At 45.0% G+C, this 137214-nt stretch overlaps 1 protein-coding gene across 1 annotated transcript; it reads left to right on the top strand.

The window, feature by feature from the left end:
- Window positions 1-16226: 16226 nt before the first annotated feature.
- On the top strand, window positions 16227-95434 carry wnt6b (wingless-type MMTV integration site family, member 6b). Its single transcript, XM_078552655.1, has 4 exons — window positions 16227-16867; window positions 43054-43274; window positions 80497-80798; window positions 94924-95434. The coding sequence occupies exons 1-4, from the start codon at window positions 16788-16790 to the stop codon at window positions 95383-95385; spliced, it is 1065 nt and encodes a 354-aa protein (XP_078408781.1). The 5' UTR covers window positions 16227-16787; the 3' UTR covers window positions 95386-95434.
- Window positions 95435-137214: the final 41780 nt, after the last annotated feature.

Here is a 137214-nt window from a genome sequence, read left to right as displayed (position 1 = left end):
TGAGGCTCCAGTTACTCTCTTGGGTGGAAAATAAGAACGTAGGAAATAGGAGCAGGAGAAGGCCATTCGGCCCCCTCGAGCCTGCTCCACCATTCAATGAGATCATGGCTGATCTACTTCAATGCCATTTTCCTGCACTATCCCTGAAGCCCTTGTTGTCTTTAACAGCTAAAAATCTATCGATCTCTGTCTTGAACATACTCAGTGACTGAGCTTCCACAGGCCTCTGGGGTAGAGAATTCCAAAGATTCACCACCCTCTGAGTGAAGAAATTCCTTCTCTTCTCAGTCCTAAATGTCCTGCCTCTTATTCTGAGACTGTGTCCCTTGGTTCTAGACTCCCCCACCCCCACCCCAGCCAGGACGTACCTTAACAAGGGTATGTAAAACCTTGCATAGTGCTATTTGAAGAAGCTGTTCTGACCCATACTTATCATTCAACCAACACCACTAAAACAAATGACCTGGTCATTATTTAGCCGCTGTTTGTGGGATCTTGCTGTGTTGAAATTGGCAGCCAGATTTCCTAGATTACAACAGTGGCTGTAAAATGCTTTGGGATGCCCTGAGGTTGTGAATGGTGCTGTCATAGAATCACAGGATTGTTAAAGCACAGAGGGAGGCCATTCGGTCCATCATGTCTACACCGGCTATCTGAATGAGAAATTCACTTCGTGTCATTCTCCTGCCTTCTCCCCGTAACCCTGCACGTTCTTCCTTTTCAGATAATTCTGAAAGCCTTGATTGAACCTGCCTCCACCACACTCTCAGGCAGTGCATTCCAGACCCTATCCGCTCGCTGCGTGAAAAAGTATTTTCTTATAAAAACCGAGGTTTTCCACCCACGGTGGTTGACAGGGCCCCCAACCGTGTCCGGCCCATCTCCCGCGCATCCGCCCTCACGCCTTCTCCTCCCTCCCAGAAACATGATAGGGTCCCCCTTGTCCTCACTTATCACCCCACCAGCCTCCACATTCAAAGGATCATCCTCCGCCATTTCCGCCAACTCCAGCATGATGCCACCACCAAACACATCTTCCCTTCACCCCCCCGGTGGCATTCCGTAGGGATCGTTCCCTCCGTGACACCCTGGTCCACTCCTCCATCACCCCCTACTCCTCAACCCCCACCTATGGCACCTCCCCATGCCCACGCAGAAGATGCAACACCTGCCCCTTCACTTCCTCTCTCCTCACCGTCCAAGGGCCCAAACACTCCTTTCAAGTGAAGCAGCGTTTCACTTGCATTTCCCCTAACTTAGCCTACTGCATTCGTTGCTCCCAATGCGGTCTCCTCTACATTGGAGAGACCAAACGCAGACTGGGCGACCACTTTGCAGAACACCTGCGGTCTGTCCGCAAGAAAGACCCAAACCTCCCTGTCGCTCGCCATTTTAACACTCCACCCTGCTCTCTTGCCCACATGTCTGTCCTTGGCTTGCTGCATTGTTCCAGTGAAGCTCAACGCAAACTGGAGGAACAGCACCTCATCTTCCGACTAGGCACTTTACAGCCTTCCGGACTGAATATTGAGTTCAACAACTTTAGATCTTGAACTCCCTCCTCCATCCCCACCCCGTTTCTTCCCCCTCCCTTTTGTTTTTTCCAATAATTTATATAGGTTTTTCTTTTCCCACCTATTTCCATTATTTTAAAATCTATACCTTTTATGCCCTTTTAGTCTTATTTCACCCCACCCCCACTAGAGCTGTACCTTGAGTGTCCTGCTATCCATTCTTAATTAGCACATTCTCTTAGATAATATCACGACCTTCAACATCTCTTTGTTCCTTTGTCTGTGACATCTTTTGATTATCTCCTCCTATCACTGCTTGCTTGTCCCTACAACCACACCCCCCCTTCCCACCTTAAACCAGCTTACATTTCACCCCTCTCCTATTTTTACTTAGTTCTGTTGAAGGGTCATGAGGACTTGAAACGTCAACTTTGTTCTCCTCCGCCGATGCTGCCCCAGACCTGCTGAGTTTTTCCAGGTAATTCTGTTTCTGTTTTAAGTTTTTTCTTATGTTGCTTTTGATTCTTTTGCCAATGACATTAACCTTGTGCCCTCTCCTTCTCAATCCTTTCACCGGTGGGAACAGTTTCTCCCTAACTACTCTGTTCAGACCCCTCGGGATCTCGAACGCCTCTATCAAATCTCCTCTTAGCCTTCATTTTCTCCAAGGAAAACAGTCCCAGCTTCTCCAATCTATCTTCATAGCTCCATCAATGCAGGTTCTATCACCTGGTAAATCATTCAGGAAAGGTGAGGAATTCTCCCAGCTCTCCCTTTACCGACCCCACCGAGAAAACAGTCACAATCACTCAGAAGCAAAATAGCGCAGGTGTTATAAACCTGAAATAAAATCAGAAAATGCCGTAAACGCTCAGCAGGTCTGGCAGCATCTGTGGAGAGAGAAACAAAGAGTTAACGTTTCTGTTTAGTAACTTTCTAATGAAAGGTCCCGGACCTAAAGCATTAACTTTGTTTCTCTCTTCACGGATGCTGCCTGACCTGTTGCATGTATTTCTACCGTTGTCTGTTTTTTAATTAACGATCATTCACCTCCTTGCCATTTGTGGGATCTTGCTGTGTACAACATGGCTCCCAGACTGGCCTATTAAACAAGAGCGAACGGCAAATTAAGAAAGCATTCCGAAATCTTCCTGAAAGATAGAGGAAAGTGCTACATAAATATAAATCTCTCTTTAACTCCTCAAAAACCACGAATGATGCCTGACTTCACTCCAAATAAGTAAGAAAGCTTAAAAAGGTTTAGGGGGAAGAAGTTGATTAATGATTCAAATAAACTTGGCCAGTAACACAGAAACTCCCCAGGATGAACGGACGTGTTCTGATTGCATACGCCACCAGTTTGGAGAGGGTGTCTTTTTAAATTAATAACTACTTTTTTGGGCGGATAGGAGAAAAGGTCAGAGAGCTCTTGGAGCTGAAGTGTTGAGCCTGTGTGTTGGCCACAATGAGGAGATAGAGACAAGGGTGCAGCACTTTTAATCCAGACAGGGTCAATGTGAGGCTGAGACCATTACCCACTGAGTTACTGGCAGCGTTTGGACAGCCTTTCTCTTTTAACCCTGAAAAGTGTGAGCTGATACACTTTGGAAGGAGTAATTTGACAAGGAAGTATTCAATGAACGGCATGACGCTAGGAAGTTCTGAGGAACAAAGGGACCTTGGCGTGTGCGTCCATAGATCTCTGAAGGCAGAGGGGCATGTTAGTGGGGTGGTGAAAAAGGCATATGGGACACTTGCCTTTATCAATCGAGGCATAGATTACAAAAGTAGGGAGATCATGTTGTAGTTGTATAGAACCTTGGTGAGGCCACAGCTGGAGTACTGTGTGCAGTTCTGGTCGCCACATTATAGGAAGGATGTGATTGCACTGGAGGGGGTGCAGAGGAGATTCACCAGGATGTTGCCTGGGATGAAACACTTAAGTTATGAAGAGAGGTTGGATAGACTTGGATTGTTTTTGTTGGAGCAGAGAAGACTGAGGGGCGACCTGATCGAGGTGTACAAGATAATGAGGGGCATGGACAGGGTGGATAAGGAGCAGCTGTTCCCTTAGTTGAAGGGTCAGTCACGAGGGGACACAAGTTCAAGGTGAGGGGCAGGAGGTTTAGAGGGGATGTGAGGAAAAACTTTTTTACCCAGAGGGTAGTGATGGTCTGGAATGTGCTGCCTGGGCGGGTGGTGGAGGCAGGTTGCCTCACATCCTTTAAAAAGTACCTGGATGAGCACTTGGCACATTATAACATTTAAGGCTATGGGCCAAGTGCTGGTAAATGGGATTAGGTAGTAGGTCAGGTGTTTCTCACGTGTCGGTGCAGACTCGATGGGCCGAAGGGCCTCTTCTGCACTGTGTGATTCTGTAAAATAGCCCTTCCAACTGAGGTGGCTTGACATTACACTCTCCACAGCACTACAGCATGACTGTTAAAGATCACCCCCTCCCAATCCCCAGAAATAAAAACCAGTAAAACTTGGGAAATGACAGGTACTGGTCTGAACTGGTCTAGTATACTTTAAATGGAGCTCTAGTTCAGACCAGTACCAGTCATTTCCCAAGTTTTACTCTTCCTTCCCTATGGACCAGCTCAATCAGGATCATCGAATCTTAGAATGATACAGCACAGAAGGAGGCCATTTAGTCCATACCGCTGGTGCTGGCTCTTTGAAGCAGCTATCCAGTTAGTCCCAACCCCCCCCCATTCCCCATATCCCATCAAACTTTTTAACTCAAGTATTTATCCAATTCCCTTCAGGAAGTTACTGTTGAATCTGCTTCCATCGCTCTTTCAGGCAGCACACTCCAGACCATCACAACTCACGACTTCAACATTTAATTCCTCCTCATCTTGTTCCTGTTTTTTTTGCCAATTATCTTAAATCTTCTTAAATGATCTTAAATTGGGTCCAGAGGAGGTTCACGAGAACGATCCCAGGAACGAAAGGCTTAACATATGAGGAACGTTTGAGGACTCTGGGTCTATACTCGATGGAGTTTAGAAGGATGAGGGGGGATCTGATTGAAACTTACAGAATACTGAAAGGCCTGGATAGAGTGGACGTGGGGAAGATGTTTCCATTAGTAGGAGACACTAGGACCCGAGGGCACAGCCTCAGAGTAAAGGGAAGACCTTTTAGAACAGAGATGAGGAGAAACTTCTTTAGCCAGAGAGTGGTGAATGTATGGAATTCATTGCCACAGAAGGCTGTGGAGGCCGGGACATTGAGTGTATTTAAGACCGAGATAGATAGGTTCTTGATTGGTATGGGGATCAAAGGTTACGGGGAGAAGGCGGGAGAATGGGGTTGAGAAACTTATCAGCCATGATTGAATGGCAGAGCAGACTCGATGGGCCGAATGGCCTAATTTCTGCTCCTATGTCTTATGGTCTTATTATCTGCATCCTCTGGTTAGCAAACCTCCTTATTTAACCCAATTTAAAGCCTTCAATTTGGACACCTCTATCAGCCAGCTGGTTCCATTCTCCTGCTTGAGAAGGTTTCCACAGTCTGTCCTCAATACAATACTTTCATTCAGTAAGAAAATACACTTTAAAATTAGCAAACCATGATCATGTCTGAATTATTTCACTGGTTTTTAACGCCTTGGAGGGGGGCAGCTCCTGTTTAAAAACTTCCATTACGCAAGAAAAGGAACAAAAATATCTCAGCCTGACTCAAGGCATTATTACCTCCCCCCCTAAGCCCGCAACTCCAGCCTAAGTTTATTTCTCTCCAAATATTCAACCTTTATTTACTTTTCTAAAGAGTTCGCCTCTCTGAAGTCACCGACCACGCCGCCGGAGAGTCCGCGGGGCGGCGCTGTCGAGCTAACCTGGACCCCTCTCTCTCTCTAAAGGTTGCTGTTCACACCTGGGGAGAAGGCTTTAGAAATCCGCAGCATCTCACTCACAAGTCCCCAGCGCACTTGCGCTGCAGACTTAGGCCGATCCCGCAATTGCTACTTGCGAATTGCATCGATATCAGTCTCTGAAAACTACTGTGACATCGCCAAAGGTGGTTCCGGGAATGCTAAAAGAGCCAGGGGATTTAAGCAACAATCCAACAAGAAATGAAGGTCCAAGGAGTTAATTTCCAAATTGCTGGTGGATTCAGTGCAATATGTTCTCAGTATCCATCCGGCAGTTCCCCTTGTTCAAGTACATGATGAAAATCATACAAGCCTTTAAGGGGAAGCTGAGCACATGAGGGAGAAAGGAATAGAATAGAATGATCCCAAGAATGAAAGGCTTAAGATATGAGGAACGTTTGAGGACTCTGGGTCTATACTCGATGGAATTTAGAAGGATGAGGGGGGGATCTGATTGAAACTTACAGAATACTGAAAGGCCTGGATAGAGTGGACGTGGGGAAGATGTTTCCATTAGTAGGAGAGACTAGGACCCGAGGGCACAGCCTCAGAGTAAAGGGAAGACCTTCTAGAACAGAGATGAGGAGAAACTTCTTTAGCCAGAGAGTGGTGAATCTATGGAATTCATTGCCACAGAAGGCTGTGAAGGCCAGGTCATTGAGTGTATTTAAGACCGAGATAGATAGGTTCTTGATTGGTAAGGGGATCAAAGGTTATGGGGAGAAGGCGGGAGAATGGGGTTGAGAAACTTATCAGCCATGATTGAATGGTGGAGCAGACTCGATGGGCCGAATGGCCTAATTTCTGCTCCTAGGTCTTATGGTCTTATGGCTCTGCTGATAGGGTGAGATGAAGAGGAGTGGGAGGGGGCTTGTGTGGAGTATAAACACCAGTATGGGCTAGTTGGGCCAAATGGCCTGTTTCTGTGCTGTAAAATTCTGTGCGCTTTGTCTGTAGTTTGTAAATTTTAGGTAATCCTAACGGATAAATATTCCACATTGTGGATTTCCTCCTTCGCTTACTCCTTTAGCCATTTCTGATATCTGCAGCCCAGAGAGATGAATGACTCGTTCTACACGGGGATGAGAAGGCTTTGTCCTCGCAGGGTCTCCACCGTGTCAGCATTTGCTTCTGTCAATGTCTTCGGAATGCGTTTTTGTTAATGAATGAATGAAGCTCCCAAGGCAAAGTCAGCGGCAATGTCTGCACCCACAGAGTGGCGAGAAGGTGCAGCTCACTGCCATAGGGAGTGGGCTGAGGGGAATAGTAAAGGTGCGTTTAAGGGGAAGCTGGATAAACACAGGAGGGAGGAGGGAGCGATAGGCTATGCTGGCAGGGCGAGACAACGTCGACTGGGAGGTGGGTCAGCGGAGCCGAAACACCAGCGGAGACCAATCAAATAAAAGCAAAATACTGCGGATGCTGGAAACCCGAAGTAACAACAGGAAATGCTGGAAAAGCTCAGCAGGTCCGGCAGCGCCTGTGGAGAGAGAAAGAGATTTAATATTCCAAGTCCGTATGACTCTTCTCCAGAGCCCTGAAGAAGCCATGTGGATTTGAAACCTTAACTCTGTTTCTCGCTTCACAGACGCTGCCGGACCTGCTGTGTTTTTCCAGCATTTTCTGCTTTTATCCCAGCCTCAGCCAGTTGGGCTGAATGGCCTGTTTCTGAGCTGTAAATTCAATCGTAGTGTGAGTTGCTGAAGGCATCCTGTAGAACTGGGAGAAGCATTAGATTAACCACTGACTGCACGGTGATGCCATGGCGGGGGGGGCGGGGGGGGGTGGGGTGCAAGGCTCGATGCAGCTGTATTGGGAAAAGAAGAGTCATCACCAGAAATAGAGTTTGCAGGGGGGTCACCGTAATGGATCGGGTTAGCAGAAACAGTCACTAACAGGGTTACCGTTAGCAGATCGGGTCAGTTTTATCGACAGAAATAAATAGGAATAGTCGCTGTGAGGGATAGGATTGGAAGAGTTATCAGTTTTTCTATAAGAATTCTAGTAATTACGGTGTAGGGGAGGCCATTGGGCCCATTGCCCTTCCGCCGATGCAGTGCACGTTAATTCTGTATTGTTACTTTTCTCTCCCTCTATTATTCTTCCTTCTCAAATACTGATCTCAATCCCTGTCACATGACCGAAGTTTATGTTTGATTAATCCTTCGATTAGCTTCTCTGGCCAAAACATCTCTTGAACAGCCGACTCCATACTATACCCGGTAACCCGTCAGTCTGCATCTCCTCATTACCAATCTGCCATCCAATAGGGACAATTTTTCCAGAATTTACCTTCCCGTTGAAGCAATTTTTTTCTAAATCATTTTGAAGGTTTCCAATAGATTTCCCAATTCATTTTCTCAGTTCCAATGGAAAACATTCTAATTTCTCGGCTGTTTTTCTTGCTGGTACAGAACTGGTGCAATAAGAGACGTGCTGTTGAGGCTTTTGGTCTTGGTCTTCATGTGGAACAACAATTTGAGATTTGGTATTTTTGCATTGGGTCTGATGAGTCCAAGATGAAAAGCTTTGACAGTGTGTCTCATTCTTCACCAATAATCTTTTTCCTCAGCTCTAACCACGCAGGTTCTGGTGAATCTTCACTGCACCCTTTTTAATCAATGCTATCTTTCTCTTACATGGAGTGCCCAGGAATGGACATTAAAACAGGAAAATTAGCTTCCAGGACTGGAAATGCTCCTGGAGCAGTTCGCACTCCACCCCTTCCCTGACCCAGACCCAACCAACCAGGGCCTTGTCACCAATTTAGCAACTATCGCTTCCTTTTATATTCAACACTCCTGTCGACAAGATGAGGCTGGGAATCTCCTTCGTGCTGTGTCTGCATCAACAACAGTATCTGTGCCAGAGCTGTGTTGGAAATTCTACACACGGGGTTATCAGGCACGGTTGTGGCGAAGGTACTGCGTAGAAGTGGGAGCCGCTCTGAGGAAATTCCTAAGCCTAGAAACTTGGGAACAGGAGGAGGCCATTCAGTCCATCTACCTGTTTCACCGCCATTCAATTAGATGCTGGCTGATCTGTAATCTAACTCTATTTACCTGCTATTTTTTTTCTATATCACTTGATACTCCTATAAAAATCTATCAATCTCAGTCTTGGAAACTCCAAATAACCCCAAACATCCACAACCTTATGAGGGCATGAATTCCAAATTTCTAATTCCCTTTGTGCTAAAGAATCCAATTTTCCACTTTATACATATTTTTCTACATGATTTCACATGGTTTAAGTATCTACATGTCTGTGCCAATAGATTTTTCTATTCCTCCATTCTGTTAAGGAACTTACTTTTATATTTCTGCTCCGTCTTTACCCCACTACCGCAGACCCCCCCCCCCCACCCTCCCCCAATTATATCTTTTTCTGTGTTGAACTGCATCTGCCATCTACTTGCCCAGTTTACTGGCCATTATCATCTTGACTCTATGACTCCTGGTGGTTTGCATTGCCCCTGAGTTTGGTATGTAAATCTATGGATGTGCCGTCAGATTGAAGGAGTCCGATCTCTGAGATCAGCAGGGAAGCTGGGGCGGAGGGGGTGGGGGGGTGGGGGGGAGCGGGGTAGGGAAAATGTCCCTGCTTGTCCCAACACAAAAAACGGTGTTTTGGTTTTCAACAACAAAGCTCAAAGCAACTGGTTTCAGATTCTAAAAGATGGATAAAGATTTTTTATTTATTGATGGGACGTTGGCTATCACTGGCTAGGGCAGCATTCATTGCCCATCCCTAATTGCCCTTCTTCAGAGGGGCATTTAAGGGCCAAGCTCATTGCTGGAAAGGACATTAGTGAACCGGGTGGGTTTTTTACAACAAGCAACAATGGTTTCATGGTCACCATTAAACTTTGAATGCCAGATTTTTATTGAATTCTAATTCCACCCTCTGCCGTGGCTGGGTTCAAACCCGGGCCCTCAGAGCATTACCCTGGGGATCCCTGGGTCACTAGGCTAGTGACAATACCACTACGCCATTGCCTCCGCCGCAATCCTGGATGCCCCTTTCCACACAGGGTAAGAGTTAAAGCGGCGTTGTAAAATCACCTTGAGTGAGATCAATATGAAGCACAGCCCAGTGTCAGCTGTGGTTTATTGGGCAGCACCCTTGTCTCTGAATTGGAAAACTGTGGGTTCAAGTCCCACCCCCGGAGCTTGAGCACAAAAACTCGGCCGATGCTCCAGTGCGGCACTGAGGGAGTGCGGCACTGCCAGAGATACCGGCTGGAATTTTCCAGCCCCCTCCACCCTGCCTCCCGACATGGCAGGTCCCCCCACAGCAAGGCCGGGAAGCCGTTGAAATCACCGTTCACATCGGTGGGACTAGAAGATCCCTCCAGTGTGAGGGTCTGGAAAATCCTGGCCCCCATCTTTTGAATGAGATGTTGAACCAAAGCCCCATCTACCCTCTCAGGTAGATATAAAAGATCCCATTGCACTACCCTGAAGAAGAGGAGGGGCCAATGTTTATCCTTGCAACAACATAAGTAAAACCAGGTTATCTGGTGATGATAACATTGCTGTCAGCGGGAGCTTGCTGTGTGCAAATTGGCTGTCACATTTCCAACATTACAATGGTGACTGCACCTCATTTGTTGTAAAGTGCTTTGCGATGTCCTGAGATTGTGGAAGGCACTATATAAATGCAGGGCCTCCCTTACTCCCTGTGAATCATTGCATACTTGAGTAAATTTACCACCTGTTTGTCACAGAGGAGGTAGAAATCTGTGCTGGACTCAACGAATGCACCAGGATTGAAAAGAGAGCGAAATGGCTCATAATCAGATCAGGAGCCAGCGTATGTCAGTGAGCACGGGGCTGATAGGGAAATGGGACTGCGTTAAGACACAGGCAGCAAAGTTTTGGGTGACCTCAAGTTTATGGAGGATGGGTTGTGGGACACCAGCCAGGAGTGCGTTGGATTGGTCAAGTCTAAAGGAAGCTAAAGCACGGATGATGATTTCAGCAGCAGATGAGCTGAGGCCCGGGTGAAGTCAAGTGATGTGACAGATGTGGAAATTGGTGATCGTTCGAATTTGAGGTCGGAAGTTCTCCTATCTGAAAAAAATTAAGGGAGGGTTCCCAGTGTCTTGGCCAGCATTCCTTCCTTGCCGAAAACAACTAGTCATCCCTCTCATTTTACTGTATGTGGGATCTTGCTGTGCACCACATTGGCTGCAAAACCATAACTGTAATTCAAAAGTGATTTGCTGGTTGTGCAATGCTGACGGTCCCCAGGGTCAAAAAGACACTGTATACACACACGTTCCATCTTTCTCTGATCTCACATAACCTTGAGCACATATTCCAGGCTGGCGTCCCAATGCAATTGCTCTTGGAGGCGGCGTTAAGCCTGTCAGGTGGACATAAAAGATTCGATTGTTTATTCCCAGGTGTCTTGGCTAGTGTTTGTGCCTCAGTCAGCATAACTGAAAAAGGACTATCTGACCATTATTTCATTGCTGTTTGTGGGAGCTTACTGTGTGCAAATTGTCTGTCACATTTCCTACCTTACAATGGTGATTGCAGATTGGCTATAAAGCACGTTTAGTTGTCCCAAGGTTGAGTAAAATAAATACAAGTCTGTCTGTCTGTCTGTCTTTCTTCCTTTCTTTGCTTCTTTCTCTCACCTTAACCCTCGCATTCTCTGTCCTCTTGTCCCCTGTTCCTTCACTTTCTGACCCTATCTTTTCATTACTTTGCTTATTTTGCCTGTCTCCTCCATCACCTGGTACTTCCATCTTTCAATCTGATCTTTTAATACGCTTCTTCTACAAATCTTTCTCATGTATTTATATTTTTGCTCCAACCTACACCTTTATCTGTCTATCCTCACTCTGTCTGCCTCCATCACTTCATTCTCCTTTTACAGAATTGTTACAGTACAGAAGGAGGCCATTCGGCCCAACGTGTCTACACCAGCTCTCCGAATGAACAATTCACCAAGTGCCATTCTCCCGCCTTCTCCCTGTAACGCTGCACATTCTTCCTTTTCAGATAACAGTCTAATCCCCTTTTGAATGCTTCGATTGAACCTGCCTCCACCACACTCTCAGACAGTGCACTCCAGACCACTCACTGTGTGAAAAAGTTTTTCCTCATATCACTTTTGCTTCTTTTGCCGATTACTTTAAATCTGTGCCCTCTCATTCTCGATCCTTTCACCAGTGGGAACAGTATGACAGTAATTACTATAAATTAACCCCCGAAACTCGTGTAAATTATCCCAGTAAATCCTACAAATTCTCCCCAGTAACTCGCATAAATTATCCCCACTAAACCCCATAAGTTATCACCAGTCACTCTTGTAATTTATCCCCAGTAACCCCTACAAATTACAAACAGGCCCCTCATGATTTTGAACACCTCTATCGAATCTCCTCTCAGCCTTCTTTTCTCCAAGGAAAACAGTCCTAATGAAGTTCCTAACAACTGGAGCAATTCTCGTGAATCTTTACTGCACTCTCTTCAATGCCTTCATATCCTTCAAATTCTGCTGCCCAGAACTGGACTCAATACTCCAGCCTTATACAAGTTCAATGTAACCTGCTTGCTCTTGTTCTCTATGCCCCTATTACTAAAGCTTAGGGTACTGTATGATTTTTTAACCACTTTCTCAACCTGTCCTGCCACCTTCACTGACTAATGCACATATACACCCAGGTCTCCCTGCTCCTGCACCCCCTCTTTAGAGTTGTACCCCCTCTTTTATATTGTCTCTCCATGTTCTTTCTACAAAAACAAATCACTTCACATTTTTCTGCACTGAACTTCATCTGCCACTTGTCCACCCATTCCACCAACTTGTCTATGTCCTTCTGAAGTTCTGCGCTATCCTCCTCACAGTTCACAATGCTTCTGAGTTTCAGGTCATCCGCAATTTTTGAAATTGTCCCCCTGTACACCAGGGTCCAGGTCATTAATATATATCAGGAACAGCAAGAGTCTCAACACTGACCCCTGGGAACTCCACTACAAAACTTCTTCCAGCCCGAACAATACCCATTAACCATTATCTCTGTTTCCTGTCACTCAGCCAATTTCATATCCATGTTGCTACTCTCCCTTTTATTCCATGAGCTATCACTTTGCTCACTGTATCAAGTCCGGGTACACCACATCAAAAGCATTACCCTCATCAACACTCTCTGTTACCTCTTCAAAAAACTCCAGCAAGCTAGTTAATCATGATTTTCCCTGAACAAATCCATGCTTGCTTTCCTTGATTAACTCACATTTGTCCATGTGGCTATTAATTTTGTCCTGAATTATTGTTTCTAGAAGTTTCCCCACCACCGCAGCTTGTAGCCGCTAGATGTAGCTTTACACCCTTTTTTGAACAAGGGTGTAACATTTGCAATTCTCCAATCCTCTGGCACCACCCCTGAGTCTAAGGAAGACTGAAAAGTTATGGCCAGTGCCCCTGCAATTTCCACTCTCACTTCTCACAGTATCTTTGGATGGATCTCATCCAGTCCTGGTGCCTTATCAACTTTAAGCACAGACAATCTATCCAATCCCTCCTTCTTTTCAATTTTAAGCCCTTTTAGTGCCTGAATGACCTCCTCTTTTACCGTGGCCTGAGTAGCATTTTCTTCCTTGCTAAAATCAGATGTAAAGTATTCATTTAATGCCTCAGGTATACCCTCTGCTTCCATGTGTAAATCTCCTTTTTGGGCCCTCATTGTCCCTACTCCTCCTTTAACCACCCTTTTACCTTTTACTATTTAGATGCATATAGAAAACTCTGGGATTCCGTTTTATGTTAGCTGCCAGTCTCTTTTCATACCCCCTCTTTGCTTCTCTTATTTGCTCCTTCCCCTCTCTTCTGAACCTTCTGTATTCAGCCTGGTTCTCCGCTGTATTTTCTACCTGACACCTGTCGTAATCACATTTTCTTTTTTATCTTAATTTCTATCTCCTTTGTCATCCAGGGAGCTCTGGATTTGTTTGCCCTACCTTTCCTCCTCTTTCTCTGTCTCATAGAATCATAGAATGGTTACAGCGCAGGAAGAGGCCATTTGGCACTTTGTGTCCATACCAGCTCTCTGCAACAGCAACTCAGTGAGCATCACTCCCCATAGCCCTGCAAATAGTTTTTCTTCAATTCCCTTTTGAAAGCCACGATTGAATCTGCCTCCACTGCGCTCTCAGGCAGTGCATTCCAGATCCTAACCACTACACTCACTGCAATAAACGGTGTTTCCTCGTGTTGTCTTTGGTTCTTTTGTTAATTATCCTAAATTGTCTTGTCTTCCTTTCATTGCTCCCTCAGTCTCTGTTCCTCCACTTCATATCTCTGCCAACTGTGACTCAGTGGTGTAGTGCTTGTTGCCTTGTTGAGGTAGAAGGTTGTGGGTTCATGTCCCACTCCCAGACCAATCACAAAATCCAGGCTGACACTTCAGTGGAATAGTGAGTGAATGCTGCATTGCTGGAGGTGCCATCTTTCAGAAGAGATGTTAAACTCAAGGGAATGTTAAAGAACCAAAGGCAGTATTTCAAAGAAGAGCAGGGGATGCTCCTCAGTGTAACTTGCTAATCTTTATCCCTCAATCAACATCACAAAAACAGATTAACCTGTCGGTATCACATTGCTGTTTGTGGGATCTTGCTGTTCGAAAAGTGGCCGTGTTTTTTCCTATGTTACAACAGTGACTACACTTCAAAAATTCTTCAGTTTTTCCTCTTGCTTCCCAATCCCTTTGGCTGTTTCTCTCTTTTCATTTTCACACTGTTTTTGCATTCAGGTGAATAACCTGTTTCTCTTAGAGTTTCCTCATTCTTTCTCTCTTTCACGCTATTTCCCTCTCTGACTACCTGCATTCCCAGGTAAATACCTTTTATCACTCTCTTAAAATTTCTTTCTCTCTCTCTAAGTTTCTCTCTCAGCCTTTCACTCTTAATCTCACCGTCTCTCTCTCTCTCTCAGTCTCCCTCACAGTCTCAATTCCTCTTACAGCCTTTCTCTCTCTCAAACACTGTCAGGCACTCACTCTCATTCTGTCTCACAGTATCACTCTCTCGCAGCCTGATCTTTCTGTCAGTCAGTCTCTCTCACACACTCTTATTCAGAGTCTTTCACTCTTGATCTCTCTCACATTCTCTCTCACAGCCTTTCTCTCCCACACACATAGTCAGTCTCTCTCACACACACACTCATCCTCTCTCATAGTCACTTCTCAGTCAGTCTCTCTCACACACTCTTATTCAGAGTCTTTCACTCTTGATCTCTCTCACATTCTCTCTTACAGCCTCTTTCTCTCCCACACACATAGTCAGTCTCTCTCTCTCACACACACACACTCATCCTCTCTCATAGTCACTTCTCAGTCTTTTTCTCTCACACACTCTCTTATAGAATCTTTCAGTCTCTCACTTTATCTGCCACACACACTCCCTCAGTCTCAGTTTCTCCCGACCTTCTTTACTCTGACATTCTCTCTCTCTCTCACTTTCAGTCTCATTCATTCCCTCTCACAGTCTCTCACTCTCACACACTCTCTTGTAGAGTCTCTCAGTCTCTATCTCTCTCTCACACTCTCTCTCTCTTACAGTTTCTACCGCCCCTCTCTACCTGTGTTGCTTCCCAGGTGAATAACCAAGTCCTCTCTGTCTGTGTGTCTCTGTCTCTGTCTCTCTCTCTCTCTGATGCTCGATTCCACCCTCTTCTTCCAATGCTTACAGTAAACAGATCAGACAGCGACCCCGGCTCGCCATCACCTCCTCCCATCTCCTCTCGAGTGATCAACCCTCCTCACTGAGTGACTGACACACAAACATTTTTTTGGCCGGGAGCGACGTCAGCGAGGAGCGTAAGATGAGCGAGTGTGTGGGAGAAGGAGAAGTAATTGTTCCCTCGCTGGCAACATAGCCAATATCTGACAGAGCAGGACAGAGAGCGGAGTTGCCGGAGCTAGGGAGGGCTGACAGTGCAGACTCCGCCCGGGACCCCTCGGAACTTGCCCCAAACTTCAATCAGACCATGGGCTCTCCTTAAGGACCTTTGTGTGTCTGTCTGTGTCTGTCTGTGTGTGTGGGTCTGGGTCTGGGTGTGTGGAGGGGCTTTAACAAGGAACACCCGCCGCCCTAACTCTCCCCTCTCCCTCCCTCCCTCCCTCTCCTCCTCTAACTCAGAGACTGACTCTGATTCCTGTCCCTTACCTTTCCCCTTTCTGGCTGTTGTCAGATTGAGGTTTGGGGGGAGCTTTCCTCCGGTTAGAAGGTTAAAGGGAATCAGGATCCCCGGGGTAGGAGAGAAAGTCCAATCTCCAGGTCCTGACCCGTTGCGGACACTCAAGATTATTGGGAATTTGGGAGTTGTCGGGAGTCCTGGACGAATTCCAGAGAAGACAATTGGGAATTGGGTCAGGATTGACTGAAGGGGGCATCTCATTTTCTTACCCCTTTTTTTTTTGCGTTCTGCAACTCAATATGAGCTGTTTGCTTCCACTCCCCGAGTCTGTCCTGAGTTTCCTGACTCTCTGCGCCTCCTGGTAAGAGTTGCTGGCTCTTCACCCCCTTCCCCCTTCTCCAAATTCTCAACCAGGTGGCACTGCCCGGGTGGGACATTCAGGTCCCAGCTGACAGACTGAGGGATTTGCCCCCCTTCTCCAACCCCCCACCCACCCCCTCCCTCCCTCCTCCCGGGACCCCTTCCCATGTAAAGATCTCCCTTCATCGCTTTCCAACTGGCGGATCCCTGCTTCTCCCCCCGGGGTCTGGACAAGCCCTTCCCAGCGACCGACCCAAAAGTTCCTCCACACACCGCTTTCCATGTGGCCCCCGGCTCCCCACTCCCCTCCCTGCCAATCCTGCCAGGCACCATCGGCCGGACCTCAGCTGCCCTCCTCCTGAAGACCTTGCTTCCTCGGAGCTGAAGATCCAGCCGCTCACTCCTCGCCCAAGCGGAGAGAGAGAGAGAGAGAGAGAGGTCCCTTCCCCTGCAGATCCCCGATTCTCCAGAGGATCAGCAACGATCTCTTGCCCTGGGCAGCGACAAGACATCTGGGCACCAGCTCCCCTTCTGCCCCCACAAGGGAGCTTTCTGACCCCAGGCCGGCCGAGAAGAGTATCCAGTCTCTGCCCCGAGAGAGGAGTGTCCAGTCTCTGCCCCGAGAGAGGAGTGTCCAGTCTCTGCCCTGAGAGAGGAGTGTCCAGTCTCTGCCCCAAGAGGAGTGTCCAGTCTCTGCCCCGAGAGAGGAGTGTCCAGTCTCTGCCCCAAGAGGAGTGTCCAGTCTCTGCCCTGAGAGAGGAGTGTCCAGTCTCTGCCCCAAGAGGAGTGTCCAGTCTCTGCCCCAAGAGAGGAGTGTCCAGTCTCTGCCCTGACAGGAGTGTCCAGTTGGTGTTAGTCTGAATCCCATTGCCTGGATGATGGAGCCTGTGTCCAGGGTACAACTTGCCTTATTCCTGTTTCTCCTGTGTCCTGCTAACATCATCAGCCTTTGGTGGTGAGTAACAATCGAAATTATTCTTTTTCTGTCTTCCTCCCTCTCTCTCTCTCTCTCTCTCTTTTGGTTTTTCTTTCTGTCTCCTTGTAACCTCTTGTTTTTTTCTTTCCCTTTCTCTCCTTTCTTTTTCTCTGTCTCTTTGTCTTCCCCTACCTTTCTCTATCAATCTTTATATAAATATAAACTTTTCTCTTTCTCTTTCCCTTCTCCCTCTCTGTTTCTCTCTCTCTCCCTCTCTGTGTCTCTGTATCTCTCTTTGTCTCTCTCCCTCTATCTCTCTATCTCTCCCATTATCGCTTTATCTCCCCCTCAGTCTATTGCTCCCTCTCTCTCCATCTCACCCTCTATCTATCTCCCCATCTGCCCCCTCTCTCTCTCTCTATCTCTATCTCTCCCTCTATTTGGGTTCTTCCTCCCAGTCCTGTTTTTGTCTAAACGTTCCCCTGACATGTGAATGGACTGGAGACTGAAGCTAGACGCAGTTATTGACATATTAAAGGACACAGTCTTTATAAAAGAATTCATTTTATTTTCTGTAGATGCACCGCAGTGTCAATCCAACAAAAACACAGCTTTGAACTCTTTGCGTGTGTCATGATAGTGACAGGAATGATTGGTGGATTTTTACTGCCCTCCCACAGCAAAACCAGGGGGTAAAACTATTTGGCAGAAAACTTTTCCATGAAGACAAAGTTCTTCAAATCTGTGGGGGTGGTGGGGGGTGGGGGGTGGTGGGGGGGTACAGAAAGTTCTATCTCCAGCTGTGTCCCAATTCCTCCATCCAGCCACTCCTCCCCAACAAGAGAGAGGTGACGGTCTTGAGTCAACCTGTTTTAAAGCAGAGAGAGAGAGAGAGAGAGAGAGACAGTGATTAGTTCGCTCTGTTGAATTTTCAGCCAGTCTTTCCTAAACCTCCCCTCTGCCTCTTAAATGTTAATTGTAACAGTGGGTGTTACAGTCAAACATTTCTCCATTCATTCTCACAGCAATCTGTTCAGCAGAGGGTATGGGACAGGCTCCAAGAGGTGTGTGAGTGTGCAGCCTCCCACGGTGATGCTGCCAACCTAAGCCAAATGTGAATCTGGACTGGGCACAGGGTCGTGGCCCCTGACCCCTGACCCCTGACTCTTTCTTAGCTGCCGAAAGAAATGAATTTAAAAAAAACCCGAATAACTAATATTTCCACATCAAGGGAAGGATGGACTTTTATCGAATAACGATGAGACTTAATGGTGAGCGGGTTGGGTTTCAGGTGAAAAACCAGGCGGCCTGGCCCAGAAAACGGACGGAGGGAGGGGAATTGGGTCATCTCTAGTCCTTAGGTTTTTATCATTAAACAACCTAGGAATGTTAGAACAGAAGGAGGCCATTCAGCCCGAATTAGATCATGGCTAATCTTAACTCCACCTCCCCGACTTTGCTCCATTTCTCCATTGGTACCTTCATCCAACAGAAACCCATCAATCTCTGCCTTGGAAGGTTTCCATTGGCTCCGTGACATTGATGTAGGGGGCTCAAAATTTCCACCAGCCCTTGCAAGATGAAGGTTTCACTTTTAAATCGCCTAATTTTAAGTTCATTCCCCCTTGTCCAGGATTCCACCAACAGATAATCATTGAATCATAGAGTCAGAGAATGGTTACAGCACAGGAGGAGGCCATTTAACCCATTGCCTTCCATGCCAGCTCTCTGCAAGAGCAACTCACTTGGTCCCACTTCACTGCCTTTCCCCTGTTGCCCGCCAAGTCTTCTCTCTTCAGATAATTATACAATTCCCTTTCGAAAGCCATGATTGAATCTGCCTCCATCGCACTCTCTTAGTGCATTCCAGATCCTAACCACTCGCTGTGGAGTAGTTTCTGAATCAGCCCTGTCGAAACCTTTTCACACTTAAAACACCCTGATTAGATCACCCCTGGAAGTTCTGAATTCAAGGCAACACAAGCCAACTGGATGCCCGCACCAGGTCCGATTTTAACTCTGTATCAGTGAACGGACCTTGTGTGAGTTAAAATCTCAACCCTTGTTTTCATAATTTAACACTTTGAGCCCCAGTACGATTCTGCTGGATGGCAAGTTGTTCATAAGTAGACCAGAGTTACATAGACTACAATTCTCTAATCTCAGCGCCATTCTCTTCCCACCAACTGGTTGTCTATTTCTTCACCTTGGTTGCATTTCCAGAGATCAGTGGTATCCTAATACGGACATTGTATAATAAATTATCTTGAGGTGACTCTTTACTCAGTTATTTAATGCTTATTTCCCCCAACCCTGACACATTTTTCCTCTTCCTCTGCTGAAGTCACTGATCCTAGAGAGGTTCGGCTTTATTGTATTTAAGCCACCGCTGGACACTTAAGCACAAAACTCTAGGCTGACAGTCTTGTGCAGTATTGAGGGGGTGCTGCATGGTTGGAGGTGCCATTTTTTGGATGGGATGTTAAACCAGGGCTCTGTCTCCTCTGAGAGATGTCACTATTTTGAAGAACAGAAGAATTATCCCTGGTGTCCTCACCAATATGTATCCCCCCAATCAACATCACGAAAAGCAGATTATCTGATCATTATCACATTGCAGGGGCTGGTTAGCTCAGTTGGCTAAATGCCCAACGTGTGGTTCAGAATAATAGTGCGTTCCAGGGAAGATGGTGGTGTAATGGAAATGTCTCTGGTTTAGTAAACCAGTGATTCAAGCTAATGCTCTGGGGACATAGGGTCAAATTCCACCGTGGTGGGTGGAATTTAAACTTAGCACAGAAACAGGCCCTTTGGCCCATCGTGTCAATGCCAGCCAACAAGCACCTATCTATTCTAATCCCATTTTCAAGCACTCGGCCCATAGCCCTGTATGCTACGGCATTTCAAGTGCTCATCTGAATACTTCTTAAATGTTGTGAGGGTTCCTGTCTCTATCACCCCCCTCAGGCAGAGTGAACCAGATTCCAACCACCCTCTGGGTGAAAGAAATCCCTCCTCAAATCCCCTCTAAACCTCCTGCTCCTTACCTTAAATCTATGCCCCCTGGTTATTGGCACCTCTGCTAAGGGGAAAATTTTCTTCCTATCTATGCCCCTCATAATTTTGTTTACCTTTATCAGGGCGCCCCCCCCCCCCCCCCCCCCCCCCCCCCCCACCCCACCCACCCCGAGTCTTCTCTGCTCTAAGGAAAACAACCCTAGCTAATCCAGTCTCTCTTCATAGTTGAAATGCTCCATCCCAGGCAACATCCTGGTGAATCTCCTCTGCATCCTCTCTAGTGCAATCCCACATCCTTCCTATAGTGTGGTGACCAGAACTGCACACAGTACTCCAGCTGTGGCCTAACTAGCATTTTATACAGCTTCAGCATAACCTCCCTGCTCTTATATTCTATGCCTCGGCTAATAAAGGCAAGTGTCCCATATGCCTTCTTAACCGCCTTATCTACCTGTGCTGCTGCCTTCAGGGATCTATGGACATGTACACCAAGGTCCCTCTGATTCTCTACTCCCTAGGGTCCTACCATTCATTGTGTATTCTCTTGCTGTGTTAGTCCTCCCAAAATGCATCACCCCACACTTTTCTGGATTAAATGCCATTTGCCACTGCTCTGCCTATCTTACCAGCCCATCTATATCATCCTGTAATCGAAGGCTTTCCTCCTCACTATTTATGACACCATCAATTTTTGTGTCATCTGCGAACTTACTGATCATATCTCCTACATTCAAGTCTAAATCATTAATGTACACTACAAACAGCAAGGGTCCCAGCATCAATTCCTGTGATACACCACTGGTCACAGGCTCCCAATCGCAAAAACAACCTTAGACCACACCCTCTGCCTCCTGTCACTAAGCCAATTTTGGATCCAATTTGCCAAAATGCCCGGATCATATGGGCTCTTACCTCTTGACCATTCTCCCATGTGAGACATTGTCAAAAGCCTTACTGAAGTCCCTGTCGACTACATCAACTGCACTACCCTCATCTACGCAGCTAATCACCTCCTCGAAAAATTCAATCAAATTAGTTAGACATGATCTCCCCCTGACAAAGCCATGCTGACTATCCCTGATTAATCCCTGCCTCTCCAAGTAGAGATTAATCCTGTCCCTCAGAATTTTTTCCAATAATTTCCCTACCACTGGTGTTAGACTCACTGGCCTATAATTACCTGGTTTATCCCTACTACTCTTCTTGAATAATGGTACCACATTCGCTGTCCTCCAGTCCTCTGGCACCTCTCCTGTGGCCAGAGATGATTTGAAAATTAGTGTCAGAGCCTCTGCGATCTCCTCCCTTGCCTCACATAGCAGCCTGGGATACATCTCATCTGGGCCTGGGGGTTTATCCACTTATAAACCCACTAAAACTGTTAATACCTCCTCCCTTTCAATGCTAATTTGTTCAAGTATATCACAGTCCCCCTCCCTGATTTCTACACCTGTAATGTCCTTCTCCATAGTGAACACAGATGAAAAGTAATAATTTAAAACCTCACCTACGTCCTCCAGCTCCATGCACAGATTGCGACTTTGGTCCCTAATGGGCCCTACTCTTTACCTGGTTATCCTCTTAATATATTTATAAAATGCCTTGGGATTTTCCTTTATCTTGCCCACCAATGTTTTTTCATGGCCCCTCTTCACTCTCCTAATTACTTTTTAAAGTACCCCCTGCACTTTCTATACTCCACTAGGGCATCCATTGAGTTCAGCCCTCTGTATCTGCCACAAGTCTCCTTTTTTTCCCTTATCCAATCCTCTATATCCCCCGACATCCAGGGTTCCCTGGACTTGTTAGTCCTACCCTTGACCTTTACAGGAACATGTTGGTCCTGAACTCTCACTATTTCCTTTTTGAATGAACTTCACTGGTCTGGTGTAGACTATCCTACAAGTAGCTGCTCCCTGTCCACTTTGGCCAGACCCTGTCATATATTGAAATCGGCCTTCCCCCAATTCAGGACCTTCAGGATCTTTGTGCTTTTCCATAGCTACCTTCAATCTTACAGAGTTATGGTCAATATCTCTGAATTGCTCCCTCACTGACACTTCTACCACTTGCTCAGCTTCATTCCCCAAGATTAGGTCCAGTACCAACCCTTCTCTTGTAGGACTTTCTACATGCTAGCTCAAAAAGCTCTCCTGGATGTACTTTAAGAATTCTACCTCCGCTAAGCCTTTCACACTAAGACTATCCCAGTTAATATTGGTGAAGTTGAAATCCCCTACTCCTATTATTAACCTATTATTTTTACACTTCTCTGAGATTTTCCTACATACCTGCTCCTCTATCTCCCCCTGACTGTTTGGAGGCCTATAGTACACGCCCAGCAAAGTGATGGCCCCTTTTTGTTTTTAAGTTCTACCCATATGGCCTTATTTGAGGAACCTTCTAAGATACCATCCCTCCTTACTGCGGTATAGAATATTGAGCTGCCAGCCCTGCCCTTCCCTCAACCTTGTCTCTGTTATAGCAACAATGTGATATTCCCATGTGTTAATCAACACCCTCAATTCATCTGTCTTACTTGTAAGACTCCATACGTTAAAATAGATGCAATACAGCCTTGCATTATTCCCTTGTGCCTTAACAGGTCTATATTTGCTCTGCCTTCCAATATAAATTTGGTCTCAGTAATGACAGCTATTATTGATTTTTGCAAAAACCCATCTGGTTCACTAATGTCCATTGGGGAAGGAAATCTGCCATCTTTACCTGGTCTGGCCTACATATGATTCAGATCCACAACAATATAATTGACTCTTAACTGCCCTCTGAAATAGCCTAGCAACCTATTCAAGGGTGATTAGTGATGGGCAACAAATGCTGGCCCTGCCACCAACTCCCACATCCTGTAAAAGAATAAAGAAAATAACAGCATGGCTTCAATTCCCATAGACTGGAGCCTGCCTCCTCACTTTGATGTGTCACCTCACCTCCCCATGCTTGATGTGGAGTGATGCCCTTCAAGCTATATAGCCATTTGTGTCTCTTTAATGGAGAGAGATGTCAATGGTCCCTCATGAACTCTGGTTAATTACCTACCCATCATACTGCTTTTTGTGGGGGCTTGCTGTGTGCAAATTGGCTGCTGTGTTTCCTGAATTACAACAATGATGACTCTTCAAAAATACTTCATTGGCTGTAAAGTGCTTTGGGACAGCCTGCAGTTGTAAAAGGCGCTATGTAAATGTATTTCTTCTTCTTGGCACCTCAGACAATTGGTCATTCTTGAGAAATGTAGGTGAACATTGGCAAGTTGAGAGATGGTGGTGGGTACCTATTCCAAGGTTGCTTCACACTTAACATCCACAGTCAGGGGCATAGCAAATAAATTGGAGTACTTTTTAGAATTATAAATATTGGTTTAAAAGCCAACCAGGTGTGTTTCTGAAGCGAGTAGAGGTTGGGGGATATGGTGAGAAAGTGGGTTTGAACATTGAAAAAGGTAAAGTCTTGCTTGTCCAGATCATCTGTTCCTCGAATCCCCTCGAAATTCTCAAGGCATTGTGCAATATTTATTTTCTACAACCATTGCCAAAACATAAATGGCATGTTTAGAGATGGCAAGTGTATTTTTTTAATTCATTCATGGGTTCTGGGCATCACTGGCTAGGCCAGCATTTATTGCCCATCCCTAATTGCCCTTGAGAAGGTGGTGGTGAGCTGCCTTCTTGAATTGCTGCAGTCCATGTGGCATAGGTACACCCACAGTGCTGTTAGGGAGGGAGTTCCAGGATTTTGACCCAGCGACAGTGAAGGAACGGTGATATATTTCCAAGTCAGGATGGTGAGTGACTTGGAGGGGAACTTCCAGGCAGTGGTGTTACCATGTGCCTGCCGCCCTTGTCCTTTTAGATGCAGTGGTCGTGGGTTTGGAAGGTGCTGTTTAAGGAGCCTTGGTGAGTTCCTGCAGTGCATCTTGTAGATGGTACACACTCTTGCCACTGTGTGTCAGTGATGGAGAGAGTGAGTGTTTGTGGATGGGGTGCCAATCAAGTGGGCTGCTTTGACCTGGATGGTGTCAAGCTTCTTGAGTGTTGTTGGAGCTGCACTCATCCAGACAAGTGGATTCCATCACACTCCTGACTTGTGCCTTGTAGATGGTGGACAGGCTTTGGGGAGTCAGGAGGTGAGTTACTCGTCGCAGGATTTCTAGCCTCTGACCTGCTCTTGTAGCCACAGTATTTATATGGTTGGCCCAGTTCAGTTTCTGGTCAATGGTAATCTCCAGGATGTTGATAGTGGGGGATTCAGCAATGGTAATGCCACTGAATGACAAGGGGCGATGGTTAGATTCTCTCTTGTTGAAGATGGTCATTGCCTGGCACTTTTGTGGGGCGAATGTGACTTGCCACTTATCAGCCCAAGCCTGGATATTGTCCAGGTCTTGCTACATTTGGACATGGACTGCTTCAGTATCTGAGGAGTCACAAATGGTGCTGAAAATTGTGCAATCATCAACGAACACCCCCACTTCTGACCTTATGATGGAAGGAAGGTCATTGATGAAGCAGTTGAAGATTGTTGTGCCTAGGACACTACCCTGAGGAACTCCTGCAGTGATGTCCTGGGACTGAGATAATTGACCTCCAACAACCATAACCATCTTCCTTTGCGCTAGGTATGACTCCAACCAGAGGAGAGTTTTCCCCCTGATTTGCACTCACTCCAGTTTTGCTAGGGGTCCTTGATGCCACACTTGGTCAACTGCAGCCTTGATGTCAAGGGCAGTCACACTCACCTCATCTCTAGGGTTCAGCTATTTTGTCCATGTTTGAACCAAGCCTGTGATGAGGTCAGGAGCTGAGTGACCCTGGCAAAACACACACTAAATATCAGTGAGCAGGTTATTGCTAGGCAAGTACTGCTTGATGGCACTGTTGATGACCCCTTCCATCACTTTACTGATGATGGAGAGTAGGCTGATGGGGAGGGTAATTAGCCAGGTTGGATTTGTCCTGCTTTTTCTGTACGGGACACAGTTGGGCAATTTTCCACATTGCCGGGTAGATGCCAGTGTTGTAGCTGGCACAAGCGTATGGCGTCTTTTAATGTTATGCTGATCGGGTTAGCTGAAGTTAGGTGGCGGGGGTGGGGGGGGGCAACATGGACCAGTTGGGCCAAATGGCCTGTTTCTCTGCTGTAAATTCCTTGTAATTCCCTGTCTCTCAGGGTCCTATGTCTGTTGTTTTTAAATATCCTTTCAATTTCATTTGCATCAAACAAGGGTAATGTTCGCACATTTGACTTTATTTTGTATGAAAAAGTAGTTAATAATCCTTGAGGAGCAGTGTAGCACAGTCAGTGAGCAGTAGACTGAGAAACAGCAGCTGCTGGTTTCCTGGCAGGGTTCAAACAGATTTTTATCCTCCTGACATGTGTAGAATGAAGATGTGAGGAGAGAACAGGGCTTTTCAGTGACTGCACGAACTGCTGGACATTCCTGCCTGTCGAATACAGAAACATTTCACGTTGCCTCATATTTCCTCCTGGTGATGACACGATAGATTTCTTTACAAAGTTATGGACAATGTGGTTTATTTAGAAAAGTCACCAGATGTGGCCGTACATTGCAGACGTCACAGTTTGCTTCAAACATCCACAAATTACAGCCGAACCATCTTAAAGAAGTAGATGGGAAGAGCAAGGAAGCCAGATAATTCCCCGCTGTCTCTTTCTGACATTGGGTTTTGATGAGCAAAGCAAGTGTCAATCTAGGGAATCTTCCACAGACACATTAATTAGCCTCAAGATGGGTTCAGGGGATGGCCAAACAACAACTACAACAACTTGCGTTTATATAATGTCTTTGTTGTAATAAAATTCCCCAAGGCCCTTTAAAAGCGTGTTATCAAACGAATTTTGCCACTGAGCCACCTATGATTAAGTGACCAAAAGCTTAGTCAAAGAGCTAAAGGAGGAAGGAGATGTCGAGACGTGACGAGGTTTAGGGAGGGAATTTGAACGCTTAGGGCCCAGGCAGCTGAAGGTATGGCCACCAATGATGATGGAGTGATTAAAATCGGGGATGGCCAAAGAGTTAAGGAGGCATTTTGCAGGCGGAGTGAGACATAGCAGAGTCAACGGACCTAATGAAAAGAATGCTGTAGTGTGAGGCCAAATAGCTGAAGGTGTAAATGTGGGGCAGAATCTGTAGGTTTGAGTCCCATTCCAGGGACTTGAGCACAAATCAATGCTGACATTCCAGTGTAGTTCGAAGGGAGACCTTCACTGTCGGCAGCACAGTCTTTCGAATGAGACATTAAGCCAAGGCCCCCTGCACCCTCCAATCCCAACCTCCGTTCCTTATGGCTGGAAGATAAAGATCCTGTGGCACTTTTCAAAGAAGAGCCGGGAAGTTCTCTCAGGTATCTTGAACATCATTTGCCTCTCAACCAACATCATGGAAACAGGTTTTCTGGTCATTATCTAATTGCTGCCCGTGGGAGCTTGCTGTGCATAAATTGGCTGCCATGTTTCCTGCATTATAACGGCATTACTTCAAAAGGCTGTCTGCCAAGCACTTTGGGATGTCTGAGATCATGAAAGGCCCTGTATGCATGCATACTCTTTCATTGTACGACTGATGGCAAAGTGGGGGCAGGAGAAAATGCACAATGGAAGACATTTGGAAGAGTGCAAGAACACAGAACGGAATTAAATTACTGAGGTCGGGTGAGTGAGGCTATGGATGGATTTATAGATGAGGGAGATGCACTGAGGAACAGAAATGGGTGATACCTGCAATGGGGCTTAGTTCAGGTCAGGATGGGAGTGGCAGCTTTCTGGGCGAGTTGGAGTTTATATGCTCAGAACGAATTGGGAGGTCAAGTCTGGAGGTGATGGGTGAATGGGCAAGGCTCCCAGCGACAGTGAAGCTGGGGTAGTGAGGGAGGTGTGCATTATTTCAGAGGTTGAAGCAGCTGGGCTTAATGATGGTGTAAATGGAGGGTGGGGCTTGAAGCACAGCTTGATGTTGATTGAATATGACACCAAGGTTGCGGGTTAAATCTGATTGAGTGTCGAAGTATGGGATAGTTTCAAGGATATGGTATGAGATTTTTGGCAGGATAAATGCCTGTGGTTTTAAGATTGTAACTCAATTTTAATAGGCTCTACTTGTGTTTGTAAGCTCTTCATGTTATGATCTAGTATGACTTCCTTAGAACTACTCAATTAACTGTGATTACTATCAACCATCTTACATGTAATTTTAATGTCTGTTTTTGTGGAAAGGGAAGGGATGGACAGAGGGAGATAGGAAAGGAAGAAATCACAGGTTTCATAATTGATAATTTACATTTCTTATAGAAGCAGGTGCCCAGCTACTGTCTTGTATCTCAAAGGTTGTAGAACAATGTTAAATAGCTTTCATTCAAAGACCTTAGTGACATATTCTGAGAGGAAAAGCTATTGCATTGTTGTGTGTGTGTGTGGCATGTCAGCATATCTATGTGTGTGAAAATATGAGCCTAAGGCAGTAGGCCTATTGGAGGTTCCTCTGACTTCTCATTTTCTGCTATTAGCTGCCTTTTGTTTACTGATGTCCCTTTTAGATAGAGTGTTGAATGCCACTAATTCTAATCTGTAATTAGATTGCTCTAGCACCACAGTTTTCTGCCCTCCATTCCCAAAGGCATTGACTTTCCCTGAGCCATACTTCCATGGCTAGCCACTGGTTCCTAACCCAGTGTTCACCCTTTGTGTCTAAGCTGAATGTTGGCTCACCACTTAAACAGAGGGGAAGTCACAGCTGGGCCTGGTGTGTCCTCTTCATACTCAGAGCACTGAAATAGTAGTGAGGAGGGAGAACCCTGACTAATTTTGCCTTCTCTAGCTCAAGGAGACCAATTGCAGGGACCTATAATTTTCCTGCTTAAGGCCAACTATCAGCAAAGCTCAGGGATTGGAGTAGCAACCTCCGTATGGCTCAGTACACCACTAGCTAGCATATTCGCCCAATGATTCACAATACATTCTAACCAAGAACATGAAAACATAAGAATTAGAAGCTGAAGTAGGCCATCTGGCCCATTGAACCCGTTTGCCATTCAATAGATCATGGCCAATCATACACCTTAAATCCACTTTCTTGCACTATCCCCATATCCCTTAATTCCCTTAGTATCCCAAAATCTATCAACCTCTCCATTGAATATATTCATTGATGGAGTGCTCCCTGGGGTAGAGAATTCCAAAGATTCACTTCCCTTTGAGTGAAGAAATTTCTCCTCATCTCAGTCCTAAATTGCTGAACCCTTATTCTGAGCTTGTGACTCTGTGTTCTGGATTCTCCAGGCAGGGGAAAAATCTTCCCAGCATCCACCCTGTCAAGTCTCTTAAGAATTTTACATGTTTCAATGAGGACACACCTGTGTCTTCTAAGTTCTAGGAGACATGGGCCTAGTCTACTCAATCTCTCCTCATAGAACAAATCTCTCATCTCAGGAATCAGCCTAGACAAAATGTGTTGCACTGCCTCTAAGGCCTGTATAACCTTCCTTAGGTAAGGAGAGCAACATTTTATAATACTACTACATTTTCTCCTCAGTGTTATTTTAATGCTAATGATAAGCCCAATGTTTGCAACCCATGTACAACAGTGTTAGAATGTCTGGACCACAGATGAACCAGTTCCCCAAATGAACTAAACTTGCCTACTCTTTAGCGTTGCTTCCTGATACACCAGGTGCATTGCTTACAATGCCAGCTAACAGCAGCTAGTAGAGAACAACTTGTTGTCTAATAGATTGATTTTTCCAGGGTTGGGGAGGTGGGTGGGGGTGGGTGGTGGGGGTGGGGGGGGTTACAGGGGGGTTGCAGAATGTGGGTGCATAAGCATGGAGGAGGATGGAAGTTATTACTAATGGAGAAGAATGCACCAACATATTACAGGGGTGGAGGATAAAGGAGCCCATGATTAACTGACTGTTCCACAAAAACTCCAACTTTCCTGCTGGGTTAGAATTGTATTTCGGTGGCCTTTCTGTCTAAAGCTTTGAAAAAAAATTTATTCATGGCATGTGTGCATCTCAGCTAGCATTTATTGCCCATTCCTAAGTGCTGAAAGTCTAATTCATGTAAGTCAGGAACCTGAGGTCAGTCAGAGTGCAATCACTGCATGGCATAGGCAGTTTGCAGATTGGAAATTGCTTTTACAGGCTCAGGGAATTAGGAGAGAAAGAAACAACCTGAATGGTTATTGTTCTTTATCTCATTTTCAACACATTTGACACTTTGAAATGCACTGCTTTAAGTATGATGGAGTTAGTTATATTACACATAAGGATTTGGAGGATGTTATAGATTGTAGTGAGAGTTGTATTGAGGAATAATGAGGTAAGTGATTGGTTCCTGGGAAATTTGAGCCAATCACGATACATGGTCAGTGATAAATTGTTATTTCGAGTGATTTAAATTTCAGCCAGGGAACGTAACAGTTTTTCTGCTTGAGACGCAGTTAAGATATGATGTGTGCTTTTCAAAGGACAGGAATTTATATAGGAGATGATCAGTAGCCAGTTACAAGGTTGCAATCTAAACAGACAGTCCTGACGTAATGCTTGAATGGTTTGCAAATGTTAGCAGGAAGATTGAATTACAGCTTTTTGCTTAGTGTCAGCTGTATGATATTTATGCTTCATATATATATACATTGGGTGGGTTAATTACTAAGGCCAGGATTTTCCGGCCCCATTGGGAGGTTGGGTGGTCCAGCCAAAAGCCCATTGACTTTTGACGGGACCGGACGATCCTGGCGGTGGGTGGGGCTGGAAAATCCCACCCCAAGTGTTTGGCACAGTGATTGAGCAGCGGAGCCAAAGTTGGGATATTGGTGAAAGCATATTAAAGCTGCAAGCAAGGGTTTACACATTACATGACTGGTAATGTAGCACCTACATGGGAGTGAGTTACATGTAGGCTGGAATCTAATGGAGATGTTCAGATGGATTAGATAGAATAGTGGATACGTTGGAATGAGTTCCAGGCTGGAATCTAATGGAATGGCTCAGATGGTTTATATATAGAATAGTGGATACATGTGAATGAGTTCCAGGCTGGAATCTAATGGAGAGGTTCAGATGGTTCATATATAGAATAATGGATACCAGGGAGTGAGTTCCAGGCTGGAATCTAATGGCAAGGTTCAGTTGGTTTATATATGGTTTGTGATGGGCAATTAGTGCTGGTTTTGCCAGCAACACCTGCAATCCCATGAAAGAATAAAACAAAATGTATAAAATAATTGATATCTGGGAGTGAATTAGGGAACAAAAACATACAGATATTTAATCAATGAGAAAGATAAATATTATAAAAAACATAAAGAATGGCCTTGTTAATTCCTGGTCTGTTCTTTTGCTTGTCCGCAGATGTCACTGATGTCAATGCTCACACTGAGGGCTTAGCAACCACAGAGTGACTACTTAAGATTTATTGAGTCACACAATAACACAGGGCCGCATATTATATAAAATATTCTGCGGGTGCAGCAACAGTAGCTGCCCTGACACAAGGACACTGAAATAAGGCATGATCACTTTCTTTGCTATCAGTTTGTGATACAAATCTGACATGAGTGCGTGGGAGTGATAGGACATAAACCATCTCAAGATTTTTCAATGTTGCTAGCAGTTGCTGCTTCTTACTCTTGAATGCCCCTTCATTTACATGAATCCAATAAATTACAGTGACCTGGCCAATATATATTCCTCAAGCAGTGTCACCCTCACAGATTATCTGGTCATTATCACACTGCTGTCTGTGGGTGCTTGTTGTGCACAAATTGGCAACTGGGTTTCCCATAGCAGTGACTACACTTAAAAAAGATGGCCTTTATTGGTTGTAAAATGCTTTGGGAAGGTCTTGAGGTTGTAATAGGCACTATATAAATATCAGTTCTTTTGTTTTGTCTTTAGCTCCTATGATTTTGAGGTGTTCAGCCCTTGGCATAGTAAATATTAAAAATAATTTAATATATAGCTGCGGCTTCTAGTAGCAATATTTTGAACAATATTGTTAATAATCCATTCTATGGGTCAAATCATGGCAGCCCTATTATTGTATGAGAGAAAAAGAGAGAATGAATGTGTGATAAACGCTCACATTCCTGGTACAGTATAACCCAAGCACTATCTAACAGTGGTTCAAATTAATCTTTAAGTTTGCATTATGTTGGGAGAAGTGGGTAGGGAGATGATTAAAACACAAGGCATAAACCTTTTTCTGTTATTTTATTGTAAAAGATACCAAGTTGCACATTACAGCAGTTATTTTTGCTGGTGGCAAACATTGCCAGGGAACATTGCTGTATCCAGAGTTCCAATGCAGCCAAGTCTGACAGGGACCAGAGTCAACCCTTTTCCTAATGGCTGTCAACCCAGGCCACAGAAGTGCTTCTAATTTGACACTAATCAATGATAAAATGGGCTAGTGTGGTGAGGATTGATGTAGGTAGGAGGACCCAGAGAAATCCTAAATGTCTAAGTCACATCGCAGGATTGGAACTCAATGTCACTTTATCTCCATTGAAATGAATATCTCTTACAGAGGAGAGATCAAGAGCTTGAGGATTCAACAACGAAATGTGACCAGTTTGATAAAGAGTAGACAACAACAATTTTCATTTTTACAGCACCTTTAGTGTAGTAAAATGTCTTATGATGTTTCAGAGGAACGTCATCAGATATAATTTGACACCGATTCAAATAAGGAGATATAGGACAGGTGACCAAAAGCTTGGTAACATACATATTACCATTAAGATCATGGTTGATCTGTATGTGTTTCGAGTTCCACATTCCCATCTATCCCTGATAACCTTTGATTCCCTTGCCTAAGAAGAATCTATCTACCTCTGCCTTAAAAATATTCAATGGCCCCGCCCCCACCGCCTTCTGAGGCAGATAGTTCCAAAGTCGCACAACCCTCTGAGAGAAAAAAATTCTCCTCATCTCTGTCCTAAAAGAACAACCCTTAATTTCAAAACAGTTCCCCTGGTTCTGGACTCACCCACAAGAGGAAACATCCTTTCCACATCCACCTTGTCAATACCGTTCAAGATCTTATATACTTCAAATAAGTCACCCCTCACTCTTCTAAACTCCAGTGGAAACAAGCCCAGCCTGTCTAACTGTTGCAGGGTGGCCGAGTTGTACTATTAGTGATAGAATTGATCTGCAGACACTTCTTGGGTGGAAACATTAAGTTTATTTACAATATACTCAGCAGCAACTACATGTGTGCTTTCAACTTCTACTCTATCTCTGCACTGACTGAGGAGGCAGCCCGCGCTACTCTCCTATTGGTTACTATAGATAATGTGATCTTTCCTAACATATATTATTCTTAAAGATACATTACACGCTAAATAAAGCCATAATTACTACACTTACCTATCCTCATAAGACAACCCGCTTATTCCAGGTATCAATCTAGCAAACCTCCCCTGAACTGCCTCAAAAGTATTTACAACCTTCATTAAATAAGGAGATCAAAACTGCATACAATATTCAAGATGTGGTCTCACCAATGCCCTGTATAACTGAAGCATAACATCCTTACTTTTATGTTCAATTCGTCTCTTAATAAAGGATAGCATTTCATTAGCCTTCTTAATTACCTTTTGAGACTCATGCACTAGAACACCTAGATCCCTCTGCACCTTGAATTCTGTGGCCGTTCTCCATTTAAGCAACACTCTGCTTTTTTATTCTTCCTGCCAAAGTGAACAACTTCATATTTTTCCACATTATACTCCATCTGCCATATTTTTTACCACTCAATCTATCTATATCGGTCTACAACCTCCTTATGTCCTTTTCACAACATACTTTCCTACCTATCTTTGTCTCATCTGCAAATTTAGCTACCATGCCTTCACTCCCCTCATCTAAGTCATTGATATAAATTGTAAAAAGTTGAGGCCCCAGCACAGACCCCTATGGGACTCCACTCGTTATGTCCTGCCAATCAGAAAAAGACTCATTTATGCATACTCTCTGTTGCCAGCCAATCTTCCATCCATGCTAATATGTTACCCCCTACACCAGAGCTTTTATTTTCCACAATAACGTTTGATGTGGCACCTTATCAAATGCCTTCTGGAAATCCAAGTATGGCATATCTACAGCCTCCCCTTTATCCACCGCACATGTTACTCCTTCAAAGAACTCCAATAAGTTGGTGAGACATGATTTCCCTTTCACAAAACCATGCTGACTCTTCTCGATTATCTTGAGTTTCTCTAAGTGCCCAGCTATAACCTCTTTAATGATCGATTCTAACACCTTCCCCATGATAGATGTCAAGCTAACTGGTCTGTAGTTTCCTGTTACCTCCTCCCTCCTTTCTTGAATAGAGGGGTTATATTTGCTACTTTACAGTCTGATGGAACCTTTCCAGAATCTAAGGAATGTTGGAAAATTAACACCAACGCATCAGCTACCTCATTAGCCACCTCTTTTAAGACCCTAGGATGAAGTCCATCAGGACCCTGAGACTTGTCAGCCCTCAGCTCCATCGGTTTGCTCAGTACCACTTCCTTAGTGATTGTAATTTCATTAAGCTCCCTTCTCCCTTCCAGCTCCTGATTTACAGCTATACTGGAGTGTTTTTTTGTACCCTCTATAGTGAAGACAGAAGCAAAATATCTGTTAATTTCATCCGCCATTTCCTTATTATCCACTATTAATCCCCCATTGTCACTTTCTAGAGGACCAGCACTCACTTTACTTACGCTCTTCCTTTTTAAATATTTGTAGAAACTCTTGCTATCTGTTTTTACATTTCTAGCTAGCTTCTTCTCATATTGTAATGTCTTACTCCTGATTAACCTTTTAGTCATTCTCTGCTGTTCTTTATATTCTGACCAATCATCTGACTTGCCACTCATCTTTGCGCAGTTATATGCTTTTTCCTTAAGTTTGATGCTTTCCTTAGCTTCTTTAGTTAGCCATGGATGGTGGGTCCTCCTTTTAGACTTTTTATTTGTAGTAGAAATATACTTATTCTGAGTATTCTGAAATATTCCCTTAAATGTCTGCCACTACTTCTCTATTGATCTATCCTCTAGCCTAGTTTCCCAGTTCACTCCAGCTAGCTCAGCTTTCATCCCCACATAGTTGCCCTTATTTAATTTTAAAATACTAGTCTTAGACCCACTCTTCTCCCTTTCAAACTGGATGTGAAATTCAACCATATTGTCATTGCTACTACCTAGGAGTGCATTTACTCGAGGTCATTAATTAATACTGTCACGTTACACAATACCAAGCCTAATATAACCTGCTCTCTGGTTGGTTCCAGAACATGCTGCTCTAAGAAACTACCCCAAAAGCATTCGATGAACTCCTCATCCAGGTTACTACTGCCAATCTGATTTTTCCAGTTTATATGTAGATTAAAGTCACCCATGATTATTGCTGCCCCTTTATCATAAGCACCCAATATTTCTTCTTGTATACATTGTCCTACATTGTGGTTACTGTTCAGGGGCTTGTAGACTCCCACCAGTGACTTCTTTCCCCTGCTATTCCTCATCTCCACCCAAACCGATTCTACATCCTGATCTTCTGAGCCATGGTCATCTCTAACTATTGCACCAGCACCATCCTTGATTAACAGTGTTACCCCTCCACCTTTACGTAGCTTCCTATTCTTCTTGAATGTCATGTACCCCTCAATATTCAGGACCCAATCCTTGTCATCCTGCAGCCATGTCTCTGTAATGGCTATCAGATTATATTTATTCACTTCAATGTGCACTATCAATTCATTTACTTAGTTATGAATGCTATGTGTATTCAGAGACAGAGCCTTTAGCTTGATCTTTTTGTTAGCTTTCTAACATCTAGTCTTGATTATTGGTGTATTCTTAGGTTTTATCTTTCTTCCCCTTCCTGCTATTCTATTACCCTCACTTACTATATTACTATTATGGTCTCCTGCCTTGAATCTAGCCCTTGATTTGCCACACCTACCCAAGCTTGATCCCTAAGCCCCCTTGTTTAGTTAAAAGCTTTCTCTACTTTCCTAGTTATGCAATTTGCAGGAACACACATCCCAGCACAGTTTAGGTGTATACTGGTCCCAACAGTACTGCCCCACTTTCCCCAGTACTAGTGCTAGTGCCCCATAAACTGGAACCCTCTTCTCCCACACCAGTCTTTCAGCCACGCATTCCTCTTATTTTTCCTATGTTAATTTGCACGTGGCTCAGGTAATAATTCAGAGATTATTATCTTTGAGGTACTGCTTTTTAATTAGGTACCTAGCTTCTCATACTGACTATGCAGGACCTCCTTCCTTGTCCTGCCTATGTCATTGGCACCTACATGGACTATGACAACTGGATCCTCTCTCTCCCAGTGCAAGTTCCTTTCAAACCCTGAGCAGACGTCCTGAACCCTGGCACCAGGTGGGCAACATAGCCATCTGGACTCTCACTCTTTGCTGCAGAGAACAGTGTCAATCCTCCCTCACTATACTACCCCCTACTGCGATTACATTCCTGTTTGCTCCCCCCAATTGAATGGCTTCCTATACCATGGTGCCATGGCCAGCCTGCTCATCCACCTTGCAGACCTTGGTTGTGAGCACCTCAAACCAGTTTGACAGTTGCAAAGCCTGAGGCTCCTCCACTACTGTTTGCTCAGTCCCATTACCTGCCTCACTCACGGTCACACCCTCCTGTCCCTCACTGCTGACCTAAACAGATGGCCCTATTCTAAGAGGTGTGACTGTCTTCTGGAACAAGTGTCCAGGTATTTCTCCCCCTCCCTTAGGTTGAGCAATGTCTGCATTTCGACTTCCATATCAATAATCCTGATCTGGAATTCCTCAAGCTGCTTACACTTTCTGCAGATGTGTTTGTCCTGGATTGCCTCAGCATCCAAAAATCCCACATTCCACAGCTGCAACATAACACCAGTCCTGCCATTGTTACTTATGTTATTTAGTTAACTTAATTTAATTACTCAATTAACTAAGAATAATTCCTATGTATACCACACCTCTTTCCCCCGTGCACCGAATTCTCACATGAACCTAATTCACTACTCACTCTGTCCGTGTCCGTGTCCGTGTCCGTGTCCGTGTCCGTGTCCGTGTCCGTGTCCGTGTCCGTGTCCGTGTCCGTGTCCGTGTCCGTGTCCGTGTCCGTGTCCGTGTCCGTGTCCGTGTCTCACTCCAGTGTAGTCCCCTATCTCCTCATGCATCCCTTATTGATTGTGCAGTTTGAAAAACTTGTCTCTTTTATAGACCCTCTGATGAATCACTAACTCGTTTTGCTTCCTGTTACAGTAATTAACATCATTTTAACAACTGCTTTCAGGTGATTGCTGGATAACTGCCACTCCAGGCAGTTCTTTACTTAACAAACTAACCTAACTTACTTGAAGATTAGTACTATGTCAGATCTTCATTCTTAATCTATTACCACATGAACCTAATTCACTACTCTCTCAGTCTCCATCTCATTCCAGTGTCATCTCCTGTCTCCTCACATGCCCCTTACTGGTCAAAGAGATAGATTTTAAGGAGAGACTTAAATAAGAAAAGTAAAAAAACAATTGCATTACTAAAACATCATTCATAATCTCAGGATTTCCAAAGGCACTTTACAGCCATGAAGTGCTTTTTGGAGTGCACTCACTGTTGTAATGTAGGAAAAGTGGCAGCCGTCTGTGCACAGCAAGTTCCCATGAACAGCAGTGCAATAATTGTTGTATGTCGTATGTTCAGTAGGTCTTACAAAGAGGTTCTGAGTCTTGTATGGTTGACTATTAACTGTTTATTGATAACACATAACTATGTACATATATACAGCGCATAGCCCAAACGATGAGCTAACTCCATGCTTGCTTCTACACAGGTCTCTGTCCAGTCCACAATAGACCCTAGGCTCAGGTTATGTGTCTCTTTACATCACGCTGTGGACAGTACTGTTTCCCAGTCCCACATTAATCCTTCCTATGCCAGATACCCTCATACTACACCTCCCCCTAAGCCTTTACTCAACGTATTTACATTATAATCATGCTACCCCTCCTGTCCCATTCAAGTCTCTGACTTTATAAATTCAGGCAGTCTGGAGGCTTGATAATTCTTCCAGATCTTGTTCTGGTCACATTTGGAGGAGTGGTAGGCTCTGTTGATTTGGGCAACCTTTGTTGATTTGGATTTTGAGTTGTAATTTATTTTTCTGGTACTTGGTTGTCTTCTTTTGATACATTTTTTCTGCTCCTTGGAGTTGAGCTTCTCTTTGTCACCTTCCCATCTGCTCTGCTCAGGCCACCAGCTTGTCTTATTCTTTCTGGCGAGAGTGTTCACTCTGTTCATTCGTGGCATGAACCCAGTTTTTCTTTTTCCATATGGTTAACTTTGTGGAAGTTGAAGGTGTCTCTCCCTGTCGTTTGGGTGTTCCTCATATGAGGGCTTACCTTGCAGCTTGGTTTTTATCGTGACACTGTATTCTTCCGTGTGTCTCTGTGCCTCACTGAGGTGTGCTCTGGAGAGTTGATGGCCGCTAGTTCCTTGCTTCAGCATTGTCTTGTAGCTTTGCGTGGAGGTTGCAGACATGGTATTTACAGGTAGTGTGACAGCAACCATTGGATCCTAAGGTTGGGGCTCATTCTTCTGTTGCTGTTCATTTTCCGGTGTCCGAGGTACAGTGGTGATTATCTGAAGGATTGGCTGATCTGACCAAAGAGGAGCTTTTGTCACCTGCAAAGCTCCCACCTGCTTCTGGCCCGCCCAGGTAAAATGGCGGCGTGGACCCGATCGGGGGCGCCGATTGGGTTCGCGCCCGCTCTCGCCCGTTTCCGCACAACCCCCCCTCCAACTGGGGGGTGGGGGCGGGGTGGGGGGGATTTTTCCCTATCTGTAAATACATTTTGAAAGTTAATCTGGCCACCATGATAGATTCTCACTAACCTGAGAAAGAATGCTGTTTTGATACAACCGAATAGAGCATTAGGACGTTTCAGAGGGTAGTGACAAATCAATTACATTGGTGTGGGGCTGGAGTCACACACATAGGCCCAGACTGGAAGATTTCCTTTCCTAAAGGGCACAAAGTGAACCAGGGCTTTCACAATAATTAATGGTGATTGTCATGGACATATTCACTGAGACTGAGCTTTCAATTGCCGATTGTTATGAATTTGAATTTCACCAGCTCCCACAGAGAATTAGCCTAGGCCTCTGTATTACTAGTGCAGTGACATTACCATTACACCACCATCTCCCCATTAGTTAGTGAACTAGGTGGATTTTGTAAACAAGCATCCAATCAACTGGCTTCAACTGAATGGCTAGTATGCAGGTACAGCAAGTAATTAGGAAAGCTAATAGAATGTTATCATTTATTGTGAGGCGAATTGAATACACAAGTAGGGAGGTTATGCTTCAGTTATACAGAGCACTAGTGAGACCACATTTATAGTACTGTGTACAGTATTAGTCACTTTTTTAAGGAAGGATGTAAATGCATTGTAAGCAGTTCAGAGAAGGTTTACCAGACTAATACCTGGAATGGGTGGGTTGTCTTATGAGGAAAGGTTGGACAGGTTAGGCTTGTATCCTCTGGAGTTTAGAAGAGTAAGAGGCGACTTGATTGAAACATATAAGATCCTGAGGGGACTCGACAGTTGTTGTATTCTGATTTATGTTAAGGAGCGGGCGGAAGTGACAGTAACAGAGTTCACTCAGTTTGCTGATGATGTTAATTTGGGAAGGATTGTAAGCTGTGAGGATAAGGTGGCGGAGGGATCTGAACAGGCTCAGGGAATTCTCTAAGAGTTGAGAGATGCCATTCAACATGTAGAAATGCAACCGTGAAGTTAGGAAGGGGAGACAGAAGCGAGAGTCCAAAATAATTGGGAAAAGATGAAGAAAGCACACAGGTGAGGGATTTGGGGTTTCACTGGACACAATGGCTGGAATTTTTCGGCCCTGTTGGGGTGAGCCATTCTGAACTCCATTTACTTTGGCGGGACTGTGAAATCCCGCTGTCATAAAATCCCACCCAATATCTATTAACGATGAAAATAGGATCTTAAAGAGTATTTAGCTCAAAGAATGATATAGTGGCTAAAATCATGAAATGTTTAGCTGAAATGAATAAGGAGAAACTGTTTCAAATGGCTGAAGGATTGATAACCAGAGAGCTCAAATTTAAAGTGATTGTCAAAAGAACCAGAGTTGACATGAGGAAAAACTATTTTTTGCAACAAGTGGTTAGGATTTGGAATGCACTGTCTGATAGAGGACTCGAAGCAGATGCAGAAACATATAGACCTGGGTCTGTTTAGGGGAGGCAGTGGTGGCATAGTGGTATTATCACTGGACTGGTATTCCCAGGGTAATGCACTGGGGACCTGGGTTCAAATCCTAACACAGTGATGAAAATTTGAGTTCATTAAAAGTCTGATGATGACCATGAAACGATTGTTGTAAAATCTCATCTGGTTCACTAATGTCCTTTAGGGAAGGAAATCTGCTGTCCTTACCTGGTCTGGCCTACATGTCACTCCCGACCCACAGCAATGTGGTTGACTCTTAAAAAATTTCCTCTGAATGAGGACAAGGGCAATTAGGGATGGGAAATAAATGCTGGCCTAGCCAGTGATGCCCACATCCCATGAATGAATATTTTTTAAAAAAGTGCATAAACCATTGAAGGTGGCAGGACAGATTGAGAGCGTGGCTAATAATTACGTACGGACATATGAATTAGGGACAGGAGTAGGCCACTTGTCCCCTTAAACCTTTCAGCATCTTGGGATTTAGTAATAGGGTCAAAGACTACAAAAGAAAGGGGGTTAAGTTAAACATGTATAAAACATTGGTTTGCATCCAGTTCGATGACCACATTTTAAGAAGGATGTGAAGGCATTAGGAAGAGAGTGCAGAAAAGATTCATGAGAATGGTTCCAGGGATGACATAACTTGAGTTATGTCGATAGATTGGAGAAGTTGGGACTGTTCTCTTTGGAGAAGAGGTTGAGAGAAAATTTAATAGAGGTGTTCAAAATCATGAGGGGTCTGGACAAAGTAAATAGAGAGAAACTGTTACCACTGGTGGAAGGGTGAGAACCAGAGGTCACAGATTTTAGGTAATTGACAGAAGAAGCAACGGTGACATGAGGAGAAACATTTTTACGTAGTGAGTGGTTAGGATCTAGAATGCACTGGAGTGCAGTGGCAGATTCATTCAAGGCTGTTAAAAGGGAATTGGATCATTATCTGAAAAGGAAAAATTTGCAGGGCTGTGGGGAAAAGGCAGGGGAGTGGGACTAGGTGAATTGCTGCTTCTCAGGGCTAGCATTGACATGACAGGCCAAATGGCCTCCTTCTGTGCGGTAACCATTCTAGGATTCTATAATTAAACCCAAGTAACCCATTAGCGTTTTAATCATCCTTTTGACTTGCTCTGCTACTTTTAAGGATTTGTATATATGGACACCAAGGTTTCTCTGCTTATCTACACTCTTCAAAATCCTGCCATTTCTCGTGTCTTTCCATATTAATCCTTCTAAAGTGGACCACTTCACACTTCTCTGCGTTGAACTCCATCTCCCATGTTTCTGCCCATTTCACCATCGGTATGCCATCTTGTCTTCGTCGTTACTACTATCCTGAGTTTTTCACTATCTGTAAACTTTATAATGCTGCTCCTTGTAACTAAGTCTAGGTCGTTTATAAAAATTGAAAAGAGTTATGGGCCCAAAGCTGACCCTTGGGGAACACCACTGCAAACCAGCTCCCAGACTGAAAAACATCCATCCACCAGCATCTTCTACTGATCCAATTCCATGAGCTTCGAAGAATCCTAAACACTTCCACTCACCTGGAGTAGTATGTCCAATACTGGGCGCCACACTTTAGAGATGATGTGAAAGCTTTGGAGAGGGTGGAGAAAAGATTTCCAAGAATGGGTCTGGCGATGAGAGACTTCAGTTCAGGATAGATTGGTGAATCTGGGCTTTTCCTTAGAGAAGGTTGAGAGAAGACATGTTCAAGTCTGGACAGAAGAGAAAAAATTTGCAGGGGTGCTGTGTAAAGGTGAGGGAGTGGGACTCGTGGAGTTGTTCTTGCAGAGAGCCAGAATAGACACGATGGGCCAAATGGCCTCCTTCTGAGCTGTAGCCATTCTATGATTCTGTGACCCTATGAACTGTAGTCTAACACCTTGCATGAATTTAATATCATTTATTTGCTATTGCAGGCAACATTCCAATCTATGAAATTGAGATTTCCATTTGTCTTTAAAGGCCTACATATCTGCACCTCAATTCGATGTAGAGTTACCAACTCTGGCTGGATGTATTTCTTGGGGGCTTTATTAACACGATCTGCTGCCTACCACTGCCCCACACCATAAAACAGCCTTTCCAAACCCATTTACAGGATTTTTATTTGTAACAAATTGAAGTGTTCAAAGGAATTGAAAAAAAGGTCATAACTTTTTCTCCACCCTGATGATTTTTCTCTTGGATTTTGTTGCCCTGGGGAGTAATCTTCAACTCTTGGACACTCCAGGGCAGTTGTGGAGGGTTAACAACCCTAGGATGAATATCTAACCTCTGAGTGACACCAGTAAAGTCCCCATAGAGCCAGAATACAGGATGATGATAGACTGGGGTGGAGTTGAGTAATGGCCATGGCAGTAGACTCGTGACCCTGACATGAAATCTGTCAGATTGTTGTAAAAAGCCCAACTGAGCCTTTAAAGAAGGGAATCCTACCTCCCTTATCTGGTCTGTAACATCAGTCATACAGTATATAATTGTTTCAACACCCTCTGAAGTGACCTGTTCTGCCAAGTCTCTACCAGTTATTCCCAGAACAACTTCTCCAGGGAGTCAGGGTGCACTAATGATTGAGAAAAGGTGGGACTAGGATGGGATGGGTTTGTCCATCGTTTGCTTGGCCCCTGCTGTCTTTGTGCTTTGGAGTACAACGTATGCCACACGTAATGCATGCATATGTTTCCTAGAAGGATATAATACTATTTGTAGACAGATGTGCATTAGACACACACACACACACAAACATACACAAACACACGCACACACCAACATACGCAAACACACACACACACAAACACACACACCTCCCTTTTGTCTCTTTGCTCTGTAGCTCCCTATGAGGACTTGGGCAAGATAGGGAACTCACACGTGCAAGTGCAGACATATGCTTGAATACTTCCTGGATATTGTGCAAATGCACCAAGGCACCATTGCACCATAGCAACAGGGTGGTCCATTTATCACAAGACGGAATGAACGGTGCCTCTCACATAATTCTCTGATACACCTTCCCCTCCAGTTTACTCCCACATAAAGATATTCCCTGCATGTAGGCACGGGAGCTCAATTATGTGTCAGAGATTCTGGCACAGCTTGCTCTTTTTGCAGAGCAATTAAAGACTCCAGGGTAGCATACAGGGGATTAAACTTTGATTTAAAACAGAGCTGCTGATCAAGTGGCTGCTTGTTTGATATTTTGTGCGTGTGTGTGTGTATGTCTGTGCCTGTGCCTGCATGTGTGTGTTTATGTGCCTGCGTGTGTGCATCTGTGTGCCTGTGTGTGTTTGTTTGTGTGGGTGTGTATAGAGCTGGGTTTGTTTATGTGATCTTCTGTTCATGTTTCTGTGTGTGTGTAAGTGTATGTGTGTGTGTGTCTGTGTCCGCATCTGCGTGTCTGTGTGTGTGTGTCTGCATGTGAGTGTGTGTGTCTGTGCGTCAGTGTGCACATCTGTATGTGCGTGCGTGTGTCTGCTTGTGTGTATGTGTGTATGCGTTGCGTGCACATGAGTGTGTTTGTGTCTGCGTGTGAATGTGTGTGTGTGTGGCTGTGTATGCCTGTGTGTGTGTGTCTTTGTGTGTGCGTATGACTGTTTTGTGTGTATGTGTTTCTGTGTTTTGCGTGTATGACTGTTTTGCATGTGTGTGTTTCTGTGTTTTGTGTGTATGACTGTTTTGCGTGTGTGTGTTTCTCCGTGTGTGGCACATATTAATGCAGCAAGCAGCAGATATATTTCCAAAGGTGGAATTTTTAGCGCTTTCTCCAATGCTGATCAGGGTGACGTCACTAGAAGGGCGAATATTTTAAGTTATAACTATGCCGTGGCAATGGTGGTGCCAGTATTTCAGGTGTTCTTTTATTTGTTTCTCTTTTGGCTGCAGGGCAGTGGGAAGTCCCTTGGTGATGGACTCAAACAGCATCTGTCGCAAAACCAAGCGATTGGCAGGGAAGCAGGCTGAGCTTTGCCAAACCGAGCCAGAGATCGTGAGCGAGGTGGTGAAAGGAGCCAGGCTGGGGGTGCGAGAGTGTCAATTCCAATTCCGAAGCCGCAGATGGAACTGTACCATCCACAATAAATACTTTGGGAAAATCCTGCAGCAAGGTATGAGCTGAATCGGATCATGTATCGGATTCTCGGGCAGGAGGGTAGAGGGTGGTCAAAGGGTATGTTCATCCATCCATTTGCATTAAGCTTTGGTTAGTCATCTAATTCCATTAACTATTCTCCGAAAGGGTTATTGATTTAGTGCTGCCTATCAGAGCAGCACTTTAAACTGCTTAATTCCGCCCTACATCAACTTCAAATCTTATGATGACAGGTGATGACAGATTGAACCCAATCTCCCCTCAGCCCTGCCCACCACCACACCATGAATTAAACCTTCTTAAGTGGAGAACCCTCCTAACCTCCCCACAGGAGTAATTCTCCGGATCTCTACACGGACTGGTGGAGGAGTTCCAGGGCCTGAAATTCCCAAGGGCCTGGAAGATGGTCTCAAGCCTCCACTGGGAATAGTTACAGGCATTGACGATTCTGCTTGGGCACCCATCGGACCATCAGGTGTGATGTTAGAATTAGCTGATGTTTTTTCTGCTCTGGGTCACACCACCAGCTGATGAGGAACTGTGCCAGAGGGCTGTGCAAGACCCAGGTTACATCCCAGGTCAGTGCTGAATGAGATCTCAGCTGATGGGAGTGCTGTCACGGGTCTTTGTAACCTCTTTTCCAAGGGTGGAAAGAAATGAATCAGGGTTCTTCGGACCTGAATGCTATCCAGTGGTATGAACACTTGCCTGCATCACTAGGCCACTTCACTTTGGGGTGCCCTATATTACTTTAACCGAGCAGCCTTTCATCAGACATGCATCGTGACAGTGAATTTCACCAGGCTATTTCACCATGACTCAGCGTAAGAACACAAGAAATAGCAGCAGGAGTAGGGCATTTGGTCCTTTGGGCCTAGTCTTCCGCCATTCAACCAGATCTTGACGGACCTTCTACCTCAACATCACCTTCCCACACGATTCCCAAATCCTTTAATTCCCTAAGTATCGATCTCTAATTCCCTTAATATCGATCTCTGTCTTGAATATACTCAACAATGGAGCACCTGCAGCTCTCTGAGGCAGGGAATTCCAAAGATTAACAACCATTTGAGTGAAGAAATTTTACCTCATCTCAGTCCTAAATGGCTGACAATGTGTTCCAGGGAAACATCCCCCCAGCACCCACCCTGTCCAACCCCTTAAGAACTTTGTAATTTTCAATTAAATCACCTCATTCTTCTAAACCCAGTGAATGTGGGCCTAGGCAATCTTTCCTCATTGGACAATCCCTCATCCCAGGAACCAATCTAGTGAGCCTACATTGCACTCCCCGTAAGACAAGTATGTCTTTCCCTAGGTGAGGAGACACAAACTGCACCCAGTACTCCCGATGTGGCCTCACCAGTGCCCTTAAATGCACCAAGGCAAGTCCAAGGATTTCCAACTCAAACAGCGGATGGCATTTCCTCTAGAGCAGAGGGCACTGGATACCAGAGAGGAGGCGCGGGCTAATTGGGATCAATGCCTTACATTCTAGTAGCCTTCTGTCACTCACTTTAGACTGGGCCACAGAGGAAGAACCATGGAATGATTACAACACAGAAGGGGGCCATACAGCATGTTATATCTGTCGGCTCACTGTGAGTGAAACTTGGCAAGTCCCACTCCCCCGCCTTTTCCCCGTAGCCCTACAAATCTTTCCTCTTCAGGTAATTATCCAATTTCCTTTTGAAAGCCACGATTGAAACTGCCTCCACCACACTCTCAGGCAGCGCAATCGGATCCTAAGCACGTGCCCATTCACTTCCTCAAGTCACCTCTGGCTCTTTTGCCAAACGCTTTAAGTCACTGCCCGCTGATTCTCGACCCTTCCGCCATTGGGAACAGTTTCTCTTCATCTACTCTGTCCATAGCTCTCGTGATTTTGAGCACCTCTATCAAATCTCCTCTCAACCTTCTCTTCTCTAAAAAGAACAGGCCCAGCTTCTCCAATCTATCCTTGCAACTCAAGTGGCTCACATCATTCCTAAAGCCCAGAGCTGAACACAATACTCTAGCTGAGGCTGAACCAGTGTTTCAGAAGGATTCGCCATAACTCTCTTGGTCTTACTCTCTATGGCAGGTATTTTCCGGCCCTTTCATGGGTGGGTCCCATCATGGGCGAGGTGGCCCCTCAGCCAGAAGTCCATTGACTTGCCGCAGGACTGGAAGATTGGGCATGGAAAATCCCGCCCAATGCCTCTATTTATAATCCCCAGGATTCAATAGGCCCCATTTATGATTCCTGAATCTGTTCTGCCACCTTAAACGATTTCTGTACATATACCCCCAGGTCCCTCTGTTCCTGTACCCCCTTTAGAATTGTACCATTTATTTTATATTTCCTCTCCTCATGCTGCCTACCAAAGTGTATCACTTCACAAATAAAAATAGAAAATGCGGGAAAATCTCAGCAGGTCGGGCAGCATCTGTGGGGAGGGAAACAGAGTTAACGTTTTGAGTCTGTATTACTCTTCTTCATCCGGAGAAGAGACATACGGACTCGAAATGTTAACTCTTTGTTTCTCTCTCCACAGATGCTGCCAGAACTGCTGAGTATTTCCAGCATATTCTGTTTTTATTTCAGGTTTCCAGCATCTGCAGTGTTTTGCTTGCACTTTACACTTAGAGGCATTGAATTTAATCTGTCATGTTCTGCCCATTCCACCAGCTTGTCTCTGTCCTCTTGAAGTCTATCACCGTCCTCATAGTTCACGATATTTTCAAGTTTTGTGTCATTTTTGAATCTTGAAATTGTGCCCTGCACATCACCCAGATATAGGTTATTAGTATAGATGAAGAAAAGCAGCGGCCTTCTCTATGGGGCTTTTTGGTTGGAACTGGACTGCAACAGGACTCAAGCTGGAGAAAATGTGAATAAAAGAGGAAATTGACTGACCACTTCCTCACTGAGGTCTCTTCATAAAGACAGCCCAGGGGAGGAGATTATTAATAGTGAGTCAGCCACAGGGAGCATCTGAGGCTGTTTCACTGTTATCTTTCCTTCATGGACACCTCAACATATTCAAAACTGTTTTGCCTTCAACTTTCTGACTTGTTTTTGCTTTATTTGCTTGGCTAAACTTCAAAAACCTGGCACCTGGGCACAATTTCTACAAACAATGATTCATTAAAGGTGCCCAACTGCACGGCCATTTTGGGTTTTGGAAATGCAATGCTGTACTGACTAACTGGCTTGCCGTAGTCATGTGACTCTGCCATGAGGTGGTGGTTTTGTCACTGGGCTAATATTCCAGAGACCCAGGGTGATGCTCTGGGGGCCAGCATTCCAATCCCACCTGGGCAGATGGTGAAATCTGAATTCAATAAAAATCTGGAACGGAGACTTGAATGGTAACCACAAAACCGTTGCCGATTGTCTCTAACAACCCATCTGGTTCACTGATATCCTTTAAGGCAGGAAATCTGCCGTCCTTACCTAGTCTGGCCTCCATGTGACTCCAGACCCACAGCAATGTGGTTGACTCTTAAAATGCCCTCAGAGCAAGGGCAATTAGGGATGGGCAATAAATGCTGGACTAGTTAGCGACTTCAACATCCCATAAATGAAAAAAAAGTGACTCTGCAATGAGGCGCTCTTTCCTCTGGTGGCAGACATCTTAGGTCAGTTCAATAAAGGCTCTCGCTGAGTACATACTGATAAAGTACAGCTATCCTTATACTTGAAACAGGGCCTAAGTTCCAAACTGTCGGGAACCAACGAGGCTGCAAAGAGCAGGAGAGAAAGTGAGGGAATTTCGGGGAGAGGGATTCTCAACATGAGGCAACTGGGGGCAAATAGTTGGAGAGAAGGGGGAGCTGACACCCATCCATGTTTTGGTTGCAGTGTTACTGTGATGTTAAAATTGGTCTTGGGGTGGTCGCGTAACACGCCGATAGTAATTCAGCAGCCTGTGTCTGACCCCCACAACTGAAAAGGAAATGGGACATGGTACAGTTTAAGTTTGTTATGGACAAAGGAATAGACAAGTTGCAAAAAATTGTTTTGGATTGGGGGAGAGTGGATTTTAGTAAAATAAGGCAGGATCTGGCCAAGGTAGACTGGGAACAGCTACTTGTGGGGAAATCTACAGAGGAGCAGTGGGGGGCGTTCAAAAAGGAAATGGGGAGGGTACAGACTCAACATGTTCCCTCTAGGGAGATAGGAAGGAGTAACAAGCCCAGAGAACCATGGATGACCAGAGATATTCAGGATACAATGAGAAGGAAAAGAGAGGCTTTTAGCAGGTATAAGGGGAGCAAATCAGCGGAGGCATTAGTGGAGCACAGAAAGTGCAGGGTGGAGCTTAAGAAAGCAATTAGGAGAGCAAAGAGGGGATACGAGAAAACTCTGGCTGGTAAAAGTAGGGAAAATCCCAAGAAAATCTATAAATAGATCAATGGGAAGAGGATAACCAGGGAAAGAGTAGGGCTCATTAGGGACCAAGGGAGCAATCTATGGGTAGAGCCAGAGGACGTCGGCAGAGTGTTGAACGAATACTTCACATCCGTCTTCACCCAAGAGAATGAGGATGAAGGTATGGAACTCGGGAAGAGAGACTGTGAGGTTCTTGAGCAAATTGATATAGGGAGTGATAAGGTATTGGAGATGTTGGCAGGCTTAAAAGTGGACAAATCTCCAGGTCTGGATGATTTGTGTCCCAGGCTGCTGAGGGAGGCAAGGGAGGAGATCGCAGGGGCTCAAATTTTTAATTCCTCTCCGGCCACGGGGGAGGTGCCAGAGGACTGGAGAACAGCTAATGTGGTTCCGCTATTTAAGAAAGGTTGTAGAGATAAGCCAGGGAACTACAGGCCAGTGAGTCTCGCATCAGTGGTAGGGAAACTATTGGAGAAAATTCTGAAGGAGAGAATCTATCTCCACTTGGAGAGGAAAGGTTTGATCAGGGATAGTCAGCATGGCTTTGTCAGAGGGAGGTCATGCCTAACAAATTTGATTGAATTTTTTGAGGAGGTGACCAGGTGTGTAGATGTGGGTAGTGCAGTTGATGTAGTTTATATGGATTTCAGCAAAGCCTTTGACAAGGTCCCACATGGGAGACTTATAAAGAAGGCAAATGCACATGGGATACAGGGTAATTTGATTGGGTGGATTCAAAATTGGCTCAGTTGTAGGAAACAGAGAAACCTGCTGTCCTTACCTGGTCTGGCCCACATGTGACTCCAGACCCACAGCAATGTGGTTGACTCTTAACTGCCCTCTGAAATGGCCTAGCAAGCCACTCAGGTCAAGGGCAATTAGGGATGGACAACAAATGCTGACCTTGCCAGCAACGCCCACATCCCATGAATGAATAAAGAAATAAAAACTCTAGGACCATTGATTTTCCCACTGCTTGTCCATCACTTTAGGATCCCTGCTCTTCACATTGAGAGGGCATCTTCTAGGATTCTTGGTTTCCTTCATGGCCACTCCACTTGTACTCTTGTTTCCCTTATTCAGTAACCATCCTTTTCATATCCATGGTCTCCTCATACAGTAGGCTGTCCCTCAGAGCCTCATGGATGAACTATCCCTCCAACATCCTTGGTCTCCTCACACCCCAGTGATCCCTCATGGCACCAAAACTAGGCTAGACGTCGTGTGAGCTGCTGTGATGATGAAATTCATGACCTGCCCAAAACCTTACTTAGGACTCCAGTCCTTCTGAGCTTTATGTTTCTTCATGTGTCCCTGAGGCAGCTGTTCCTGTTGAAATAGATATTGGAGATGCCATGACAATATTTGAAGAGGATGGAGCCTGCCCATTGTCCTGCCTGATGTTTCTCTTTTGGCTAATACCCAACAAAAGCTGATGAACTGGCCATCCGTTACTTGGCTGTTTGTGAGATCTTGCTGTGTAAATGTTGACCTATACACTTCACTACAGATCATCAATGACTGGACTTCAAAGGGATTTATAGGCTTTGGAGCACTTTGAGATGCTCCTGACAGACATGCTAGGTTGTTAAATGAATAAAACATCTTTCCTTTACCCTTTTTATGTTGCACCATCCAAAATGATTGCTTCCAAAATTACAGATTCCTGCCACACATGCTCGGGAGAAAGTAATTTTGTGGTTGAATTTGTTTTGACGGATGCAAGTTGGATTTTGATCAACATTATGTAGAATGACAGTCATGAGGTACTAATTAAGTCCTCCATTAGGCTGAAAGGAACATTTCGAATAGAGACATAGTAAACCTCGGATTGGCGTGGAGACAGATGGGGTATGGAGGCAAGCAGTATTCACATCCTGCGTACTCACAGAAAGATCAATGCTATAATTCACCGTCCCTTCAGTACCACCTACCACCCCCAATCCACAACTAAATACCCTTATTTAGAGGCTCCTGTGTTGGGGGAACGCAGCCTTCCTTAAACACAAGGCTCTCCCTCTGTCAGTAGTACTTCAATGGGAAATGTAGGGGACCACCCAGATGTAAACCTACCAACCGATTGTCTGATTAAGACCTCCTGTTGTCACAATGTCAGCACAGAGAGCTGCTCTCCCACGCATATTTCTGTGACATGAAGGAGGCCAAAATGACAAAACAGGGAACCCCACATCGAGGCTACTCTTCCAAGGTGGGACTTATTTTTACGGTAAATACAGAATTATCTTAAATGTTTCTCGGCCTCCTTTTACCTAATTTTGCAAACTAGATTCTTCAACTATCCCTCAGAGCCTTTTTTTGCATCCTTTCACGTAGCCATCATTGGCAAGGTTGCCCACCGCTAATTGCTGTCGAGCTGAGAGGCCATTTCAGGGGGCAGTTAAAAGTCAACCATATTGCTGTGGGCCTGGAGTCACATGTAGGCCAGACCAGTTAAGGACAACATCTTTCCTTCTCTAAAGGGCGTTAGTGAACCAGGCGGGTTTTTACAACAATTGACAATGATTTCATGCTCACTATTAATGAGGCTAGCTTTTAATTCCAGATGTTTTTAATTGAATTCCACCAGCTGATATGGTGGAATTCAAACCTGTTTCCCAAGAACATTAGCCTAGGTTTCTGGATTACCAGTTGAGTGACATTATCATTACGCCACCGCCTCACCCTAACCTAACTCTGCAACTTTATATACCGCTTCGCAGATCCTTTATTTGTGACCTTTTACACATCCCCTCCTATCCTCTTCCCATAATGGTTGTAAAATCTAAGGCTGCTCACCCCTGCTCTCTGCCTCTCACTGTCCAAATCCCCTCTTCCTCTCCATGACCCCTCTGCCTTTAAGAAACATCTCAAACCCGTCCATTCGATTGAGCTTCTGACCAATCCTGCTTCCAGTCAAAGCTGCCTCCTAACTCTTGCCCGCTGCTCTGGCACCTGCCCCTTGAATTCTGACCCACCATTCCCTCTGTCAATTCCCTTGCATAGTGAGGGTGCTATGTAAGTATGAGTCATTAAGGCCATCGCCACGATGCGTGGGTTTGCCTCAGGTTCGACTTCATCGAATACCTTTCCCAGCCTGAAAAACTATAGCTGGGGTCACCTTGGAGTCCCTGCCTTCCCAAAAAGATCAGGCCAGCCTTGAGGTTACTAGACATTTTAATAATGGCAGACCTTTCCAACAGATCAGTCAAGACCTGTACATGATAGAGAGATGTTTTGTCAGCTTCGCACGCGCTCCTTATGCCTTTCAATGTTGGCGATGCTTTTCCCTTTCATGCTGCTCTTTCTGATACTCTGTTTCAAATGGCATCTCTTTTTACAAAGCGGAGGTGTCGATGGGTGCTTTCTAGATCCTGCCTGTGTGGTTTGGAGTTAGACATGTAAACATACAAGAAATGAAAGCCACAAGGAGGGATATTGTTTCTGTAACCGTGTTCTCTTGGGGCATAGCCCAGCATTAAAGTAACAGGATCCACTTTATACAGGATGACCTGTCAAGCTCGCAGTTATTCTGTATATTGCTTTCTGGCTTCTCCACCGGAAAAGACTGAGCAGTTAGAATATCGGTCTTGGAATTGGGATCCAAACACTAAACCTTACTGACACCGGCTTTCCATTTGCCGTTCCTGGCTGTCAGCTGCGGCTCAGTGGGTAGGCCTTTCATCTCTAAGTCATGTGGTTGCTGGTTCAAGTCCGACTCCAAACCTTGAACATGTCATCTGTACTTAACATTTCCAGTGCTACACTGGGTGAGTGCTGCACTGTCAGAGAGGCTGCCTTTCAGGTCAAATGTTAAAAACTATGGCCCTCTGCTCTCTCTGAGGAATGTAAAAGGTCTTAAGGTTGCTATCATGAAGAAGAGCTGGGGAGGTCTCCTGGGTAATATTTATGTCTCAATTCAACATCACTAAGAAGGTTATCCAATCACTATCAGGTTGGTGTTTGTAAGAGTTTGCTGTGTGTGATCTGGCTACTGCATTTCCTGCAATACAGCAATGACTACAAAATGCTCAGTGGCTCTAAGCATGTTGGGACGCTCGAATCTCAGCATTGAGCTACACTTTCGATCGCCTCCCCTAATACTCTTTGCAACTTCTGTTCTGTGTTCATTTTCCTGCTTCCTGAAGCACCACTTTAACAGCGTCATGTATGTCTAAGCTGTTGCTGTAATACTAAAGAGATGAAAACAAGTCAGTTATTGACTAGTTAGGGGGAGAGCATTACAAAGGAAAGAAAGAGCTTGGATTTACACCACTCTTTTCACCAGTGAAATGCTTGTGAAGTTCAGGCACTGTTATAATGTTGTAGGGAAATGCAGCAGCCAATTTGTGCAAAGCCAGCTCCCACAAAACAGCAATGAGATAAGCACCAAATCATCTGCTTCCCAGTGGTTGGTTGAGGGATAAGTATTGGACAGGACTCTGGGGAGAACTGCCCCGTACTTCGAAAAGAGGATCTTTTATTTCAACCTGAGAGAGGTCAGGCCCCTTCCTCTTCCTTACCTGCATGCTGCCCCTTGGCAGCATCATCTGAAGACAGGGAGCCAGCTTCCACATCTACACAGGTGACCCTCAGCTTTACTTCTCCACCGCCTGTCTCCACTAACCCTATTGTCAGATGGTTTGTTTGACATTTTGCCTTGGATGAGTTGCACTTTCTTCTGGTCCAACATTGGGAAGCCCGAGCCATTGTCTTTAACATCTCCGCACTCCCCCACACACCCTGCCACAAACCTTATTCCTTCATCATCAATCCCATCCCACATCATGGCCACTGCCTCAGATTGAACCAGATTGCTCACAACCTCGGTGTCTTATTCAACTCACGCTGAGTTTAGAATCCCATATTCTCTTCATTACAAAGACCATCTACTTCCACTTGAGCTCATCCCTGCCCCAGCCCATCTATTGTCCCATCTGTAACTTTGTTGTCAAATGCTCGCTGTCGTAGTTTGTAGAAGGCTGAGCTGGCGCAGCTGATCCGATGTTGAATCTCCTCGTCGATGGTGGCCTTTTGAGACACATCATATGGGAAATGCTCAGCATTGCAGAAGTCCTAATGTACAGAGCAGTTGTCACCAGAACACTTGAATTGAGGGACAGCCGACGATAACGATGATGACAAACTTTGTTATCTCCAGACTTGACTTTCCCAATGGCCCCCCTCAATGGATCTCCATCATTCTGTCCTCTGTGAAATTCAGTTCGTCCAAAACTCTGCCACCTGTCTTCCATCCGGTACCTAGTCCTGTTCACCCATCACCTTTGTTCTGTCAGTTGACCTAAGCCTCAATTTTAAAATCCTCACCCTCATGTTCAAATCCTTTCTTGGCCTCACCCTTCCCTATTTCTGTTACCTCCTACAGCTCTGAGATCTCTGCATTTCTCCAATTCTGGCCACCTGTGCATCATGAACGGTTATTCCTTCAGCTCCCAAGGCCCTAACCTCGGGAACTCCCTCCTTTAACCTCTCCACTGCTCCATCTCTCTACTAGTTAAGACGCTCTTTAAAACCTACCTCTTTGACATACTTTAGGACATCACTATATATATCAACATCTTTGTCTCAGTGCCAATTTTTGTCTTATTCAACCTTGAGCTGAATTTATAATCCCATGTTCCCTTCATTGCAAAGACTGCCTACTCCCACCTGAGTTCACCCCTGACTCAGCCCATCTACTGTTTCATCTTTAACTGAAGAGAAGTGCCTTAGGATGTTTTCCTACATTAAAGGCATTATATAAATGCAAATTATTATTGTTATGCTTCTAATATCTCCAGAATGCAAATTTACTATCATTCCAACAGAGTTGGAGGCGGTGGGGGTAGTGGTATTGTCGCTAGACCAGAAGCCCAGGGGTAATACTCTGGGGACCTGCATTCGAATCCCACCATAGCAGATGATGGAATTTGGATCCAATTAAAAATCTGGAATTAAAAGCTAATTGTGCCTGTGAAATCACTGCTGATTGTCATAAAAACCCATTTGGTTCATTAATGCCCTTTAGGAAAGGAAATTGTCTGGCCTACATGTGACTCCAGACCCACAGCAATGTGGTTGACTCTTAAATGCTCTCTGAACATGGGCAATACCTACATCCCATGAATGAATGAAGAAAAAGTCTAGAGCCCTCTAGTCAATGTATTGCAGAACAAAGAGACATGCTATCAAAGCTTTTTGTCTTGCACTCACCAGGACAGCTACACAAAATAAAGCAACAATTTATACTGCATGAGAAGAGAGTGCTGATTAGTTGGCAAGTGGACTCTGATTGTTAGAGGCATTGTCATGGAGAAGCAGAGAACAGTTAACTGCCAAACTTGTGTTCAAATTCAAAACAGGCAGGTAGACTCTGGTTGGTCGAAGCATTACTATAGGGAATGAACCAGGGGATTGCAGTCCCCCAAGCTTTTGTTTAGTTGGAAAAGGTGTAATGCGTGGACATGTTCCTTCTGTCTGCAAACATTAGATGTGATTCTGTGATTGGACAACACCTGCTAAACAATCCTGATTGTGCTAAGAATTACTTTGAAAACCAATGTAAGATTATTAGTCTGGCTTGCAGTGTTGCCCACTTACACATGCTAGAAGCCACACATATTTGCACACAGGGCCCTGTCCTTTGCAGACAGAAGGAGCAAGTCCACGCATTGTGCATTTTCCAACTAAACAAAAGCTTGGGGGACAGCCATTCCTTGGTTCATTCCCCATGGCAATGCCTTGACAAATCAGAACTGACCTGCCTGGTTTGAATTTGAACAAAATCTTGGCAGTTAATTGTTCTCTGCTGCATTCTCCGTGGCAACACCTCTACTAATCAGAATCCACTTGCCAATCAATCAGCGCTCTCTTCTCGTGCAGTATATATTGTTGTTCCCTTTACTGTTGGTTTACCTTGTGAGCTGCCCTGATGAGCGCAAGATGGAAAGCTTCAACAGCATGTCTCTTCTTGCAGCAATGCTCAAGCTCTGTATTACCAAAAGGCTATCTAATCAATGTGCTCCATTATCCTCTATGTGCCACCTACCCTGATCGTGAGTTAAACAACCCCAGTTGGTCTGCCCAATTCCAAACATTGGTTCGGTCTCAAGTGGAGGATTGTGTCAAGTTTCGGTCATTGCTCTGCAGGAAGGATGTGAAGGCATTAGAGAGGGTGTAGAAAAGATTCATGAGAATGGTTCCAGGGATAAAGAGCTTCAGTTCCTTGGGTAGATTGGAGAAGCTGGGGCTGTTTCCCTTGGAGAGGAGAAGGCTGAGAGGAGATTCGATAGAAGTATTTAAAATCATGAGGGGTCTGGACAGTGCAGAGAGGGAGAAACTGCTCCCATTGGTGGAAGGATTGAGAACCAGAGGGCACAGATTTAAGGTATTTGAGAAGAAGCGATTTCAACACGAGGAAAAACTTTTTTATGACAGCGTGTGGCTAGGGTTTGGAATACACTGCCCTAGAGCGTGGCGGAGGCAGGTTCAATCATGGTTTTCAAAAGGGAATTGGATCATTTTCCTGAAAAGGCAAAATTTGCAGGGCTATGGGGGTAAAAAAAGCAGGAGGAGTGGCATGAGGCGAATTGCTCTTGCAGAGAGCTGGCACAAACACGAGGGGCCGAATAGCCCCCTGGGCTATAACCATTCCACGATTCTATGATTTCCCAGAAAGGTGGAATTCGGTGTCACGTGTAGAGGGATCGGGGCAGCAGGAGAAGACCTCAGTGCAACAAAGATTTAAAGAAAACAGAAAGAACAAACTGTCCCTGTGGTAAAATTGCTCGAAAACATTTGTATTTTTGGGAATGTATTTTGTATCTTTTTGGGAGACATGTTTTGAACAGTTGATGTAAGGGCTGATGTTACAGTCCTACCATCTGCACTTTATTAGAAAGCATGGGAGTTCAGTAAATTTACACCAGCGTTGAATAATTCAGAGGAAACGGACAATCCAAGGGAAGCAGCTGAAGAAACATTTAAATCAGTCCAGGATGCATCGACATCCAGATTTCTGGGTTGGCAGTATTTGGAAAAATTATACAGTTGGCTGCAGGTATGTATAGATATCTCCCCTGCACGTCATCCCAAAGCAGAATTCTATATCATTGGGTTATGTCCCATGTTGGTAATTGAGGTGTAGTCCTTAAAGGGCCACTCCTGTCTAGGAAATGTGGATGCTTTTTTTCATTTGTTCATGGGATGTGGGCATCACTGACAAGGCCAGCATTTGTTTCCCCTCCCTTGAGAACAGTTCAGAATTAACCCTGTTGCTGTGGATCTGGAGTCGCATGTAGGCCAGACCAGGTAAGGACGGCAGACTTCCTTCCCTAAAGGACATTAGTGAACCAGATGGGTTTTTTTATGACAATTGATGATAGTTTCATGGTCACCATCTTTGAAACTAGTTTTCAATTCCAGTTTTTTTTTTAATTAATTGAATTTAAATTCCTCCGTCTGCCGTGCTGGGATTTGAACCAGTGTCCCCACAGCATCAGCCTGGGCCTCTGTATTACTGGTTCACTGGATTACTGCTTGAGATTTCTGATCAGAGATGTGCACGATCGTTTGGCTGGTGATTTAAACATCCCAAGATTGTTTTTTTATATATTTTTTTTCAAAAAAGGTCATCAGCTTTTTTGAAAAAAAGGTCAATGAAAATTATGGCACGTAGCCCAGGAGGTAGGTAGTGTGATGTTAAACTGAGGCCCCATATGCCCCCTCAGGCGGACAGAAAAGATTCTGTGGCAATATTTCAAAGAACAGCTGGGGGGAGAGTTCTCCAACCAGAGCCCTGACGAATATTTATCCCTCAACCAATATCACTAAGGAAAAAAAAACAGATTACCTGGTCATTTATCTCATTGCTGTTTCTGGGATCTTGGTGTGGATAAATTGGCTATGATGCTTCCTGCATAACAACAGTGATGACACATCAGAAGTACTAAATTGGCAGTGAAGTACTTTGGGATATACTGAGGTCACAAAAGGTACGGTATAAATTCCAGTGCTTTGTTTCTTTGTAATAATGCAGATTTTAACTTTTAGAGACTGACTCCCATTCTGGAAGTTAAGAGGTTGGAGCTATTTTGAGGCCTGGGCCGCCTCTGAATAGAACCAGTTGAGCTCTCTGCACCTTACAGGCATCTCAATGCAGCTCACCAGATGTGAAATAGTATGTTTGTGAGACATAACTCTATTGGGTGGGGGAGCGTAGTAATTATAGTTTTGATACTTGTAAGACTGTAGCTTTAAGAATAGTCCTGTGTTGTGAGATCACATGATCTGTGTAAACCAATGAGATAGCAACACGGGGAACCTCTAGCGGAGATTCCTTCTTTACTGATGGAATTAGATGTGCCCATGTAGTTGCTGCTGCTATCTTGTAAATAAAGTTTAATATTTCCAGCAAGAAAAGTTGCTTGGAAAGTCAACTCTATAACAAACTGGCGGCGAGGATAAGTCAGATCCGGTACTGTCCCTCGGCCAGCGACTGAGAGTATCTAAGACAATTAAAAAGAAAAGAAGATATACTTATCCGAGATGCCACAGTTTGGCAGGATTGATCTCTTTGAACCAGCCACAGATGACTCGTCCCAATATGTAGAACGTCTTGCGTTCTACTTTCAAGCCAACGAAACCACAGGGGAGGAAAAGAGGAGAGCGATTCTCCTGAGTATTTGTGGGAGCAAAATCTACAGTTTAGTTCGAAGATTGAACACCCCCAGTGCCCCAGATTTGAAGACTTTCAGTGAATTAGTAGACATCGTTAAGGGACATTTCCAAACCAAGCCCTCAGTCACAATGTAAAGGTTCAGGTTCAATTCATGGAATAGCGCCCTGGGAAAGACTATTGCTATCTACATGGTGAAATTAAAACAACTAATGGAATATTGTGATCTTGGTGAAACCCTAAATGACATCCTCAGGGATCGTTTGGTATGTGGCGTGCAGGACGATGCTATTCAGCGAAGATTGCTGGCTGAAGTGCATCTTGATTTTAAGAAAGCGTTAGAAATTGCGCGTGCGATGGAAAACACTGTAAGGGATTCAAGGGGCGCAAAATGGCACCGTTCTCCTAGTTGGGCGGGAACGGTCAGCAGAAAGTGGTGCGAAAAGCCGGGACTAGGCTGCGAAGCGGGAAACAGGCCCCGTTAACCGAAAACTTAGAGGAAACAGCTTAGCAGCAAATTCAAAAACGAATTTTTATTGACGTGGAAACCATCACACTCCGATTGGCCATTGAAAAAGGTAGAGTGTTACTTTTGTCATAGAAGTAGACACATATTGAAGCTTTACAAAGTGAGATTAAAACAGCCTAACAGGCCACAAACAAAGTCCAATGAAGTATACAGTGTGGAAGAGCCAGAAACAACCAATTCTGACATTTATTCCTTATTCAACATGAAAGTTGGGGAGACAGAGCCAATTACTGTTACAGGGCAAGTGAATGTAAACCCTTAAAAATGGAAATAGACGTGGGGGCTTCTACCACTGTAATAGGAGAACACACTTTCAGATATTTAAATCAAGGTGCTCAACAATTAAATTTGGAACAAACATCTGCAAGCTGAAGACGTCCACAGTCAAAGGTAAAAGGTATCACCGGAATAACTGTTTATCATAGACACAACTACCAGTGATGGTGGTAGAAGATGAAGGACCAAGCCTTCTAGGTCATGACTGGTTGAAAGAGGTTAAATTAAACTGGTCCAAAATCTTCCTGTTGCGAGCAGAGGGACTGTCAGAGCTGCTAAAAAAAATGATACCATCTTCAAGGATGAACTGGGAAAAATCCAAGGCCTACAGGCCAAGATTTACCTGGACCCAGAAGCAACTCCTCGCTTCTTGAAAGCAAGACCGGTGCCATACGCCCTGAGAGAGAAGGTTGATGTTGAGTTGAACCGGCTAGAGAGGCTGGATGTCATAAAAGCGGTTCATTCTCAGAGTGGGCAGTGCCCATAGTCCCTGCCCTTAAACCAAATCAGACCATCCGGACCTGTGGGAATTATAACTAACGGCCAACAATGCAGCCAAACTGGACAGGTACCCTATTCCCAAGACTGAAGACCTATATGCCAAACTAGCAAGAGGGACAATGTATACAAAGCTTGACATGAATCACGCATATCAGCAACTGGAGCTGGATGATGCCTCCTGAGAATTTCTGACATAAACACCCACAGAGAGTTATGTCAATATACACGCCTGCCCTTCAGCGTTTCCTTGGCCTGTGCCATTTTTCAGAGGACAGTGGAGAGCTTACTATGAGTTGTGGCCTACTGGATGGTGTACTGATAACTGGATTCACAGATAAGGAACATTTGGTTAATCTAGAGGAAGTCCTGAAACGATTTTTAGAAGCAGGAGTGCGCCTAGAGAAGGAAAAATGCACTTTTCAGGCAAATTAAGTCATTTATTTGGGCCACCTGGTAGATGCCCAAGGGTTACACCCTGTTGAAGAGAAGGTTAAAGCAATCAGAGAGGCACCTGCACCTAAGAACATCTCTGAACTTAAATAATTTTTAGGGATGGTAAATTATTATGGCTAATTTCTACCAAATTTATCAATGGCTCTAGCTCCTCTACATTCACTGCTAAAGAAAAACCAGCGTTGGGTTTGGAAATCACCCCAAGAAGAAGCCTTCATGAAAGTCAAACAGCTCTTGCACTCTTCAAATGTGTTAGTGCATTATGACCTGACAAAGGAATTGGTGCTACCCTGCGATGCGTCCCCCTGTGGTGTGGGAGTGGTCACAAGATGGACGACGGTACAGAGAGGACAATAGACTATGTATCGAGGACACTTACCACAGCTGAAAAAGGATACCCTCAGATTGAAAAGGAAGGTCTGTTGGTTCTTTTGGCGTGAAAAAATTCCACCAATCCGTGCATGGGAGACATTTCACGATAGTATCGGACCACAAGCCACTTTTGGGTTTGTTTAGCAAGGAAAAGGCTATCCCTCCCATAGCATGAAAACAAAGGTGGGCCCTACTTTTGGTGGCATATGAATACACCTTTGTGCATAAATCAGGGATTCATCTAGCAAATGCCGATGCCCTAAGTCTCCTTCCTTTGCAAGAGAACAATGTCCATGTCCCAATTCGCCAAGAGCCCGTATTAGTGATGAATTTCCTGGATTCCTCACCTGTCTGTGCCAGGCAGATAAGAAACTGGATGAACAGTGATCCAGTCCTGCCTCGAGTGAGAGGCCAAGTGTTACATGGTTGGTCCCAGGAACCAGTCTCTGATGAATTGATGCCATTTTTCAACTGAAGACACGGGATGAGCAGTCAAGATGGTATCCTCTTATGGGGTGCAAGAGTGGTTGTTCCTTCACAAGGAAGGGAACTACTGTCAGTAGAGCTACATAGTTCCCATCCAGGAATCTCAAGAATGAAGACAATAGCACAAAGTTATCTATGGTGGCCGGTGATGGGCAGCGATATTGAAAAGGTGGTAAAACACTGTGTGCAATGTTAACAGCTACAAGGTTTGTTGATGGCTGCCCTGTTACACCCGTGGGAGTGGCCTGGTAGACCCTGGGTGAGATTGCACACAGATTATGTCGGTCCTTTCCTTGGAACCATGTATCTACTGATTATAGATGCTCGTTCCAAGTGGTTAGACGTTTATGAGGTTAAGTCGCCAACGTCAGGCGCAACTGTAGAGAAACCACGCCAGAGCTTCACCGTCCATGGATTGCCAGAGCCAATCGTCTCAGATAATGGGACTGCGTTCACGGGCGCTGAATTTCAATGGTCTGTCTGCCTAAATGATATCAGCCACATGAAGACTGCACCGTATCATCCATCATCTAACGGACTGGCGGAAAGAGCAGTACAAACTTTTAAGGTGGGAATGAAAAAGTTAGGTGCAACGCCTGAAGAATTACTGATGAGGCACCATCTTCGAACAAGACTAAGTCTGATGCTTCCCAATTTGGAGGGGAGGGTGGAGAAAAGTCAAGGGAACCAAAAAGCAACTGATGATTTGCATAGTCATGAGCAACAGTTTATGGAGCAGTTGGTGAAGCAGTATACGTAAGGAATTTCAGTGAAGGACTGAAGTGATTACCTGGTAAAGTAAACTCTGTGACCGGACCATTGTCATGGAGGTGGAGGGCTGGATCACCTGTTAGCATGTGGGTCATTTAAGAAGAAGGGAGATACCCCAACAGAATGATGTAACCCGTAACCATTACTGAACCTGCGGTTCCTGTTGAAGTTGCTCGGCCAAGGACAGACATGCCCGATGTCTCTGTTGGAGTGGACGACACTGTACTGCCTGTGCCTAATGAGGTACCTGATGTTAATGTGATTCCAGAGAATGTGGTTCCTGCGAAAGAATCGGAAGTTGTGGAGCTACAAAGTTCCGCACGGATCAGAAAACCATCTGAAAGACTGAACTTGTAATTTCCTGGCCTGTGTAAATATTGTAATATCATGAGATAAATATCCTTGTAAATACTAAATGTACAGAGAAGTTAAAGGGGGAGGAATGTAGTAATTATAGTTTTGATAAACACAGGACTATAGGTTTAAGAATAATCCTGTGTTATGAGATCACATGATCTGTGTAAACCAATGAGTTAGCAGCACAGGGAGCCTCTAGGGGAGAGTTCTTCTTTAGTGATGGAGTTAGATGCACGCATGTAGCTGCTGCTCCTGTCTTGTAAATAAAGTTCAATGTTTCCGCCAAGAAAAGTTGCCTGGAAAATCAGCTCTATAACCGGGAGCCTTGGACTAGGGGACATGACCTAAAAATCACAGCTTGGCCTTTCACGAGTGAAGTTGGGAAACATCTCCATGTGCAAAAGGTGGATATTTGGAAGTCTCTTCTGAAAACAGCTGTTGATTTTAGGCCAATTGCTAATTTTAAGTCTGAGAATGATAGATTTTTTGTTATCCAAAGCTATGAAGGGATATGGGGTAAAGGTCACAGATCAGCCATGATCTCATTGAATGGCGGGACAGACTATATTTTTTTAACCTTTTTTTTTCTTTCATGGGATGTGGGCGTCAATGGTAAGGTCAGTATTTGTTGACCATCCTTAACTGCCCTTGAACTGGGTGGCTTGCTAGGCCATTCCAGAGAGAGTCAACCACTTTGCTGTGGGTTTGGAGTCACATGTAGGCCAGATCAGGTAAGGATGGCAGATTTCCTTCCCTAAAGGACATTAGTGAACCAGATGTGTTTTTACAACAATTGGTGATAGCTGTCTGGTCACCATTACTGAGACTAGCTTTCAGTTCCAGATTTATTAGTTGAATTTAAATTCTACCGACTGCCATGGTGGGATTTGAACCTGTGCCCCTGAACATTAACTTGGGCTTCTGAATTACCAGCCCAGTAATATTACCTCTTTGCCATCATTTCCTCAAGGGGGCTAATTGACCTTCTCCTATTCCCACGGTGAAAAGTAGACGCTGTGGAAGGAGGGTTGGGGAGCGAGGCCATGACCCTGGAGGGGGCAAGCGCTAGACTGCTCTAACTCCTGCTGTAACTGGCCCTTCAACAATAATTTAAAACATACCCTTCTTCAGCACGTAGTGCAAACCTGGAACTGCCTCCTGTCCAAAAAACATTTTGGATATTGGGCGTCAATTGAAAACTTCAAGACTGATAAGAATATCAAGGGAAATGGAGCAAAGGTGGATAGATGGAGTTGATGTACAGATAAGCCATGAACTGAATGAATGGTGGGAGAATGGGCTTGAAGGGTTGAATGGCCAAATCCTATTCTTTTATCCCTATGATTCTATTCCTAAATTCCAGCGGTGTGCACAGTCATCAGTATACAGCGAGGGTACCCAGGCCCTGAAGGATGTCAGACTACTCTAGCAACTTGCAAATCCCCCCCTTGTTTGCAGGCCCAGTCCAGTTCCCACCTAAGATAGTAGCAGGGATTTGATTCTTGGTTGACAAGGGAGTCAAAGGCTAAATGGGGGTGTAGGCAGGAAATTAGAATTGAGGCCATAAGCAGACCTTATCAAACAGCAGGAAAAACTCAGCAGGTCTGACAGCATCTGTGGAGAGGAACACAGTTAACGTTTCGAGTCCGCATGACTCTTCAACAGAACTAAGGAAAAATAGAAAAGAGGTGAAATAAAAGCTGGTTTAAGGTGGGGTGGGACAGGTAGAGCTGGATGGAGGGCCAGTGATAGAGTGGAGATTGCCAAAAGATGTCACAGACAAAAGGACAAAGAGGTGTTGACGGTGGTGATATTATCTAAAGGAATGTGTTAATTAAGGGTAGAAAGCAGGACGAGCAAGGTACAGATAGCTCTAGTGGATGTGGAGGGGGTGGGGGGGGTGAAGGAATCAAAAAAGGCTGAAAGGTAGACATAAAACAATGGATGGAAATACATTTAAAAATAATGGAAATAGGTGGGAAAAGAAAAATCTATATAAATTATTGGAAAGAACAAAAAGGAGGGGGAAAATCGGAAAGGTGTGGGGATGGAGGAGAGAGTTCATGATCTAAAATTGTTGAACTCAATATTCAGTCCAGAAGGCTGTAAAGTGCCATTTAATGCCCATCCCTAATTGTCCTTGAGAAGGTGGTGGTGAGCTGCCTTCTTGAACCGCTGCAGTCCATGTGGTGTGGGTACATCCACAGTGCTGTCAGGAAGGGAGTTCCAGGCTTTTGACCCAGCGACAGTGAAGAAACGGTGATATATTTCCAAGTCAGGATGGTGAGTGAATTGGAAGGGAACATCCAGGTGGTGATGTTCCGATGTATCTGCTGCCCTTACCTTTCTAGATGGTAGTGGCTGTGGGTTTAGAAGGTGCTGCTGAAGGAGCCTTGGTGAGTTGCTACAGTGCAACTTGTGGATGGTACACACTGCTGCCACTGTGCGTCGATGGTGGAGGGAATGAATATTTGTGGATGGGGTGCCAATCAAGGGAACTGCTATGTCCTGATGGTGTCAAGCTTCTTGAGTGTTGTTGGAGCTGAACTCGTCCGGGTAAGTGGGGAGTATTCCATCACACTCCTGACTTGTGCCTTGTAGGTGGTGGACAGGCTTTGGGAAGTCAGGAGGTGAGTTACTCACTGCAGGATTCCATAAGACTATAAGACATAGGAGCAGAAATTAGGCCATTCGGCCCATCGAGACTGCTCCGCCATTCAATCATGGCTGATAAGTTTCTCAACCCCATTCTCCTGCCTTCTCCCCGTAACCTTTGATCCCCTTACCAATCAAGAACCTATCTATCTCGGTCTTAAATACACTCAATGACCTGGCCTCCACAGCCTTCTGTGGCAATGAATTCCATAGATTCACCACTCTCTGGCTAAAGAAGTTTCTGCTCATCTCTGTTCTAAAAAGTCTTCCCTTTACTCTGAGGCTGTGCCCTCGGGTCAGAGTCTCTCCTACTAATGGAAACATCTTCCCCACGTCCACTGTATCCAGGCCTTTCAGTATTCTGTAAGTTTCAATCAGATTCCCCCTCATCCTTCTAAACTCCATCGAGTATAGACCCAGAGTCCTCAAACGTTCCTCATATGTTAAGCCTTTCATTCCTGGGATCGTTCTCGTGAACCTCCTCTGGACTCTCTCCAGGGCCAGCACATCCTTCCTGAGATACAGGGCCCAAAATTGCTCACAATATTCTAAATGTGGTCTGATTAGAGCCTTATAAAGTCTCAGCAGCACATCCCTGCTTTTATATTTTAGTCCTCTCGAAACAAATGCCAACATTGCATTTGCCTTCCTAACTACCGACTCAACCTGCAAGTTAACCTTAAGAGAATCCTGGACTAGGACTCCCAAGTCCCTTTGCACTCCAGATTTCTGAATTCTCTCCCCAACCTCTGACCTGCTCTTGTAGCCACAGTGTTTATATGGCTAGTCCAGTTCAGTTTCTGGTCAATGGTAGCCTCCAGGATGTTGATGTTCAGTGATGATAATGCCATTGAACACCAAGGGGCGATGGTTAGATTCTCTCATGTTGGAGATGGTCATTGCCTGACACTTGTGTGGTGCGAACCTTACTTGCCACTTGTCAGCCCAAGCCTGGATATTGTCCAGGTCTTGCTGCATTTGGACACGGACTGCTTCATATCTGAGGAGTCGTGAATGGTGCTGAACATTGTGCAATCGTCAGTGAACATCCCCACTGGATGGATTTGCAGCTTGATACTCAACCTGTTAATGACTGCGTTATGCATGTATCGTCCTTGGCCATCAAGTCCTGGGGTGGGATTTGAAACCAGAGCTTTTGGCTCAGAGGCAGGGACACCACCGACTGGACGACAAGATCTCCATCCCTTCATACATACGTACTGCTAATTCCAAATCCTTGTTAATTGAAGTCAGCAGCAACCCATTATCTGCCTGAGAGATTTTCTTACTGGTTTTGTCAGGGAGAAAGAAATTGTGTTCGAGTGAAACACAGAACAAGGAGATCAATGGGCTGAGGGCAACGAGTTTTGTCATCTCCTCCTCTGCTGGCTAATAAAAAATAAATATAAAAATGTTTTTTTTTTGTTAAAATCCTTTTGCAACTGGAAACCCTAAGACAGACATAACAACCCTAAGGAGAAACCAGTTTGGAATTTGGCAAGATTCAGCTGGAGAATGAATTGTGGGCAAATGCCTTCTCCGTCTATTCAACCTGAAGCTAAATACGACGCTGTCAAGTGTAGATTACCTAACCAGCCACAAGCCAACACTTAACTTCTGTGCTATTCTTTCTTCAAGAGACATGGTCCCATTCAATATGCTCCCAAGTGCCCAATGATCAAGTTACCAGTTATCTTATGGAAGAGAGAGAAAGAACAGGCAAATCTCTCTCTCCCCGTGTTCCTGACCGATTTTGTAACGTGAGGCTCATTTAACAGGGTTTTGTATGTAAATATTCAAAGTAATATAAAAAAAAAATCACTTCAATGTCCTCTCCTGGCACTTGGCTGCAAGCGCCTGGCAGGTTGAGGCAGAGACTTTCAGGTAAAATTTGTTCGGAATTTGTGTCCTGAAGGAGAAGTGAACTCATCAGTGTTTAGTATTAAAACAGCTTCCCGCCCCCTCTCACACAAGCATGCCTTATTGACAGCATCGCTGTACCATTGCACCATGCCATTTTTTTTGTATTTAAAAAAAAGTGCATTCTTACGTGTTTACTTAAGCAGATTAACCCCTTGCGTGCCCTGCTTTTATGATGCGGAGGCTGGGTTATTTTAGCAGCCCTTGCTGCCTTTTACATGTACAGACACAACCCTGTATGCTTAGTGTTTTTTTGGCTTGTCTGCTTTCCCTGCTTTACTTCGAGGGTTCACCTTTTAGGCTGAACATACTTTTTAAATAAAGGAAGGACTGAGGTTAGGTGTCAGCTGGGTATTTCATATCCAATTCTGGGCTCCACACTTTAGGGAGGCCCTGAAGGTCAAGGCCTTGAAGAGGGTGCAGAGGAGATTTACCAGAATGGTACTAGGGATAGACTTCAGTTAATGTGGAGAGACTGGAGAAGCTGGGAGTGTTCCCCTTAGAGCAGAGAAGGTTAAGGGAAGATTTTATCAAGATGTTCAAAATGATAAATGGGTTTTTATTAGTAAATAAGGAGGAAATATTTACACTGTCAGGAGGGATGGTAACCAAAGGACACTAATTTATGATCATTGGAAAAAGAACAAAGGAAAATGAGAAAAAAAATACACAGTGAATTATTGTGAACTGGAATGAGCTATATATATTATAAATTAATGTAGATATGTATATATATTTATTTATATTTACATACACAGACATGAAAAAGGATAAATTTACAGGCGATTGGGAGTAGGATAAATTGGATAGCCCTTTCAAAATTCCAGCACAGGCAGGATGGACTGAATGGCCTCATGTTGTGTTATACAACTCCCTGAGTGTCTTTCATAACCCCAAGGGATCTCACAACAGTTCAGAGCCAATTGAGTCTAGTGACGGACATGATGCTGTCGAGAAATACGGCAGTCAATTTGTGCACAGGAAACTCCTACAAGTGACCACATAATCTGATTTTTTTTTAGTGATGTTAGTTAAGGGATAAATATTGACCAAAGCTCTGCTGCTTTTCTTCAAACTTTACCATGGGATATTTTACATGCACTTGATAGAGTAGACCACAACTCATCTGGAAGAATTTACCCACTACTCCATTGAATGAAGTGCCAGCTGAGACTATGTGCTCAAGTCCCGAGGCTGGAACCCAGAACCTACCGACTTTATTTTTAGCTAAATATAGATATCATTTAATTCCCTCAATTAATAGCGACAGCCTTGGCTCAATGGTAGCACTCTTGCCTCTGAGGCAGAAGATCTTCAAGCTCCACTCTTGTGAACATAAGCCAGACAGTTCTGAGGGAGTGCTGAACTGTTGGATGTGGCATCTTATAGGTGAGATGTTAATGGAAGCCCTATATAAATATCAGGAAACGATTAGCAGGCTGGATCTCTTTTCTCTTGAACTGATACTTGACTTGAACTTGGCTGAACTAATGTCTTTAAAATAGCGAAAGGTTTTGATAGAGTGAATAGAGAGACAATGGCCAGAATTTTTACCTTGATGGGCGGGCGGGCAGCCGAACTCCACCGCCGAAATGGGGCCTGCCGCCATTTTTAGTGGGCGGGCCAATTAAGGCCCACCCAGCGGCCTGCCCGACGGGAAGCGCTATGCACTTCCTGTGCGGGGGGTGGAGGGATTCCCCAACTGTCAGCGTGCGCTCTTTCATGCATGCGCGCAAAAGAGCGCACATCCCCCTGAGACTAAGTGCTCCCTCAGGGAGATTACTGACAGTATAAAAATCTTTAAAAAAAGAAAAATATTAAAATTATTAACATGTCCCCCTCATGTGACAATGTCACACGAGATGGGACATGTTAATAAGAACCACATAAACTTTACTGAAGTTTTTAAAAACAGACATGAAACCTCATCCCGCCAGTGGATGAGGTTTCATGTATTATTAGAAGCCCCCTGGGGCTCCTGGCCTGCCCAACAGCCTTAAGGTTGGGCGGGCAGGGCATTTAATTATCTTAATTATCCTGTCAATGGCCTCAATTGGCCATTGACAGGTCGGCGGGCGGACAGCTGATTTCGCTGTCCGTCCGCCTTCCTCAATATTAAAATGAACTGGGATGACATCGGGGGTTCCTCTCACCGTCATTTTCCCCTCGGTGAGCGGGCCCCGCCCCCAAATCGCCGACAGGAAAATTCTGCCCAATGCTTCCTCTTGTGGGGAAGAGCACAATGAGAGGCCATCAATATAAGATAGTCACCAAGAAATCCAACAGGGAGTCCAGAAGAAATTTCTTATCCAAGGAGTGGTGAGAATGTGGAACTCGCTAGTGTTGAAGTGGATCATTTACATGCATTTATGGGGAAGCTAGACAAGCATATGAGGGAAAAATCCAAAAGCCAGATACTGCGGATGCTGGAAATCCAAAATAACAAAAAATGTTAGAAATACTCAGCAGGTCAGGCAGCTTCTGTGGGAGAAGAAACAAAGTTAACCTTTCAGGTCGCTGGCCTTTCATCAGAAAGAAATATAGAAATTTAAGAGTTTTTAAACCACGACCGCTACCATCTAGAAGGACAAGGGCAGCAGGTACATGGGCACACCACCACCTGCAAGTTCCCCTCTAAGCCACTCACTGTCCTGACTTGGAAATATATCGCCGTTCCTTCACTGTCATTGGGTCAAAATCCTGGAACTCCCTCCCTAACAGCACTGTGGGTGTACCTACACCACATGGACTGCAGCGGCTCAAGAAGGGGGCTCACCACCACCTTCTCAAGGGCAATTAGGGATGGGCAATAAATGCCGGCCCAGACAGCGAAGCCCACATTCCCATGAATGAAAAAAAAACACCGGTGTGGACTTGTTGGGCTGAAATGCCTGTTTCTGTGTTGCTTATCCTATGTAATCTTATCTGTCCTCTCTGGTGTACATACACGGTCCAGTGGCACCATTGGGAGAAGAGCAGAGAGTTCGCCTGGTGACTTCGCCAATATCTGACATTCGACCAAGCAATTTTGCAATAAAAAAACTGCCGTCAGTAAAAGAGGCCACGAAGTGAGATTGTTTTAAAATACAGCTGGTTAACTTATGTCCTTCAGGGACTGAAATCTACCATCCTCATCTGCTTTTCACTGCCTGTCTCTTTAGACCCGCACCAATGTTATTGACTCTTAGGGCTGGATTTTCGTCAAGCCGAGATGACTCGGGAGCCCTATACAAATGGCAGCCGGGACCCGGTTCCGTATCTCCCCACCCATTTGCTGGGGTTTTCGATTTTTAGGCATGCCTTTAAGGGTGCGGGCTGGCTCAGGTTGCAAGCCCGCACCCAGCATTTCTGACCTGGCTGGCTCCATTGTCTGTCATTTTCATGGAGTCAGGCCAGCATTTCAAAGAGCCGTGGTTCACGGCACCTCAGGGATGTTGTGAACCGTCCTCTGCTTGAGGGGAACTTTTAAACCATAAGCTCAAAAGGTCCTCCTCATGCCCCCCATGCCAAGGTGTGTCACCTGCAAACAACCCCCATGGCCCCTCGCAACCCCATGCCAAGGTAGCTCCCCAAACAACCCCGATAGACCCTCATGCCCCCATGCCAAGCTGTGGCAGTTCCATGCCCATTGACCCATTATACACTGTTCCAAGCAAATGAACGCTATAGTGACAATGGGATGTTGAGAAAAAAGCTTTCGAAAACAGCCATTCATTCATAACTTTCCACTATATTAAAAAAAGTTGTTTTACTACAGGGCAATAAAAGTTTTAATCACCCAGACCCTTTGAAGTTTCAATAGCTGAAACTGTGGGTACTTAAAACCTGTTAACCTTGTGTAAATAAACATTGTGCAACTGACAGCAGAGATCAGATAGTCAGAGCTGCCAATCAAGCAATGTTTTCCCTGAAGCTCAGGTGTTTTAGCACTCTAATGGATGTCTGGGCTCTCAGCCGAGAATACATAATGAGGCTTGGCTGAGAGCCCAGAAATCCATTAGTCTGTTGAAACACCAATGGACCAAGGTGGGTTAATGGAATTAAGGTGGAAATCAACCATGATGTAAGTGAATGGTGGAAGAAGCTTGAGGGACTGAATAGCACCTGTTCCTATTTTCTAATAATTAACCAACTGCAGTTGAAGTCCATTAAGATGCTAAGCAATGTTAATGTTCTACGTAGAAAGGCAAGATCTAAGTGTTCCAGGATTCCCCTTAAGTAAGTGGCCTGTATCAATCTTTCTCCCTTCAACTACTCCCTCCACTGGGATACAGTTCCACTGGCTGCGCCCTCCCTTCCTAAATACACCAATGGATAAATTTTGTGCTGAGGGTGGGGTTCCCAAGCCCCCCACCCACTACCTCCCCCCGACCCCCGCCGCCGATGTAAAAGTTGGTGGTGACACTGCCTCCGCTTGGCTAGCTCGCCCTGCATCCACTTCATGGCCATTGTGCCTTTAATTGGCTCAAGGCGGGCCTGACACCATCTCAGAGGAAGTCCCGCCTCTGACAGCTGTCGATCAATCAGAAGGACAGCAGCTATCTTGCCTCAGCAGTGCCACCGGGTGTAGTGGCCACTATTGGAACTTCAGGCAATCCCAACGAGCAAACACTGATGAAGCCCGGACTTAAAGGTAAGTCCAGGGTCTCGCCGGGGCCAGGCTGGCAGGCCTCAGTGAGGGGGTTGAGGGCTGGGAGCGTCAGGACGAGGTGTGGAGAAACCTGGAGTTGGTGGGGTGGGGGGGGCGGTGGCCAGGGAGAATTGTGGTGCTCCGATGGGCACAGGGCACTCGAAAAGGAGACACCCCCCGCCCTTGCCCAGTCACCAGTCTGCCTGGCTGGACTAGGGTTGCCAACCCTCCAGGATTGGCCTGGAGTCTCCAGGAATTGAAGATCAATCTCCAGGACACTGCTGTGTGTAATCCTGGGGGAAAATCGTCAGGACATTAAAAGAGATTTTTAAAAAAATAAATTTTCTTTGAACATTCCTCTTAACCAGATAGAAAAAATATTGTAAATGGGGGAAAAAAAGACAGTTTGGCTGACAGTCAAGCATCATCCAATTGGGTAATGAGTCCTTTTACTTTCCAATTGGTGTAGGAAGGTAGTGCTTCACAAAAATGGATGTGTCGGCCGACTAATGGCTGGAGCATGGGGGGGAAAGTCAGGTGATGAAGCTTCTAGGAATACATTTAGTCACAGTCGGCAACCTAGGCTGGACCCTTAGCGCTGGCCTTCCCCACTATCTGTGGGCAAAATCTGTGCAGGGCTGGCGCCACTGCCAATGCGCCAAATTTAGGCCCCCACCCCCCACCTCCCACGTGCCATCCCACTCTGTGGGGGGGGGTGTAAAATTCTAGCCTATGCCACGTGTAAATGAGCAATCGCTTGGCGAGGGGCCAACTGCAGTCGAGGTGGGGGTGGGGTGGCTGTGGGGCAGGGGGGTGCGACACTTACTGCCATATTTGCTGTCGTGCGACATCAGTGACAGGAGGCAGTCCTGACCGGCAGCAAAGGTGAAGGAAGGGAGGGTGGGGGATGGGGTGGGGGGGGTGGGGGGGCGTGTGGGGTGTGGGGTGAAGGCGTTGGGGAGGGAGTGGGGGCGGGGGAAGAGGCGGGGGAACCTGCAGTGTTCAAGCTGCAGACAGTCTGGCTCCAGTCAACTAATCACTCACTCACAACTGAGTTCCCAGGTGCTACTTAAAAGGTTCCACCGTACTTAAGTCACCTTATCAATATCCCAGAGTTAATGGCATGGGTGCACCAGAGGCTATCCTAACATGTCCCGTTCAGGAGGAATTGGCATATCCTGCTCGCCGACCCTTGACCCATCCATTTTTCACATCTTGAAAAATGTGTGTTTAGGGCTGGAAGCAAGTTTGTACCCGTTCCTCCCCCATCGCTGCTTGTCACTGGGCTCCGATTACAAAAAGGGGGCTATACATATCGGCATCTGTTCATTTGTAGTGTAGACTTTGATCTTCAGGCCCGGATAAAACATGTTTTAGGCAGGGCCCATGTCTGGCTAAGGACCAGGAAACAGTGCACCGAGACGGGAGGTGCCAGAATGTTGGAGCTCTTTTTTTGCTCCCCTCCCTTCCCCCGCTTTCTCCCACACTCACACCCCCCACCCCCTGCGCTTCCTCCACCCCCCATCGCAATCTAAACACAGGCGCTGGGCACTTCCACTCATTGTGGTTCGGGGGTTGAGGAGGCTTCTGCTAAGAGCGCGCATTCTGCCATTTCGTTGAGAATGGGGAATAAACGTTGATACCTAAGATTCGTGGCTCAGGTCGGCAGTCAGGCATGTGGAGGAGCAAGAGGAATTCTGCGCTTCCGAGGGTTCGCACAGTCTCAGGACAACACACACTGTCTGGATCAAGGGTTCAAGTCAAGGTCAGGTCAGTCAGGCTGATTTTAGCTTGGGGAACAATGAGAGGGCTGAAATCTCACGAGGTGCCTTCACACCAAAGGAGGTCGAGCAACCGAGAGTGGGGGGCAGGGGTCAATTAAGGAACTGGAAGCATTGAAAGGTATGCATCTCCAAGCAAGCCAGGCTGATCGTTCTGGCAAAGTAAGTGAGGGGACTCCCATCCCCTGCAGTAGTAATGCATAGTGGGTCTTTGCATTATATAATGGAGTCTAGAAATGTTACTGGTGCCTAGAACAGGTAGCATACAATTGGAAGGGAAAATTGAAGCTCTTTACTGTAGAGAAGGGACAACATAGAGGAGATTTAATAAAGGTTATTTTTTATTCTTTTCACAGGGTGGGGACATTACTGGCAAGGCCAGCATTTATTGGCTAACCAAGAGTCAGCCACATTGTTGTGGATCTGGAGTGACATGTAGGCTCGGAGGGCATTAGTGAACCAGATGGGTTTTTATAACAAGCAATGATAGTCTCACAGTCACCATTACTGAGACTAGCTTTTAATTCTAGATTTGTTAATCAATTGAATTTAAATTCCGCTAACTACTATGCAGCATTTGAACTCAAACCCCCCCAGATCATTATAATAAAATCAAAATACTGCGGATGCTGGAAATCTGAAACAAAAACAAAAACAGCTGGAAAAACTCAGCAGGTCTGACAGCATCTGCGGAGAGGAAGACAGAGTTAACAATTCGAGTCTGTATGACCCTTCATCAAAACTGAAGAGAAATAGAAATGAGGTGAAATATAATCTGTTTAAGGGGGGTGGGGCAGGTGGAGCTGGATAGAGGGCCAGTGATAGGTGGAGGCAAAGGAGAGATTGCCAAAGATGTCAAAGACAAAAGGACAAAGGGGCGTTGATGGTGGTGATATTAGCTAAAGGATGTGCTAATGGTGACATTAAGGGTAGAAAGCAGGATGAGCAAGTGACAGATGGCCCTAGTGGGTGCGGGGTTGGGGGGAAGGGATCAAAATAGGCTAAAAGATGAAGATAAAACAATGGATGGAAATAAATTTAAAAATAATAATAGAAATAGGTGGGAAAAGAAAAATATATTAAAAATATATAATAATTATTAGGAAAAAGGGGATCGGAAAGGGGTAGGGATGGAGGAGGGAGTTCATGATCTGAAGTTGTTGAACTCAATGTTAAGTCCGGAAGGCTGTAAAGTGACCTGGGCACCTGGATTACTAGTCCAGTGATATTACCACTATACCCCTGTCTTCCCTCTCTTTAAGAGTCTGAATCAGTTTGATGGGGATGACATAGAGAAACTGTTTCTGCTTGGGGTTGAGTCCAGATCAAGAGGGCATACATAAAATACAGTCAAATCAAATCAGCCCAGAGAGGTGAGAATTATGTGGAACTTGCTGTCATATGTTGCTTGTTCACACAACTCATTCCTGGGATGAGGGGCTTATCTTATGGAGAAAGGTTGAACAGGTTGGGTCTTTACCCACTGGAGTTTAGAAGAATGAGAGGTGATCCCATTGAAACATATAAGATCCTGGGAGAATTTGATAGGGTGGATATTGGGAGAATGTTTCCACTTGTGGGAGAGACTAGAAATAGGGCACACAGTTTCAGAATAAGAGGTTGACTATTTAAGACAGAGATGAGGAGAAATTTTCTCTCAAAGGATCATTAGTATATGGATCACTCTCCCCCAGAAAGTAGTGAAGGCTGGATCATAAGACCATAAGACCATATCACTGAATTAATTCAAGGCTGAGTTAGACAGATTTTTGATAGACAAGGGAGTCAAGGATTATGCACTTTGGCAGGAAGGATAGAGGAGCTGAATATTACTTAAATGGAGAAAGACTGAAGAAAGCTGCAGCACAGAGGGATTTGGGAGTCCTCGTGCATGAATCCCAAAAAGCTAGCATACAAGTTCAGCAGGTAACAGGTAAGGCAAATGGAATGTTGGCCTTTATTTCAAAGGCAATGGAGAATAAAAATAGGGAAGTCTTGCTAAAACTATACAAGGTATTAGTTAGACCACACCTAGAATACTGTGAACGGTTTTGGTCCCCTTATCTAAGGAAAGATATACTGACATTGGAGGCAGTCCAGAGAAGGTTCACTAGGTTGATCCCGGGTATGGAGGGATTTTCTTATGGGGAGAGGTCGAGTAGGTTGGGCCTGTACTCATTGGACTTTAGAAGAATGAGAAGTGATCTTATTGAAACATATAAGATTCTTAGGGGGCTTGATAGGGTGGATTCTGAGAGGTTGTTTCCCCTTGTAGGTGAGCCCAGGACCAGAGGGCATGATCTCAGAGTGAGGGGTCACCCATTTAAGACAGAGATGAGGAGGAATTTCTTTTCTCAGAGGGTAATTAATCTGTGGAACTCTCTGCCACAGAGGGCTGTAGAGGCTGGGTCGTTAAATATATTGAAGGCTGAGATAGACAGATTTTTAATCAGGAAGGGAATCAAGGGTTATGGGGAAAAGGCAGGAAAGTGGAGTTGAGGATTATCAGATCAGCCATGATCTCATTGAATGGCAGAGCAAATTCGATGGGCCGAGTGGCCTACTCCTGCTCCTAAGTCCTGTTCCTACATGGGATGATTGAAGTAGATCGTTTTGATGTAATTAAGGGGAGGCTTGATACGTATATGAAGGGTTAAGGAATAAAGGGATACAGGGGCAGAGTGCAAAGAGGTCATCAAAGCGGGGGAAGTTCATGTAGAGTTTAAACAGCAGCAGAAGTTCGAATGGCCTGTTTCTGTCTTCCTTGTAGGGTATATTTTCCCTGGAGGGGAATAATATCACTAGGTAGTTGTCCAGAACTATTCTTCCCCTGATATGCCATGACCTTGGGACACAAGGTGCGTGACTTAAGGCTCCATCTATATGATTAACCCCATAAGGGTTAACCCTTTCTGCACTCTCTCATGTATATACTTTTACAGCACTGGGTATATCTACATTCATGACTCCGTCACCTGCACAGCAATGCAACTAAGTCCTTGTGTTCCATTCCGTCCATGGCCTCCCCCCCTCCCTACCCATGTAACCCCCTCCAGCCCTACAAGCCATCGAGCACTCTGCATTCCTCCAATTCTGATCTATTGAGCATCCCTGATTTTTATTGCTCCCCCACTGGCGGCCATGTCGCCAGCTGCCTGGGCCCAAAGCTCAGGAATTCCTTCCCTAAACCTCTCCGCCTTCTCTCCTCCTTGAAGGCACCCCCTAAATCTTACCACTTTGACCAAGCTTCTTGTTACTTGTCCTAGTGTCTCCTAACGTGGCTCAGTGTCAAATTTGCTCCTGTGAAGCGGCTTGGGAAGTTTTATGAAGTTAAGGTGCTATATAATGCACATTGTTGTCCTTATGAGTAGAAATACAAAGATGTTTTGCTTGAGCAGCTGAGAGGGTGTGGAAGGAAATATCAATCCTGCTTGACAAAAGGCATCCCACAGCATCCCACAGCGGAGCACTATGCTGAGCCTACCCATTCATTGGAACATTGGAAATAGGAGCATTCGGCCCCTTGAGCTTGCTCCGCCATTTAATAGTTCATGGTTGATCTTCTACCTCAACGGCATTTTCCCACACTACCCACATATTCCCTGAAGCCTTTAATATCTAGAAATTTATAGATCTCAGTCCTGAACATGCTCAATGACTGAACTGCCACAGCCCTTTGGGGTAGAGAATTCCAAAGATTCACCAGCCTCTGAGCGAATAAATTCCTCCTCATCTCAGCCTTAAATGGCCTGCCCCTTATTCTGTGTCCCCTGGTTCTGGATCCCCCCCAGCCAAAGGACACATCTTTCCTACATCTACCCTTTCGAGCCCTGTAAGAATGTTATACGTTTCACTAAGATCACCTCTCATTCTTCTAACTCTAGAGAATTCAGGCCCAGTCTCCTCAATCTTTCCTCACAAGACAATCCCAGCACCCCAGGAGTCAATCTTGTGAACTTTTGTTGCACTCCGTCTATGGTAAGTATATCCTTCCTTAGGTAAGGAGACCAAAACTGTGCACAATACTCCAGGTGCAGTCTCACTAAGGCTCTATACAATTGCAGCAAGACATCTTTACTCCTGTACTCAAATCCCCTTGTGCGATGAAAGCCAACATACCATTTGCCTCCCTAATTGCTTGCTGCACCTGCATGTTAGCTTTTAATGATTCATAAACATGGACACCCAGGTCCCTTTGCACACCAACACTTTGCAATCTCTCACCATTTAATAAATACTCTGCATTTCCGATTTTCCTACCAAAGTGGATAACTTCACATTTTCCACATTATATTCCATCTGCCATGTTCTTGCCCACTCCCCTAGCTTGTTTAAATCCCCTTGAAGCTTCCTCGCATCCCCCTCACAACTCACATACCCACCGAGTTTTGTGTCATCAACAAATTTGGAAATATTACATTTGGTCCCCACATCCAAATCATTGATAGAGATTGTGAATAGCTGGGGCTGAAGCACCGATCCTTGTGGTACCCCACTAGTCACAGCCTGCCAACCTGAGAATGATCCGTTTATTCCTCATCTCTGTTTTCTGTTTGTTAACCAATTTTCATAACATGCCTGTATATTACCCCCAATCCCATGTGCTGTTAGGGAGGGAGTTTCAGGATTTTCACACAGTGACAGTGAAGGAACGGTGATATATTTCCAAGTCAGGATGGTAAGTGGCTTGACGGGGAACTACCTAAAGAAGGTTACACTTGCCATAGAGGGAGTGCAACAAAGGTTCACCAGACTGAGTCCTTGGGCAGCAGGATTGTCTTGTGAGGAGAGATTGAGGAGACTGGGCCTGTATACTCTAGAGTTAGGAGAATGAGAGACGATCTCATTGAAGCGTTCAAAACTCTTACAGGGTTCAACAGGGTAGATGCAGAAAAGATGTTTCCTTTGGCTGGAGGGTCAAGAGCCACGGGACCCAGTCTCAGAATGCATCTGCTGCCCTTGTCCTTCTGGATGGCAGCGGTTTTGGGTTTGGAAGGTGCTGTGTAAGGAGCCTTGGTGAGTTTCTGCAGTGCATCTTGTAGATGGTGCACACTGCTGCCACTGTGCATCGGTGGAACGAATATCTGTAGATGGGGTGCCATCAAGCTGCCTGCTTTGTCCTGGATGGTTTTGAGCTTCTTGAGTGTTGTTGGAGCTGCACTCATCCAGGCAAGTGGGGAGTATTCCATCACACTCCTGACCTGTGCCTTGTAGATGGTGGATAAGCTTAGGGATGTCAGGAGGTGAGTTATTTGCTGCAGGATTCCTAGCCTCTGACCTGCTCTTGTAGCCACAGTATTTATATAGCTAGTCCAGTTCAGGTTCAGGTCAATGGTAACCTCCAGGATGTTGATAATGGGGGATTCAGTGATGGTAATGCCATTGAATGTCAAGGGGCGATGGTTAGGTTCTATCTTGGATGGAAGGAAGGTCAATGATGAAGCAGCTGAAGATGTTCAGGCCTAAGACACTACCCTGAGGAACTCTTGCAGTGATGTCCTGGAACTGAGATGACCCACAATCATCTTCCTTTGTGCCAGGTATGACTCCAACCAGTGGAGAGTTTTCCCCCTGATTCCCATTGACTCCAGTTTTGCTAGGGTTTCCTGATACCACAATCAGTCAAATGCTGCCTTGATGTCAAGGGAAGTCACTCTCACCTCACCTCTGGAGTTCAACTCTTTTGTCCATGTTTGAACCAAGGCTGTAAACAGGTCAGGAGCTGAGTGGCCCTGGCAAACCCAAACTGAGCATTAGTGAACAAGTTATTGTTAAGCAAATATCGCTTGATGGCATTGTTGATGACCCCTTCCATCATTTTACTGATGACTGAGAGTAGACTGATGGGGCTGTAATTGGCCAGGTTGGATTTGTCCTGCTTCTTGTGTACAGGATATATCTGGGTAATTTTCCACATAGATGCCAGTGTTGTAGCTGTACTGGAACAGCTTGACTAGGGGCGTGGCTAATTCTGACGCACATGTCTGCAGTACTATTGCTGGAATATTGTCAGGGCCCATAGCCTTTGCAATATCCAGTGCCTTCAGCTGTTTCTTGATATCACGTGGAGTGAATCGAATTGGCTAAAGACTGACATCTGTGATGCTGGGGACCTCCAGAGGAAGCCGAGTTGGACCATCCACTCAGCACTTCTGGCTGAAGGTTGTTGTAAGTGCTTCAGCCTTATCTTTTGCACTGATGTGCTGGGCTCCCCCATCATTGAAGATGGGGATATTTGTGGAGCCTCCTCCTCCAGTGAGTTGTTTAATCGTCCACCACCATTCACAACTGGATGCAGCAGGACTGCGGAGCTTAGATCTAATCCATTGGTTGTGGGATCGATTAGCTCTGTCTATCACTTGCTGCTTATGCTGTTAACCTGAATACACCTCGCACTGATTCTCCCTCATCTATTCTGCTAGTAATATCCTCAAAACACTGCAACAGGTTTATCAAACATGATTTCCCTTTCATAAATCCAATTGAGTCTGCCCAATCGGATCTTAATTCTCTAAGTGTCTAGTTATCATGTCCTTTATAATAGATTTGAGCATTTTCCCTGCTACTGACATCAGGCAAACAAGTCTGTAGTTCCCCATTTTTTCTCCCCCTCCTTTATTAAATAGCAGGGTTACATTTGCTACTTTCCAGTCTGTAGGAACTTTTCCCGAATCTGTAGAATTTTGAAAGATGATGACCAATACATCCACCATCTCTATAGCCACCTCTTTCAACACTCTGGGATGTAGATCTTTGGGTCCAGGGGATTTATCAACTTTCAGTCCCATTAATTTCTCCAGCACCACTTTTTTACTAATACTAATTTCTTTCAGTTCCTCCTTCTCACTAGTCCCTTGGTTCTCTATTATTCCAGAGAGGTTTTTTGTATCCTCCTCCGTGAAGACAGGCATGCAGTAGTTGTTTAGTTTCTCTACCATTTCCTTATTCTCCAGTATAAATTCCCCTGTCTCTGCCCGTAATGGACCCACATTTGTCTTTACTAATCTTTTCCTTTTTACATGCCTATAGAAGCTTTTACAGTCTGTTTTTATGTTTCTTGCTGGTTTGCTTTCATATTCTATTTTCTCTTTCTCTATCAGTTGCTTGGTTCTCCTTTTCTGAATTCTAAAATGTTCCCAGTCCTCAGGCTTACTACTTTTTTGGCAACTTTCAATGCCTCGCCTTTGACCTAATACAATTTTGAACTTCTCTTGGTAGCCACAGTTCCTGTTGGGTTTTTGTGCCTTAAAGGAATATATATTTGTTGTAAACCATGTATTAATTCTTTAAATGCTACCCATTGCCTGTATACCATCAAATCTTTTAATGTAGTTTCCCAACCTACCACTGCCAACTTGCCCCTCATATCTTTGTAGTTTCCTTTATTTATATTAAAGACCCTGGTTTTGGATTGAACTACATCACTTTCAAACTTCATGAAAAATTACATCAAATTATGGTCACTCTTCCCCAAAGGCTCCTTTACAATGAGATTATCAATTAGCCCTTTCTCATTGCACAATACTAGGTCTAAAGCAGCCTGTTCTCTAGTTGGTTCCTCAACATACTTTTCTAGAAGACCATCTCGTATACATTTCAGGAATTCATCCTCCACAGCGTTAATGTGAATTAGCTTTACCCAGTCTATATGCAGATTGAAGTCCCCATGATTACAATATTACCCCTGTTACATGCACCTTTAATTTCCTGATTTATACCATGCCCTACATTACCGCTACTATTTGATGGCCTATAGATAACTCCTACAAATGTTTGTTGCTCCTTGCTGCTTCTTAGCTCCACCCAAACTGATTCTACATCTTGATCTTCTGATCTAGGGTCCTCTCTCACTAATGTAATGATCTCTCCCTTTATTAACAGCGCTACCCCACTTCTTTATCCTTTTTTCCTGTCCTTCCTAACTGTTGAATGCCCTTGAATATTCAGTTCCCAGCCTTGGTCACCCTACAGCCATGTCTCTGTAATGACAATTAGATCATACTTCCATTTGTGCCATCAAACCATGTTGCGAATTCATGCTGGTAAAGCAGTTCGCTGTCTAATACAAGGACTTTAAAGAAATGATTTGCATTTAAATTATTATTATTTAAATTATGCCTTTCACAAACTCAATACTTCCCAAAGCATCTCACAACCCCATGAAACACTTTTGAAGAGTAGTTGCTGCTATAGTGAAGAAAACATGACAGCCAATTTGCCCACAGCAAGGTCCCACCAACAATAGAGATAAATAGCTAGATCACCTCTTTTAAGTGTTGGATCACCAGTCCCAATATCTCATTGTGTAACAAATTTTGTCTGATTACCCTCCTGTGAAGCATTTTGGGATGTTTTTACTATGTTGAGGGTGCTGTATCGATGGAAGTTGCTGTTTTATTTAGTAACCCTTCACGATTTTTGCTCTCTGCCTCTCCCTCCCCACCGCCGCCACACAGATATCCGGGAGACAGCCTTCATGTATGCCATTACCTCGGCCGGCGTAACGCACGCCGTGACTCAAGCGTGCAGCATGGGCGAGCTGCTGCAGTGCGGCTGCGACAGGTCCAGGAGCCGCCCGCCTCCTCTGCCCACTGCGGGAGCCAGGGCTGAGGGCACGGCCTGGGAGTGGGGGGGATGCGGTGACGACGTGGACTTTGGCTACGAGAAGTCCAAGCAATTCATGGACGCGAGGCGGAAAAAGGGTAAGAGCGACATCCGGACACTCGTGGACCTGCACAACAATGAAGCCGGGAGGCTGGTGAGTTTTCATTTGTGCTTCTATACTTTAAGGCTGGTCCTCTTTGGGTGGCGTTTGACTTTGTGTTGCCGAGGACAGGAAATGCATTCGTAGTTACACTGGCTTGTCAATGCACAGTGCCACAGTATAGCGAGATGTGGGTTCATTATCTAGCCCCTGATTCCAGGCTATTCCAGCCATACAAAGCCCCGGTTAGATACCACTTAGAGTAGAGTGGGCACCGCAACTGAGGAAGGATATAGTGGCATTGGCATCTCTTGCCCAAAGCCTTAAATCTTTTCCCATAGTCACAACTAATGCATTTAAAAAGTTATAAAGGTGCCGCTAACTTCTCACTTCTCCATTATTCATAAATGCTAAAAACTATTGAAACCCAGTTTTGAGGATAAGTGTTCACCTTTGCTGAGAGATATGTACCATGGATGATATCCCATCTTTAATAAGCCAGTCTATTTAGACAGTTCAATTTTTAATCAAATCATATAATTATCTATGAATTGGGTATCAGTGTTCAGTGGATATTGAATGCACAATTGCAAGAATGGGATTCTTATAACATTTACATACAAATTCCTGATAACTTTGTTGATTCCGAGGGTTAAATTACAAGGAGAAGCTACATGAATGAAAGAAGTATTCCCTGGAATTTAGAAAGTTAAGGGACGATTTGATCAAACCCACGATCACCTTCCAAACCCACGACCTTTACAATCTGGAAGGACAAGGGCAGCAGATAGATGGGAACACCAGCACCTGCAAGTTCCTCTCCAAGTCACTCACCATCCTGACTTGGAAATATATCGCCGTTCCTTCACTGTCACTGGGTCAAAATCCTGGAACTCCCTCCCTAACAGCACTGTGGGTGTACCTACACCACATGGACTGCAGCAGTTCAAGAAGGTGGCTCACCACCACCTTCTCAAGGGCAATTAGGGATGGGCAATAAGTGATGGCCTAACCAGCAACACCCACATCCTATGAATGGATAAAGAAAAATGTTTTTAAGGTATTGAGGAGGGCAGATAGGGGTAGATAGAGAGAAACAATTTCCGCTGGTTGGGGAATCAAGGACTAGGAGGCAGAGTCTAAAAACTGGAGCCAGACACTTCAGGAGTGAACTTATGAACCGTCACACGAAAGGGTAGTAGAAATTTTTAAAACGGTGATAGGTTTTTCTTAACCACAATTATTGTGCAGGAAAAGGTTAGTATATCGAGTTAGATCACAGGTCACCCATGACTTTATTCAATGGTGGAACAGGCTCAAGGGACTGATTGGTCTACTCCCATTCCTACGCCCATGTGTTCAGACTCCAGCTGACTGCTTGACCATGTGGATCAAAGGAGGGCAGATGAAGCTCAGCCACAGATCAGTCATCAACTAATTGAATGAAGGAAGGAGCTCAAGGGGCTGAATGGCCTCATCACATTCCTATGAAAGATGGAAGCCAATCTATTCCTGAGAGGCTCTCTCGCATTCCTCCCATTGGTGTAAACCACAGGCGCATTGACAGCACATCACTCACCACCTCTTTCAACTGATGATAGTACAGGGTGTACGCAAGTCATCTACATCAATTGTAGGTTCCTTAACTAGCTGGGACTAGTTAACTCAACAAAAGCTAGGGAAACATACAGCTAAAATATTTCCTGCGTAACATGGTGGAGAAATAATAATTTATTCTTTACAAATGTGCTACATTGTTCTCTGTCATATGTATGGAGGTTTTAGCAACTGCATTTTCCTCTGATATAAAGGGATAGAGAGGTGGGCTCAATCTGGCGCAGATATGATGGGCTGAATGGCCTTCTTCCATGCCGTGTGATTATGAAACACCAAGTCTTCTTTATATATCAATTATAGTGTGGGCAGGGTTGTTTTTAGTGGACACGAGGTTTCACCCTCATTGATTGGCAAAACAATTCACAAAGTATTTACGGCACAGAAACAAGCCATTCGGCCCAGCTGGTCTATGCTGGTGTTTATGCTCCTCTCGAGCATCCTCCCACTCTACTTCATCTCACTCCATCAACATATTCTCCTATTTCTTTCTCACTCGAGTGTTTATCTAGATTCCCCTTAAATATACCTATTCAGCTCAACTACCCCCTGTGGTGGTGAGTTCCACATTCTCACCACTCGCTGGGTAAAAAAGTTTCTGCTGAATTCCCCTATTGGATTTATTAGTGACTATCTTATATTGATGCTCCCCAGTTCTGGTCTCACCTGCAAGTGGAAACATCTTTCCTATGTCTACCTCACCGAATCTTCTCATTTCTCGGTTATTGTAGAACCCGTGTTGAGATCAGTGGGTGGCAGTCTGGTAGAGCAGATCGAGTGAGTTCAGCAATGGGTGGGAGATCCACTCTGCCCAGGCAGTGAAGGGGAGGATGACCCTACTCTTTGTGGTATGTGGCACTATAATAAATGCAGCCTATACTACAGTCTACAACAGCAGCACATAAAGAAGGCACGAATGGAGGCAAGACTGCTTTTTTCACTGATCCTGTTGCTCTGAGAGACCCTGCACAATTTGCACTTTTGTGGAATCTGCTCATTATTTAATCGCCTAAAGGGACAGAGACTTTGCTGCAGCTAAACCTTCCAAGAAGAATAAAACTACATGGATATGTACTTACTCCCAGGGCCCTGAAGGTAATCCCAAGATATTAATCTAACATTAACAACTGACATTATTCAATGCTGACCAGCCGCATTCCTCAGATGACATTACCATGGCCCCATCATGTCCTATACATTGTTTGATAATTTCTGTCAACTCTTATACCCATCAATCCTGTCCTTAATCAGTTACCCATCCTTCCTTCAGCTTCATATTTATGTGGAAGGAACATATATTTTCTAAATTCTATTTGTTAACTTTAGACTTATATTCTCCGGTTCTCTCACTGGAGTTTAGGTTCAATAACATAGCCTGTAGCAAAAGTGTCTGTGCCCCTCTGTAGCCTTTCAGTAACAGAGTCAATCTTGGCTCAGTGGTTGCACTCTCACCTCTCAGTTAGAAGGTTGTTGCTTCAGAGTTCTGTGCTAGAGACTTGAGCACAAGGTTCAGGGTGCCACTCCTGTGCAGTACTGAGGGAGTGCTGTACTGTCGGTGGCACTGTCTCTTAGATTAGGCAATAAACTGTGGCCCTGTCTGCCCCCCTTAGGTGAACGTAAAAGATTCTGTGGTTTACTATTTCAAAGAAGAGCAGGGGCAATTCCCTCGATATCCTCGCCATCATTACTAAAGGGTAGGTTATTTGGCTATCACCTCATTGCAATTTGTGGGACCTTGCTGTGCACAAATTGGCTGCTGAGTGTCCTGGATTTCAATATTGACAGCACTTCAAAAAAAACTTCATTGACTGTAAAGCACTTTGAAATCTCTTGAGTGCTGAAGTCTTGAAAGGGGCTACATAGATGCAAGGTTTTCTTTCCCTATTTATCATTATTTAACAACCTAAGTCTCTATCTGTCTTTGTCTCTCTATCATCCATCTGTCTAGCTGTCTATTTATCTGTCATCTCTAACTGTATTTACGTATCAACCATAAGCATCTAGTGATAAGCAAATCAGTCAATATGGAAAATTTGATCGATAGCCGGACATGGATGCGTGGACGGATGGATGGACAGGTGGACAGACAAGACAGATAGATAAATAGAGAGACAGACAGGTAGATAGATAGGTAGATAGATAGACAGAGAGACAGATAGATAGATAGGTAGACAGATAGACGGAGAGACAGACAGTTAGATAGATAGATAGATAGAGATACAGATAGATAGACAGATAGATTGATAGACAGATAGATTGATAGATAAGTAGACAGGTAGATAGACAGAAATACAGACAGAAAGACAGATAGATAGCTAGATAGATAGATAGATAGATAGATAGATAGATAGATAGATAGGTAGATAGATAGATACAGATAGATAGATATAGATAGATAGATAGATAGATAGATAGGTAGGTAGACAGGTAGATAGATAGAAATACAGACAGGTAGACAGATAGATGGAAGGTAGAAACAAATATTTTCCTTCAAAATGATTATCCACATAATTAGAAAATATTCCAGAATAGAAAGTTAAACTTATGGATTTTTGGCTGATTTCCTCACCTGTGTGGAAGGAGGAACCTGTCAGTGCCCCTAGCATTCCTTCTATGGTTACACGTCCCCACCACCCCCCACCCCCCACTCTTCCTGCTTCAAATCCCGAGTTGCGCCAATATCTCACTCAAATCTTTACAGGTGGTTGCCCCTCTCCTGAGGAATCCTGGCCAATCGATCAGTGCTGTTTCCGTTCTGTTGCTCGGTCAGTTTTCCGGCCGGTGAATTGTCTTGCTTTTAATTCTCAGCGCCTTTTAATCTCACTTTGATGCAGAGCTTAATCAAGCAGAGAATTCCAGTGGATTTGTGAGGCATGACCCATTGCTTTATGCAGGCTCCTTCTAGTGGTCTCTATGCTCATTAGATAAATACTGATAGAGTACAGGTCCTGGGCTGAAATGCTGTCAAGCATGTCTCCGAGCTCCATTTTATGGATGCTAAACAAGCTGCAATAGAAACCCAAGGCTGATACCATGCTTCATGTATGGAAAATTGGGATTAGATTCAGGGCCAAGTTGAAGCCCAGGTGTATGGGGCCTGTCCCCAGGGCAACATCTAAATATGGGGCAAGTGGAATTCACTATAACACAGAAAGAAACCCCATACAATTGCTGGAACCAGTTCTAGTTAAACATATAATATTGTGATATGATTTGTAATGTTCCATGCATTACAACAGTGACCACTTCTTCATTGGCTCCTAAGTGCTTTAGGTCACCTTGAGGTTGCGAAAGGTGCTATATAAATGCAAGTTAATTTTCTAAATCATCATTAATGACAGGTGTAAGGACTTTACAAACTACACATACACTGGTGTTTTGATGGAGCAGGGTGGAGGGGACGTGGGTAAGGTTGGCAGGTTGAGTGAGGCAGTTGATCAGTTCCCCACAAATTATTAATCTGGCTCTGATTGCATTCCAAGTCCTACCGCGCTCTTAAGAATATTAACGAGAGCCTCACCCAATTCCTCTCTCGTTTCCGACATGATTCGAAGGTGCATTACGTCTGCTTCTAGATGCCTGTAGGCATTGAATTCTCTCCATGACAGACACTTTACTGCACACTAATTCACTGTAGATTCCATAGATAATTTGATTTAGAAATTGCCAGCGATCCTAATTTATGAAGACAGATTTGAAGGATTCATTTAAAATGATTACTAGTTCTTGATTCTCTGTAGTATTCAACTAAATTTTCTTAAAGCACCCCGTATAATTTTTCAGGCACCTTAATTCAGCTGCCTCTTTCTCTCCCCCACTGACAGCCCCACTACCTCCCCCCCCATCCCCCACCCCCCATCCCCACCCTCTTCTGGGGCCACAATAAAGCAGCTGAAATGTCCTGAGGTTATGAAAGGTGCTAAATAAAATTTCTTCTTCATACAGGCTATACGGTTACCTATGGTACATACAACACAATAACTTGTATTTATACAGCATCCTTAGCATAGCAAAAATGTCCCAGGGAGCTTCCCTAGAATGTTGCCACATTAAAGCTGACAGAAGGAGATATTAGGGCAGATGACTAAAAGCTTGATTGAAGAAGTAGATTTTAAGGAGTGCCTCACAAGAGGAAAGTGAGACTAGAGAGAGGTTTAGAGTGGGAATTCCAGAGCTTAGGGTCTTGTCAGCTGAAGGCATGGTTGCTAATACTGAGGTAAGTAAGTACAAACTATAGTGTTACTTTTGATATACACAGGCTATAGTGTTACCAACAGTATACACAAGTAAGAGTGTGGTCAATGATATACAAACTATTCTTTACTTGCAGTATATATAATTAATTTTGTTGCCTACTATATATATATATATATTTGCTATACTGTGAATTACAGCAGATCTCAACGAAGACTATACTGTTATACACTGCTGGCTGATGTGGTGTGTGCTGATTCTCCCTATACTGTTACTTAAAATATAAAGAAGCTAAACATACAAACACAGGAAATTAGCAGCTGCATAAAGACCAGACTGCCCATCAATACTGCCCCACACCATGATAGCTGGAGTATACAAACATTTCCTCTCCTCCCCTCTCCAGCACCCTCACAGCCACGTAATCTCCTGCCAGAGGTAAAACTGAAAAAAACAAGGATCAGCATGGAAAATCCCTCTCTGATCTCCTCAAGTGATCAAAACCCAGTCCAGGAGGTCACAGGGTCAAAGTGTGATCTATAAAGATACTTACCTTCCTTTTGATGTGATCTGTGCCCCAGTCAGAAACCACTCCTGCTCCCCCTTGAAGGTTGGAAAGAGTCAGCACCCACATCGGCCAGTAGTATATAGAAGAGGGGCATTACTCTCTAGGAAAGGAAGACCCACCTATTAGCCAGTCTATTCCAATTTTACTTAGTTTAAGCCCCTGTCCTCTGGTCCTCTGTTAAACTGGAATAAGCTATAAATAGGGACACAATCCTGCCCTTAAGTCCATAAAAAACGTAAAAAAAAAAAGCAAGAGTTTCTACAGGTATTTAAAAAGAAAAAGAGTATGTAAAGTGAGGTGTTGGTCCTCTAGAGAGTGAGAGTGGGGAGTTAAGAGTAGATAATAAGGAAATGGCGGAAGAAATAAACAAATATTTTGCTTCTGTGTTCACCATAGAGGATACAAAAACCATTCCAGTATAGCTGTAAATCAGGAGGTGAACAGGAGAAAGGAACTTGGTGAAATAGAAATCACGAGAGAAACAGTACTGAGCAAATTGATGGAGCTGTGGGCTGGCAAGTCTCCGGGTCCCGATAGACTACATCCTCGGGTCTTAAAGAGGTGGCTAATGATGTAGTTGAAGCACTGGTGTTAATTTTCCAAAGTTCACCAGGTTCTGGAAAGTTTCCATCAGATTGGAAAGTAGCAAATATACCCCCTCTATTCAAGAAGGGAGGGAGACAGAAAACAGGAAACTATAGGCCAGTTAGCTTGACATCTGTTATGGGGAAGTTATTAGAATTGATCATTAAGGAGGTTATAGCTGGGCACTTAGAAGAACTCAAGGCAATCGGGGAAAGTCAGCATGGTTTTGTCAAAGTAAAATCATGTTTAACCAATTTATTGGAGTTTTTTGAAGGAGTAACATGTGCGGTGGATAAAGGGGAGCCTGTAGACGTGCTGTACTTGGATTTCCAGAAGGCATTTGATAAAGTGCCATATCAAAGATTATTCCAGAAAATAAAAGCTCATGGTGTAGTGGGTAACATATTAGCATGGATAGAAGATTGGCTGGCTGGCAGAAAGCAGAGAGTATGTATAAATGGGTCTTTTTCTGATTGGCAGGATGTGACGAGTGGAGTCCCACAGGGGTCTGTACTGGGCCCTCAACTTTTTACGATTACATCAATGACTTAGATGACGGGAGTGAAGACATAGTAGCTAAATTTGCAGATGACACAAGGATAGGTAGGAAAGTATGTTGTGAAGAGGACATGAGGAGGTTGCAGATGGATATAGATAGATTGAGTGAATGGGCAAAGATCTGGCAAATGGAGTTTAATGTGGCAAAATGTGAAGTTGTTCACTTTGGCAGGAAGAACAAAAAAACAGAATATTACTTAAATAGAGAACGGCTGCATAATTCTTAGATGCCGAGGAATCTAGGTGTTCTAGTAAGTGAGTCACAAAAGGTGAGTATTGCAGCAAGTAATTAAGAAGGCTAATGGAATGCTACCCATTTATTATGAGAGAGATTGAACATAAAAGTAAGGATGTTATGCTTCAGTTATACAGGGCATTGGTGAGACCACATCTCGAATACTGTGTACAGTTTTTGTCTCTTTATTTAAGGAAGGATGTAAATGCATTGGAAGCGGTTCAGGGGAAGCTTACTAGATTGATACCTGGAATGAATGGGTTAGACAGATTGGGCTTATTTCCATTGGAGTTTAGAAGAGTGAGGGGTGATTTGATTGAGTATACAAGATCCTGAACAGCCTTGACAAGGTGGATGTCGAAAGGATGTTTCCTCTTGTGGGTGAATCCAGAAATTTTAAAATTAGGGGTCACCCTTTTAGGACAGAGATGAAGAGAATTTTTTCCCTTAGGGGGTTGTGCGACTTTGGAACTCTCTGCCTCCGAAGGTGGTAGAGGCGGGGTCATTGAATATCTTTAAGGTGGAGGTAGATAGATTCTTGTTAGGCAAGGGAATCAAAGGTTATCGGGGGGTAAATGGGAATGTGGAATTCGAAACACAAGAAGATCAGCCATGATCTTAATGAATGGCGGAGCAGGCTCGAGGGGCCGAATGGCCTACATCACATGGACTGCAGCGGTTCAAGAAGGCGGCTCAGCACCACCTTCTCAAGGGAAATTAGGGATGGGCAAGTGGTCTTTTCAACATTTCATCTAAAAGGGCACCGTCTCTAACAGCCTCAGTACTACACTGGGAGTGTCAGCCAAGATTTTGCACTTACTAGAGTGGGACCTGAACTCTCAACCTCCCAAATCAGAGGCAAGCATCTTTCTGAACTACAGCCTTTGCTGAAGTTGAGGGACCTTCATAGCAAGCGAATCAATAATGTAGCATATAGATTGTATCATGTAAGATTGGACAAATATTCTGCATTTGATATAACTGACTTGGATGAAGGGATGAAGTTGAAGTTGCTAAATTTGTTGATGACACAAAGGTAGGTAGGAAAGTAAGTTGTGGAGAGGACATAAGGTGACTACGAGGGGATATAGATAGGTTAAGGGAGTGGGAAAAGATCTGGCAAATGGAGGGAAAATGTGAAAATGTCCATTTTGACAAGAAGAATAAAAAAGAAGCATATTATCTAAATGGTGAGAGATTGCAGAACTCTGAGATTTACAGGGACCTGGGCATCCTATGCATGAATCACAATAGGTTAGTTTGCAGGTACAGCAAGTAATTAGGAAAGCTAATAGAATGTTATCATTTATTGCAACGGGAATTGATTACAAAAGTAAAGAGGTTATGCTTCAGTTGTACAGGGCATTGGTGAGACTACATCTGGAGTACTGTGCACAGTTTTGGTCTCCCTATTTTAGGAAGGATGTAAATACATTGGAAGCAGTTCAGAGAACTAGGCTAATACCTGGAATGGGAGGGTTGTCTTATGAGGAAAAGTTGGACAGACTAGACTTGTATCCGCTGGAGTTTAGAAGAGTAAGAGGCAACTTGATTGAAACATATAAGATCCTGAGGGGTCTTGACAGGGTGGATGTAGAAAGGATGTTTCCTCTTGTGGGAGAATCTAGAACTAGGGTCACTGTTTAAAAATAAGGGGTCGCCCATTTAGGACAGAGATGAGAATTTTTTTCTTTCAGAGGGTAGTGTCCTTGGAACTCTCTTCATCAAAAGGCAGTGGAAGCAGAGTCTTTGAATATTTTTAAGGCTGAGCTAGATAGATTCTTAATACACAAGGGGGTGAAAGGTTAGCCAGTCAGCCTGACGTCGGTAGTGGGGGACATTCTAGAGTCCATTATAAAAGATTTAATAGCTGAGCACTTGGAAAACAGTGGCAGAATTGGACAGAGTCAGCATGGATTTATGAAAGAGAAATCATGCTTGACAAATCTACTGGAATTTTTCGAGGATGTAACTAGTAGAGTTGATGAGGGGGAGCCAGTGGATGTGGTTTATTTGGACTTTCAGAAGGCTTTCGACAAAGTCCCACATAAGAGATTAGCGGGTAAAATTAAAGCGCATGGGATTGGGGGTAGTGTAGTGAGATGGATAGAAAACTGGTTGGCAGACGGGAAACAAAGAATAGGAATAAACGGGTCTTTTTCCGAATGGCAGGCAGTGACTAGTGGGGTACCGCAGGGATTGGTGCTGGGACCCCAGCTATTCACAATGTATATTAATGATTTAGATGAGAGAACTAAATGTAATATGTCCAAATTTGCAGATGACACAAAGCTGGGTGGGAGGGTGAGCTGTGAGGAGGATGCAGAGATGCTTTAGTGTGATTTGGACAAGCTGAGTGAGTGGGCAAATGCATGGCAGATGCAGTATAATGTGGATAAATGTGAGGTTATCCACTTTGGTAGCAAAAACAGGAAGGTAGATTATTATCTGAATGGCTATAAATTGAGAGAGGGGAATGTGCAACGAGACCTGGGTGTCTTCATACACCAGTCACTGAAGGTAAGTATGCAGGTGCAGCAGGCGGTAAAGAAGGCAAATGGTATGTTGGCCTTCATAGCAAGAGGATTCGAGTACAGGAGCAGGGATGTCTTGCTGCAATTATACAGGGCCTGGGTGAGACCACACCTGGAATATTGTGTGCAGTTTTGGTCTCCTTATCTGAGGAAGGATGTTCTTGCTATAGAGGGAGTGCAGCGAAGGTTTACCCGACTGATTCCTGGGATGGCGGGACTGACATATGAGGAGAGATTGAGTCAATTAGGATTATATTCACTGGAGTTCAGAAGAATGAGGGGGGATCTCATAGAAACCTATAAAATTCTAACAGGACTAGACAGGGTAGATGCAGGAAGGATGTTCCCGATGGTGGGGGAGTCCAGAACCAAGGGTTACAGTCTAAGGATATGGGGTAGACCATTTGGGACTGAGATGAGGAGAAATTTCTTCACCCAGAGAGTGGTGACCCTGTGAAATTCGCTACCACAGAAAGTAGTTGAGGCCAAAACATTGTATGTTTTCAAGAAGGAGTTAGATATAGCTCTTGGTGCGAAAGGGATCAAAGGGTATGGGGAGAAAGCGGGAGCAGGCTATTGACTTGGATGATCCGCCAAGACCATGATGAATGGCGGAGCAGGCTCGAAGGGCCGAATGGCCTACTGCTGCTCCTAGTTTCTATGGGCAGGATATTGAGTTCAGCGAGCGGGGTGGGTGCGGGGCCCGCTCACCGACACGTAAAATAATGCAGGATGACTTCGGGCGGAACTCCCAATGTCACCCCGCCTCATTTCAATTTTCAGGTTGGCGGGGGTGCAGCCGAATCAGCAGTGCACCCACCGACCTGTCAATGGCCAATTGAAGCCATTTAAAAACTAATTAAGGTCGTTAATGGACCTGCCCGTCCAACCTTAATGTTGGCGGGCAGGCCGGGAGCCCTGGCGGGCTTCAGAAAAAGCCTCAAACCTCATCCACGGGCAGGATGGGGTTTCATGTAGGTTTTTAAATATTTAATAAAAGTTTAATTAAAAGTGATGGACATGTCCCAACTCATGTGACAGTGTCACACGAGGGGACATGTCAGGGAAATTTTATTTTTCTATATTTCACAGTTTTGATTTTGGCGCCGATCTCCCTGAGGCAGCACTTAGCCTCAGGGAGATGAGTGCGCGTGAAAGAGCGCACTCTCGACTCGGGGAATCCCCCCCCCCCGCCCGCACAGGGAGCGCGTAGCACTTCCTGGCAGACATCACGATGGGCAGGCCTTAACTGGCCCACCCAGGTAAAATGGCGTTGCGCCCCTGATTGGGGGCACCGAACAGAGGCACGCCCGCTCCTGAACTTCTCCCCCCAACGGGTGGAAAATTTTTCCCTATGTTGCTATGTTTCTATGGGTAGGTGGGAATGTGAAGTTGAGGTTAGAATAAGATCAGCCTTGATCTTATTGAATGGCATAGCAGGCTCGAGGGGCCGAGTGGCCTACTCCTGCTCCTGATTCATCTGCTCGTACATCATTTCCTTGATTTAGTTGAGGGGCTGGGTGAAACTTGAATTCTGAGGAGGTGCAGTGGGTTGGGTAGAGTCTATGGCTGGGGACGGGGATGGATTATGTGGTCTCAATGCAAGGAATGGCCTTCCCACTCTTCTTGCTTCCTTTTGCCCCACTTTCTCTGACCCTGTCATGAAGAGGTTGACCCTTGCTGGTGTATTGTTCTACAGGCATCAACACTTCAACCATTCTTAATTCATCAGCTGAAATTGATGAAAGATGGCAGGATATTCAATTGTGAACTCGAGATTACCCTGCACGCACCACCCTCCCAACCCCTACCCACCCCTGGCCTGTTGTCCATATTGTTTGTACATCTCAACAAGTATCACTGGATACTCAAGATAGTCACTAATAAATTCAATAGAGAAATCAGGAGGATCTTCTTTACCCAGAGAATGGTGAGAATGTGGAACTCACTACCACAGGGATTGCTTGAGGTGAATAACATAGACATTCTAGAGAGGAAACTAGATAAAGGCATGAGGGAGAAAGGAATAGAATGAGATGTTGATAGGCTGAGATGAAGAGGGGAGGAAACATATCGCTGTTCTTTCACTGTCACTGAGTCAAAATCCTGGAACTCCCTCCCTAACAGCACTGTGGGTGTACCTACACCACATGGACTGCAGCAGTTCAAGAAGGCAGCTCACCACCACCTTCTCAAGGGATGGGCACGTGCATTGTCATGGCCTCCAGGGCTATGGGCTAAGCATTGGAAAATGGGATTGGTGTAGTCAGGTCTTTGCCATGGACACGATGGGCCGAATGGTCTCCTTCTGGGCTGTAAACATCAGTGAGTCCATGCGTCTAGGACATAAATGCTAGCATGGGTCAGTTGACCCAAATGGCCTGTGCTGTAAATCCTTCATAATTCTCTGGCTTTTATTTTATGTCTTTTTCTTCCCTGAGCCCAGAGGGTGCTGAGTAATCTTCCCAAACCCTCACAACTAATTGAGACCAGTGCAGCCCAGGGTAAGAATCAACCTGATCCAAATGAATCATGGTCACCAGGAGCCTCTTGACAACAGGCGAAGGAGCATTGTATGTCCTCATGTGAACAGGGCCCTGTGCACATCAGGTCTGAACTGGAATTCAGTTGGCAGTTTAGAGGGGACACAGTGTCATAGTGGCAATGTCACTGAATGAGTAAATAGGAGGCCCAGACTAATGCTCTGGCGATAAGGGCTCAAATCCCATGACGGCAGCTAACAGAATTCAAATTCAATTAATAAATCTGGAATATAAAGCTTGTCTCAGTAATGGTGGCTATGAAACTATCATCACTTGCTGTAAAAATCCGACTGGTTCATTAATGCCCTTTAGGGAAGGAAATCTGCCATCCTTCCTGATCTGGTCTACATGAGACACCAGACCCACAGCAATGTGGTTGACTCTTAACTGCCCTCTGAAATGGCCAAGCAAGCCACTCAGTTCAAGGGTGATTAGGGATGGGCAACAAATGCTGGCCTTGCCGGCGACACCCACATCCTATCAATGAAAAGTAAATGTCATTGGGGTGGGGGAATTGCATCTTTAAAGTTTCTGACCCAGGCACAGATTCCAATCTCTATTTAAGCCTTAAATAATTGGAGCTTTAACAACACCCAAAAAGCTTGACACCATTCAGGACAAAGCAGCCGCTTGATTGGCACCCCATCCACAAACATTCACTCCCTCCGCCACTGACGCACGTTGGCAGCAGTGTGTACCATCTACAGGATGCACTGCAGCAATTCACCAAGGCTCCTTCGACAGCACCTTCCAAACCCACAACCACTAGAAGGCCAAGGGCAGCAGATAGATGGGAACACCACCACCTGGAAGTTCCCCTCCAAGTCACTCACCATCCTGACTTGGAAATATATCAGCCGTTCCTTCACTGTCACTGGGTCAAAATTCTGGAACTCCCTTTCCTAACAGCACTGTGGGTGTACCTACACCACATGGACTGCAGCGGCTCAAGAAGGCAGCTCACCACCACCTTCTCAAGGGCAATTAGGGATGGGCAATAAACGCTGGGCCTAGCCAGTGACACCCACATCCTATGAAAGAATATATAAAAAAAAAGCTGGGGGGAAGGAATCAAAAGTCCACTCATTCCTGTTGGGATCTAAAATACGCCTTTCAGTCTGCGAACCCACCTTAATTAAAGTTAGTTAAAACCTCTCGGGCAGCAGATTGATGCATTAATCATGACTTCATTACACTAAGTATGTGGTGAGGTTTCTACTGAAACTGCCTGACAATCCTTTCCCTGTAGCTATTGGAGTGAATTCTTCAGTGAGTTTTATCTTGCCAATCTATGTCGTTTTTTTTCCCCCCTCTCTCTCTCTCTCTCTCTCTCTCGCTCAAAATATAGGCTGTGAAAAACTACATGAGGACCGAATGCAAATGCCATGGCCTTTCGGGCTCCTGCACACTCAGAACCTGCTGGAAGAAGATGCCCAACCTCCGTGAAGTGGGCGCCAGGCTCTTGGATCGCTTCAACGGCGCCTTCAAGGTGATGGGAGGCAACGACGGGAAGACCCTCATCCCGGTGGGCCAGAACATCAAGCCCCCCGACAGGCACGACCTGGTGTACTCCGCCAACTCTCCCGACTTCTGCCTGCCCAACCGCAAGACGGGTTCGCCGGGCACCCGGGGCAGGGTCTGCAACAGCACGGCGCTGGACGTGAGCGGCTGCGACCTGCTCTGCTGCGGGAGGGGCTTCAGGGACCAGACGGTGGTGGTCGAGGAGAACTGCCTGTGCCGCTTCCACTGGTGCTGCGTGGTGCAGTGCAAGAAGTGCACCGTCCGCAACCAGTTGAGCCTGTGCTTGTGACCGGGCCGGTGGGTGGCGAAGGGGATCGGCGGCGAGTGCCTGGGCGGGGGCGGGGGTGTGGGGGAATGCGGGGTGGGTCTGGCCGGACGCATCTCTTGGATGCTTTTCCGTCGCACTCCCCTCCCCCCCCCCCCCCACCCCCCCCCGTTGCCCCCGAGCAGCCCCACGCGCTCCCGCCATTTGTCACCCGACACCTCCACGTTTGCTACTCCCCGAGAACCAGCCGGAAAGCAAATGGACTCTTCCCTTACCCAACTGAGTGACTCTTGATGACCAGTCATGCGGGCTTTCATTCCTCACCGGCCTTGCCCTGATCTCCGACATTCTTTACAATTAAATGAGTGAAAGTGTTTGAAGGAAAATTTTAAAAAAGCAATTTTTTTATACCCCCCTTCCCCCCCCCTCCCCACCACCCCCCCACCACCTCGCTGATGGTTTTTCTCTCTCCCTGATTTTGGCTCGTGGGAGTGACCTGGAGATGAATCTACAATTCCTGAAGACTCCAGGTCAGTCCTGGAGGGTTGGCGACCCATCCTGAGAAGACAACAACCATAAACCCAATGCTGAGCTCCTTTGTGGAGACCGCGAGGCAGAGGGAGCAGAGGAGGGGGGTAAACTCGAGGAAAGAGCCCCCCGACATCTCTACAACCTGCTCCGTTACAACTTACCGAGGGGAGAAATGGAAAAACAATTACCAGCGAAAAGAAGAACTACATCTGAGAAGATGAAGCATGTTTCTGTTACAAACTGCAGCGATGGGTAAATCAGTTTAGACACCAGAACTGGTGTGGGTATAGGGAGCGTGGGTTTTAAATAAAGTTGGTGGGGGTTGGGGGGGATATTTTTCCTACTGTGCATGATGCACAAGAGCCTTCAGAGAAACTGGACCTCCTACAATCCTTGTCTTCCTGCTGATTGAGCAGCTTAAACATTAACCCATGATCTCAAAAGCAGAAAGAGCAGTGAAATCTTTAATACTGAGAGAAAGCCAGGGCAGAAATCGTAAATGGTATGCAAAAAGCATTCATTCGAGGAGAAGCCCAAAACATTTGCTTTTATTTTTTGTGTGTGTGTGTGTGTGTATGCGAAGCTGCATGTGTCAGAGTGCATGTGTGTGTTTTTGTGCATCCGTCTGTAAGTGTTTGCCATACACATGCGTGTGTGCATCATGTTTCTGCGTGTGTGCGTCATTAGTGCGTGTGTGTGTGTTGTGTGCATTGTGAGTGCTTGTGTATATGTGTGTACATCATGTGTTTGTGCGTCATGTATGTCTGTGTGTGTGTGTGCAGCCTCCGTGTGACACATATGTCTGCATGTGAGCATGCGCGCGTGTGCATCGTGTGTTTGTGTAGGCAGCGTGTATTTGTGTTTCCGTGTGTGCATCATGTGCGCGCGCCACGTGTGTTTGCCTGTTTGTGAAGATGTGTTTGTGCGTCATGTTTTTGTGTACAAATTGCGTGTTTCTGTGTGCTTCATGCTTTTTTGTGTGGGTCATGTGTTTGTGTGTGTGTGAGTTTGTGTGCGCACATGCATGGTGAGCCAGAGGGATGGTAAAGGGTGCGGTTTCTGAAAGGGATTGCCTGTGTTATCCTGCTGAACAAGGGTGCCAGGACCACATCTTCCTCTGGAAAGAATTTCTGAGGCTATTCTGTTTTACTAAGTGAAATCACAGTTATGGACAGAAATCTGTATCCCATCTATGGCAATTCTCCAGCTGCATCTTAATCCCAGATCAATTCCTCTAATTCCCTGTAGTCTCTCTCTGTAATATGTTCTATGTACAACTTGTCATTAAATACATGAGGTTCTATTTAAGGAAAAAGAATTCTTTTCTGAACATTCTGTTAATTCAGACCAGACAAGATTTGTGTGTGTATATATATGTTTGCAGTTCTCCCTTGATAGTTTTGCAAAACATTTTTTAAGGAGAAACCATTCAATTTTTAAGGCTAGGATTTTTAAATTTAACTGTATGGAACCCTGTGGAAATTTAGATACACTCCCGCCTATTAGCTGCTGTCAAGGGATTTGAGCCCTTATCTCCAGAGCATTAGTCTGGGCCCCCTGTTTACTCATTCGGTGACATTGCCACTATGACACTGTGTCCCCTCTAAACTGCCAACTGAATTCCAGTTCAGACCTGATGTGCACAGGGCCCTGTTCACATGAGGACATACAATGCTCCTTCGCCTGTTGTCAAGAGGATCCTGGTGACCATGCTTCATTTGGATTGGGTTGATTCTTACCCTGGGTTGTCAATACCTGACATATTCTGTGGGAGCCCCTGTAAATACCTACAAACTCCTGGAAACCCCATGTAAATCATGACCACTCCCCGGCTCCCGGCTATCTCCTATAAGTGGCTAACCCACTCCGAAGGGATCTTCTCTAAATACTGACACACTCCCCGGGGACCCCCTGCAAATAAATACTGACACTCCCCAGGGACCCCCCTGTAAATACTGACACGCTCCCCGGGGACCCCCCTGTAAATATTGACACACTCCCCGGGGACCCCCCTGTAAATATTGACACACTCCCCGGGGACCCCCCTGTAAATATTGACACACTCCCCGGGGACCCCCTTGTAAATACTGACACACTCCCCGGGGACCCCCCTGTAAATATTGACACACTCCCCGGGGACCCCCCTGTAAATACTGACACACTCCCCGGGGACCCCCCTGTAAATATTGACACACTCCCCGGGGACCCCCTTGTAAACACTGACACACTCCTCGGGGACCCCCTGTAAATATTGACACACTCCCCGGGGACCCTCCTGTAAATATTGACACACTCCCCGGGGACCCCCCTGTAAATATTGACACACTCCCCGGGGACCCCCCTGTAAATATTGACACACTCCCCGGGGACCCCCCTGTAAATATTGACACACTCCCCGGGGACCCCCCTGTAAATATTGACACACTCCCCGGGGACCCCCCTGTAAATATTGACACACTCCCCGGGGACCCCCTGTAAATACTGACACGCTTTTCGGAGACCTCCGAATAAATACTGACGCCCTCCCGGTGTAAATACTGATGTACTCTTGCGGACCCCCTGTAAATACTGACACTTTCCTGGAACCCCCTGTAAACACCGACGCAGGTAAATACTGACACCCCATGATTGCTGACACATTGGTTTCAAAAGACCATCAACATCCCAAAGAAAAACATGCTACCTGTGCAGAAATGTTTTTATTCTATGCATAAAACAACAGAGATGACGTGCTAATTGAGTCCAACAGTACAGCACAGGAACCTGCTGATGGCGAGCTGGGGTCAGATGATGTTACAAAGGTCAGTGGAGTGTGGAACCTGGTTTTAAAACTGATAATGGCATAACAGCAGTAACTATAGTAGCGTGATTGTACACTACTCTTGACACATATTAATGACCAGGAATTGCATGTACAGGGCAGTATTTCAAAATTTTAAGATAGTACAAAACTTGGAAATATTGTGAACAGTGAGGAAGATAGCGATAGACTTCAGAAGGACATCGACAGGTTGGTGGAATGGACAGACATGTGGCAGATTAAATTTAATGTATGGAAGTGTGCAGTGATACATTTTGGTAGGAAGAGTGAGAAAAGGCAATATAAAATAAAGGGTTCAATTCTAAAGGGGGTGCAGGAGCAGAGGGACCTGGGGGTATATGTACATAAATCATTGAAGGTGGCAGAACGTTTGAGAAAGTGGCTAAAAAAGCATATGGGATCCTGGACTTTATAAATAGAGGCATAGAGCATGAAAGCAAAGAAGCTGTGGTGAACTTTTATAAAACATCAAACTGGATGTTTGAGGCCAATTCTGGGCACCACACTTTAGGAAGGATGTGAAGGCATTGGAGAGGTTGTGAAAAAGATTCATGAGAAAGGTTGCAGAGGTGAGGAACTATGTGGATAGATTGGAGAAGCTGTTGTTATTCTCCTTGGTGAAGAGATGGTTGAGAGGAGATTTGATAGAGGAATTCAAAATCATGAGGGATATGGACAGAGCAGAGAGGGAGAAACTGTTCCCACTGGTAGAAGGGTCAGGAGCCGGAGGGCACTGACTTAAGGTGATTGGCAAATGAAGCAAGAGCGACACGAGGAAAAGCTTTTCTACGCAGTGAGTGGTTAGAATCTGGAATGCACTTTCTGAGAGTGTGGTAGAGCCAAATTTAATTGGGGCTTTCAAAAGGGAAATGGATAATTATCTGAAGAAAAAAAAATTCCATGGCTACGGGGAAAAGAGAGTAGAGTTTGAGCTACCCTTGCAGAGAGTCACCTCGATGGGGTGAACGGCCTCCTTCAGTGCTGTAGCCATTGTATAATTCCTTTTGAGTAGAGGCATATTAAACTGCTGTGCATGAAGCAGTGCCTTTATACTGTTTAATGCACCTTCAATGTGCAGTGTGATGATTTATGTGAATGGTGAATGGTGGCTGGTCAAAGAGAGTGGGCGAGCACTGAGGTGAACAGTGAAACTCCTGTTCATCAAAGTCCCAATAAGGAGGAGGGGAAAGGGGAGAGTATGTTGTAGTAAAGTGGAGATTGTGTGCCTGTGTGTGAGGGAAGGAGACCGAATTAGGTTATGGGGGGATAATTAAGGTAAGGTATTTTTCGGGCTGGAAGAAGGTTTGTAGTGGAGTTCCCCAGGGGTCAGTATTGGGACCCTTGCTTTTCCTTATATATATAAATGACCTAGATCTTGGTGTGCAAGGGGACAATTTCAAAGTTTGCGGACAACACAAAACTTGGGAGAATTGTAAACTGTGAGGAGGACACTGTAGAACTTCAAAAGGACATTGACACATTGGTGGAGTAGGCAGATAGGTGGCAGATGAAGCTCAATGTGGAGAAGTGTGAGGTGATACACTTTGGTACAAAGAACATGGAGAGACAATATAAAATAAAGGATACTATTCTATAGGGTGTGCAGGAGCAGAAAGACCTGGTTGTATATGTACATAAGTCATTAAAGGTGGCAGGACAGGTAGAGAGAGCTGTTTCTAAAGCACACAGTATCCTAGGCTTCATTAATAGGGGCATAGAGTGCAAGAGCAGGGGGATTATAATTAAATTATATAAGACACTGGTTAGACCTCAGCTGGAGTATTGTGTACAGCTCTGGGTGCCATATGATAGGAAGGATGTGAACGCATTGGAGACAGTGCAGAAGAGGTTTACGAGAATGGTTCCAGGGATGAGACACTTCAGTTATGAAGAAAGATTGGGGAAGTTGGGACTGTTTTCCTTGGAGAGGAGAAGGCTAAGAGGAGACTTGATAGAAGCTTTCAAAATCATGTGGGGTCTCGACAGAGTAGATAGGGAGAAACTGTTCCCGCTCGTAAATGGATTGAGACTAGAGGGCACAGTTTTAAAGTGTTTTGCAAAAGAAGCAAATGCGAGGTGAGAAAAAGCTTTTTCACATGGCCAATAGTTAGGGTTTGGGATGCACTGCCTGGAAGTGTGCTGGAGGCAGGTTCAATTGAGGTATTTAAGAGGGGATTGGATGATTATTTAAATAGAAACAATGTGCAGGGTTATGGGGAAAAGGCAGGAGATTGGCACTAAGTTAAAATGCTCAGAGAGCCGGTGCAGACACAGTGGGCTGAATGGCCTCGTCCAACACCGTAACAGTTCTGTGATTTTGTGACTCTGAGATAAGACCATAAGACAAAGGAGCAGAAATTAGGCCATTCGGCCCATCGAGTCTGCTCCGCCATTCAGTCATGGCTGATAAATTTCTCAACCCCATTCTCCCGCCTTCCCCGTAACCTTTGATCCCCTTACCAATCAAGCACCTATCTATCTCGGTCTTAAATACACTCAATGACCTGGCCTCCATAGCCTTCTGTGGCAATGAATTCCATAGATTCACCACTCTCTGGCTAAAGAAGTTTCTCCTCATCTCTGTTCTAAAAGGTCTTCCCTTTAATCTGAGGCTGTGCCCTCGGGTCCTAGTCTCTCCTACTAATGGAAACATCTTCCCCATGTCCACTCTATCCAGATAGTGGCACAATGGTAATGTCACTGAACTAGTAATCCTGAGGCTAATGCCCTGGGCACATTGGTTCAAATGCCCACCATGGCAGCTGGTGGAATTTAAATTTCATTAATAAATCTGGAATATAAAGCTAGTCCCAGTAACAGCGACCATGAAACTATTGTGGATGGTTGTAAAAGCCCACCTGGCTCACCAATGTCCTTTAGGGAAGGAAATCTGCCATCCTTACTGAGTCTGGCCTACATGTGACTCCAGATCCACAGCAATGTGGTTGACTCTTAACTGCCCTCTGAAATGGCCTAGCAAACCACTCAGTTCAAAGGCAATTAGGGATGGGCAACAAATGCTGGCCTTGCCAGCGATGCCCACATCCCATGAAAGAATAAAGAAACCCAGGGTCTGATAATCTACACCCCAGGGTAGCCATGAGGTGGCCATGTAAATAGTGGATGCGTTGGTTGTCATCTTCCAAAATTCTGTAGATTTTGGAACAGTCCCAGCAGATTAGAGGGTGGCAAATGTAACCCCACTATTTAAAAAAGGAGGGAGAAAACAGGGAATTACAGACTAGTTGGCCAACATCAGTAGTAGGGAAAATGCTTATAAAGGATGTGATAACAGGACACTTGGAAAATATCAATGGGCTTAGACAAATTCAACATGGGTTTATGAAAGGGAAATCATGTTTGACAAACCTATTGGGGTTTTTTGAGGATGTAACTAGCAGAATAGATAAGGGAGAACCAGTGGATGTTGTGTATCTGGATTTTCAGAAAGCTTTTGATCAAGTGGTTAGTGTGTAAAATTAAAGCATATGGGATTGGGGGTAATGTATTGGCATGGATTGAGAATTAGCTAGCAGAGAAGAAACAGAGAGTAGGAATAAATAGGTCTTTTTCGGAATGGTATTCGGTGACTAGTGGGGTACCACAGGGATCAGTGCTTGGGCCCCAGCTATTCACAATATATATCAATGATTTGGATGAGGGAGCCAAATGTAATATTTCCAAGTTTGCCGCTGACACCAAACTTGGTGGGAATGTGAGCGACGAGGATGGTGTTAAGAGGCTTCAAGGTGATTTAGACAGGTTGAGTGAGTGGACAAATACATGGCAGATGCAGTATAATGTGGATGAGTGTGAAGTTATCCACATCAGTGGGAAAAACAGAATGGTAGAGTATTATTTCAATTGTGCTAGATTGGGAAATGTTGATGTACAAAGGTGACCTGGGTGTTCTTGTACACAGATCACTGAAAGCAGGCATGCAGGTGCAGCAAGCAGTTAAGAAGGCAAATGGTATAGAAACATGGAAACGTTGAAAATAGGAGCAGGAATAGGTCATTTGGTCCTTCGAGCCTACTCCACCATTCAATATGATCCTGGCTGATCTTCTATCTCAACGCCAAACTCCCGCACTCTCTCCATACCCCTTGACACCTTTAGAGTCCAGACATCTATCTACTTCCTTCTTAAATATATTAAGTGACTTGGTTTCCACAGCCCTCTGTGATAGAGAATTCCACAGGTTTACCACCCTCTGAGTGAAGAAGTTTCTCCTCATCTCAGTCCTAAATGGACTACCCCATTTCCTGAGACATTGACCCCTTGTTCTAGACCCCACCCCAGCCAGAGGAAATATCATCCTTGTATCCAGTCTGTCCAGCCCTGTTAGAATTTTGTGCTTCAATAAAATCTCCTCTCATTCTTCTAAGCTCAAGTGAATACAGACCTAGTCAATCCAAGTTAAAAGCAAAATATTGCGGATGCTGGAAATCTGAAACAAAAACAGAAAATGCTGCAAATTTCAGCAGGTCTGGCAGCATCTGTGGAGGAAGAAACAGAGTTAACGTTTCGAGTCCGTATGACCCTTCTTCAGAGCCTAGTCAACCCAATCTCTCCTCATATGATAATCCTGCCATCCCAGGAATTGGCCTTTGTTGCGAGAGGTCTTGAGTACAGGAGCAAGGATGTCTTACAACCACTGTAGAGGGCCTTGGTGAGACCACACCTGGAGTTTTGTGTGCAGTTTTGGTCTCCTTACCTAAGAAAGGATATACTTGCCATAGAGGGAGTGCAGTGAAGGTTCACCAGGCTGATTCCTGAGATGGCAGGATTGTCGTATGAGGAGAGACCCTTCCAAACCTGTGACCTCTATGACATCAAGGACAAGGGCATCAGATGCATGGGAACACCACCACTGGCAAGTTCCCCTCCAAGTCAAACACCATCCTGACTTGGAAATATATGGCCGTTCTTTCATTGTCGCTGGGTCAAAATCCTGGAACTCCCTTCCTAACAGCACTGTGGGTGTACCTACACCACATGGACTGCAGCAGTTCAAGAAGGCAGCTCACCCACCACCTCCTCAAGGGCATTTAGGGGTGGGCAATAAATGCTGGCCTAGCCAGCGACACCCACATCCCAAGAACGAATAAGGAAAAACATTCATTGCCACCCCATCCTTGATCCACCTAGCGTCATCTCCAGACCTCCACATTATCTGCATGCGTCCCACACAACTCCACTCACCTTTCGAACAAGCAACTTACAAACTCCTGTCCTCCCTTTCTGCTGGATAAGACAACGTATGATACCATGGAAAGCAGCAAGGCCGGGGTTGGGCGGAGGTGTGGGTCTGTACCCTAGCACAGCAGAAAGCCTGGACACTGGGGGCCTAGGTGAAGATATGATCATCAGGGAGCATAGGAACAAGAGATGGCACAAGGCAGATTGTCCTTCTCAAGAGCAATTATGGACCCACCAATTCATTGAAAAATGGATGGGCAATAAATGCTGGCCTAGCCCGTGTTGCCCACATCCCATGAAAGAATAAAAAAAACACAGGGCCTCAGTTTAATGTCTCAACTGAAAGACAGCACCTCCAACAGTGCAGCACCCCCTCAGTCCTAGGAGTGGGAGAATCAGCCTTAACGTTGTGTTCAAGTTCCTTGAGTGGGGCTCAAACCCACAAAGTTTTGACTCTGTGCTGAGCATAAAACCCACTGGGGTGCAGCTGCCGCACTCAGTAGGCAACTCAAAGGTTGTCACAGAGATAAAAACAAAAAACTACTGGGGATGCTGAAAATCCAAAACAAAAACAGAATTACCTGGAAAAACTCAGCAGTTCTGTTGAAGGGTCATAAGGACTCGAAACGTCGACTCTTTTCTTCTCCGCCGATGCTGCCAGACCTGCTGAGTTTTTCCAGGTAATTCTGTTTTTGTCAAAGGTTGTCTAACCTGTTTTCAATACTGAACGTTTAAGGTGGGTCCCCGAGGTAATCCTGCAATGGATAATTAGGTTGTGACAATCACAAAACAGATTTTAAAAATCAGCAGCTTTTACATCAAGTTGGTCTGTGAGCCTGGTGAAGAGTCATACGGACTCGAAACATTACCTGTGTTCCTCTCCGCAGATGCTGCCAGACCTGCTGAGTTTTTCCAGCTATTTTTGTTTTGGTCTGTGAACCTGTCACTTGGATGCCATTTAATTAAAATGAGGTGCAATGAGAGCACAGCCTTCCTATGAACCCCCCTACCCCTACTCCACTGCGGTCATTTGTTAAATTCACTGAGTGAGGTATTAGACCAGGGAGTTCACTAGGTGAATCCCTGCTTTGCGCTGACTTGGCAGCGAGCCTCATGTAGCCGGGGGGGGGGGGGGTGGGGGGGAGCAGGGGAGATGGGGCGTGCAATTGTTGTCAGGCGTTTCCAGGTGCCGGAGAAGATAGCAGCTGGAAGTTCCAGATTAGATCAAGGTATCTGGTAGGAGGGACTGGAAGGACTTGATGGATCTACGAATGTTAGAAACAGCAGCGGGAGTAGGTCATACGGCCCCCTTGAACCTGTTCTGCTATTCAGTAAGATCATCGCAGAAACACAGTGCTGCCTGCACCTGCTCTCCGAATGAACAATGCACCTAGTGCCATTCCCTGTAATCCTGCACTATCTTCCTGTTCAGATAAGAATCCAATTCCCTCTTAAAAGCTTTGGTTGAACTTGCTTCCATCACACTCTCAGGAAGAGCATTCCAGATCCTAACCACTCGCTACGTGAAAAGGTTACTCCTCATGGCTGATCTTTATAGTAATTATGGTTTTTTTTTAGTGTGTAATGTAACTTTAAGAATAATACTTGTTAGGCAAGATCACATGATATGTAGTAACCAATAGGAGAGTAGCACGGACTACCTCAACAGTCAGCGTAGAGATAGAGTTGGAGTTGATAGTACACGTGTAGTTGCTGCTGAGTATATTGTAAATAAACTTAAAGTTTCCATCCAAGAAGTGTCTGCAGATCAACTCCACCACTAATAGTACAACTCAGCCACCCTACAACAAACTGGCGACAAGAATTAAATAGGATTAAACAGAAGAAATCAAGTTAGGAAGAAATTGGCATTGTACCTCTCCCAGTGATTATAAGTAGCAAGGTCCGTTAGAACTGAAGAACTTATCCCCTCTCAAAATGTCACAATTTGGGAGAATTGATCCCTTTGAACTGCTACAGCTGATTGGTCTCAATACGTAGAAGGCCTCACGTTCTTTTTTCAAGCGAACGAGATTACGGGGGAAGAGAAGATGCAAGCGGTCCTCTTGAGTACTTGTGGGAGCAAAACCTACTGCTAGATTCGAAGTGTGGTGGCACCCAGTGCCCCAGATTTGAAGAATTTCATTGAATTGGTGGATCTCAAGAAGGGTCATTTTCAGCCCAAGCCCTCAGTCACGATGCAGAGGTTTAGGTTTAATTTGCGAAATAGTGCCCAGGGTGAGACAATTGCATGCTAGGTGGCAAATCTGAAGCAGCCAACAGAACATTGTGATTGGTTCTTGATTGGTAAGGGGATCAAAGGTTGCGGGGAGAAGGCGGGAGAATGGGGTTGAGAAACTTATCAGCCATGATTGAATGGCGGAGCAGACTCGATGGGCCGAATGGCCTAATTTCTGCTCCTATGTCTTATGGTCTTATGGTCTTATGGTGAGGTCGGTACGACTCTGAACGACATGCTCAGAGATCGTTTAGCGTGTGGTGTGAAAGAGGACACTATTCAGAAAAGATTGTTGTCCGAAGGGAATCTGGATTTCAAGAAGGCGCTAGAGATAGCGCTGGCCATGGAAAGCACAGTAAGGGATTCAAAAGCAATACAGGGTGCGTAAAATGCCACCGTCCTCCACATCGGGCGGGAAACCTCAGCCAAAAGAGGCACAAAAATACGAGATTCTTCCGAGAAGCGGGAAATAGCCGAAGAATAAAGAAAAATAACTTAGCGGTAAAATCAAAGAATAATTTTAATAGAGGTGGAAATAATCAGTCTTTTAGCGATTGGCAGTTTAAAAAAATCGAATGCTACTATTGTCACAGAAAAGGACACATGATGAGGCAGTGCAAGGAAAGATTCAAGCAGGTTTGTAAACAAAAGAAGAAGCCCAATGAAATCTACAATGTAGAAGAGCCTGAAACAACAAATTCAGACATTTACTCGTTGTTTAATCTGAAAGTTGGAAAGACAGAACCAATACTTGTCACAGTGAAAGTAAACGGCAAACCCCTTAGAATGGAAGTGGACACGGGAGATTCCACTACAGTAATTGGGGAACTTAGAGAACATAGGGAACATTCAGATATTTGAATAATGGTGGACATCAATTAAGTTTTGAAGAAACAGCCGCCAAGCTAAAAACATATACAGGTGAAGACATTAAAGTAAAAGGCATGAGCAGAGTAACTGTCCATTATGGAAGCCAATCAGCAAAGCTGCCCTTGATGGTGGTAGCAGGTGAAGGGCCAAGCCTCGTGGGACAAAATTAGTTAAAGGGGGTTAAGTTACAATGGGCTGAAATTTTCCAGTTAAGAGCACGTGGGCTACCAGATCTACCTAGAAAGTACACCACCATCTTTAAGGGCGAGCTGGGGAAAATCTAGGGCCTGCAGGCCAAGATTCATGTGAATCTGGAAGCAACCCCTTGCTTCATGAAGGCAAGACCGGTGCTATACACACTGCGAGAAAAAGTCGACATTGAACTGAACAGACTAGAGAAACTGGGCATTATACAACCTGTTCAGTTCTCAGAAGGGGCAGCACCCATAATCCCCGTCCTTAAACCCAACCAAAGCGTCGGAATTTACGAAGATGACAAACTGATGGTTAATAAAGTAGCTAAACTAGACGGGCACCCCATTCCAAAAATCGAAGACCTGTATGTCCAGCTGGCAGGAGGGACAACGTACACAAAGCTTGACATGAGTCATGCTTATAATAACTAGAGTTGGATAATGCCTCTGGGGAATTTGTCACAATTAATACCCACAAAGGAATGTATCAATATACACGATTGCCTTTCAGTGTCTCCTACGCTTGTGCCATCTTTCAGCAAACAATGGAAAGCTTACTGCAGGGACTGCCCCAGGTTGTAGCCTATTTAGAGGATGTATTGGTGACAGGATTTACTGAAAAAGAGCATTTGGCAAACTTAAGTTTTTAAAGTCTTAAAATGTTTCTTGCAAGCCGGAGTGCGTTTCAAAAAAGAGATAAGTGCACATTCCAAGCGAGGGAGGTAATCTATTTGGGTCACCGGGTAGATTCACAGGGCCTCCACCTGGTTGAGGAGACAGTGAGAGCTATAAGAGATGCACCAGCGCCAAAGAACAGCTCGAGCTCAAATCATTCCTAGGAACGATCAACTATTATGGCCGGTTCTTGCTCAATTTGTCCACAGTGCTGGCCCCCCCCATTCTCTACTCAAAAAGAATCAATGTTGGTCTTGGGAGGCACCCCAGAAAGGAGATTTCATGGTGCTGAAACAATTGTTGCGCTTGTCCAATCTGTTTAGGGCATTATGACCAGGCGAAAGAATTGGTGCTGACATGTGATGCATCTTCGTACCGAGTGGGAGCAGTGCTCTCTCATCGGATGGATGACAGCATGAAACAGCCAATAGGTTATGTAGCAAGAATGCTCACCATAGCGGAAAAGGGATACTCACAGACAGAAAAAGAAGGACTGTCCATCATCTTTGGTGTCAAGAAATTTTACCAGTATGTACATGGCCGCCTTTTTACAATCATTTCAGAGCACAAACCATTGCTAGGATTGTTTAGTGAGGACAAGGCTATACCACCCATAGCCTCGGCAAGAATATAACGGTGGTCTTTAATTCTAGCAGCATACGAATACACTTTCGTACCTAGGCCCGGCAATCAAATCCCAAACGCTGGTGCCTTTAGTCGTTTGCCTTTACAAGAAAATGAGGAGCATGTCCCAGTTCCACAGGAACTTATTTTACTGTTAAATTTCTTAGCTATCTCGCCGGTATGTGCTCGACAGATCAGAGGCTGGACAAGTCGGGACCCAGTCCTATCTCAGGTGCGAGAATAAGTGCTACATGGTTTGTCACCGGAGCCCGTATCTGATGAAATGAAACCTTCAACAGAAGACATGAAATAACCAGCCAGGAAGGCATCTTATTGTGGACAGGGAAGGGAGCCACTTTTAATTGAACTACACAGTGCCCATCTAGGAATTTCCCGAATGAAGACCATAGCAGACAGTTATCTATGGCGGCCTGGGATGGATGGTGAAAGAGTTTAGTAAAGCTCTGTCTGCAATGTCAGCAACTGCAAAAGTTGCCAGTGACAGTTCCGTTACACCCATGGGAGTGGCCAGGTAGGCCCTGGGTGTGGTTACACAGTGACTACGTTGGACCTTTCCTGGGAACAATGTTTCTGCTCATTGTCGATGCCCATTCAAAACGGTTGGACATATATCAGGTGAAGTCACCAATGTCGGCTGCTACAGTTGAGAAACTACATCAGAGTTTTGCCATTCAAGGACTATCAGAAGTAGTCGTTTCCGATAATGGCACGGCATCTACGAGTGCTGAGTTTCAACGGTCTATCAGTCTCAGCGATATCACTCATGTGGAAACAGTACCGTACCACCCTTCCTCAGACGGACTGGCCAAAACGGCGGTTCAAATGTTTAAGGCAGGCATGAGAAAGCTAACTGGAAATTCCTTGGCAACCAAGCCAGCACACTTTCCTTTTCATTACAGGACGACCCCTCGTACAACAACAGGTGTCACACCTGTAGAGTTATTGTTGAAACACCATCTTGGTACGAGACTGAGCTTGACAATGCCAAATTTAGAGGGGAAGGTGGAAAGGAGTCAGGGAAGCCAGAAAACTAGACATGATTGGCATGGTTGTGAGAGGGAATTTACCATGGGAGAGCCGGTATACATGAAAAATTTCGGGGAAGGACCAAAGTGGTTACCAGGTGAAATAAGTGCGGTGGCTGTATCTTACCACATGGGGATGGAAGGCTGCATAATCTGTAAAAACATGGACCATTTAAGGAAGAGAGAGACAAATCACCAAGATTTGGTTCCACCCGTGATCATAACCGGGTCGGCGTTTTTTGTTGATGATACTCAACTCAGGACTGACATGCCTGCTGTTCCTGTAAGAGTTGAGGATATGGAACTGCAAATGCCCATTGAAGCACCTGATGTTCAGGCAACTCTGGAAAAGGAGGTTCCTGACAAAGAACCTGAAGTTGTGGAGCTGCGACATTCCACACGTATCAGGAAACCACCTGGATGACTGAACTTGTAAATTCCTTACCCAATGTAAACATTATGTTGTCTTGAAAAATATGTCCTTGTAAATATAATATGTATAGCCGAGTTAAAGGGGAAGGATTGTAGTCATTTTAGTTTTATTTAGTGTAATGTATCTTTAAGAATAACACTTGTTAGGCAAGATCGCATGATCTGTAGTAACCAATAGGAGAGTAGCACGGGCTACCCCAGCAGTCAGTCTTGAGTTAGAGTTGGAGTTGAAAGCACACGTGTAGTTGTTGCTGAATATATTGTAAATAAACTTAAAGTTTCCACTCAAGAAGTGTCTGCTGATCAACTCTATCACTAATAGTACAACTCGGCCACCCTACAACAATCTTCTACACCAACTCCATCCTATCCCCATACCCCTTGATTCCCAATGATCTATCTATCACATTTTTGTTCAATGGCACTCCTATGACATTTCACTATGTTAAAGGCAGAAGTGGATGAGAGAAGTCTCCCTTTTACATCCGTTTTGAATATACTCAGTGAGTAGCAGCACCCACAACCCTCTGGCGTATGAATATCCAAAGATTCACAACCCTTTGAAGACATTTCTCCTCGTCCAAATGGTTGACTTATCCTGTGACTATGGTCTCCTGGTTTGAGACTCTCCAGCCAAGGGAGGCAGTCTCTCAGAGAAGACCTTGCTGTCTCCCGACTTCCTCCCAGAATCTCTTGGGCCCTCCGCTTGACAGGGATTGGGAGACAGGCCATGGTTTCCTGGTGGGTGCGTCCAGCAGGTACTGGTTTTGGATACTGAGCCAGGAGATGAGGAACAATTTCCTCCCCCTCTCCCCAGCCCTCACCTCATTCAAGTGGGAGCAATTGGCCTGGGCATACTGCAGGAGTAGGCCCAGATGCAACCTCCAGTTCACATGGAGGAAAATCCAATGGAAATGCAGGATGGTGTAAAAGGGAGACTCCCCTCCTCCACTTCTGCCTAACCTTTGCACCCAAATGGAAATGTGTGATCTCTGGGGTCAAGGGTCAGGTATGTCCTTCCTTAAGCAGCTGGTTCGTTCAAGTTTCACAACTTGCATTTATATAGTGCCTTTAATGTAGTCAAATGTCCCAAGGTGCTTCACAGGGGTGTCATCGAGGAAAAATGTGACACTGGAGAAACAGAAAGTGATATCAGGACAGCTAAGAGAAGCTTGGTCAAAGGGGAAAGATTTTAAGGAGCCTCTTAAAAGAGGAATCAAAGAATGGTTACAGTACAGAAGAAGGCCATTCAGCCCATCATATCTGCCCTAACTCTCTGAGTAAACAATGCATCTAGTGCTATTCTTCCACTTTCCCCCATAACTCTGCAATTCTCCCTTTTTCAGATAGTAATCCAATTCCCCCTTGAACACCTCAACTGAACCTGCCTCCACAACACTCTCAGGCAGTGTATTCCAGACCTTAACCACTCGCTGTGTGAAAAAGTCTTTCCTCATGTCTCCATTTCTTCTTTCGCCAACTGCCTTAAATCTGTGCCCTCCGGCTCTCAACCTTTCCACCAATGGGAAGCTTCTCCCCATCTACTCTGATTTTGAACACCTCTGTCAAATCTCCTCTCAACCTTCTCCTCCCCAAGGGAAACAGTTCCAACCTCCGCAATCGTTCTATGTTACTGAAGCTCCTCATCCCTGGGAACCAAGTGAAGTGAAGTACAGAGGTGGAGAGGTTTAGGGAGGGAAAGCCCGAGCTTAAGGGTCCAGACGGCTGAAGGCACAGTTTGTCAATGGTGGAGAGATTATAATCGGGGCGGGGCACGATTATAATTTGGGCCTTTTTAAAAATATGGAGCTGTTTTCCATCACCATCTTTTCAGAGATTCTGGTGGATTCTCTATTCCAGAGTTCAGCGTGCCCATTGTAGAGTTTACCTGTATTGACAGGGCACAGTTGTGGTGCCAATACTGACCTGGTATTCCCTGTGATCTGTTCATCTTTCATTTCCAGGGATATGGTTGCAGGTCTGAGAGGCACAAGATTGTCGCTTTAGCTCAGACAACAACAACAATTCATATTTACATAGCGCCTTTTAATGTAACGAAACGTCCCGAGTTGCTTCCCAGGAACATTCTCAAAATATGACACCAAGCCACAAGAGGAGATACGTGAGAGATGACCAAAAGCTTGGTCAAAGAGGTAGGTTTTAAGGAGCATCTTAAAAGAGAAAAGTGAGGTAGAGAGGCGGAGGAGGTGTAGGGAGGGAACTACAGAGTCCAGGTCCCAAGCAACTGAAGGACTGAGCCCCCCAGAGTTGAAGCAGTTAAAATTGGAATGCTCAGGAGGCCAGAATTTGAGGAGCACAGGTATCTCAGTGGGTTATGGGGCCGGGAGAGATTATAGGGACAGGGAGTGGACAGGGCCATAAAGAGAGATTTGAAATCGAGATTGAAATTTTAAAATCAAGGCGTTGCTTGACTGGGAGCCAATGTAGTTCAGTGAGCACAGGCCCTGAGACTGATTGGCAGACAGGTGCTGCAAAATGTGGTAGCTCCGACTTCAATCTCCTTCCCCGGAGTGTTTCCCTTCACCTCCTGAAGGTTCCGAGGGTGGGGGTTGAATTTGATGGCCGCTCCAGCATCTCATCCGGCTGGCTACCATTTAGGTTGGAGTCAAGGCCATGAATGTTGTTGGGCTATTCGACTGCTGAAGGCATCGCAGTGGAATGTGATCCCACTCTTGGCTGAAGCCCACTTTCCTGCAGTATTCCTGTCAGGATTTCTGGCTGATACCCAGACTAGCCCTGGCTTTCCCAAAAAAACTCATCGAAGGCGCTTTGGCGGTGGCACTGCTGAGGCTGTTGGCCCTCTGATTGTCCGCTGGCAATGTCCAAAATACCGCCTGTCAGAGCGAGGTCGACTACCACTTTTGGCGCTGGTGGTGGGAACACCCACTCCTCCGTAACTCTGCATATGTAGCCTGTTTTCCATCACCACCTTGTCAGAGACTCTGATGGATTCTCTATTCCGGAGTGTGCCGTGCCTATCCGAAAAATTCAGGCCAAGGATCCAGGCAAAGGTTTTGAACTCTGCATCCTTGAGGAGCTGCATATTGCTGTGTTACTTCCAAGCCTCAGCCACCCAGACCACAGTCCGGCACCATTCCCAACCACAGCCCTGGTTCCTGACCCTGTGGGGTGTTGAATCAAACTTTTCAACTTCCAGGAGGCCAGAAAATTCCCTTATGAACAAAGAGGGTAAGCTCGGATGGGAGAGTGGCTCTCATGCCCCTCCTAGTGGACAACAGGAGAGTTGCTTCGGCAGATCAGATCAAGTCTTTGGATCACAGAATATACACCACAGAAGGCGGCCATTCGGCCCATCACGCTGGTGCTGGCTCCCTGAAAGAGCTATCCAATCCATGCCACTCTCTTGCTCTTTCCCCACAGCCCTGCAAATCTTCATTTTCAAGTATTTATCCAAGTCTCTTGTGAAAGTTTCTATTGAATCTGTTCCACTGCCCTTTCAGGCAGTGCATTCCAGATCACAACAACTCACCGCGTAAAATAATTTTCCTCATGTTGTCCCCAGTTGTTGAGTCAACTATCGTAAATCTGTACCCTCTGGTTACTGACCCTCCTGCCGCTTGGAAAGAGTTTCCCTTTATTTAATCTACCGTTGAATCATAAACTGGTTACAACACACAGGGAGGCCAATTGGCCCATCATGTCCCTGCTTGCTCTCTGTGATCAGCTGGTCCCACTCCTCTGCCAATTTCCCTGTGACCCTGAAAACCTTTTCTCTTCAGGTAATCATCCAATTCCCTCTTCCACAATTAAGCCTCCCTCCACCACATTCTCAGGAAGTGCGTTCCAGGTCCTAACCACTCGCAGTGTAAAAATCAAAATCCTCATGTCGCCTCTGGTCCTTTTGCCAATCACCTTAAATCTGTGCCCTCTGGTTCTCAACCCTTCCATCATTGGGAACAGTTTCTCTCTACCTACTCCGTCCAGACCTCTCATGTCTATGAACACCTCGATCAAACCTCCCCTCGACCTTCTCTAAGGAGAACAACCCAGCTTCTCCAATCTCTCCATGTAACTGCAATCCCTCATCCCTGGAGCCCTCTAAATGCTCGGGATTACAGGGCTTCCCATAGAAAGAGAGGCAAAGCAATAAAATTAGTAACGAAATAATGACTTATAAATATGGGTATGCTTCTACGTGAAGGTCAATGTTTGAATCATCAGAGAGAGTTGCCATTAAAAAGATCATTACCTGACACACAGTGAGAAGGCAATCAGCTTTTGTTAGAATTTAAAAAAAAATGTTGTCTTGCAAGCCATTAATTCCTAAATTATCATTTACTGATAGGCGTTATATGTGGCTCAGAGGCTGCTCAAGGTACAGGTTGTGGGCTCAAACTCTACTTTAGGATTTAAGCATATTGTTTAGCCTGATGCCTCGTTGCAGTACTTGAGGGAGTGCTTCATTTCAGAGGTATTATCTCTTGGGTGAAATGCTTGACAGAGACTGAGGTGTTGATAAGTGCTGGTCACCTTAATGGCCAATGTTGAACCTTTATGAAGCTTAGGTGACCAGATAATCTGTTTGGTTGAGGGATAAATATTGGCAGGGACACCAGGGAGGGCTTCCCTGTTCTTCTTCAGGATAGTGCCTTTATGCCCACTTGAGAGGGCAGAGGGGGCTTTAATTTAACACCTCATCCAAAAAATGGCACCTCTGACACTGCAGCTCTCCCTGGGTTCTGCATTAGGAGCGTCAGCCTAGATTATGCGCTGAAATCTCTGGAGTGGGACTTAAACCCACCACCTTCTGACCAAAAGACAAAAGAGCTACCCACTAGCACTTAAGATCGTTGGAAGAGCTACTGCAAAGCAAGCCATCGATTGTTGAACGGGGTCAGGATGGGATCAGAATGGGAGTTCTTGGTTTGAGAGGGAATACTACTGAGAGAAAATGAAAAGTTACTGGACAACTAACCAGAATGATAACCAGCTGAGCAGTCACAGAGCGAGCAATGAACTGTTGCAGCCTGCCATAAAACCTCTTCTTGGGAGGATTGCTCCTTGTGTTCCAGTATTTAGTTAGATCTTTACAACGTCCAAAAGGGTCTTGTTTGGCACAGCAAAAGAGATTGTGAAGAACAACGGGAGAAACGAAAGCTGTTCTCCCTTGAAAAGGTGTAGCTGAGAGGAAACATTGTAGAGATATGTAAGGTGATAAAAAGTTTAAAGAAGGTAAATCAAGAATACAACTTCATGCGGGAGTGTAAGGGCAATAGGTTCAAACAGGACTTCCCCAAGGTGATATTAGGGGGATCAGTGCCCTTGGGCTGGAGAATTTTTAAAAATCATCTGGGTTTCCTGCGTCCCATTCCTGCCCTTAGGTTCCTGTTACTGTATGTGTGTACAGTTAATGTACGTGTCTGTGCTAATGTATGTGTGTACAGTTAATGTACGTGTCTGTGCTAATGTATGTGTGTACAGTTAATGTACGTGTCTGTGCTAATGTGTGTGTGTACAGTTAATGTATGTGTCTGTGCTAATGTATGTGTGTACAGTTAATGTACGTGTCTGTGCTAATGTATGTGTGTACAGTTAATGTATGTGTCTGTGCTAATGTATGTGTGTACAGTTAATGTATGTGTCTGTGCTAATGTATGCGTGTACAGTTAATGTACGTGTCTGTGCTAATGTATGTGTGTACAGTTAATGTACGTGTCTGTGCTAATGTATGTGTGTACAGTTAATGTACGTGTCTGTGCTAATGTATGTGTGTACAGTTAATGTACGTGTCTGTGCTAATGTATGTGTGTACAGTTAATGTACGTGTCTGTGCTAATGTATGTGTGTACAGTTAATGTACGTGTCTGTGCTAATGTATGTGTGTACAGTTAATGTACGTGTCTGTGCTAATGTGTGTGTGTACAGTTAATGTACGTGTCTGTGCTAATGTGTGTGTGTGCATGTTAATGTGTATGTGTGGCTTAATGCATGTGTCTATTTATGTGTGTGTTAATCTATGTTTCTGATCATGTGTCTGTGTTTATGTGTGTTAATCTATGATGTTTCTGTTTATGTGTGTAAATGTGTTAATATATGCATGTGTTAATGTGTGTGAATGTGTTAATGCATGAGTCTAATAATGTGTGTTAATGCATGAGTTTGTGTGCCTGTCGTTTACGTGTGTCTGTGTGTGCGTGTGTGTCTCTGTGAGTGTGTGTGTATCTGTGTGTGTGTGTATCTGTGTGAGTGTGTGTATGTCTGTGTGTGTGTGTGTGTGTGTATATCTGTGTGTGTGTGAGCGTGTGTGTGTGTGTGTGTGTATCTGTGTGTGTGTGAGCGCGTGTGTGTGTGTGTAGCTGTGTGTGTGTGTCTGTGTGTGTGTATCTGTGTGTGTGTGTGTGTATCTGTGTGTGTGTGTGTTTGTGTGCGTGTGTGTGTATGTGTGTAGCTGTGTGTGTGTGTAGCTGTGTATGTGTTTGTCTGTGTGTGTGTGTATCTGTGTGTGTATGTATGTGTGTGTGTCTGTGTGTGTGTGTATCTGTGTGTGTGTGTGTGTGTATCTGTGTGTGTGTGTGTGTGTGTGTATCTGTGTGTGTGTGTGTCTGTGTATGTGTGTGTGTGTGTGTATCTGTGTGTGTGTGTGTCTGCCTATGAGTATATGTGTGTAGAGTCAGGTGAGGATAGGAGCAGGACTGGTTGTGATGCCCTTGTGGTGGAATAGCTTATTGATACTCACTGCCTGGGTGCGCTCATGCAGAATGACCACTGGCCGGAATGCCCAGCAGGGAGGAAGCACTTCAGGAGAGGAAATTGGGAAGGGGGCAGCTTGGGAAGGGGGGGTGGGGCGGGTTTGGGCGCAAGCTGAATAGAGGAGTTGATGGCGGAGAAACTAAGGTATTTCTTTGCTCTATTTGTCTCCAATCAGCTCTGTAAATGATTAATGATGTATTTTTCCAGTAATCTGAAAGAATTTCCTCTCAGCTTCCTCCACAGTTTTGGTAAAAGTTCCTTAAACCACCTTTTGGATGGAATTACACACAAAGGTCATGTAGACAGGGAGGAGATGTCCCCACCATGAGACCAAAACCTGGGGGCCGTAAATATAAAACAGCCAGAAATAAAACCCAATCGGGAATTCAGGAGAAACTCCTTTAGAGTGGCTAGAATGTAGAATTCGCTACCATAGGGAGTGGTTGAGACAGATAGCGTAGATGCATTTAGGTGGAAACTAGATAAACACATGAGGGAGAAAGGAACAGAAGGATATGCTGATAGAGAGAGATGAAGAGTGGCAGGAGAAGGCCCAAGTGGGACATAAACACTGGAGCAAGCGGCTGGGCTGAAGGGCCTGTTCCTGTGCTGTAACTTACATGTAACATTAATGTCACTGTGAAGGGGTTCCTACTTGGGTCAGTCACTAGCCTAACATCTCCTTATGTGGCTTGGTGTCAAACTTTGTTTACTAACTCTCCTGTGGAGCGCATGGGACATGTTACTGTGTTAAAAGCGCGATATAAATGAAAGCTTTTTTTATTCTTTCATGGGATGTGGGTGTCGCTGGCAAGGCCAGCATTTGTTTCCCATCCCTAATTGCCCCTTGAACAGAGTATCTTGCTCAGCCATTTCAAAGGGCAGTTCAGAGTCAACCACATTGCTGTGGGTCTGGAATCACACGTAGGCCAGACCGGGTAAGGGCGGCAGATTTCCTTCCCTACAGGGCGTTGGTGATCCAGATGGGTTTTGACTACAATTGATGATAGTTTCATGGTCACCATTACTGAGATTAGTGTTATAGTCCAGATTAGCAATTGAATTCAGATTCCCCAGTTGGCATGTGGGGATTGAACCTATACCCCCAGGGCATTACCCTGTGTCAATCATTATTCCAGGGATATTCCCACTGCACCACTAGCTCCCCCAAAGCTGTTGTTGATAATACGATTTTGATCATTTGGTTAGTAGCATGGCAACAGTTTTCAGGCTGAAGCCATGCATCGGCCCATCCATTCTACACATCTACCCTCCCACAGGGTTACTTTGATCCTGCAGTGTAGCACTGAGGGAGTGCTGCACTGTTGGAGGTGCCACCTTTCGGATGTAACATTTAACCAAGGCTCCATCTGCCTTCTCATGTGGAGGAAAATAAAATCGGAAGCACCAATTGACGAACAGAAGAGGTGTTCTCCCTGGTGTCCGGGCCCATTATTTATTCTCCAACTGTTATCAATAAGAAACGGATCAACTGTTTGACTGACCTCACTGCTGTTTGTGGGATCTTGCCTTGCATATATGGGCTGCCATGTTTCCCTACGTTAAAATAACGAACTCCATTGCCTGTGCTTTGGGACATTCTAAGGATGCACCAAGTCCCTTTCACCCACCTCCACCCCCCCAACCCCCACCATGCGCTCACTGACTTACATGTCCCCCTGTCCACCAGCGCCTTCACTTTAACATTCTTGTCCTTGCGTTCAAATCACTCCATGACCTCACCCCATCCTTACGTCTGTAATCTCCTCCAGCCTTGCAGCCCTCCACGTTCTCTGCATTCCTTCAACTCTTCCACTTCCTTCACTCCAGCATCGGTGGTCACGCCTTCAGTTACCTAGGCCCCAAGCTAGTGAAAACCCTTCCTAAACATCTCCACCACTCTCTGCTCCTTCAAGTTGCCTCTTAAAGCTTACCTCTTTCAGCTGTGACTTGTCCTAATATCCCCTTTCTTGGCTCAAGTGTCAAATTATTTGCCTGATCACACACCTGTGAAGTGCTTCTGGATGTTTTACTACATGAAAGGTGCTACATAAATACAAGTCTTACCTTTATCTAATTATATGGAGCCCACTTTGACAGGAACTTGTCTGGTCCCTTTTGGAATTCTTGTCTATTTCCCTGCACCTGTTTACATTCCTCCCATTGAATTTCTCCCTTTCCTTAAATCAAAGCAAAACACTGCAGATGCTGGAGATCTGAAATTAAAAACAGAAAGCGCTGAAAAATACTCAGTAGGTCTGGCAGCGTCTCTGGGGAGAGAAGCAGAGTTAACGTTTTCGGTTGAATATGACTCTTCTAGCTCTGAAGAAGTCATATTGGACTGGAAATATTAACTCTGTTTCTCCCTCCGTAGATGCTGCCAGACCTGCTGAGTATTTTCCAGCGATTTCTGTTCTTATTCCCATTTTCCTTGTTGCCTTTAAATTCAAAACGATAACTCCTTTGTTCTTAAATTTCGCACAAAATCTATCTGAATCTGTATTCTCATAATTGAACCAGCTCGTTTGATTGACAGCACACACACCGCCTTAAACATTCGCTCCCTCCACCACCGACGCATAGTGGCAGCAGCTGTGTGTCCGTCTACAAGATGCACTGCAGGAGCTCACCAAGCCTCCGTCGGCAGCACCTTCCAAACCTGCGACCTCTACCGCCTACAAGGTCAAGGGCAGCAGGCGCCATGGGAGCACCGCCACTTGCAAGTTGCCCTCTAAGCCGCTCGTCGTCCCGACTTGGAAATGTATCAGCCATTCCTTCATCATGGCTCACCCTCCTGGTGGGGCTACCAAGACATTGAGAGCCACTGGTCCTCTGATTGGTCGGAAGGTCCCTGAGAAAGGTCTCTGTGGGGCGGGAATCCTGCCTTCAGCCTATTAGCAGCCAGTTGGCCATTAAATGACAGCATTTGTCCCCCTGGGTGGGTTCCCCACTGATTTTTTAGTTGGGAGTGGGGGGTGGAGACCACAGCATCCTGCAAAATCCAGGCCAATAGGCTTTGACTCTCAGTCCTACGTCCAACAGGTCTGAAGAAGAGTCATACGGACTCAAAACGTTAACTGCGGAGTTTTCCCAACGTTTTCTGCTTTGATTCGTGACCCTGAAGTGGCTTAATAAAGATGCCACTCGGATGTGTCGCTCCCCTCTCAGGGCAACTAGGGATGGGCAATTATTGCCAACTTTGCCTGTAACGGCCACAGCCTGAGAGTGACTGAATAAAATCAAGCTTCACACTCACACTCAGACACACACATTCCAGTTCCTGGGGTGGGATGTTAACCAATCCACTAGAGGGAGATCTGAACCTAACCTTTTGCCTTCTGTGATTCTAAGGGCTGGTTTCTGTTGCAAGAGCTCAGGATTGGACTTGTAAATTAAAGATTACGATTTGTAAACGATTGAATGCCAAAAAAAGTATGTTTTTACTGAAAATAGACACAAATCGGACGTGTTCAAACTGAAAAGAAGTGAAAATGAAGAAAATGGTTCAGTTTGTTTTGGACTGGGAATGATATATTTCCACTACTAATTGTTTTATTCACATTGCAAATACTTTATCTTTATTCCTTTTTCAGTAAAACCGAGCATTTAATCTGTGCAAAACTCACAGTGATCCCAGATACAGAGAGCACTTGGACAATTCCTAAGCTTTGGCAACAGATGATTGCCTGGGGCTAGCCGTTTTAATGCTGTTTTCAAAACATCAAAGATTAAAGACCTCTGTTACCACAGCAGCCAAGGAACATTTCTGACCTTCCTTTTATGACTCTTTGTTTTGTGTGGTCTTACAGTAAAACAACAAAGGCAAACGCCATTAATCAATCTTTCTCATCTATCTACCAATCTATTCATCTATCTCTGTCTAACTCGATCTGTCCATGGCATTATCAGCCGATGGGATAACTTTTCCCTCCATTTACTGAGCTGAAATCTGGTCCATTATGGAACCCACCTGATTACCATTCCACTGAAATCGGTGAAATGATAATCAGTTGTGTTCTGCAGCATGGAGAATCTGAGGCAGTAGCTTAATACTCAGGTGGTCTGTCCATCTACAGCCATCAGTCTGTATCCATCAGTTTTTCTATCTATCCAATGATTTACTCGCCCCCCCACTCTCCCCACCACCTCCCCCATCAATCTGCCTCTCGATCCATCTGCTATATTACATCATAAACCAATTAATGATCATATTACAACACCTCTGGGTCAGAAGGTCGTAGGCTCAAGTCCCACTCTCGAGACCTAAGCACATAATCTAGGCTCCAGGGTCACACTGAGGGAGTCCTGCATTGTCTCAGGTGCCATCTTTCAGGCGAACTATTAAACCAAGGCTCCGCCTGCCTGTTCAGGTGGATGTCAAAGATCCGATGGCATTGGTCCGAGGTCAAGAGGACTTCTCTCAATGTCCTGGCCAATATTTCGCGCTCAGCCAGCTGCTATCATCAACCGGTCACTGGCGCTTGTGGTAGCTTGTTAAACACAAGTTGCGTGTTTGCCTGTGTTACAACAATAACTGAACTTCAGAACTGTTCTTTCTCTCTTCCTTTCTTCTTATCTTTCCTGCCTCCTTCCCATTCTGGACTCTTGTGCATTCCAGATCATCATTGCTCTCTCAGTGGCAGTCGTGTATTCTCCTGCCAAGGTCCTATATTCCGTCTCTTTACCCTCTCGCCTCTTTTAGGACACTCATTAAAACCTCTGAAGAAAAGTCATACAGACTTGAAACTTTAACTCTGTTTCTCTCTCCTCAGGCTCTGCCAGACCTGCTGAGTTTTTTCCAGCATTTTCTGTTTTTATTTCAAATTTCCAGCATCCGCAGTATTTTGCTTTTATATTAACTCATTAAAACCTACCGATTTGAGCAAATTTTTGGTCGCCTGTCCTAATATCTCCTCATGTGACTCGGTGTCATATTTGGTTTTATAACACGCCAATGAGGCACCTTGGGGCATTTTGTATTTCATTAAAGGTGCTACATAAATGCAAGTTTCCTTCTTACCTTCCTTCCTTCCTCCCTCCTTCCCTCCCTCCCTCCCGCCCTTCCTTCCTTCCTTCCTTCCTCCCCTCCTTCCTTCCTTCCTCCCCTCCTTCCTTCCTTCCTCCCTCCCTCCCACTATCCCTCCCACTCTCCCTCCCACCCTCCCTCCCTCTCTCCCTCCCTCTCTCCCTAGAGATGAGCCTGCCATTCTGGAACCGGACCCCAGTAAGAGTCAGTGCCTCCATGAGCGATGGGAAATAACGGTGAGTATTTCTCTTGCGGCAATTAAGGTTTTCCTTTCTTGCTATTTTTGTTTTGCATCTGCAGACTGATTTATGTGTATTGGAAAGTAAATAATTTTTCCATTTATTTCAGAAGATTACAGAGTGCGGAATGATTTTGCCATCAGGTAGAATGTGTTGGTGGATAATTTTCACAGTCCATGCCCTGTAATCACTGGGTAGACTAAACAAGTTGCAAAACCTTTATCTTGAGCCTCAAAATATCATTCAACTGTTTTCTTTCTGTTAAAAATAGATCCTGCACCAGTAAAAGTTTTTGGACTTTAATTGAAAATGATTTCTGACTGATGACCTTTTTACCTTTTGAATTCCTGAAGGAAGGCAGCGCTTCAGGAGGGAGGTTTTAGTGGTTATTTTGCATATTTGTGCTGCTGGCTTGAAGCTCCCTCTGCCCTTTCCTGGGTGAATGCATCAAGAATTTGCAGACAGGTACCCTGATCATTTTCCCAGATCGCCACCTCTCTGGAAGCCCCTGAACGCTGTGAAGTGTACGTAAGAAATACGAGCTGGCCTAGGTGCTAAAGCCCATCGAGCCTGTCCTGCCATTCGATAGGATCATAGGGGAGGGTTTTCCCCTTGTCGGGCGGGCTGACCCGGGAATGGCTGCGAGACTGACTGCGATCGGGCTCCCACCGCGATTTCACGCTGGCCGGCCAATCAACGGGCAGCGCTCAGAGCCTCAGCGCTGCCGGGGGTGGGGGGGGGAGCGGGAGAAGCGCGAGCGCTGAAGTGTGTGCGCGTGCGCGGTGGGTGAGCGCGCGCACTGACAGCTCCCTGAAGGCACGGAGCTGCCTCGGGTGGGGGGGTGGGGGGGGTGGGGCGAAGGATTTTAAAATGAAAAATAAAACTTTTGTACATATGACACAAACACGTCCCCACATGTGACTCTGTCACATGAAGAGGGACAATGTAAAAAAAGGATGTTCAAAATTTTTAACTGTTTTTGAAGTGACCGTTGGAAACCCCACCCCGCCCTGTGGATGAGGCCTGATTAAAAATGCAAAGGCCGCCTGGCCTACTCGCCCGCCTGCCAACCGAATGGTTGAGCGGGCAGCGAAAAGCGCCACTTAATTCATTGCTTAAGGGCCTTAATAAGCCTCTTAATTTTCGGCGGACACGCTGCCGCCTTCCGTGCAATGTCCGCGGACCGACAGGTCGCGAGAGCGCGCAATGACCTCGGGACCCTTGCCCCGACATCAACGCCACACTACTTCACTCTAGTTCGGGCTTTGCAGGACGCAAAGCTCCGCCCTTAGAACCAGAGAATGGTTACAGCGCAGGAAGAGGCCGTTTGGCACGTGTGTGAGTGAGTGCACGCCTGAGAACGTCCCTGAGGCCCAGACCTGCCTCAGGGAGACGAAGGGTTAAAAAAAAATAATAATTGAAAAATGTCATAAAACATGTCCCCGCATGTGACTCTGTCACATGAGTTATTAATTCAATTTTAAAACTCTTACTTTATTTCTATTTGCTTTTGGAAACCTCATCCCAACCGTAAGTTCGGACGGGCAGTGAAAAATTGGACTGAACTGATTCTTGAATGGCCTTCAACAGGCCTTTGAATTGTCGGCGGGCGCGCGGCCGATTTCCGCGCGCTCTGGCCGGCCGAGCTATCACCCGACTGCCCGTTGACATTGGGAGGCTCCCCCCAATGTCAACGCATCACGAAGGCCACCCCCCCCCCACCCCCGCCCCGCCTTCCGAGGTGAAATTTCTGCCCCATGAGGGGTATCACAGGAAAACGTTGTAGTAAATTGGCTCATGTGTTTCTTCAGCGTTTCACAGGTAATTCGTTGGCTGCCACACCCTGACAGCATTCTTTAATGGGGTGTGGGCATCACTGGCAAGGCCAGCAGTTGACCATCCCTAATTACCATGGCTTGCTAGCAGGGGGCAGTTAAGAGTCAACCACATTTTTGATGGGTCAGGGGTCACATTTCAGCCAGACCAGGTAAGGACGGCAGATTTCCTTCCCTAAATGGCGTTAGTGAACCAGATAGGTTTTTTTACAACAATTGATGATAGTTGTCATGGTCACCATTATTGAGGCTAGCTTTATAATTACAGATTTATCCACTGAATTTAAATTCCACCTGCTGCAATGAGATTTAAACTAAAGCCCCCAATCCATTAACTTGGGCCTTTGGCTTCCTAGTCACACGACATAACCACTACACCATTATCTATCCCAGGAGCAAAGAGCAATGCTTCATGAATTTCTCTCTTCTTTTAAGATGTTCCTTAAATCCCACTCATTTTTGACGGATAGAGGTGTGAAAGGGTATGAAGGCAAGGCAAGTGGATGGAGTTAAGCGATAGATCCACAAGATCTCGATGAATGGAGGAACTGGCTCAAGGGGCTGAATGGCCTCCCCCTGTCCCTACGCTCTTGGACCTAGTTTTTAGCCCCTGGTCCTAATATCTCCTTTGGCTCAGTGTCAAATTTTTATTTTATGTTCCTGTGAAGCACCTCGGGGTGTTTTAATAACGAAAATGTGCTCTTTAAATGCAAGTTGTTGTTGTTGAAGTCCTTTCTCAATAAATATTTCTGTTGTTTCTCTGGGGCACCCCCTTTCCCCGGGCCTCCCTTCTGCTGCAAGAGGGGGGAGACTGAAAGAATCACTGTAAAATTTCAGGGTCGGGGTGTACAGCAATGGATGGCATCACAGCCGGGTTCAGTTCTGTCCTTGTTTAGTGACGATGTGTCTGTCCTTTCCAATAGGATCCCTGGACACAAAACCAGGAGCAGGAACCTCTGGCTGATTTTCGCCCACTTCCCCTGGAGGATGTTACTCACATTGTGCTGCAGATGGGAAATATATCGCCCGTTCCTTCACTGTCGCTGGGTCAAAATCCTGGAACTCCCTCCCACACAGCACTGTGGGTGTACCTACACCACATGGACTGCAGCGGCTCAAGAAGGCAGCTCACCACCACCTTCTCAAGGGGCAATTAGGGATGGGCAATAAATGCTGACCCAGCCAGCGATGTCCACAGAAAGAATAATTTTTAAAAAAAGTTACCGGGCCCCTTCGTATCTTGGCCGTGCATCCATTCTTCAGGTCTGCTCACAGTCGCAGAAGGGGTTCATGGACTTGTGCCTAAGCGCTGGAGTTTTCCCTCCTTAAACCTTTCCACCTCTCCACCCAACTTAATCCCCCTTTTAGGAGGCTCTCCTTAAAACCGACCTCTGTGACCAAGTTTGTGGTTGCCTGTTAGCCTGCCTCCTCATGTGGCTCGGTGTCAAATTTTGTCGCATGCCATTCCTGCGCAACACCTTGGGCTGGTTTACTGCAACCTTAAAGGCGCTACATAAATGCAAGCTGTGGTTATTGCTACTTTACCAGGAAATGCATCACAGCTTCGCTCGATGTAGCCCGCACCTGAGGTCAACTCAGACCAGGAACTGAACTCGGACCCTCCGGCTCTTTGGCTGTAAGGCTGGACCGAACCCTGGTAATGCCTGAGCATTTGTATTGACATCAGGGCTGGGAGGGAGCCTCAATGGAAAGTAGGGCACCCACACGAATCAGTAAAAGCATGGTAGACTTTCAGCAAAATGCCTTCTCATAGCATGTTATCATAGACTGATTCAGTTCAGGCTCATCAGGCATGCACCAGCTTTTTGAAGGAGCTTTCTACTGTTCCTGCACTTTCCCCATGGCCCTGTAAAATTTTCTCCTTTATAAATTACTCGTGAATCTACTTCCCCCTTTCAGACAGTGCATTCCAGATCATAACAGTGCGACGCATCAAATTCTTCTCCTCTCCCCTCTGGTTCTTTTGCCAATTATTTTCAATCTCTGTGTTTTCTGGTGACTGACCCCCGGGTCAGTGGAAACAGTTTCTCCTGATTTACTCTTATTAAACCCCCTTTTTGGATTTTGAACTCCTTGATCCAATCTCTCCTTCAACTTCCCTGCTTTAAGATGGACGACCCTGGCACAACACTAGAATTTCACCTCTCACCTCGAATTGATGGAGAAAGAATATTAATTTTTGACATTCATAGATGTCTGATCCGTTCATCGGATCTCTGGAAGAGATCACAGGTTGAATTTGGTGAAAGGAAAATTTGGACTGATGTCAGTGACACTCTTCTGCACACAATGGTTGACGGACATTTTGGATGGGTGCTGGGTAGGCCATTAAAGCCAAGGGGATGTGGTGGCCTTGTGGTAACATCACTAGACCAGGAAACCTAATGCACAAGGGTGATAGGTTCAAATTACACCTACCATGGAATTTAAATTCAGTTGATAAAATCGGGAATTAAAAGCTAGGGCAAAACTTTCTGCTCGGTGGGCGGGCCTGACCCACTCAAGCGTTGGGCGAGCGTCCCGATGTCAACATGCAGCCCTATGATATTTCATTTGGAGTCGGCAGCACACCCACCGACAATTAAAATGCCTGTTAAGGCCACTAAAGGACCAATTAAACAGGATTTTTCGCTGCCTGTCCAACCTTGCGGATGGCGGGCAGGCAAAAAGGCCAAACGGCTTTTTCACTTTTTGGGAAAACCTCATCCACGGGCGGGATGAGTTTTCCTGAAGCAAATAAACATAAAATAAAAAATTTAAAACTTAGTTAATAACGTGCCCCTGCTCATGTGATAGAGTCACCTCAGGTATTTATAACGTTTTTGATTTCTTTATTTTTTAAAAACTCTTCATCTCCCTGAGGCAGCTCTGTGCCTCGGTGAGATCACCAAACGCCACACTCGCACCCATGCGGGGAGCTCACACTCGCCCCCGCTCGCACTCCCCACCCCCTCTCCCCCCTCTCCGCCCGCACAGGCAGCGCTGACCACTGCCACTCGTGTTTCACGCTGGGCAGGCCTTAACTGGCCCACCAACGTGAAGTCGCCTTTTGGCCTCGATCGCGGGCAGCGGTCAGTTTCCCAGCTGACGCCACCGGTCCCCGCCTGACAAGGGTGAAAATCTGCCCCTAGCCTCAGTAATAATGACAAGAATCAATTGGCATTAAAAACCCCTCTGGTTCACCAATGTCCCTTAGGGAAGTAAATCCGCCATCCTTATCTGGCCTGGACCCACATGTTTCTCCAGGCCCACCCTGGCTGCCCCCCTGACATGGCCTAGCAAGGCAATTAGAGATGGGCAACATCCCATAAAAGATGTTTGTTTCATGTCGTCACACACACGTTTCTCCTTTGGGGAACAGTGGGAAACGTTAGCAGGTTGATTACCATCTCCTCTCTTGGCCAACAAGTCCTGGAGTGAGGCTTAGCTCCTGGGTCAGAGGGACAGGTAATACCGACTGAGTCACAAGACTGCCTAAGTAACAGCTGGATGCTGTGATAGGGGATAGAAGGGTTTTCTATATGCATGAACCAAGATGGGACCAATGGCCTTTTATCTGAGCGAGAGAATGGTGTAGTGGTAATATCACTTGACTAACAATCCTGAGACCAGACTAATGCTCATGGGACACAGATTCAAATCTCCACCATGGTAGAGGTGGGATTTAAATTCAATTACTAAACCTGGAATAGAAAACTAGTCACAGTCGTGGTAACCATGTCAACTATCACTGATTGTTGTAAAAACCCATCTGGTTCACTAGTGCCCTTTAGGGAAGGAAATCTGTTGTCCTTACCCAGTCTGGCCTACATGTGATACCAGACCCCCAGAAATGTGGTTGACTCTTAACTGCCCTTGCAAATGGCTGAGCAAGCCAATTAGGGATTGGTGACAAATGCTGGGCAGGCAACACCCATATCCTATGAAGGAATGAAGGGAAAAAAAGACAAATTAGGCTGAAGGCAACACATTCCATACTGAGGGTTATTAGAATGTAAGAGCCTCAGGCTACATGGAAGGTCAAAGAAGAACAACCCCTCTCATCAAATCTTCCACAGTCTACGCATTTGCCATGAAATCTATTTTATCAATTTAAGTGGCCAGTCAGGGGCCATGCACACTCAATTCTAACATAGACTGTACCCCAACCCATTTAACCATATCTCAGGTAAACTTAACCCACAGCCTGTACCCACACATTTAAACCCCTTTGTCTGTCTTTGTTATTTACTGAGGAAATGGAGACTGATTGTGTGTGCCGGGGTGTCTGAGGTAGAAAATTAAAGTATCCTTATTAAACACTTCTCGTCCTTGTTTTGAATTCTATAATCTTCAAAAAATTATAGAGAGAAACTGGTGTCAGGGAAATGAAGGGAGAGTGATAGTGGTGTAAAGAGTGGGGGTGAGAGAGAGAGAGAGAAAGAGAAAGTGGGGTGTGAGAGAGAGTGAAAAAGGGTGGGGGAAAGGAGGAATTCAAGCCTTTTGCTCGTCTGTCCCCATATCTCCTTCTGTGACAAAAATGTCAGAAATACTGTAATTGAGATTGTTCTTGTTGAGCGCTTTTGGACCTTTTACAGAATTTAATTCATTATATAAATGTTAGTTCTTATTGCTGCTATTCTACCGAACGCATGTTCTAATTATAGTTACAATTCTATACCACTTCTCTTCCTGAAAGGGATGATGTTGTTGCAAATGTTGTGTTCTCCAGAACCTGTTATCAACCAATTAAAGTTCTCTGCAATACACGCACTGCAATGTATTTTAAGAAAAAGAAAACTTGCATTTATATAGCGACTTTGAAGACCTCAGGGAATCCCAAAGCACTTTACAGCTAATTAAGTACTTTTGAAGTGTAGTCACTATTGTAATGTAGGAAGCACAAGAGCCAATTTGTGCACAGCAAGCTCCCACAAACAGCAGTATGAAAATGAAAAGCTAATCTGACTTTTAGTGATGGTGGTTGAAAGATAAATATTAATCAAGCCATCGGTAATAACCTCCCTGCACATTGCAACCTTTACATCCACCTGAGAGAGTAGGTGGGGCCTTGGCTTAATGTCTCTTAAAGCAGCACTCCTTCAGTATTGCACTAGAGTGTCAACTTAGATATGTTCCTGGAGTAGGATTTTGAACCCGTTAATGGCACAAGTGTCTCCGATTTTTCATGGCCCGGCCAACCTTGCGGTTGATGAATGGGTGAATCGGCCAGGCGGCCTTTACATTTTTCATCAAACCTCATTCAAGGGGGGGGGGGGATGAAAACTCCGGAATGAAATAAAATAAAAAATAAATATCTCTGGTCAGCATTTTTATGAGCTTGATTGAGATGCACAGACATTTTTTTTTGCAGATTTCTAAGCCTTTATTCAATTATTTGAATGTCTGCAGCTCCCTGAGGCTGCTATCTGTCTTCAGGGAACTCTTTTGCAGTGTTCACCTGCACCCGCGGTGACCTTCAATCGGCCAGCCAGCCAGTCGGGGTCTGGCCGCAGTCAGGGGTCCGTTTCCCAGAAGCCACCAGGCCTGCCGATTGCGTGCGCCCACCAAGGGCAAAAATCAGGCCATGGTCTCCTGGCTTGGGAGTGAGAGTGCTACTTACTGAACTATGGCAGCTACAGTTTAATTAGTTAGACTCATTGTCAAACTGACTATTGTCTTAAGCACAGAGATAAAAACAAAAAACTACTGCGGATGCTGGAAATCCAAAACAAAAACAGAATTACCTGGAAAAACTCAGCAGGTCTGGCAGCATCGGCGGAGAAGAAAAGAGTTGACGTTTCGCATTCCGTAGGGATCGTTCCCTCCGGGACACCCTGGTCCACTCCTCCATCACCCCCTACTCCTCAACCCCCACCTATGGCACCTCCCCATGCCCATGCAGAAGATGCAACACCTGCCCCTTCACTTCCTCTCTCCTCACCGTCCAAGGGCCCAAACACTCCTTTCAAGTGAAGCAGCATTTCACTTGCATTTCCCCTAACTTAGTCTACTGCATCCGTTGCTCCCAATGCAGTCTCCTCTACATTGGAGAGACCAAACGCAAACTGGGCGACCGTTTTGCAGAACACCTGCGGTCTGTCCGCAAGAAAGACCCAAACCTCCCTGTCGCTTGCCATTTTAACACTCCACCCTGTTCTCTTGCCCACATGTCTGTCCTTGGCTTGCTGCATTGTTCCAGTGAAGCCCAACGCAAACTGGAGGAACAGCACCTCATCTTCCGACTAGGCACTTTACAGCCTTCCAGGCTGAATATTGAATTCAACAACTTTAAATCTTGAACTCCCTCCTCCATCCCCACCCCCTTTCCGTTTCTTCCCCCTCCCTTTTGTTTTTTCCAATAATTTATATAGATTTTTCTTTTCCCACCTATTTCCATTATTTTTAAATCTATACCTGTAATGCCCTGTCAGTCTTTCCACCCCACCCCCACTAGAGCTGTACCTTGAGTGTCCTGCTATCCATTCTTAATTAGCACATTCTCTTAGATAATATCACCACCTTTAACACCTCTTTGTTCCTTTGTCTGTGACATCTTTTGATTATCTGCTCCTATCACTGCTTGCTTGTCCCTACAACCACCCCCCCAAACTTCTCTCCCCCCACACCACCCCCCCACCCCCCACCTTAAACCAGCTTATATTTCACCCCTCTCCTGATATTGCTCAGTTCTGTTGAAGGGTCATGAGGACTCGAAACGTCAACTCTTTTCTTCTCCACCAATGCTGCCAGACCTGCTGAGTTTTTCCAGGTAATTCTGTTTTTGTATTGTCTTAAGGTCAACTTTAATTCAACAGTTCAGTGGTTACTGCACCTAAATTCGCTAATACTTCCTCAATTGTCAAACAAGAGCTAAACATTCTTCTCATTATATTCCAGGAAGCCAGTTGGTGAAGAATAGAACTGGATTCAATCTTTGTTCAATCTAACATTTATTTGCAGAGTGAAACATTACAGGTATACACCTCCTAACTCAATCCCACCACAGCTTCATTGAGTGTCTCTTTATCTGCTCAAGAAAAATCCCCATAATTAAACACAAATGATGTCCACTTAACCACTTTTATTACAAAATTAATAACAGTATAGCAACAATAACAACAGGATGTTTCTGCCCTCGACTTCCAACACTCTTCCAATGAAGCTTGGCACCATATCTTACAATTACGTACTTTACAACCTTTTAGCCTCAACATTGACTTCAACAACTTCTGATCATAATCACTGCTTCCATTTTTTCAGAAATCATCTGCAATATTTTGTTTCTGTATTACTTGAATATTGCTGAAAAGAGATACATGTTGCTGAAGCTGTTCGTCTTGTAGTCATTGGGATGTTTTGGTGAATCAGGCTGGTTTAGGTTAATTGGGATGTTTTGGTGAATCAGGCTGGTTTTGGTTAATTGGGATGTTTTGGTGAATCAGGCTGGTTTTGGTTAATTGGGATGTTTTGGTGAATCAGGCTGGTTTTGGTTAATTGGGATGTTTTGGTGATTCTGGGTGTTTTAAGTTAATTGGAATGTTTTGGTGAATCAGGCTGTTTGGTGAATTAAGCTGTTATAGGTTAGGGGGAGGTGAAGGTGTAGTGGTATTGTCGCTGGAATAGTAATCCAGAGACCCAGAGCAACGCTCTGGGTTCAAATCTTGCCACAGCAGATGGTGGAATTTGAATTCAATAAAATATCTGGAATTAAAAGTCTAATGGTGGTCATAAAACCATTCTCAATTGAACTGATCTGGTTCACTAATGCCCTTTAGGGAAGGAAATCTGCCGTCCTTACCTGGTCTGGCCTACTTGTGACTCCAGACCCACAGCAATGTGGTTGACTCTCAAATGCCCTCTGGAACTGCCTAGCAAGCCACTCAGTTGTATCAAACTGCTACAAAGCCTCAAAAAAGGAATGCAACCAGATGGACCACCCGGCATCGACCTAGGCACTGGAAATGACAATGGCAAACTCAGCTCTGTCAACCCTGCAAAGTCCTCCTTACTAACATCTGGCGGCTAGTGCCAAAATTGGGAGAACAGTCTCATAGACTAGTCAAACAACAGCCTAACATGGTCATTCTCGCGGAATCATATTTTACAGGCACTCCCACCAGCAGGACAGACCCAGCAGAGGTGGCGGCACAGTGGTATACAGACAGGAGGGAGTTGCCCTGGGAGCCCTCAACATTGATTCCAGACCCCATGAAGTCTCGTGGCATCAGGTCAAACATGGGCAAGGAAATCTCCTGCTGATTATCACATACCGCCCTCCCTCAGCTGATGAATCAGTGCTCCTCCATGTTGAACATCACTTGGAGGAAGCACTGAGGGTGGCAAGGGTACAGAATGTAGTCTGGGCGGGGGAAACTGAAGTGGACTATCCATATAAACACTGTGGCTACAAGAGCATGTCCGAGGCTACAAATCCTGCAACGAGTTACTCACTTCCTGACCCCCCAAAGCCTGTCCACCATCTACAAGCTACAAGTCAGGAGTGTGATGGAATATTCCCCACTTGCCTTGGATAAATACAGCTCCCACAACACTCAAGAAGATTGACACCGCCCAGGACAAAGCAACCCGCTAGATTGACACCACATCCACAAACATTCACTCTCTCCACCACCAACGCACATTAGCAGCAGTGTGTACCATCTACAAGATGCACTGCAAGAATTCACCAAGGCTGCTTAGACAGCACCTTCCAAACCCATGAGCACCACCATCTAGAAGGACAAGGGCAGCAGATAGATGGGAACACCACCACCTGGAATTTCCCCCAAGTCACTCGCCATTCTGACTTGGAAATATATCGCCGTTCCTTCACTGTCGCTGGGTCAAAATTTTGGAACTCCTTTCCTAACAGCACTGTGGGTGTACCTACACCACATGGACTGCAGCGGTTCAAGAAGGCAGCTCACCACCACCTGCTCAAGGGCAACCAGGGATGGGCAATAAATTCTGGCCCAGCCAGCGGATGCCACATCCCATGAACGAATAAAAAAATTGGAATGTTTTGGTGAATCTGGCTGTTTTAGGTTAATTGAGAAGTTTTGGTGTGTCAAGCTGTTTTGGTAAATTGGGATGTTTTGGTGAATCAAGCTAGTCTTGGGTAATTGGAATGTTTTGGTGAATCGGGCTGTTTCAGTTAATTGGGATGTGCTGGTGAATCACACTGTTTATAGTTAATTGAAATGCTTTGGTAAATCACGCTGTTTATGGTTAATTGTGATGCTTTGTTGAATCAGGAACTTTCAGTTAATTGAGATATTTTAGGTTAATTGTGATGTTGTGGTGAATTGGGTTGTTTTTGGTTAATTGGGATGTTCTGGTGAATCGGCCTATTTTTGGTTATTTGGAATGTTTTGGTGAATCATGCTGTTCTGCTAAATTTGTATATTTTGGTGAATCAGGCTGTTTTTGGATAATTGGGATGTTTTGAATAATCATGCTACTTTAGATTAATTGGAAAGTTTTGGTGAATCCGGCTGTTTTAGTTGATTGGGAGGTTTTGGTGAATCAGGATGTTTTGGTTACTTGGGGTGCTGTGGTGAAGCAGGCTGTTTATAGTTAATTGGGAAGTTTTTGGTGAATCAGGCTGCTTTAGGTTAATTGGGATGTTTTGTTGAATCAGACTGTTTAGGTTAACTGGAATGTTTTAGGTTAATTCAGATGTTTTGTGAATCAGGCTGGTTTTGGTTACTTGGGATGTTTTGGTGAATCCGGCAGTTTTTGATTAATTGGGGTATTTTGGTGAATCAGGCTGTTCCATTAAATTTGTATATTTTGTTAAATCAGGCTGTTTTAGGTTAATTGGGAGATTTTAGGTAAACAAGGTCATTTTGGTGAATCTGGTTGTTTTAGATTAATTAGAAGGTTTTGTTGAATCAGGCTGGCTTGGATAATTGGGATGTCTTGATAAATCAGGCTTTTCTGCTAAATTTGTATATTTTCGTGAATCTGGCTGTTTTCAGTTAACCAGAGTGTTTTGGTGAATCCGGCTGTTTTAGGTTAATTGGGATGTTTAGGTGAATCAGGCGGTTTTTGGTTAATCGGGATGTTTTGGTGAATCAGGTGGTTTTTTGTTAATCGGGATGTTTTGGTGAATCAGGCTGTTTTTGGTTAATCAGGATGTTTTGGTGAATCTGGCTATTTTAGGTTAATCGGGATGTTTTGGTGAATCTGGCTATTTTAGGTTAATCGGGATGTTTTGGTGAATCGGGCTGTTTTTGGTTAATTGGAAACTTTTGACAAATCAGGCTGTTTCAACTAACTGAGATGTTTCAGGTTAATTGGGATTTTTTTGTGAAGACTTTTTTGTTAATTGGGAGGTTTGGTGGATCAGGCTATTTTAGGTTAATTGAGATGTTTTGGTGAGTCTAGCTGTTTTCAGTTAATTGGGGTGTTTTGGTGAATCAGGCTGTTTTGATTAATTCGGATATTTTAGGTTGATCATATTGGCTTGGTAAATCAGGGTGTTTTTAGTTAATTGGGATAATTTGTTGCTTTTGATTATATGGGATGTTTTGGTGAATTGGGATGCTTTAGGTTAATTGGACTATTTTGGAGAATCAGGCTGTTCTTTGTAAATCGAGATGTTTTAGTGAATCAGGCTGTTTTGGTCAATTGGATTGTTTTGGTGACTTTTGATGTGTTTGGGTCGTTGGAATGTTTCGGGATATCGGGATATTTTTGTTTAAGTGAGACATTTTGGTGAGACAGGCTGTTTTGGCTTCACCAGGGCTGTTTTTGGTGAATTGGGACGTTTTGTTGAATCGGGCTGTTGTTTTGGTATTTTTTTTTTTGAGTTGAGTCTTACCGGTTCTTGGTCAGTTCTGTCTATTCGCAACAAGTCACGATGTTAGAAAACAAGTGCCAAATGTCTCAGCAATCTGGAGAACTCGATCCCTTCTCCCCAGTGCTCGAGCAGCCTCACAAAAATTGCGCTCGTTACAGTTGACATTAAAACCAAAACCCAGTGCGCCCATGTTCACCTAAACCCCACACGGGAAAACGCCGAATCTCTCGACGTTATTTCGCTGTCCAGCAGCTTCACTCACAATGGGCTCAAGGGGGTGGCGGGTTAGAGTCCCGCTCTGGGGCTGGGGATAGAGGAGGGAGGGGAAGATTCTGCTGAATCCTCATTTGGGATGTCCCTTACTGTAATAAACACAGACTCATTTTGTAATGCGTGTTTTTTTTTTCCAGCCACTCTTTCCCAGCCCTTGCTATCATCATTATCGCGGGTGGGGATATTGGAAGATGCTGAAAGTTTGCCTTGAGGAGCCGCTTTGACTCAGCGATAGCTTTTGTTTGCTCTGGGGCTTTAAACACGATTGTTTAATTGGGGAAGGAGAAACCTTCACAGTCCCCATGTCGTGCTGTTCTCTCGGTCGCCTTGAGATCTTGCGGTTGATGTTAAAAATGGTTATTTGTACAAAAAGGAAAGAACAGACAGCGAACCCTGATGAAAATCGCTCAACACCACTTCCTGATGTGAAGCCAACAGGGACTAACAGCGAAATATCTGACGGAATATAGATAGGTAGAAAGATAGATGGAGAGATAGCCACATGATTCATACATAGATAGATGATACATAGATATATAGGAAGATAGATAAATGGGTAGATGATACATTGTTATATATATATAGACAGATAAATAGATAGATAGATACATGATACACTAATGTATATGTATATATATTTATATGGATAAATAGATAAATAGATAGATAAATGATACATTGATATATATAGATAAATAGATGGATGATATATTTATATATAGATATATAGAGAGATAGATGATACATTGATAGATATAGATATATAGATAAATAGATAGATGATATATTTATATATAGATAGATAGATGATACATTGATAGATACATAGATGGATGATACATTTATAGATAGATAGATAGATAGTTAGATAGATGGATGATAAATTGATGGTTATGGAAATAGATGGATGGATAGACAGGCAGACGTGGGTTTTTGTGAGTAATGTATCTATTAAATATATATTTTGCGCTGTTCCTTTTCCCTATCTCACGCATAGAGACCTATACGTATTAACTTTCTCTATAACGCCCTCATCAATCCAAGTTACAAAAGCCAAATACTGTGGCTAGAAATGTGAAATGGGAACGGAGAAATGCTGGGAATATTCAGCAGTTCTAGCAACATCTATGGAGAGAGGAAGGGGGTCAGTGACCCTCTGATTACAAATGGAAATGTTCCTTGCTGTACCTGTATAGTCTCGGTGCCAATCCACATCGCGCTTCGGCATGTAGCTCGTGTACCACACTCGTGTACGACTTGCGCACATGACTATAGGTTTATTGGGGAAGGTATACATGCACCGGTGTTACAGGGTAAGTGTTTGAAGTGTGTGTGTGTTTGACCACCCGGTCCTGATTGTGTGGTCTGGAAATGATGCATAAATCTTTCTTACACTCTGACTCTGATCTTCATGGCTCTTCTGAGCTCTGTGATATACTCGCTGTTTGCTTCTTGTTGCAATACAGCAAGTTTGGGATTCCTCTCCCCAGTTTTTTATTTACCTCACTGCCCCTCCTTCTTTCTTCACTCGCTTGTCTCCGCCTCTGTCTTGCCGTTCCGTGCTGTCTTTATTGGACATTTTCTCCTCCAGAAGGTGTCCATTCTTGTCCCCCGTCTGTAATGGCACATTTATTATCATACTGTAACTTTGACCCCTTGCTGCATTCGTTCGGTGATTTTAATGTACTACTTCGTTCTTGGCTTTTTGCTAACAGGGACATCTTTGTGTGGACACATTTGTGTGTGTCTATTTGTGTGTGTGTGTGTGTGTCTGTGTGTGTGTGTCTGCCTGTGTCTGTGTGTATCTGTGTGTGCGTGTGTATGTGTTTGTACCTGTGATTGTGTGCATCTATCTAAACATTCTTCTGTGTATGTTTGTGTTTCTGTGTCTATGTGTCTGTGTGTGTGTCTGTGTGTGTGTGTGTCTCTGTGTGTCTGTGTGTTTGTGCGTCTGTGTTTGTGTGTCTCCGTGTGTGTGTCTGTGTGTGTGTGTGTGTCTCTGTGTGTGTCTGTGTGTGTCTCTGTGTGTGTCTGTGTGTTTGTGCGTCTGTGTTTGTGTGTCTCCGTGTGTGTCTGTGTGTGTGTGTCTGTGTCTCTGTGTGTGTCTCTCTGTGTGTGTGTCTCTGTGTGTGTCTGTCTGTAGGGTCGCTAACCCTTTGTTTCTGCACGTGCCTGTGTCTCCCTCCCACTCTTTGTGTGGGCGTGTGGAAGTCTGTTTGTTTCTGTGTGTGTGTGTGTGAGAGAGAGAGAGAGAGACTTTACGCCCTGTCTGTCTGGGTGGCTCACTGTCTTGTGCTGTGTGACTTT

Source organism: Cetorhinus maximus, chromosome 11, assembly GCF_964194155.1.
Source record: "Cetorhinus maximus chromosome 11, sCetMax3.hap1.1, whole genome shotgun sequence".
Taxonomy (NCBI): domain Eukaryota; kingdom Metazoa; phylum Chordata; class Chondrichthyes; order Lamniformes; family Cetorhinidae; genus Cetorhinus; species Cetorhinus maximus.
Note: the sequence above shows the minus strand (reverse complement) of the source record. Positions and strands in the feature narration are given on the sequence as shown.

Bases quoted from the DNA above. Each gene is read 5' to 3' on its own strand.
- wnt6b (XM_078552655.1), top strand. From the start codon at position 16,788: ATGATGGAGCCTGTGTCCAGGGTACAACTTGCCTTATTCCTGTTTCTC. The intron at 16,868-43,053 runs GTGAGTAACAAT...TTTTGGCTGCAG, and splicing joins AACATCATCAGCCTTTGGTG to GGCAGTGGGAAGTCCCTTGG. The intron at 80,799-94,923 runs GTGAGTTTTCAT...CTCAAAATATAG, and splicing joins ACAATGAAGCCGGGAGGCTG to GCTGTGAAAAACTACATGAG.